The 138,747-nt window shown below is 49.7% G+C and overlaps 5 protein-coding genes across 15 annotated transcripts in view; 3 read left to right on the top strand and 2 right to left on the bottom strand.

Annotated features, from left to right (window-relative positions):
* Window positions 1-1,037: 1,037 nt before the first annotated feature.
* On the top strand, window positions 1,038-48,738 carry FOXK1 (forkhead box K1). 2 transcript variants are annotated; one of them, XM_054211868.1, is made up of 9 exons: window positions 1,038-1,417; window positions 27,365-27,562; window positions 38,102-38,258; window positions 39,472-39,618; window positions 41,374-41,567; window positions 42,696-42,862; window positions 43,565-43,846; window positions 45,723-45,950; window positions 48,252-48,738. In XM_054211868.1, the coding sequence occupies exons 1-9, from the start codon at window positions 1,038-1,040 to the stop codon at window positions 48,470-48,472; spliced, it is 1,974 nt and encodes a 657-aa protein (XP_054067843.1). In that variant the 3' UTR covers window positions 48,473-48,738. The 2 variants fall into 2 exon arrangements, with proteins under 2 accessions (XP_054067843.1, XP_054067844.1); XM_054211869.1 differs by having other exon boundaries at window positions 45,726-45,950.
* A 10,819-nt stretch (window positions 48,739-59,557) lies between these two features.
* AP5Z1 (adaptor related protein complex 5 subunit zeta 1) lies at window positions 59,558-70,470 on the top strand. Its single transcript, XM_054212519.1, has 17 exons — window positions 59,558-59,688; window positions 59,868-60,005; window positions 60,384-60,570; window positions 62,685-62,829; window positions 63,542-63,654; window positions 64,148-64,316; window positions 64,760-64,900; window positions 65,297-65,334; window positions 65,414-65,576; window positions 65,846-66,024; window positions 66,543-66,685; window positions 67,540-67,689; window positions 67,918-68,029; window positions 68,418-68,515; window positions 68,780-68,912; window positions 69,092-69,306; window positions 69,636-70,470. Exons 1-17 carry the CDS (start codon window positions 59,648-59,650, stop codon window positions 69,904-69,906), a joined length of 2,436 nt encoding a protein of 811 aa, XP_054068494.1. The 5' UTR covers window positions 59,558-59,647; the 3' UTR covers window positions 69,907-70,470.
* Window positions 70,460-97,422, bottom strand: RADIL (Rap associating with DIL domain). Of its 5 annotated transcripts, none has more exons than XM_054212516.1 (16): window positions 97,334-97,422; window positions 92,655-92,759; window positions 89,019-89,577; window positions 83,313-83,623; window positions 81,578-82,243; window positions 81,376-81,413; window positions 80,110-80,270; window positions 79,249-79,361; window positions 78,092-78,329; window positions 76,922-77,094; window positions 76,515-76,665; window positions 75,952-76,142; window positions 74,715-75,114; window positions 74,301-74,440; window positions 73,377-73,516; window positions 70,460-72,765 (listed from the first exon to the last, which is right to left on the bottom strand). In XM_054212516.1, the coding sequence occupies exons 2-16, from the start codon at window positions 92,688-92,690 to the stop codon at window positions 72,660-72,662; spliced, it is 3,423 nt and encodes a 1,140-aa protein (XP_054068491.1). In that variant the 5' UTR covers window positions 92,691-92,759; window positions 97,334-97,422; the 3' UTR covers window positions 70,460-72,659. The 5 variants fall into 5 exon arrangements, with proteins under 5 accessions (XP_054068491.1, XP_054068493.1, XP_054068492.1 ...); XM_054212518.1 differs by having other exon boundaries at window positions 81,578-82,238; window positions 83,371-83,623; window positions 97,285-97,417; XM_054212517.1 differs by having other exon boundaries at window positions 81,584-82,243; window positions 97,285-97,417.
* Window positions 97,423-101,021: 3,599 nt separating this feature from the next.
* On the bottom strand, window positions 101,022-104,547 carry MMD2 (monocyte to macrophage differentiation associated 2). Its single transcript, XM_054212334.1, has 6 exons — window positions 104,469-104,547; window positions 103,626-103,786; window positions 103,455-103,529; window positions 103,052-103,153; window positions 102,396-102,465; window positions 101,022-101,989 (listed from the first exon to the last, which is right to left on the bottom strand). Exons 1-6 carry the CDS (start codon window positions 104,544-104,546, stop codon window positions 101,786-101,788), a joined length of 690 nt encoding a protein of 229 aa, XP_054068309.1. The 5' UTR covers window position 104,547; the 3' UTR covers window positions 101,022-101,785.
* A 16,757-nt stretch (window positions 104,548-121,304) lies between these two features.
* WIPI2 (WD repeat domain, phosphoinositide interacting 2) overlaps window positions 121,305-138,747 on the top strand; it is a 27,292-nt gene continuing 9,849 nt past the window's right edge. Inside the window, exons 1-8 of one of the 6 annotated variants that reach the window (XM_054211683.1) lie at window positions 121,305-121,564; window positions 126,249-126,389; window positions 130,399-130,481; window positions 135,107-135,276; window positions 136,541-136,637; window positions 137,238-137,335; window positions 137,784-137,876; window positions 138,675-138,745. In XM_054211683.1, the coding sequence (XP_054067658.1) occupies window positions 121,491-121,564; window positions 126,249-126,389; window positions 130,399-130,481; window positions 135,107-135,276; window positions 136,541-136,637; window positions 137,238-137,335; window positions 137,784-137,876; window positions 138,675-138,745 (827 nt within the window). In that variant the 5' untranslated portion in view covers window positions 121,305-121,490. Of the gene's footprint in view, window positions 121,565-126,248; window positions 126,390-130,398; window positions 130,482-135,106; window positions 135,277-136,137; window positions 136,199-136,477; window positions 136,638-137,237; window positions 137,336-137,783; window positions 137,877-138,674; window positions 138,746-138,747 lie in introns of those variants that run through there. The other 5 variants (XM_054211682.1, XM_054211685.1, XM_054211684.1 and 2 more) reach the window with 5 other exon arrangements.

Below are 138,747 nucleotides of genomic sequence, written 5' to 3' on the forward strand. Positions count from 1 at the left end.
ATAAGCAATTACGGCTGCTCCCGCTCCCAAGATTCTCAAGTTCGTTGTATTTTCTGGTTACTTAACAATTTGGGATTCTGCAAAGTATCACCGGCTCACCAATACAGTAAAGTTTTACCTGTTTAATCTGGATAATCTAACCAGTACAGGAGTATACATGGCGCACATACATGCCGTTGTTGGAAAGTACATGAACTTTATTATTCATGTAAGTAACATATAATATAAAAAACTCTTGTGAAAAAAATATAAAAAGTAATTTGAAGTAAGAAATAACGTAATGCAAACTAAAGAACCTACACACACTCCCTTATAATGAAAAACTGTATGAGTATAAAACCACTGTATGAGTATATACACATATATATGAGTGTGTATGTGTGCGTGTATATATATATATATACTCTATGGTTATAAAAGTGTATTAAGGTGTTTTTTAAACTCACACCTTGTGTGCCTGGGATGAATTTCCCCCCTTCGGCAAGCCTTTGCGAGCCGTGCAGGGTTATTAAAGTCGCGTTGCCCCACGCTGCGGTGGGGTTTCGGTACCACGTCCCCCGGCGTGAGCGGGTTTGGGGACAGGGGAGCCCCGGACCGGGAGGCGGGCGATGCCCTGGGGGCTGGATGTGCCCCTGCTCCACAGAAAGCCCCGGTTTCGGTGTGCGGGCGCCTCTCCAGCGATGGGGGGAGGTTCCTTCTGAGGTGATTCAACTCACGGACCCGGCAGAAGGTGGTCTGTCCGCCCGGTGAGGGGCGAGGTGGCGGCCGCCCCCTCAGAGAGGGCCGTTCCCTCAGCACCTGCCCTGGGAAGGGCCCGGGGCCTGGCCCGCCCGGACCTGCAGGCGGCGCCGCGCCCCCGCCGAGCCCATCCACCGCGGCGGGGCGGCCAGGCCCGCCGCCGCCGCTGCTGCCGAGGGAGGCCAGGGAAGGCGGTGGCGGCGGGCTCGGCTCCCGCTCCGCCCCGCATCCCCTCCCACCCCCGCCCCGCCGGCTCCGCCCCGGAGGCCGGCACGCTGGCTCGCTCCCTGCCTGGGAACATGGCCGAAGTCGGGGAGGACAGCAGCGGGGCGCGGGCTCTGCTGGCGCTGCGTTCGGCGCCCTGCAGCCCCGCCGCCGCGCCCCCTCCCGGGCCGCCGCCCCCGGCCGCGCCGCCCGCCGCCGCCGGCCCGGTGCTGGCGCGGCTGCAGGGCCGCGAGTTCGAGTTCCTCATGCGGCAGCCGGCCGTCACCATAGGCCGCAACTCCTCGCAGGGCTCGGTGGACGTCAACATGGGGCACTCCAGCTTCATCTCCCGGCGGCACCTGCAGCTCAGCTTCCAGGAGCCGCACTTCTACTTGCGCTGCCTCGGCAAGAACGGCGTCTTCGTGGACGGCGCCTTCCAGCGCCGCGGCGGCCCGGCCCTACAGCTCCCGCCGCAGTGAGTGCCGCCGCCGAGGCGGGCCGGGGGCGCGGGGGCGGCGGCCCCGCGGGGCTGGGCCCGCTCCGCAGGGAGAGGGAGAGCCCGCGGCCTGCGGGGAGGGAGCCGGGGAAGGGCCTGAGGGGGCGGAAAGGGACCCCTCGGCCCCGGGGAGGGGACGTGGGGCTGGGTGGAGAGGGGCCAAGGAGGAGGAGGGGGACGGTGAGGGGTCCCTCGGTCCCATCGAGGAGACGGGAGAAGGGCCTGAGGTGATGGTGAGGGGCTGCCTGTGAGGAAGGGGAGGCTGAGGGACACACATACCCCCCCTCAGTTCACAGAGGGCCTGAGGTGATGGTGAGGGGCCACCTCTGATGAAGGGGATGGTGAGGGACCCTCTTGCCCACAGAGGGCCTGAGGGGACAGTGAGGGACTGTCTCTGAAGAAGGTGGTCTTGAGGCCCTCCCCAGACCACAGAGAGCCTGAGGGGACAGTGAGGGTCTCCTGGCTTGAAGTTGGTCACAGTGGGCGAGGGACCCTCTGTGCAATGACAGAGTGACACCCCCCACCCAGTGGAGGTCCCGAGATGGCACTGAGACATGTCCACCTGGTGACCAAGCAGCAGGTCCGCCCCAGTGTCAACAAAGGATGTTCTCACCTTCCCAGTCTTGCTGCCATCCACGACTGAGAAAGGGGATCATGTTTGTCAGGGCTGGGGCTGCTCCCCCCTGAGAGAACCACGTCTGGGGAGAAAGTGTGAGCCCCTCGCCCCAGGGCGCTCCTCTAGCAGGCTGTCCCTATGGCCATTGTCCTCCATGCCTGCCTGCCAACAGGCTCCTGTTCAACTGGTGATGGTTAAGAAGTTTCCAAAAGATAAATGAGAGAAGGACTCTTGTCAGTGCTCTGAAACTTGCTACACCCAGGTCTTGTCTTCCCTGGAAAAGATCTAGTGGAAAAAGTTGGAAAACCACTTTGGCAGGGTGCTTATTTTAGGGTTGGCAAGTTGGGTGTTGTTCCTGGTGTCTCTCTGGGGCAACAGGAATAAAGGGGGAGTCGGACCAGGACCCCCGGAGAGCAGGCGCCCAAGGTGTCTTTCCTTCGTTGAGGAAGGGGAGAGAGCAGCAGGAGGGTTTTCTGTGCTAGCAGGGAGGTGGTCACCTATGCCGTGTTTTAGATGAACTCTCTTGCAGAAAGAAGAACAAGGTTGATCTATTTCTTCCTCTGAAAACATTGTTTATGGTTGCTGAGCACTGTCCAACGACTGCAGCGCTTCACCCCGGGGGCGGCAGCGTGGTAGTGGTGGGTGATGTAATTCCTGCGTGCATCTCTTCAGGTCGTACTAAACAGACTGTGCCTAATGCCACCTCTGAGTGAAAACATGCCATAAAGGCAGGAGATTGGGGTTTTTTTATGATGTTCCACTAGGCTTTTTGTTGTTTGTATAAAACATCTGTTTTCATCTGGCAGTTGTTGGCTTTGGTACCAGTTACCTCCAGCACCAGGGTCCTGGAGTTATCCCTCTCTCGCCAGCCTGTTGCTCAGGGGAGGGTTTTTTAATTACTCATTTCCTCTGCAGGCTGTTTCATTTTGTACTTAGTAATTTAGTTATAACTCCCTAGCTGCTTGCTCTCTGAGGCGTTTTGGTTTGTAACGTGTTTCATTTTCTAAAAGAGATGTCCTTTAGTGTCTATTTAATTAATCTTGCTTTGTAAAACAAGACCACCCGAAGCCCAGGGCACTTCTGTTGTCGCTCCCTCTGGCTCTGGGTTTATCTGTGTGAGCTCTCTCCTCCCTGTCATTCTGATTCTTCAGTTGGTTAATCATAAGCATTGTGCTTGAAAACTCTCTCAAGCAGCGACTTTGTTGCCTGTTTCTCTCCCCTTCCATTCTCTCGTGACTCCTGGAGTGGGACTGGCAATTTTCCTTTTTCATCGCTTTAAAGGGAGGAGTTTAATGTACAGTTGTGAACTCTGCACAATAAGGCATCCTCTTTGCTTGGCTGCTGTGTGAGCTACATAAATAAACTTGATGCTCCTCCCTTTCTGACTTCCAGAGTAGGAAAATGTTTTGCATCAATCTAAAGGAATTTGCCCCCTCGCTTCTAACAGGTAAACAACTCCTTGCCTTCTGCTGGCCAGTCAAGGGTTTTTAACCCAGATCGGGAAAAAAAAAATCCTGTTGGAGCTTGTTACACACAGTCTCGATGGACAGCTGTTCTCCTGTCCACTGTTATCTCCACTCTTGAAAAATCAGACAGTTCCCCCCCAGTCACCCCCCTCCACACACACACACGTAGACAAATCTCCCCCCTCCCTCAGTAAATAAAACAAAGTGCTGGTTGGTGCCATTTCTTTTCTGTGGAGAAGCCTGTGTGCTTACTGCGAGCCAACTAATACCATCAAAAATAGAACAAAGTGAAGATAAGTCTTAGTACACAGACTTTATGGTACAAACTATACATTATTTTGATTTATATTATTTTATGGTAACACTACTGTCCTGTTTGATACGGCCACGGCTATTCCATGTACCAGCAGAATGTACAGCTTAGGTTAAATTCCAGGAATTAATGGCTGTTCTATTCAATGATTTAGATGGGAGGTCCTTGTGATGTGGGGAGCTCTTGCTGGTAATCTTCTAAGAACCAGTTGTTTGAATGGTTGTCCTCTTTCTTGGTTTGGTTTTTTTTTTTTCACCTGTAAAGGATCGCAGAAATATGCAGAGTCCTGTTTCTTTTGGACCCATGCAATCACTGCTGCTGTTATATTTCAGGCAAAAGAGGTGGTTGTGTATCATGAATGGAGATAGAGGGTCCCAGGAATAAAAGGTGTATTTCAGGTGCAATCCATACTATTTGTTTAAAAAAAATAGATTGTGGGCTCATAGATTCTGTTTCTGAGGTTTCTTCTCACCTCGCATTTTCTGTATAAAACTTCTCTGTTATAAGCCCTCTTCTAAGTTCAGAAGTAGTTTTTCCTAAAATTTATGGAAGACTTTGTCAGGAGGGGTGGGGAAGGGAGGACAGAGGAAGAGTTTCTGAGACCTTTCTCGGTGACTGGAGGTACCTCCTACCGCTGTTCAAAACTGTTCAAAGTCAAGGGCCTTCGAAAAGTTCCCTATCACTTCATCCATCGACATCACGCGTCTGTGTAATCTGCTGTAACCAGAATTTCACTGCTGGGCGGGAGTATCATATTTCACAGCTGTGTTGTTATGGAAGATTATATTTCACAGATGTGATGACATAACTGTGAAGTATAATTAAACAGTAATGACCAACAAGGAGGGCATTTCCTAGAGGTTAATGACAGTTAGAAACAAAGTGGGTGGAAGAGCGGAGGGCCCACGGTACAGCTGAAGACCCCTTAATCTATTTAATTAACGTGAGTGCCACACTACAGCAGTCATTACAAACGTAAATCAAGATGAAATTATGGAAGTACTTACATCAAAAATAAGTGCTTTAAATCAAATTAAGGATTACTAGAAACTCATCTGTGCTAATGAAAGCTGGAAATCTGTGGATAAATACCTGGGTATTTTTCTATAAAAAAGGAGAGAAACTCAAGAGTATCAGTGGGGTACGTGCTAGATTTTTAGAACTATTTATACAAGCGAAAACATAAGATACATCAGGACCCATAATCTGGAGTACTTTTTCCTGCGACAGTAATTTTTTCAAATTTACAGTGTAATCAGGTGTTTACAGTATCAGGTTAATGCTGAATTATTAACTTTTTCTTTGTTATCTTCAAAATTGACTCCATTTTAAAAAGAAGTGACAATAATAAGTTAGAGACTTGCAGTAAGTATAACAAGCATTTACTTTATTCCGCTAACCCCTCCAGCCCCCCCTAGAACTGAAGGAACCAAAACAGTTCAAAGTTAAGCTCGCTAGCCCAAATTTTAAGCAGCTGTGGGTCGGGTTTTCAAATGCTCCTAAGTACAAAAGTTCTGTTGACTAAAAACTGCAAACGTTGATTGAGCGTAGGCTGATAATAGCACTTGAGCTTTCTGAACTGGGAGCTCAATAGATTGGAAAATGGTGCTTGTCTGTGAATATTTCATGGGATATTTGCTTATTGCCTCTGTGACCGTTTTGTACTTTTGCAGTAGTGCTATTAATGGAGCCTGAAGTTTGTGTTTTTTGGTGTAAATGGATACTTTTAGTATGAGATTTCTAAGCATAAAAATAAGTCTTTAAACCTGTAGTTCTTCTAGCATTTAGGAAACGGAAGAAATAAATGGTGGAGGGTTTTAGTTTGAGCATAAGATACAAGGCAAGTAAATATATGGATGTATGAAATTAAATTAAAACATGGAGTTAAAATAAAAAAAATTATGTATACAAGCCCCATTATAAATTTAAAACTCACTGTGCGTGTGAAGTTTTATTAAGAGCATGCTGCTTTATTTATAATGGGATTTTCCTAGGTACTTAATAAACTTGACAAAAATAAATAGTCCAATACACTGAGCACATATCAAGGTGCTGATCCCACAAAATTTTATGCATGCATTAATCTTTCTGTATTGTGAGTACACAAGTTCACTTCAGTGTCTCCGCAATTGGGGTTTAGTAACCAAGCAGAAAATGAAGAGCCGGATACAACAGTCTTCTCATTTTCCCCTTCTAAAGGAGATTGTACAGCCTGTTAGCGGGTATGAGGCACTAATTAAAGTAAAAACAATTGACATAATCGAGAAAAACAGAGATATACGCAACGTATCGCAGTGTTTTGATGACCTCAGTAACCACTCGGCCTCCATTCTTGTGGTTAGAACAATGCCATCATGGTGTGTATGAGCGCGGGTGCCCTTACATCTCGGAGGGAACTGCAAGCCGTACGTACGCATACGAAGGAAATGCTTTGACCACATAACCACGACTACAGAGCTAGCTGTTTCTGAAATGCTGCATATGTATGTTGACTCTGATAACTCCTCAGGTAGTTTTGCTTCTTAAAATATTCCGTAATGTGCATTTGCAACCATTTTTTTGTTCTTTGTCTGAAATGCGTCGTTTGCTTTGCCACAACTTGTGGATGGTGGTTTCACTCTCACTAGAAACTCTTTAAAGACTTGCAGTCTTAGTGCTTCGTCTTATGTTTTTCATGCTCTTATTTGATTTCAAAGACTGTCTTTGAGAACAGGTTTTTTTGTTGCACAGCGAGATGGTGATAAAGGATTACTTGATTTTAATTACAGAATTTATGTCAAGTAATAATTTTTGGCTAGGCAGCTCAATTTGTCATGGATTATATTAAATGTTTAAGGAAAGTTTCTCTCATTATGTGAAACTACTGCTCGATTTGTTGATTCAAAAATAGCTGTGCCGTAAATCAGGTTGTGAATATGAAGTAACGCCATGCAAAACTCAGCGTGTGTTCTCTTATGTATTCTTTTAAACCAAGCTTGGTTCAGTTTAGCTGATGTGTTGATTATGAAAAGATTAATCTAACCAGAACATGCCACACTTGTCTTGTACATTCCTGTGCAGAATTTTAAGCTATAAAGGCTTACATGTAGGTTCGAGTCGTGCTGGTGTAACTTCTTTGTGTTAACAAACTCCCAATCCTGACACGTATGCTTAGCTGGCTGTGGAATTCTTCCAGTTGGTAGTGTTGTGTTTTTATATAAATCTAGGGGATGAATGAGTGTGAGAGTTTTTGCTTTTACAGAAACAGGAATAAAAATGATGAAATCTGTAGTAATTCATATCTTAGTTATTTTGGTGGCAGCTGTGTGAGCATCCTCACTGCAGAGCGTCTCTTTTGACTTCTGGTAACAAATCAAAATACTGCTTTTTGCTTTTTTTTTTTCCCCTGCAGAAAATGGGACACGCAGTCTTGCACCGAATAACTGAAAGCATAAATGACAACCAGATTAATGTGATTGTTTTCTTTGTAAGCAAGCTCTTAGTAACTGTGCTCCGATAGCCATTTAGCGTCAGAGCTGTTCTGTGGGATGCCAAATTCTCTTGCTCGGTGTTGCAGTTTCCTGGAGGAGGAGATGTGGCAACAGGATGTTGGTAAAGAACAGGAAACTACTTGAATTTGCTACTTATGCCATGCAAATAAAGTCTTATTACGGGCCTATGTATAGTAATTAGTGACTGCTATTGACAGAAGTTTTTGCAGGAATTGCAGAGTGTGGAGCTTGGGGAGTGTGTTGTTCAGCTGTGTGCTTTGGGGGTGGCACTCGCTACTGTGGGGTAACAAAAGGGCTGTAACTGGTTAGGTGCTAGTTAAACCACTGAGATTTGACAGCTGGTTTTCTCATTCGGGGTGGATCTCTACTAGCACTCGGCTCCGTATCAGTTCTTGTGGCTTGTGCTCATCCACGTTCAGCTCCTCCTAGCTCTACTAAGTGTGTGAGCGGGCAGCGGCTGGGTGTTCTGCAGCCGGAGCCAAGGGGCACCGTCACCAGAAATGCTCAACAGACCAAGCTCCACCGTACTGCTGGTTAGACGTGGATGAGCCAGCTTTCCCTTCCCAAGCCAAGTGGAAATGTGGTTTAAAAAAGAAAAATCATGTGCTTTTGAGCTGGCGATGTTAATGAAAAGGGAGAGGAATTATCTCATTTGCTTTTAGTACGGATTCTTTCCTCTCCTTTTTCTTAATAGCAGTCCAGAGCACAGAAGCCTCCCTCGCACGTAGCCATACCTAACGGCAGCTTTGTTTTTGTTTCTTTGATTCCGTCCCCACACATCTGTAAGTTTTCTGAGGAATCCCTAAGGTTGCAGACTCATGGCTGGGATACTGACTTCAGGATTACTACTTTAAAACAACAACAAACAAAAAAAAAAGTGTGAAAGCTAAATATGCTGTGGAGCTTAGTCCACAGTGTATTGGGTGGTTAAGGTCTTTCTTGTCTTACAGTTGTGTACGTCTAGGGCAGGCAGTGAATGCAGCAAGAAGACTGCTGAGCTTGTGCGGTGCTTTCTGGCTGGTAAACTTAGGTAGCTTTTAAACATTGATTTATGTATCTGAAGTGGCTGGTGGGCCCTGATGTAGCAGACTGCAAGATCAACACCAAGAAACGCGGGGAGCCAGAGGCTTTGCAGTGATGTTTGGAACAAATCTGTAAGATGAAAAAGCTGAAGCAGTTTTTTGTCTCCTGAATGTGGGCTATGAAAAGACATCTTAATGTACTTCTAGACTTGGTTAATCGACTAATTGTGAGTACAAATTATTGTGTGGTCTTAATGCATTCACTTCAGTCAATAATTCAGTATTAATCACTGAATAGTTTTTTCAGGTGTTTAGAAGTCTCCCTATTTCAGTTGACTGCAGACTCCTTATAAAAGCAGATTGATGAGATGCTTATAGAGCAGATGAATCTCTCACTTAGGTAAATGTGAGTGAAAATTTCTATCCAACAGTATATTCTTTGTTTTCATAATAGAGATAGAATTTTACTAATGTCTATTCACTCTTGTCCACAAATGGTTTTTACTGGTAATTCACATCTTCGGTTTCTTCAGAACAGCTCAATAAAATGCATGTGTGCATTCCTTCTGCATGGCACTTAATTTTTATGAAATACATATTTTATTGGATGGTAAAACATTAAAGGATCTTAATGGCCTAATTAATACTCTGTATCCACTTCTGTCTTGTGTGTTTTGCTCTTCGTTATCCTACTGCTCCTTTTTTCATGTCCTCGTGCATTTTTTATCATCAAAATTTCAAGCAGTCTTGAGAGAGCACTCCATTAGAAGCTTGTTCTTTGAATATTCAGCAACTCTCAGTAAGATTTGATTGATAGTCCCTTCCCTCCCTACCCAATCTATTTTTCGTGATTTAAAAGCAAGTTTAATTTCTTGGGTTGTCGTTTGTTATGTATGCGCAATTTACTTTGGTTTTCCTCCCTCCTTTAAATGTACCAGATATGTAATTTTCATGTTGTTTGAGGACATCTTGACAGTTTGGGAGAAATAATGTAGAAATTAATTGGGAGCTCTGCCTTAGCTGAGGGAGCAAAGATGGACAGTCTTTGTCTGGTTCTGTTAATGTATACTGTGTGATTAGGATAGGAGGATAAGCGGAAGAAAACTTTAAGCACATTGTTACCACTTATTTTCCTGTTTCAAGAATCTTCTAGCATAAGAGACTATTTTCATGTACAAGTGCAAACCACTCCATCTTCTAGAACAGAATGAGGAAACAAAAAAGCTTGCAGGGGTGATCTAAGCGCTGTGGAAAAGGCCGTCCCTCCCCTTCTCTCTGAAATATCACATTAGAGCTGTACCCCTTTTTTCTGCTTCGTGCTACTTTAAAGAGAACCTTGGGAAGTGTTCCCACACAAACTGTTTTAATCTTCTGTCTCCCTTAAGGCCACATACGGAAGCCACCAACATTTTGACTAAGCAGGACTGGACTCCCTGCAGAGCCAGTTTGTGCACTTGCTAAAGGAATTGCTCTTGAGCAACTTAAGGCCTTTCCTCTCTCGAGGGCATAAGAACTATGGACTCTTAAACACTCAAAATCCTGATTGTGTGGGAGGAGGAAAGGACTAGACACAGAAAGCAAATTTTCTTTCCACCTGATGGGTAGACCAAAAATGTCTTTGCTTTTCATATTCAGTTTGAGGTGTAGCCCAAACTGGTAAGGGTTGACTCTTGGTGTGGGAGATGTGCCAACTGCTATTTATTTATTGATCTTTTTCTTTTTTTAATTGTTTCATGGCCTGTGTAACGTGGTGTACCTTGGGTTGGCTGCCTGCCCGGGGTGCGTAAAGGGGTGTTGACTGTCAACAAGCCTGGCAATTGGGTGGCTTTGCCTCCTTCTCTCTTGTCCGTTCAGCTGTATAATTACAATCTCTCTTCTTCTACCATGTCTCCCTCAGACACTGTCTAATGAGACAAGCCGTAATGAAACTGTTTTAGCACTGCAAAAACCTGCAAAGGAAGTCAAAGGCTGGCACGTGCTTTGCTGCTAATGCCTTCTTTTTTAATGGACTACTAAGGCAAACACTGAAGTTTTCTTCAGGCATAGGAATTCTTAGGAGAAAATTCCTAGTGTGTAGTGGTTCAATAAAAGTGTTGCTAGCATTTTTTGTATTTTGTGTAAACACGGCATATGCAAACCGGCTGTTAGAAATGAGCGCAATCAAGTAGTTTAGACTTGCACATGATCTGTTTACAATTGACTGTCCCAGATCAGCGCTTCGCTGCAAACAGAGCCACAGAATAAACTTGGGAAACAAAACTGTTTCGATGGACGGCGATTCCGAATCTGAGGCCTGTTGGTGACAAGTGGTGCATCCTCTTCTCCAAGTGGTTCATAGTTTCTTCTCAGTTTCCTCCTGCTTTGTGCTCCACCAGATAGTATTGCAAGTATGAGAATTTTTATTAAAAAAAACAAAACTGTGGCAGAGAAGGACTAGAATCCTGTTCCCCAAAAAGCTGATATTGTAAACTATGAAGTTTGTATGAAGCTTCCAGCTAAGATACATCTGTTAAAGTGTTTCCCTAATTTTGTATACTATACTGATGCAAAGGAAAGAGAGCATTAGAATATGCCAGTAATATGACAAGTTAACTCTCTAAAATTTCCTGATTTAAAAATAATGGAACCGCTGTGGCAGCAGCTTACATATGTGCTGTCGTTTTGCAAGAGTCATTGTCACTTTAGTTGGTTAAACTCCTTTCAAGGAAGAAACCCCTCAGCACAGTCATATATGCTGGCAGGATTTAAAATACCATAATAATCCTGGGATTGTTTTACATTGTTTGCAAGCTTAGCTGTGTCCTGCTAGGTGGCCTTTCACAGGCCAGTCCAGTACATCAGCTCCTTCTCCTGAGTCAGAATAAAATTATTTTCTTTTCTTCTTTTTTAGTAGGAAGGAAGGTTATGCCTGGCATTCTCTTCTAACCCTTATTTTCGGTGTCAGTATTTTGGAGGCTGCAGGTGGGTGTCACTTTGTAGACATTTGTGTGAGAGATGCTCTGTGTTGCCCCAAACATTTATTTGGCTCTGAGTCTAAAAGATGTCAGCTTTTAAAACATTTAAATTACCCTCAGAGCCACTTTTAAAACAGTAATCCTGGCTGCCTCTACTGGGTATTGAATGGATTGTGAAATGTCTTCAGAGGGAGTGGAACGGACTTGAGCGAACATTTTGCAAAGTCTGACTCCATATGGATCGTTTTTTATAATGTACATAAATAGTACATTAGCTCTTTCAAATCACTTTCTAAATGAACTGAACCAGCCTCAAAGGAAAATACATCATAGTCATGCTCTGCCTGTTAGAGCCCTCTTAGAGAGTCTGATTGAATTTAAAGGTTAGTAACATCCCACACGCAAGCTTTTTCTGGCATGTGCATGTGGGAATTAGGATCTCTTCCTGAGCTTTACAGAGGTTATTTTGTTTTGCACAGCCTTTGCTAATGTGTTTATAGGTAGTTCTTTATATTTGAAAGGAAAAGTCTTCTAGATGGCTGGTGAGACCTTTCAAGGAGATGGGCTGGCTCTTCGAAAGGAAACCCTGCAATGATGAATGGCCCATTAGAAGAAAGTTGATGGCATTGCAAATGAGATTTACATGAGAATTAAACTGCTGTAGTGTATCCAACAAAGATGCTGAAACAAGTGCCTCTCTCTGGTGGTTATTAGGAGATTTTGTGAACTGATCTTTTCAAACAGCTAGTTTCTCCTCCTTCTCCAGGGTATAAAAATTTCCCAAAGATCTGGATACTTGCGGTAATAAAGGAAGAGTCTGCCCAAGAACATGGGAGGTAGGATGAAAATAGGGGTAGAATCGAAGTTGCCTGTGGCAGCCGTGGCCAGATTTCTGTGGTGAAAGGGGCAGGATCTGCGGCAAGCTGGAAATTCCCCAGCAGTTGAGCAAAGTTTTAAAATGCTTGGTGTTGAGTTAGGTATGGAAATGAATAACCAGCGCTACTTGTAGAGGCCAACTGTGGCACTGCAGTTAGTTCCATGCTGTCACTACGTATTTAATTCTCAGTGTACTGCTTAATTTCTTATTCAAAACAGAAGTCTTTGTAGAAGCTGTTACAGGGAAGTTCCCCAGAGTGTGGGTGCAGGTGGGGCTTTTCTTGGCACCGAGGTAGGTGTTAATTGTGGTTTATGATTGAGGGAGGAACGTACTTAGTTGAGCGTTTCTGCCAAGATGAGCAAAGGAGGAAAACAGTTAATATTGACCTTTTTCATTTTAACCAAGATCAGTGTGAGCAGCAGAGGCTTGGAAAGCCTCTCGGAAGGGCTCTCGAATTTCGCAGAAGCAGGGAAGGAGTGAGAGGTGCTGGTGGTAGCCATACCCTGCTGAGTCACTTCTTGTGGTCTCTGCTGTGGTAGAATGGAAGCCAGACTTAGGCTCTTATCTTAAACTTTGTCTTGGAGGGAGGAAAAACTGAGCACGTCATGAATGGGGGCTCGGCAGCCTTTTCTGGTGAAGAAACACCGCGGGCAAACGTGTGTGTTACAGAGCTAGTATTCGTCATTTCTGTGACATCTCTGGAAAACGAATGGAATGTCAGACTGACCACTGACTGCCTGGTGCTGCCAGAACAGCCGTGGTCCAGGGGTCCTGAAGCAGCCAGTTTGGCAGTGCTCGCCTAGGACTGGGGAAAGTGGGGTGTGAGAGATCCTACAGGAAGGCGAGATGCATCCTACTTCTGAGCCCTTGGCAAGGGCTGGGCAAAACTTACGCCATTTCAGTCTAACAGTGAAGGGTTTGCCACCGCCTCATGAAGGAAGGGTGTAGGACAAGGGTGGCCAAGGCAGAAGACAGAAATAAGTATCATCCTGCTTTGTTTCATACAAGTCTCCTTTCATTGTGCGCTTCAGTTAACTTAGTGGGACAGCAAGTTAGCATGGGGGTGGATGGAATAACCTTGTTTGTCACTGTGGTGCGTACTGTATTTCTTTAATAGCATAAAACCTTGGCTGCTGTCAGGCATACGCTTGAAGGATATTTATCTCCGCAGAGTGCTTTTTTTCTTTTAAGCTTCTGTTCCACTCCATAGTTCTGCCAATTTGATCTGTACTTTAGCTTTGTTTAATGGGTATTATCTGGTAGGGCTGGGATTTTGTTTTGATTTGGCTTTTTTCCCTTTGAAACATCGCGCTGGGATCTAAAATGGAGCTGCTTTAAAACCGAAGAATAGGATGGTATGTATTTTTTTTGCCAATGTTGTCAGAGTGGCAACCATATAAAATGAATTCCTGTGTCCTCTGAATATGCCCCAAACTTCCCTGAGTGCCATGCTGATGAAGAGTCCTCCAGGGCTTTGTGGAAGTGCTGGCATAAGACGTATTTTCACTCTCTGTCAAAGCGGGAGTGACAAGTATGATCTTGATTCTTCTAAGATGGACACTGGCTTAACAGGACTGAAATCCCCACTATCAGGCAGCCCATTTTACAAAGGTCCGCAGAGGCCAATAATGACTAGAAGGTGTTCAGAGATATTTGAACTAGGTTTGTAAGAGCTCCTTATTCTGTCGCCCAGTCTAAACAGCCATCCAGCCCCACGATGAATGTGGTTAAAATCCCACAAGAAGTTCTGTAGGTCCTAAATATACATTTACCACCTAAGCAAGGTGGGCTGTGCTTGTGGAGAGAGACAGTTGATCCTGCCCCTATGTTCAGTTTTGTGGCACCAGCATGTGAGGTAAGCAGGAGGAGAGGAGGTAATTTTAGCTTGATTAGCAACACAGAAGGGAATCAAGATGACTGCAGTCATCTTTTGGCAGTGGGATGAGATCAACGAGGGTTTTATTTTCATGCATCTAAGTGGGTGTTCTAAGCGATTTATTTTTTCCCTTTTTTTGTTTTTTTGTTTTTTTTTTTAAGAGAACCAAGAATGTTAATGCATTTGGTCCTTGAAATCCTTCTGTGGTCACAATTCTGGATACTTTAATGTTGTTCGTGGTGGTTGTTTTAAATGAGCGCTAGGTGCTTGTTTTCTGTTCCTGAGCAGTTCCTTGTTTCTTTGCTCTCTGTTACCTGGTTCAGCAGCAAGTGGCAAGTGACTCTCAGTACTGGACTCTCAGTTTTTCTCCTACGCACCTTTGTTTATATCCTGGAGCATGTTCAAAACTGTTTATGATTAAACATTGCTCAAACAGCCAGGTTAAGATTTATTGACATAAAGGAGGCTGGGAGGAGGGAGCGGCTGGCTGGTCATCTGTGTCTACTTCCAGCTGATAGTGATGTTATTGGAGTTGTACACGTGTCTGTGCAACGGCTGTGCTGTGCTAAAAGCACGGTCGTAAGGGACTGATACCCGTCAGCACAGTCTTTTTTTCCTTCCTACAGTACAGAAAAAGCTCAAGCAAGGAAGTGTATGTAGGTGATGCACTCTTTCCTCTTGAGCTTGGGGTTCTGAAACCATCCCATGGCTCTTGAGCAGGGGACCGCTATTTTTCCCTCGGTGGGAGAGGCTTGCACGCCTCCGAGGAGAGAGATCAGGCTTGGAGAGGTGCTAATAGGGTTATGACCTACAGGGGTTTTAAGCAGGGATCCTTTTAAAAAAGACGCATACCCTTAAAAGACAATGCCGTTATATGGAAGGCGAGGAGGTTCAAAACAGAAGATTGGAAGGTGAGCACTCTTTAGGAAAACAAATTCAAATGAAAATACAGAAATATCAGAGTTAAAAAGTTAAAAAAAAAAAAAAAATCTTTTCTGAAGCTAAAACAATTTGTTTCGTGGCCCCTCTTAGCTACATACGAACCGGAGGTGTTAAATAGCTATTTAACTTTTGAAGGAGGCTGTATGTAGCATGTTGGGTATTGCTTGTTTATTTAAAAATCACAGATATTGGTAATTTTCAGGCTTTAGGAAAAAAAAATAATTAAAATGCAGTGCTGACAATATACTAAAAAAAAAATTAACAGATTGATCAGCCTAACAAGGAGAGGGATTTTGGGAGTTATAAGACTTGATGATAAAAGTGAGATACACACACACAAATGTTGCACATAATTTACGTTTTCTGTGAAGAGCAAATATTTATTTGCTGGTGAAGAAATGATTAAGATAGGATCTAGAATCCTAATCAGGCTAGAATACCTGATTAGAGCAGCAGTGGTACACAGGCTGTTGTGTGTTATATACAGCCTCTTAACTATCGTTATTTTTATGTATACAACCACACACACACCAAAATAACATAACAGGCTTGCCATGTGTTACAGATGATATCAGGCGTCTGCAGTGCTGATAACGAAACTTTCTGGTGCTGGCAGCCAACCTCGTTTAAATAAAAGCATCGTCGGCTCCTTGTGCCAGCCCACTTCTTCGGTGGCAAACTTTCATATCAAGTTTTTAATGTCAGGCCACTCATTCTGACACTCAGAACACCTCCTGATTCCCAAGCTTCAAAATAAATAGCAGCTTTATGGTTAATCTTAGATTTTTAAGGACCGCTTACTAAATGTTCTCCGCAGGTAGTGAGCTGTTGACGTCCCTGGGAACGCAACTGCAAAGTTTTTCTCCGTTGTCGTTACACTGAGAGGCATGATAAATGATTTTAATTGACTGGCAGAGTAGCATTGGGTTAAAACACGGCTTACCATACAACACACAGAAGAAAGTTCACTGTATCTTAACAGTTTGCTCAGAGACATGAAGTTGTTTATAGTAAGGACTGCACAAGGGAACAGAGCAGCTTCTGTAATGCTGTGGTAGAATTCACCCTCGGGAGACTTTAATTAAAAAAAAAAAAATCAGACAACGAAAACCCTCAACCAATATTGATTAAAAGACAGATCACTGATGCTGTGGATTAATTTCTATTGATGTAAAATCGCATCTGATTTTTTGTGGGTGTAGGTAAGACCTTCAAGGCTCAGATGTTGGGCGCGTTGGCAGGCTGGAGTTAGATCTTGCGATGCTTCAGGCTGGCTGGACTCGGTGTAATCTGCCCTCCTGCTGCTGAACTGCAGCTTGCTTGTTTTTAAAGGAATAGGAGCACTTAGGAGGGGAAGAGGACTTTGTCTTCTGATAGCGAGCCCTGTGCCCAGCACTTCTGCTTTGGAGTGAATGGCATATTTTGAAGCTGACTCCAATGTTTTGAAATGTGAAACTAACTGAGGTACAATTATAGCACCACCTTTTTGTTTCTCAGTGCCTGGTGGATGGGCACCAAGTAACTACCATCTTGTCTTAGCGTACATATTTAACGAGGTGGTTCTTAGCATACATATTTAACAAGGTGGTCTTTGTAGTAGGCTTTAACAGAGTCTCTGACCCAAGTCCCAAAAATCTGCCTTAATGGTATTTGTTATAAAAGCTGGTTACTGATATTCTTTTGATTATACCAAGGCTTGGTTTCTGAGATCATCTGACATATTTATAATCCATCTGGAAATAATTGTCAGGATTTTTCTGGATCAATTTTAATGTAAGTGTTTATAGTTGGGATTTTCTTTGTTTTAAATCGATAAGTGAATTCATCCCTAGTCAGGTGCAGATTGACTGGTGTTCCACTGAGTTGGTAAATACGTAATGATAACGGTGGTACTTCAAGAATATCCTGCAGCTTTTTTTGCAGGCATTGAAGTGACTGAAGAGAGTCTACTAGCTGGCTTCCAGTGTTTTTTGCTGGAAAAGTTCCAGAAAGATCGTTTTTGAAACCGCGCATTCCTGGCTCTTTGCTCTCTGATAGCTTTCTGTAGGAGACTGGAGCAGCTTCTGGTGGGTGTTTTGGCATCAGGCTGAGCAGGATTACTGTAAGACCCATCCTGCAAAGCTGGGGATAGTAGAATCTGGAAAAGACCCATCCATAATGTGAACTTCCCAGGCAGGGTGGTGACTCCAGAGGAAACCTCCTGCCGTTCCTGCTGGCTCTCCATTAACTGATGGAAACACCCTTCTCAGCAGTTTCAGTGATGTTCTTTCCTGCTCCTCTACGAGATGCTATTTTGATACTCCGTGAACTTATTCCCTGACCTTGCTGTGGTATTTCATTACTGAAAAAATGTCGACTACACTATCTTAGGTGGTGTGTTCTCCTTTCCTGCACTGTGCTTTACTCCTCAAAGGGGAGGATCTGGAGGGGAAGCTGTGCAAGATGTCTCAAATAATTTTCAAAGAGTAAAATCAAAATGCTATTAAAGAGATGTAAGGAATGTAAAAATAAAAATACAGCTCTTGATTCTTCACTACTAATTCTTCAGCATGAAACAGCCTCGAATGTTCTCACTTGCATGAAAAATTAACTGCCACCGTTTGCGTCGGTTGTGTTGCTGGATTTATCGGTTTGCTCTGTGACAGCAATTAAAAGGCTCGCTAGATGAGAAATTGTACGGAAGATGTTTAGAATAAAATGATGAAGTTTTACAGCATGGTATTGTAGTGTAAACTCTCCTGAAGGTTTTGCTTTCAATACCTAGTTGTTGGAGCCTAAAAAAAAAAAAAAAAACCCGAAAAAAAACAGCGCTCACCTTCTCCTGTGCACTTTTTAAAAATATATTTATGAACCAAAGCAGCATTTTGATGTTCTTTGGGTTGGGCTTCTGGTATCTCTTTTCCTTTTTAGCCTTCCTGATCAGCCTGGGAGTGTTGACGCTCTTCCCGCTCCACCACCTGCTTGGCTCAGTTTCCCTCCCTGCCTTTTCCCGGGACGGGCAGTGGCCGAGGTGGGATGTCTGCGGAGACCGGAGGGACTGAAGAAACAAAAATAACTTTTGTGTATGTGTGTGTGTGCATGGTGCTGGCAGGGAGAGGAATCCCAGAGTTTGCCCAAACTTTCCTGTGAATATTGCTGGCTTCAAAGGAGTTTGCTAAAATACTTATTTGAAAATCTGCCGGTGTGTGGAAGTGTTTCTCAATGTGTTTGAACCTTGATGAAATGGCATAAAGGGAAGCCCTGTGCAACCGAGCTCAATAGAAACATTCATTACAGCTAATTTACTTGGTGCTTTTAAGAGACATAGCTATTCATAAGTTGTGGTTTTGCCTGATGCTGCTGGTAGTATTTGTTTTAAATAGATATACTTGCCTGCACACGCTCTTTGCCCATCTGAAATCTTGTCTGGCTGTGTTGGAAACCTTGTTTTAAACATGGTAATATGCAGTGTTAGGCAAATCCCAGTGTAACCTGTGGTGCCTTCTCATTAAGGGAAAAAAATCCCTGACCATGTGTATGGTTCCAGCTGAACAGCAGCAAAGAGCATAAGGAAAAGGTCTTGTCTGTGACAAAGAGAAATCGCAATTTTAATTTTTTCTGAAGTGTTGTCCTTGTTCAGCCATTTTACTGCACTTGCTTTTCTCAAGGACAATCAGTGAATAAACTCTGGAAGCACAAAGGTAATAAAAAGCACTTATTTTGCAGCATATCCCATCTTAGATGACCACAAACCCACTCCTGCTCCTGCAGACGTGACCTGCCGGTTGCTGTGGGAAAATTGCCATGGGTATGGGGCCGCAGGAAGCACTTGTTGGAATGCAGAAAACATTTTCGGTCTTTGTTTGGTCATCTTGCATACAGCCAAGTGACTTTAGGTATGAAATAATTAAGCTGAATCAAAGAAAATCGTGACTTTTCTGTTTCAGGAAGTTTTGAAAATTTCCAGCCTCAGAGCGTCGGCGTGGTGGCTGATGTGACTTACCTGATAAAGGCCAGAGCTTTTCTCAAAATGAATGAATTGCATTTCATTTTCTGAAAGGAGAAGTTTGCATCATGTGATGCTTAAATCTGAGTCTGTGGTTACATGCTCTTTTTTTTCTTTATGATCTGTCATAAATCTGCAATATTTCTGCTGGTACCTCCTCCTTTCCTTCCTCCCCTTGATACTCGTCCCCTCCGCCGCCTCTGTGTTGGTGCTTGTGTTGCCATGGAGGGCAAGATCAGGGAACTGATCTGCCTGATAACTTACTCCAACAGAAAAAGAAATTAATTATTATTTCAGCTACCTGGTTTGACTTGCTGTGCAGTTGGTCGGACTGTTGGCAGGAGGGTGACATTGAGAGGAAACAGCTAGGGGTAAGGAATGGTGGGGGGGGTAAGGGAAGTGCCTCTTAAGCAGAGAAACAGATTTAGGTTGTGTTAAAATAAATCTGCATAAGATTGAGTGGTATAGTTGATATCTCTTTGGGGAAAAGGTTATTTTTAAGGCAGAAGAAACCAGCGGGCCATCCACGTGAGCTGGAGAATTTTACCCGCTTGTCCAGTTACTTATCCCAGCAAGTCCAGGTTGACCATGGAAAGAGGAGGATTTCCAGCTAACCGGGATGCATTTCAGGGGAAAGACAAAAAATCATTCCAGTAATCTGGAATTATAGGCTAATTGATACTAATTCCACTGGATCAGGTATGAGGAATTCTAGTGTGCATTTGCCTTTGCTAAAGCCAGGTTTATGCTCGCTCTAGTTCAGGAAGGATACCTACGCAGCCGTGAATGCCGGGGACCCCAGAGCACTCAAGTTGAGCTGCTTCTGCATCTGGCGTAACAGCGCAATGGAAATAGTTGCTGGTGCTTTTTCTGGAAAATGTTCCCCACGGAAGAAAATGAAAATTCATGAAGTAGAAGTAAGCCCACCCTCTCGCGAATTCGACTACTGATTTCAAACCTGTGCTCACTCGCATGTGCGCACAGACAGTTATAGTTCAGTCCCAGCTGATACATGTGCTTCTTTGTATATCTGTAATGTTAAGCGTGACGGTATATCTTAAATTGTGTTACAAAGCATGCAGGGCAAGTGATTTGTGAGCTCAGGGTAACTGTGAGGTTAGAAACCAGTCCTCCTGATCTAAACCCACGTTGGGACTTCCAGAATAATTGTGACCAAACGTTGCAGTGGGTTGCTCTGTCTGTTCAGCAGTGACAGCGATCTCTATACTCCTTTATTTACTGATAAACTCAATACTTTCTAAATCTAGTTTTTATCCAGTTATGTTAAAAACGCTAATGCTGACTTTTATAGCTTTTCCTTGAATTAAACGATAGTGGCTAATACCAGAGGTGTTTTTGCAGGGAACTCTGCAGTTTATTTCCTTGTCCTTGCTGTCTGACAATGTGCTTGTCTCCAGATTGAGTTGATTCATTCTAGGAAGAACAATTGTGGTTTTTGAGCGTCACCATTTACTTGCAGACCCTTTGCTTATCTGTTCTTGAATGCAACAAATAATTTTACCATCACGTTACAGCCATTTCTCTGATGTGTGTTTGATAAAGGACTATGTGGGTAGGCCTTCAATAGGATTTCTGTGTTAAATAGAACAATTGAAAAGGAACTAGCAAATGCTGAAAACTAATTACTTTAAGACCGGTAACTTCCAAAACGAACCAAGCACTCTTAAAAACATGGCAGTTATGCTGCCTGTGTCTCTTAGTCTAAAGAGATGTGCAAAGCAAAGAATTATAATGACTCTCAAATTACCATGGTGATAGGTGCATGCTTGTTTTGTAATGTGTATTTAGACTTAAGAGAATAACATGTATTTGTCTTATTTCCTCCAGAACTCTTTCTGCAGTCTCGGCACAATTAACTTTTTCATTTGGAATGCAGATAGCACTAGCCAAGTGGATGATATAACTGATTTCTTATTGGTATTGCTTACAAACTGTTATTTAGGGGAAAAAAATTCTAGGGTAGGGAGTGGAACAGGAAATGTTAGATGATTTTATTATTATTATTTTATTATAAAGGAGGGGTGAATTGTACCTAATCTCCTGTGACAGCTCAGACAGCTTTCAGAGCTTGTTGTACGGTTTTATGACATTCGTTCAAACTAATATTCATTTCAGTTCCCTTGTGTTTGAAAGGTGGTTTTGCTACTCATGTTTTTGCCTACCTTGCTGCTTCAGACAGCCGTACTTCCAGAAAATAATAATTTTTCAGGAAGGTAAGGGTCCAGTTTATTTTTGTGAAGATGGAGAGAATTGATTTGGTTGGTTTAGTTACTGAAATGGGGGGATATTCTTCTAAATATTTTGCAGTTGAAGTGTTTCGTTTCGCGCTGGGCAGTGCAGTGAGCCTTGCTGTAGAAAAGCTGAAGGTTGGAAGAGCGTTGCCGTCCCCCAGCATCACAAAGCAACAAATCTTGGTCAATAAATGTTCCCAGCTCAGCTGTTTTCCAGTGGCCACGGCAATTATCAGAGCCTTGTTTTTGAAGAAATGGGAATCTGAGGTAGTTGTTCTTGTCTCACTTTGCTTATCTCTCCCTGGGCAGACCTTCAGGGCTTAGATATAGTTAAGTGAAGCAAACTCTTATCTTTTTCTAACCAAATTTATTTTGATATTGGGTGCACTGGTGCCTAAACTTTCCCAGTGAGTCTTTTATGTTGTCAACACCACCTCCTTTCAGGCTGCTTCAAAGTATTATGGGAATAGGGAGTGGAGTTATGACTTAATGGGAACTTGATTTTCATAGGTAGAGGCATGTGGTTCTTAGCTGATTACAGAAGACGAAGAAAATTAGCTACAGGAGGTAATTGGGGCGCTTTTCCGTAACGGCTGCCACAGTACAGTACCTGCCCACTGATCGTGGCCTGGAATTTTAGTATTTATCCTACACATTGACTGAAAGAGTGAAAAGTACCCACCTTGCCCTCTGGTAAAATCATGTCAAGTACCTTGAAATAACTGGTAATGGTAGTAGCCTGACAAAGATGACTGACGGCAAATTCTCACTTGAGCTGAGAAACCCAACATGGTTTTGGAACTTTGTGCATGGGAATAATACCATTTTCTGCCGGGTGAATTATATGTAATTGACACAAAAAAGAAATTGATTTCAGAGAAGTTATAGGAGATAGAGGAACAGCTATTGCATGGGGCTTGTTTGGGATTTTTTTTTTCCTCTTTTCTGTGTGCTTTTGTGGGCATCCTTGGTCAAACTTTAGCTAGTAATGACATAGTTCTGTTTTATCGCAACATGTGCTGCTGTAACTAGAGCCCTGCCTGTCCGTGTTTGCTGAATCCAAGGAATTTACTGATTGTAGAGATAATCGCCTCATCCTTAAGAGCTGGGCTACTGTCCCCTCGCATCATGTGGCAGAGGGAAAGATTTAGATACTGAGAGTCACTGGTGTGGTAACACTACCTGCAAGTTTAAAAACAAACGGCGTTTGCAACAGAGGGAGACAATCCTGCTTAACTTAATGACTGTGTTACTGTTCTGATCCAAATGATGAAAAGTGTTATTTTTAACAAAGCATTTCATAAAATGTTCCTCACCCAACCTGTGTCTCGGAACTGTTGTAAAGCAGATGCTACTGGTGCATTTATACCTGCAACATTCAGGAATAACAGGATTTCATAAAGTATGGCAAGATAAAGTAGACAAAGATAGTACCAACTTGTTGATGACAACTCATGTATAACAGTCTTCCAACTTACTTTTCTGGTTATTCCCTTTTGCATAATAAACTGGAATGATGTTTATATATGGCATAACATATGATATTTTATGTTCTGTTTAGATATATTGCATAATACATATAAATATCGTCCCAGGTTTTATATATACATTTTTGTATAGTTATATATATATGTTTCACCTTGGCTTTTTCATGATTTGTCTTCTTCATGTTGTCGGTGTGCTTTTCCACAGTGTAAATGTAAAAACATAAATCCAGCACAGTTTCCTGTCTCCTTTTACAATCTTTAATTAGCTTTTTCTTGCTGTTACGCAGCAGATCTTAGCAGGAGTCAGTTGGTGTTGAACGGCACTCAGGGTGCTCTAAGAAAGAAATCGGTGGCTGTAATGGCTTCTATTGAAGCTGGTACTGTGTTTTGGCAAATGCATCTCCGTTTCCTTTGCATCCGTGAGTAAAAGGTGCTTTGAGGAGTGGGAGAGTATGTCTGCTTTTTATAGTCACACAGGGTATGGAGTCGTTTGGTTAGGTTTTTTACCTAACCGTCTTTCCTGAAGTCTGCTTTGAGGGTGACTGTTCATGTAAAGTCTAGTGTTCCCTAGCCATTTATTTGCAGACCTTACGTAGATGAAATGCTTGTGGTCACCGTCACTGGTTCACCACAGGGAAGGATGCCTAATAGCATGGGTGCTGTGTTGTCAGCGTGAGGAGCTCGTCCAGGAAACTTTTGGAAAATGTGTCTTATTTAAAACAAACCAACAAGCAAACAAAACTTCTAGCAACGTCTTTCATATCACTGTAACCATGTGTGGCATGTGCACTCCTCCTCCTCCCCTTGGTCTCGGGTGTATATACAGCACGCATTCAGCGAGCGCTGTGGAGTCTGAGCTGGAGCATGCAGCAGGGAGCCAGCAATCCATTTTCTTTGACTTTCTCCTGCCTGTAATCTCATAAGGCAAGAATTGTTTCTATGCAGTTTATGGAGGTTGGGGGGCCTGTGCGTGTGTTTTCGGTTTGAACACAAGCTATAAAAAAACTTTCTATTCCCTCTGCCTTGCAAGGCATCCTAGAGAAATAGGAATCCTTTCCCACAAGGAATTGAGTTGTATGCAACATGCTACAACTGGGTATGAGTACCATATATATGGGGTTTATGGCCAGGGATTGCAGGATGTACCTCTCTGTAGCAGGTTATCAGGTAAAACTCGGCGGTTCTTTCATTGAAGCAGGTTGCTTCCTGTCTGTAACAAGATCAAGAAATTCTGCAGACCATTAATTTACCCCTTGTAATCAGCTGGAAATTTCGGAGGTGCTTAAGAGTTGTCCCTTGGGCACCCTTGGAAATACCAGTTAACTTTATTATGCTTTTTATGTTGAGTCTAATCTGTGCTTTCAGATTGATCTTTCTCTCATGATGGAACTGTTAAGCAGTAGTAGTAATTGCTTTGCATCTTTGATAGGAATCATGTAACATGAATCAAACGCTATCACTCAGTTTAAATAACTTGAAATATATACAGGAATCTTAAGGAACGCATGCTCAGTACAGCTTGGGCTGTCTGTCTTCTGTAGAAGTGCAATTCTCACATGCTTAAATCCTGCACTCATGGGCCTCGCTCCTAAATAGGACTACCTGATGTAATTTGAGTTTATCCTCTTTTGGTCGGAAGGAGGTTAATTAAGGGAACAATTAGAAAAAGCTCATTAAAACTGCATTCAGCTTCAGTGTAATGAAAAGTGATCTTCCTGTGACAAGATGATTCAGAAATGCTTTTTCTGATTTCTCCTTGACACAGTGCCCCAGTATTAGTGCGTGTGTGCTGATTTGAAGCAGTGGCATTACTGTGGTAGTTGTGATAGGGACGGGAACAATAGTGTTAAATCCAGGCACCTTCTCATCCCTGAGGGAGGGGAGGAGTCCTGCAGGAATTTACCATCTATTTTCCATTGTATTTCCATTTCTTGGGTCCCAGGTTTTTACAGCAGTAAAATTATCAATTTGGATAAATTACCCCCACCCCGGCTTTGCGGGCTGTGTCAATACTGGAAGCCGGGACAGACTGTGAGCACCCTTGCATATATCCACTCTGATTTTTCTGGGACTGGCTCCTAGCAAAAAGGCCATGTACGTGCTAGCCAGCGTAATGTGTAAAAGCTAGTTGTATGTCCTGGGTTCTGTTTCAGGGGCTTGGGAAGCCTGTCTTTCTAAAAATGAAATCACAGCAGACAACAAATGGTTTGCTTGTGTAGTCAGCCCAGCCTTTCTGATTCTCTTCCCTTCTTGCAGTCTGAGATTGCGGGTAAGTCCCGTGGCTGAAGGGGATAGCTTTGGGGAGGCTCTCAAGGAAAAGCAATGTTAAACGGGCCTTTTCATCCCACATTTACTGGGTTAGTTTAGACTTCATATTTCAGGTTGACTCATGTTTTTGGAAAAGTAGCAGATTTTGTTAAAATTGCCCATGCTCGCAGACTGATGGTTCTGCCTTACAGTGTTTTGGGTGCTGGTATAAGCTTCTTATCTTTACAGCATCAGATAGAGCTGAGGAGTTAGTTGCACCATCACCTGGAAGCAGTAACGTGTAGGAGATGTGGATCTTGAATTACTGGGTCCTTCTGAAAAGGAAGACTTAATGGCAATGGGACAGAGCTCCTTACTGGTATGAAGCTACAGTGGGGATCTTCTGGCCTCAACAGTGCCGCAAAACTGCCTCGGGGCTCTGTGCAGCCAGGGCTGTTGAGATCAGCAGCAGGTTGGGATTGCATTGAACGCTGTTAAACAAGGACTGATTTGTCCTCGACTCAAATGTTGAAAAATGCTGAGCACCTACTGTTACAGCAGGGAGTTCCATCCCTCTGTGAAAGAAAGCTCGGCTTTTCCCCAGTAAGGGCTTGAGAAATGATGAGGCTTTGCTCATACTGGTATTGATCCTTAGTCCATGTGATGCTCGGTGCAAAATTGTGCATTCTCTGCTTTTTTCTATGAGCAAATTTATGTAGCAGTGTGAAAGCTTAAAATCCAGGGTAGCGGTTCAACGGCCTTGTTTCAGGTTCGTCTCGGTAAGCTGCGTGCCTGCTGCTGGCAGGCATTGCATGGCACGGACACTCTGCTATTTTGAATTGTGCATTTGTATTGAGTCTGCAGGGACCCATGTTTAGAAGGGTTAGATAAACGCGATTAGGCTGCATTGCCAGCAATGATGTTCTTATTTAATGCATTAATGAGTGCAGGTGGCAGGACCTCTGAAGTGAATGAAATGCAATGCTAACTCCGGCTGTATGTTGCAGAGCCGTTGTGAGTCCAAGCCGCTAAATGCTGAGCCAGCTCATTTGAGAGGTGAGGTGGGAGATGGGAATGAGCTTCCCATGCCTGAATGATAATTTTGCGTTCTTCACGGCAGGTTTCTGAACGCTACCTTGCAGCAGAACTAGCTTATGCGGGAAGAATCAAGAGCAAGGGAGTATGTCTTTAGAGCTGTGATAGGATGTTTCTCTGCATTTCTATCGATAGCAGCATTAAGATAAGGTGGTCACAAATACATATTTACTTGCCTGCCGCCTGGCAGGATTCAATAACACGGTGGTTAAAAGAATTACGTTCAGCCTACACCGGCACTTACTGCTGGAACGACACTGCCCGAGTCCCTTCATTTCCTTCTACAGGCAAGATGCTGGAAGGCAGCACAATTACTGTGCTCTGCTGGCCTTTCCCACGGTGAAACCTGGTTTTTATTTCCTGCTGCTTTAACCTTACTATCAGTGAAATGATCCCTGGAAAGCTTGTATTGATTGCACATTATTGTCTAATTAAAGCGCAATGAGAAGAATTGCAGAACACTCGCTCTTACAGCCCTGTGCCTATTGTAGACACTATAAATTAGAAAGCTTTCTGTTCAAATATGGAAAATGTCAGTGCTTATTTCCTTTTGAATTTCCCTTTCTCCTGAAGGCTACACTTGTAGATGTGGGATTATTTTTTTTTTCCCTAAATAACAATTGGAAAGAAGTGTTATTTAGAGAAGAAATGAGGCCCTGTAGGCTTGCAGGGGCCCTGTTAGCTATAACCCATGCTGTCTAAAGGGAGGCGCTTCTAAATGAATGTATTCTAATCTGAAACCTGCTAGACCTCATGTCCTTTAACATCATGTGCAGAGATATAAATGGGTATTAGTTATACAATAGGTAGAGGCCAGTCTTTAAATAGTGCTGACTGGTCTTACCTGGAGGCTGTTTGTTGCTCTGTCTGGATTTTATGGCTCTTTGGTCCATGTTGCTTGTGGTTTGATTGTTTCTAGTAACTTATATCTTCCTGAGTTATGTGCATGCAACTAATAAAAGGTAAATCCTAATCCTTGATATAGCAGGAACCCAAGAGTTTGTCATTATAGTTCTGCGTCTTGGTTAGTCATTGAATGAATACATGGCCTTGGGGAAATCACTCGACTTACCCAAACCTTCAGCCTGCATCTAATCTGGAAGGGATACCTGATACAATATGATACATTTACAGGGATTTATAAATGATCAGTAATTCTGCCCAGGACACTGGACAGAAAGATGTGACAGAGAATGGTGGACTATGTTATGAATGAATTAATGACTCGCCCATTGCATACAAGAACACTTAACTATGTTTAGTACTATGTATGAAACTGACTTTCCCTTTCTTTTCCTTACAGATGTACTTTCCGATTCCCTAGCACGGTTATAAAGATCCAGTTCACATCTTTATACCATAAAGAGGAAGCAAAAGAGGAAGCCTCATCGCCTCCCCTTCGGCCACTTTACCCTCAAATATCGCCTCTGAAGATCCACATCCCGGAGCCGGATCTCCGGAGCGTGGTCAGTCCCCTCCCGTCCCCCACAGGCACTATCAGGTAAGACGTTAACTATCCAAAGTCTGCTTTCTGGAAACTCCATGTTCTCCGACACCAGTCTGTCAGCCCTGTTTTGTTCGGTATATATGGTGCATGACATGCCGTCTTAAAAATAACTAGTTAAATATCTCATGTTCAGAATGATGGAAGACTGGTAAGATCAGTGTTACGGTAGCTGGAAGTAAGGGAGAAGGGTTTTGTTTAAGAGCTCAAAGGATTCGGGGCGGGAACTTGAGTATTAGTTTGACTATAACTATATATATAACTCTGTAACTATAGAGTTACTGGTCTATCTTTGGCAGTGGAATTAGAAATATCTATCAAGAGCATGGAGAAAAGAAAGCAGGTAAATATTTTCTATGTTAGGACTGCCTGTTTTATTTTTATCTCAATAATATTCTGTTGTTGCTGGGTGGTGCCGGTGTTATCTGAAGTTAGGGACAAGGGTGGCCATTGGCACGTGGTTTCCTGGGAATAGAAGGAAATGAGGGTAGGATGCTGACCATGTACTGAGGGGCTGTAGCAATCTGAACGTACATCTGTGCGAGTATCCTGTTTTGTAAATTATCTGATTCATGAATGTGCAGTACAAATAACCTGCACATCAAGTTACTGTCTGGAATATTTTCTTTCTTCTCAGTAAAGAGTTGATGTTACGGAGTTGCAGTGTAATCTCTTTTTACATTAAAGCTGTTATTGAAGTATAATAAATTTTATAAAGTGAAGTAGTCTCGTGGTATAGGATGATGCATTAGAGTTTTAAAACGTGCCTCAGTGTAGCAATAGTGTACCTGGTAACAGTAATAGCCTTTGGTTTGTTTTCTTGTCTGTACATTTGTAAAAAGGTATAATACCCAAACATCTTCTGACAGTTAGCACTAATTCAGTGAGTAGTATTCAAATTTACATGGCTGAGAACGGCTTCAGTGTCACAGTGAAGCCAGTTTGGTTTTGCATAGATCTGGAGGCGCTTGCTTGTTTGGGTTTTTCCCCCGGTCTTGCAGAGCTGCACAGATGTGCAGTGCAGATATTCTAGAAAGAGGGGGCTGGAGGTAGCTGTGGTTTTAGTCCTCTGTTCAGGCACTGCTTTTAGTTTATATTTAACCTTCTCTTTTTAGATGAAGCTTGTTGCTGGGAGGGGAGGGGGATGGTTTCTTTGCCAACATATGGTAGTTAGTTTCCATTCAGTCATCTTGCGCAAAGCAGCACAGTGTGGTTTGTGTTACTAACAGAGGCTGTATCTTTTGACTCTGGCATATGCCTGCAACTGATATTTGACTCCCAGAGAATGTTTCTTTTGCATAAGGAGAAAGTGGAAATAGTAGTGTTGAATTGTGCTCGGCCCCTAACGGAGTGTTTACTAAGGGTGATTAATGATTGCATCCGTTTGTCTTGAGCAGAAGCTAATCCAGCCAAGTCTTCAGAAAACCTCAAAAGACATCTGAGGTTTCACTTGCCAAACCCCTTTCGTTTCCGAGTTCCTCTTACAGAGGAGGGGCTGACACGTTTGTAAACATCCCTGCTCAGCCCCTTCGACCTTCCCCTCTCCCTCCACAGGGTCTCGCAGCTCTCATACCCTGCGGGCCGTGCTTTAGGGAGTGATTTGGGTGTTTCTGGCTGAGAAAGGGAATGCTCTTTAGGGCGCCTGTAGCTATGCGTTGTGGCCATCTGGCTTTCCAGGCAGCTCTCTGCTATCTTGGTGGCTTCACAGTGGTGGGTGAGGCTGGCACAGTGTCCTCTCCCCTTTGCCGAGGGCAGGTCCGGGAGGGCTGGCAGGGGCTCAGCGTGGGACCCACATCCCTGTCCCATCGGTGCCTTTGGGAGGTGGTTGCATGAGCTGGGCTCTCCTCCTCCTCCTCCTCCTCCTCCTCCTTCCTCTCCCCCTTCCAGTATTTACTTTCCTAATTTGGTGCGTTTGCCTCGCTCCTCCCTGATTGGCCCATGGAAAATTATTGCAGTTTGGAAATCCTGGGCAGGGTGAAATTTCCTTTTTGGAAAAGTGGCTCCTGGCCCCCTTTTCCTGCCTCCGCCCCGCTGCGGGGCAGGGGCCGTACCTGCGCTCCCACCGCCAGCTCCAGCCCTGCCCTCCTGACCCCCAGCCCTGCTCTGCCTCCCTGTTTACATTGCAGCTTGCTTCCCTGCAGGTTCCCCCCTGCAAGCTTCTGGGTTTTTTTTTTTCCCAGCCTATTTATTTTCCCTCTGTGAACTGCACCGCCTAGAGAGGGAATGAGTTTTAGTTAAACAAAACCAAACCTGCCACCCTCAGCAGCTTTGCAAAGCAAGATTCCTGCTTACTCCTAGGGAGAAATGTGTCCACTGTTTTCTTAGCTAGGTGGTTTATCTCCAGGAGGGGCCGTTTGTAGATGGGTTTTCAATGCTGTTGTACAGCTTTAAGGGAAAATGTTGGTTGGCAGCATGCTGTGAGGCTTACACATAGGCATGGCTTATTTCTTCCTGCTTTGAGTTCAAAATTCCTTTTAAAAAAGTCAGACTTGCATGTTCCAAAAAGGAAAAGGCCACTGTGGTTCTAAGAAATTGGTAGAAGCAGCCTGTCCGTTTTACACAATATAAGAAAGGGCAGAGCAGCACCAAATCTTTTCTCAGTAGATTCAAGGCATCGAAAAGCTGTGTGAAAAACATGTGTAGTTTGGTTAAATTCAGCTGGGCCTGTTGAGAGATAGAACTGATTCACGATTTCAGGAGTTAAGGGACGATCTTTTGGTACGTGGCTTTAAGGTTATGCAGCTTGCACTTGGAGGATCCTCTTTGGGTGACATCCTTACTGGTGACGTGAAGTTCCTCACCTGTGCTGCAAAGACTTAGCTTTGCCTGGTTTTGCTGGAAAATCCGTGATACCTCCATGAATGTGACTCTGTATATGTGCTGTAATCTAGTCCCCAGAGTGGCTTGTGTTTGGATTATAAACAGTTGCACAGAAACAAGGTGTGATGTAGGAGCCTATTCCTGGTCTCAAAGTCATGCTGAGTTGGGAGTTTTAGTTTTCCTTTTATTATCATCCACTTGCTGTTAATGACCCTGTATTAGTATCTTAGCTCTGTTTTCCAAATAGCATCTCGCTCTGGCACTGCCCCTCAGGGTTGGGTTTTTTAGTATTTATGAAAATGAAATTATTTCTCTCTACGTGCTTCCCTATTCTAAACAGCAGTTATGTTCTCACTGATATATATTTTCTAAAAAGCTACAGTAAAGAAATATCAGCTGCTGTACTACAGAGGTCAGTATCGTTATTCATATTTTACAGCTGCTACTTCTGGCTTATCTCTGGAGCAGAATCACTGTGGGCTTGAACACTTTGTCTTGTACTTGTTTGTTTTTTCACTGAAAGGGCATGGGTAGTTAGCTCACATCCACAGTCTTTATCGGTATAAAAACTCTTTCACGTGTAGGAGGAAAAGCCCTTAGAGCCCTGTGAGAACCACTGCTTGAAAAGCGTCTGCTGAGGTTCTGTGCTAATAGTGAAACTGGTTCATATTTGCGTGTGGACCCAAATTTTTGTTTTAGAGAACTGTTAGTACTTAACGAGCCTGCCCGTGTTCGGCCATTGTTAGAAGGGTCAATACCTATTTTATAATGAAGTTAGTGGCGTGAATAATGGAAGATCAGCTGGTATCCTTCTGCATCTTTTGTTTTATAAGCTTGATTACTAAACCAGAAGATGTAAGCTGAATTGCCATGGTTTCAGAAGCTATATATTTTAAACCTTATTTCCTTTTTTCCCATATTTTTGCTAAGCAAAATTAGCTCAGTAACACGTTGCATGTTCTGATAGCGGATTGCTCAGAGGCCTGCACTCCAGGAACTGCAGTTGTCTTGGCTTAGCCACCAACTTGTTTTGTGGCCTTTAATACGTCATTTAAATACACTGTCTGATTTTTATGCGTGTATAGTGTAATTACTACTTTCCAAGAGCATGAAGTAGATAAACTATGTATTGAGCTCTCATTCCGTAAAGCGTAACAGAAGAGTGCGTGTGAGCCACGTTATAGTAGACGTGCAGATGCTGGCTGTGCTTTGATTCAGGCTTGGCTAGGAAAAAGGGAGTGCTTTCTAATTAAGACTTGAGGACAGCTGTAACAACACCATTTCAGAACACTCAGGATTTAATGTGAATTTCCACGTTTCCTCTAAGGGATGTAGTGGGAAGCTGAATGAACCCTGACTTCGGTGGCTGCATTCCCTCACTGGAACAGGATGCATAAATATTGTCTGCTCCATTTCATTCAGGCTTTCCTTCTTCCTATAGCACTATTAGCCGTCTAGCTGAAAAGCCGGTGAAAAGCTCCGAGGCAGGTTTTTTCCAGGCTCTTTTGCATTGTCTTGGTTATCCATTACTTCCTGCATTCGGGCAGAATATACAGCTCAGGTGACTCCCACAATTGGACAGACCGGTGATTATTTTTAATCACCCTTGTCTCCAAACCACAAGCCAACTAGTGTGATGCATATGCATCGTGTAAGAAAAGCAACAATCTATACTGGGCTTGGGGGTTCCTACGCATGTTTAATTCATATAATGGACCATGTGCTAGAGGAGCTGTGCCAAGCCATGTGCTGGAGGAAAGGTTGCAGATGTCACCAGCTACACAAGCACTTCCTCTTCCCCTGATCAGCATAAAACGTTCACCGAGTCCACGGTCGGAGTAAGCTCACTTCCTTTCGAAGAGGGGAACCACTGGAGCAGAGACAAGTAATAAGAATTTCAACTTTTGCGGAGAGCTGACTTTCTCTCGCTGTGGCTTGTTCGACAGCTTTGTTTTTCTTCAGCATTAAGTAGGCAGGGTAGCTCTCAGATTTCTCCTTTCACATCAAAATCTGGCTTGGTTTGGCAGCCTCACCACTTGTGATTGTTTCTGAAACCCGGCTGAAACACGCAACGTGCAAGGACTTGCCTTTCTTTGAGTTATGTTTTTTGGGCTAGGCTGGGGAAGGAGCGAGCGGCAGAGGATTCTCACCCATTATTGCTGATTGGTGTATCGGGGAAATGCCCGTTTCGCAAGCCAGAGTGCTGTACTTTGACCTGATTCTTGCTTATTGCACGTAAAAAGCGTCCCTGTATTTTTTGGTGCCCCTTTTTGCAGGCTCGCGAAATGAAATATAGGGGTATTCCGAGGTTTGTGGCATTTTTCTAACCATAGTTACTGTGTGCAGGGCAACGCACCTCCAGCGTGCATTTTAAGAGAAGACTGGGGAAGATTTTGTTAAGAAACGGGGGTTCTTCCTTTTTACTCAATAGGGGCTTAAAAGAATTGCCTACTTGGACAGGAGTCTGTATATCAGCAGTGTGGCCAAGGTTGTAGCTCTTATCGCTGCTATGTCTTTTGTACCCCCTTCACAAAAGTGCACTTAGGCATTTTTCAAAGGCCCTGCCCATGTGCATACCATTTCCTAAACCGCAACGTGGAAGAGATGGGGTTTTTCCTCTTTAGTAATGCAGATTCCAAATCAGGTGAAGAATTTTATGTGGGATCCCAGGTAATCTTTCCTCTTTCGCATGGAGAGGGTAGGGGCTTTATCCATATACCTGGCTTAATTTAAGCCTCTATAGCTTGATCCCTACAGATATCTTTCTTGCAGAAACGAATGAAATTAAGTAATAGGGCAGCTTTCCCGCGTTCTCGTACTGCTTCTCCTTCTGGGGAAATTGGCACTGGAGTCTGTGAGTGTTCCTGTTCCCAGTTTGTTCATAGGCTTGTAATATGACCATAAATAAATCATTTAACCACTTGTTGCTTCGTTTTTATATTTCTTCCCCCAGTCTGTAAAATGTGGCTGGTATTGAGAGAGTCTGGAGATTTTTACATAAGAATCGCTGTATGTGCTCAGGCAACAGACCCCTCTAGCCCCATATTCTGCCTCAGACGGGTGTCTTTGGGGTAATATATGAACACAGAAAATATAAAGTAATGCTAACTAACGTGCAGTCTGCCTCCACCATTTTCTTGGATCAGAGGCTGCCTCAGAGCAGGGACTTCCTGACCATCTGTACAATAAAGCCCCTGATGGATTCCTTGTCTTCCTCCTTTCCCCAAGAACTTGTATAACGGCCTTTTGCATTCACACAGACTTTGAGCATCAGCCCTGTCTTACAGTGTGTCGTTCCATAGTGTAACTACAAACATAGAAACACTTTGTCTCGTTTTGGACATGCCGCTGACTTTTGTTTTGTGTTCACTAGTTCCCTTATTGGAAGAGGCCAGGAGCTGAACACCTTCTCTTGCCTTTATTTTTATAGGCTCTGTCACCTTGCACCTTAAGACAAATAGTCTTAAACTATTTGTTTCCTGTATGAAATCCGTTCCTTATCTCTGATCATCCTGGTTACCCCCATCAGTACCTTCTCTGGATCTGCTGTATCCTTCTTTTTTTGAAATGAGAAGAGCAACACACAGTGTCCTGGCCGTGGACGCACCATGCACATGGTGGTCCATCCTATTTTTGCACTCTGATTCTTCAGTTGAAGCAAACTGATCTTGGACATTCCAGCAGAAATGCAGTAAGATGTACATCCCCAATAGCTGGCATTGAAAGACTTAATTGTTGCTAGAAAGTGCTGTGAACTGGAGAGGCTAGGTTCTTGTTGGCAGGAGTTGAAAGTGAATCGTGATGCTACAAGACCTCTTACGTTCTCAATAGCCAGAAGTAAGCCCTGTGTTTAAAAGGCTTTCTGCTCATTACACGGTGAGTGTATTACAGGCATTGCGTTCAGCCCTCACCTTTCTGGCCTTCCAGCCGAAGCAGGGTTAAGTATTAAATGGAAAATGTGCTGCAAAGGACCGACATGATTCAGCACGTGGTTGTAGTCTGATTCTAAAGCTGAGTCTCAGCGTAGTATTTGGGGAACTGTGGCTCAATGGCTGCCTGCAGTCAGTGTTTCAAGTTGAGATGCTGAATCCTCAGTGGATATCCAAGATCTCTGGGACTTGCGGCATTAACCGTGGTGCCGCAGGATTGAGACTGTAGGTAACTGCAGCTGGTTTCCTTACGTGCTCTGTGTGTTTTTCAATGGTATAGAACACTTGCTTCCTCTGCAGAATGCTCTCTTCCATAACAGACAAGCTTAACCCAAATTAGCTTGGATTCCTTGTAAGCTGAGATTGCCTGCATGGACAGTAAGCACGGATCACAGCAGTAAGTTAGGATGACCAAGAGCTGGGTGAAATTGCAGACCTAGCCGTGCTTTTCTCAGTAAAAGGTTATAGTATCAAAATGGATCAAGTTATCTCCCGAGTATTGATGCAATATTAGTATCTAACAAATCGTAATCACTGTCTGCACTCTTGATTTTTGTTTTATAGCACAAACAGGTGTTTGTAGGGAAATGTCTTTTTGTTCCGTAACATTTTTAAGGGGGGTGTGAGTGCAAGCGTCCCCGGCCAGCCCCTGGCTCTGCATGGCGAGGAGAATTCCAGGAACTACAGGAAACTGATGTCACTGCATTGTGTTTGCTTGTTTTCTTTTGACTGCACTAATGTTTAATTTTAACTTAACCCTCAGAGGGGTATTTTTAGTAAAACTGTTTCTTCACTCCTCCCGTCCCATGTTGGGGGGGGGGGGGGAACAGATTGTACCTCCTTGTTTTTCCCAGTAGTCAGCTCTTTCTCCCTTCCCTCTGAAGAGCGCTCTGATGATTGACTGAGAGCTTGAACACTTCGCAGCACGTTTTAGCCTGTCTCTTCACAGGGAGCAGCTAAAAGTTCATGGTGTTTGTTCTGCACCCACATCTCTTGATTTGATCATGGATCCAGGCTGAAAGGAAGGAGGTCTGCCTGCGCAGAAGCGCTCCATGTTGGTAGAAGAATAATACCTCTTCCAAATCTTCGGCTACTGCTGTGGCTGTCCCACGGGGCAGCTGCTGCTTTAGGGGGCTGTCAGGTTCTTCAGTGACTATCTGCTGGGAGAGACCGGCTTTTCTAAAAGTTAACAGCACTTGAGGTTGGAGGAGCTTTGTCGGCACTCAAGAGAATCACAGCCCTGCAGGATAAGGATTTGTGCCTTTTTGTTTGTTTGTTTGTAAAAAAAAAAAAAAAAAAAATAAAGGCAAGAGATGGTACTTAAAACTCATTATCAGCCTCAGAAGCTAAAATTTGAACAGCAAAAACTGGGCTACTTGTTCTGCTGGTCTTGAAGAATCAAATCAATTCTTGTATCTGAACTGGATGGAACAATCTTTGAGGCCATGCTAATTAATTAATTAATTCATTTGTTAAAAACCAAAAACAAACCAAAAAAATACAGCTCTGTGCAGAGCATGGATTAACTGGATAACTTTTCTCTCTTCCGTATCTTTGACCTGCATTTTGGCTGCTGTCTCTGTGGTTTGCTGTTCATGCATTTCTGCAGACGAAGAATAAAATCAGAAAACTCTATTTCATCCTATTCCATTCCTAGTCCATGCGTTACAATAATTGCTCGGGTGCCAAACACAAAGATAAAAAACTGCTGTGGTTTTGGTTTGTCATTGTTTCATGTATGAAAATGGCGTTAATTTGTAATTATCTACACGTTATAAGAAGTGTGTATGTGGAGAAGCTATTGAAAAATGACAACGGAATAATTAAATTCACAGCAGCCCCCCATGTGAACAGTAAGACATCAAGAGTGTCTTCTGTGGTTTAGCGTTATCCATTTCCCAAGCAGGCTCAAAGTGTGGAATAGCGAACTTTGATTCATTTTCCTGTACAAACAGGTCTCTGCTTTTTGAAAGACTAGGTAAGAAATGCCTCTATCTCTGGCAAAGGGAGTTTTATAGGTATGGGCTTACCAACGTTATATACCTTGCACCTCCTGAAAGCTTCACCTCCTGCTGCGCCTCTAAATAGCATCACCCATTAATGCAAAGGACTATCGGTGGGTGCGGAAAATATGAGCAAGCACTGAGCAACACTTTGCGTGGCTGGTCTATGGGAGATGGCTGAGCTTGGGTTTCCGATTGCAAGGGTTTGTTGTGGCTGGGTATTTCTGTTGCCTTTTCCCCTCTGCCCCGGCCCCCCCATCCTGTAATTCACTTTTAAAAGAAACCAGTCCGGGTTGTGCTGAGCTCAGCACTGCAGCCATTTGCAAAGACAGCCACAAGGAGAAGCAGCACTTCTCAGTTTACAGGCGGGACTGCGGTAGGAAACGGTCATTCCTTATGCTGTCAGATGGCTTGTGCGCTGAAGGTATTGCCCATTGAGCAAACAAGGCTTGTCTCACTATTTCCTCTCCGTCTGCGTGTGCACATGCGTGCGGGGGAAGCTATTTAGACCATCGTCTTTTTGAGGAAGGGACTGTGCTCTGTGTTCTCTGGTGCAGCATTTAGATGAGTGTCGGTTACTGCGTTTATTTGTGTCAGGGTTAGCACTGCCGTCGGGCATTCGACTGGTCGGGGGATTGTTTATGCCAGTTCTACTGAATTCTGGTTCCCAGCTGTGGGCTTCCATTTGCATCTTCATACCATTTGAACTGATGTTTGGCTGTGTGAATCTTCTGTGTATTGTTTTGTTTTCTTGTTCACTATTTCTCTGCTCTCACATAAGACATATGTAATCCTGGGATTTGGCTCTGCCTCATGCCGCTCTGGCCTTGCACCCCCCAACGCTGAGCAGAGACAGAAAAAGGGAACTTCAGATTCCCAGACTCATCCCTCTCCTCCCGTCTTCCCTACCCCGCAAATCAAGGATGTGTGATCCCTAGACAAGCCTTTCTGATTAGTTCCCATCTTGTAGCACTCGCTTCTGTGTGCCTGAGTGGTGCTGCAAATTATAGCGACCTTTTATTTGTTTGTAGCTTTTAATCAGCTTTAGCATGGGTTTCCTGCTCAGTACTTGTGCCTGTAATGCCATCTTGTGGTGGCCCTGGGACTCTAAACGTGTCTTTTTCCCCATGCCAGCCAGAGCTGATGAGCTGCATTCTGTGTGGTATGCTAGTGATGGCAGCTCCCTTTTGTTAGCTGCGTTTGTGTGCTGGTGAGTCAAGGAAATCCCTGTCTCTAACTGTGTGACACTGGTCAGGGTATGATCTTCTGAAGCTCGGGTGTTGGGATAGAAAGGGACCCTCATGGCAGATGCCTGCACTGGGTGCTTTAACCATGGCACTGTAAAAGAACGTAACCTGTATCTGTTAAAAGGATTGATTAAGTATTACCTGTGTTATAAGGAGAGTGGGGCGTTGTTCATTCATTCACAAGTTACAACAGCAGGCTATTTATTTAGTTAAGTATTCATCCCAGACACAGTGTGTGTTGTTTTACGTGCTTCTCTAATCACAGAGGAGCTGTTTAATACTTTGAGATTTTACTGTCTTGTGATTGTGGAAAGTGGGAGGGGTATCAGGATTTTGTAGAAATTCCAATTTTATCTCTGATGGTTTTTTTTTCTCAATCTGTCTGGGCTTTGGGTAAGCCGCAGGGGCAAAAATAAGTCCAATGCATTTCTGCTTCTCACTGACCTGGGAGCTTTCCTGTACCTTAGAGAGTAAGAACTATGTGTCTTGTTAATAAATGAAGTAACGAATAACTGTATTTCTTTTTTGCCTCTCCAGTGTTCCCAACTCTTGCCCGGCCAGTCCACGTGGTGCTGGATCCTCAGGATATCGTTTTGTTCACAATATTACCTCGGATCTGCAGCTGGCAGCAGAGTATGCTGCAAAAGCAGCATCAGAACAGCAGGCAGATGCATCTGGCGGGGACAGCCCAAAGGTTCAGAGAAACATTACTTACCCAGCAGTGCTCGTTGGGCGGCTTATTAAGACCTGGCAGTTTATCACAAGTGCTGGATTTAGTTAAAAGGGGTGTAAGAATACCCTGGCCGTAAGGGCGCCGTATACAGTGTTTTCCAGGATTTTGAGACCATGCCTTAAAACCAGCGTCTTATTAGCGGTAGAAGACAAATCTGCTTGCTTAGCTACCCAAAATGTATTCAAGTCATTCACTAAAAGGGTTAAGTGAGCAGAATTTTTCTGCTTGTTTGTTAAATCAAGAACCCATAAAGAAGAGGTGCATTAGAATTTGGAGTCTTGTTTTCTCCTGTTAATTAATGCTATTTTGCAAAACACCGTTGGAGAAAGGGGAAGCAGGGGTAGAAACCAGATCCTTGCCATGAGAAATCTGTAGTCTGACTTGAAAACAAAGGCCTGTCAAGCGAGTGTTAAATGAGGAGAGTAGCAAGTGGAATTTAGATTAAAAAATAACTTGGTTATAATGATAAAATTTAATTTTGGTGAGCTGATCTTCAGATCAAAGTTAAAGGTCTAGATCCAAAACCACCTGATTTGGGATTGGGTGGAGGAACACAATACTAAATGGCTTTTTTTGTAGGTTGAATTCTCCCTTGAGACAGGAAGGGCTGTTCTTGGTGGAGTAATATGAAGAGCTGGGAATATGAGATCTGGCAAACAAATTAAAGTTCCTAGAATGAAACAAATCCTGCTGGAGAGGGGAAGGGACAGGATCAAGTTTCATATTGGGCTTGTTGCTGGGAGGAGAGCTGGTAGCATACTTGCATGAAACCTTTCTAACAAAGTTTAGTCATAGCTGGGCAGAATTGAAGGCTTTGGTTTCATGAACACTGAAAGCAGTGAACGTACCCTGCACCCTCTAACTCTTTGCTTCCAATTGCTTGTCCTGGATTGTTTTCCTGTGCTGGTATAAGCACGTGTGGTAAATTCAGGGGTGAACGGAACCAGATTAAAGTTAGCTTTTTTTGTGTGTGTTTGTGGGGAGAGGGAAGCAGATATTTTAATATGGATAAAATAGGAGTGAAAGGGAAGAGGGTGATGCTGCTCTTATGCTCTCTTAGCATTTGTAAAACTACAGCCCAATTTCCTCTTTTAGTTCGGGTTGTTAGTACGCTATAGCGTAGAAATTCTTTGTTAGTAACTAAATTTCTGTTTTGGTGTTTTTTTTTCCTTAGGATGAGTCCAAGCCACCCTATTCTTATGCTCAGCTAATTGTGCAGGCTATATCTTCAGCACAGGACAGGCAATTAACACTAAGTGGGATCTATGCCCACATTACCAAGCATTATCCATATTACAGGACTGCTGACAAAGGCTGGCAGGTGAGTTCTTGACACTGACAAGCTTTTAAACTGCTTTGACAGGGCTTATCTGCTTTGAAATGCTTTTATTAAAGATTTGGGGCACTAGGAATAGAGCTGCTTTGACTATTCCCAGAGTGAATTTGTTTAACATAAGCTGACTAGTTTGTTTGTGGGTGATTAGTTTTTTGAAATACTTTCTAGGGCGATGTAGTGTGTTACCATTGGGCTCGCTGGTTTCTGAAACCTTTTTAATTCTGTAGTCATGTGTCTTTCATATTTGTTTGGTTTTATTCTTCCACATTCTTACTATCAGACACTCCTCTGCCCAGATGCTTGCCTGAATTTTGCTTTATCCTTCACCTTGTCTTTTTTGGCATGATCTGCCCAAGCGGAAGATGTCAAGCCTAAAACTAAGGTCCCAGTTTTTAATCGTAGTAATACTTTAAGTCATCACAGATGTTTTGTTTCCCCAGAGTATCAACTGCATTGCCTAAGTCACAGTTTGCATGTTTTGAATCTCAGAATGGGAACTTCGAGTCTGTGCCTTCTTTGTGGTATTAAAGGAAATCTGACCAGCTTCATCGGAGAGTTTGGATGTAGTTAACACATGCTAAATCAAGCTTAAATGTTCACTCAAGGGCTGCTTTCAAAGTTCCAGAAACCTCAGCTCCACCTGCATTCAGACTTTTTCTTGGCATCACACCTCTGAAACGGGTGTTGTCATTTGAATATAATACACTAATGCAGCTGGAAAGACTCTTGCAGCTGCTGATTTCATTGTGTTCAACTGGCAGGAGCAGTACTGCTTGGTGCACTTTGAGTACAGTTGGAATAAATACATTTCTGCCTCCCTGGCTTTTCCCTGCAGTTGTAATTAGTTGTGGAATTCACTTCCTGCCTTAACCTGCTCGGCAGAACCGTGCTTTGTGAACCAGTTGCTGCGTCCTGCTTCAAAGAGAGCTGCATTTCAGTGGAGGGTGAAGTTGCCTTTTCCCCTTCCCTACCAGTGGCATTGTAAGGCTTTATTTGTGAAGAGCTCATCTATAAAAGCTCTCGTTTTGTTTTGAAAGTGGAAGAGGAATGAGCTTGTGCACACCTGGGCTTACCGAGCCTTTCCCCAAGCCCAGAAGACAGCACTACACCCAGTACGAGGTGGGCTTTTGCAATGAAAAGGGTACATAGTTTTTTCAACGTCTGGAGAGCCGTGCAGTGCTAGGCTAGTGCCACATAGCTAGTGGATTCTTCTCAGAGACAGCTGTCTAAGGGCATGTTGGCTGGTTTGCATTATGATTACATGAGGTGCAGCGTCCTTCAGGGCATGTTTGGGCACCCCGGTGATTGTTTGGCAGGTAAGCAGTTAGCACAGGCTCAGGCAATTTTTTCCGCTTGCCTAGAATAAAGCCTGTCTTTTGACAGAGTTCTGATGTGGTTTACAGTGATTTCCCCGTGCCTCAGCAAAAGATCTGCTTTCATTGCTTTCCACAGAAAAGTCTTTGCACTGCCTGGCTCCAGATGTATTTAAGTGATGGTGCAGTGCCAAGCAAACCCATCTTTCAGCATGGTTAGCAGCAAATCTGACACGTTTCCCCAGGTTTTCTCTTGCAGCTCTCCCGTGACTTTGGAGCTGTGTGACTTGAGTGACTTGTTTCTGTGTTCAACGCTGATTCTGACGGTGTGGATTTTATTTTTCTAAGCTGTGTGGCAAAACCCATTCGTCTTTGTTATGTGCTTCCTCATGGCAAAATAATCATCTCATTCCTCTCCTTCCTGCAGAATTCCATTCGGCACAACCTCTCCTTGAACCGTTACTTTATTAAAGTCCCACGCTCCCAGGAGGAGCCTGGAAAGGGCTCCTTTTGGCGGATTGACCCTGCCTCTGAAGCCAAACTAGTAGAGCAAGCATTTAGAAAACGAAGGCAAAGAGGAGTGTCCTGCTTCCGAACACCTTTTGGGCCTCTCTCCTCCAGGTAACTTCAGCTTCCTCTAATCTCTGTGCCAATCTCATTACCAAAAAAACAAACAAAAACTGCTCCTGAAGTACAGCGAGCAAACTTTACTTCAGTTTATAGTTTGAGAGGTAATACAGTTAGATAGTCCTGAGGCATAATCTGAAAATTATTGTGACTTATTAAGTGTTTACCCAAAAAAAAAAAATCCAGAACCAAACTACAAAAATGCATCAAATGTTATATCTCTTTTGGCATCATTTCAAAGAAATTCAAAGCAGTTATCACTGGAGTGAGTGTTTTCAGATGCCAATCTCTCATTTCAGGAAAGCTGTGTTTAAATGTGGCTTAGATTGTAGTGGAAATAACTTTTGTGGTATTTAAAACACTCTCCTATAGGGAAGATCAGGTTGATCATGGTTGTCAGCAGTGAAGCAATGGGGGATGTTCTCTGTAGCCGGTCCAGTCAGCGATGTAACTGCAAAAGAGCTGTGTGCAGTGACAGCTTTCTCCAAGCCCTGTAGCTGTGAGGATAAGATTTGCAATCCAACACTCGCTGGAGCAGTTTCGTGTCACATTCCTCCCACACCCCCTCTTTTCTGTCTCTTAAAACGGGGGAGAAACAGGAAGAGAGGTTTTTTCACTGATCAGCTTCTGTATCTTGTTCGTCATTGAAGAACCAAGTGGTTGGGGAGGGAGGCAGTGGGGACAAGGGGGAGCAAGTACTCTGTAAGCATATGCAGGGCCAGACGCTTGCATCTACATTGCATCTTTCTTCCTCTTCCTCTCCCCGTCTCTCTCAAACACTGACAAAGATCCTTGAGAATGGCCTAAAGTCATAAACTGATCTGAATATGAGGTACTTAACAGCTTCTTTGTCAGCACTGGGCCTTCAAATGAAATGTAAAGCATACTCTGAAGGTTCCAGTTTCCTCCAGCAAGGAATAATATGACAGTATTTGGTGCTAGAGCATTTGTGAGGTTACGGTGTACCTTTCGACTCTTCCCGGCAAGACTGTAGTGGGTAGTGTGGAAGAAAGGCTGTACTTCTCCTAGGGAATCCTGTATTGGAGATAACTTTTGGTCTCTGCTGCTGTCTTGTGGTTGAAATGCATCTACACTTTCCAACACTACGTTCTGGTGTTTCAGGAGTGCTCCTGCCTCCCCTACTCACCCTGGCCTGCTGTCCCCTCACTCTAGTGGCCTACAGACTCCAGAGTGCCTGTCACGGGAGGGCTCGCCCATTCCGCACGATCACGACTTTGGGTCAAAGTTAGCCTCAGTTCCGGAGTATCGATATTCACAGAGTGCACCTGGTGAGTAGCTCTTGTTTCACAGAGGGTGACCGTTCACTTGCACCAAGTGCCGTCCTGAGGATGCAGCAGGAATGCTTCTGCCGGTGTGTTACAGGAGGATCTAGATCTCTTCCCACTTTGTTGTTAGAGCCTGATGATGCATATGCAACTTCAGACCATTTTTCCTGCTAGTCTTTGGATGAGGGGGCAGGTGATGAAGGAGTGTGTAGAAACACATGAGCTAACCTTGAATTAGATGGCTCTAAAGAACTGACAGCAAAGTAGCCATGACAGTGCGTAGCTCACTTGCGCTAATTTACTAGCCTTCTGGATAAGATCAGCTTGGCCATGCTGAGCTCTGCGGTGCTGTGGCCAGGGCCTTGGTAATTTGTTAAGCCCTGGTGAGTATCTGCTTGTCAGCTGTGCTGTAACTGGCCTGATGTATAGAGTGTTCCTGGTGAAGTTGGAAGGCAAAACTCATTAAGTGAAGCTTCATTTTTTTTATGCTTATGGTGGGTTTTGTTCACAGAAATGTGCTCAGATGGCAAGTAAGGTTTTAGTAAGTTAGGAAAGATTGAAGGTGGTATTTTTGAAGCCTTATGTTTTGTTCCCTACTCCTGCCAGTGCTGAAGGACTGAGTATTGCAGATTAGAAGCGCATAGGTGAAATGAGCAGAGGCCTTTTTGCCTCTCCTATTAATGTATGCTTCTCTTTTCCATTTAGGATCTCCAGTCAGTGCCCAGCCAGTGATTATGGCTGTTCCTCCCCGACCATCTACTCTGGTGGCAAAACCAGTCGCGTACATGCCAGCGTCAATAGTGACTTCTCAACAGCCTTCATGTCATGCAATTCACGTAGTTCAACAAGCTCCGACTGTTACAATGGTCCGAGTTGTGACCTCCTCTGCAAACTCTGCAAACGGATACATCCTGACAAATCAGGGCACAGCAGGAGGAGCTCATGAAGCTGCAGGAGCAGTGTTGGATTTAGCTGGTGACCACAGAGGTAGCTTTTCCTTGCTATTCCTTTAATAAGTCTTGAGCAGGCCTGGGGAAGTGGGTGGTCAAATGCCATTTCACTCATCGGGTGCTTAGCCCTTAATAAAAGATGTTTCTCTAGGTAAAACTTAAACCAAGTAAGAGTTCATCCATTTGAGGTCTCCACCAGTGAGCAGGACAACTGTGCTCCCTTGTCTCCTGTGGGGAACAAACCTAACAGACTTTGGAAGCTGAAAAAAAATGCAGTGCTTTAAATATTTGTATTATCCCCACTGTATTATCAGTGCCATGCCAGTGTATTGGTCAGCTGGATGTGCTATGGAAATGTGTGCTCTTTCTAGCCAAAGAGATGGCCTGGGAAAGGCTGAAACTCTCTGCTTCAGGAGGGCTGTGTAAGTAAATGATTGAGCCCTTCTTTTCCACAGGCCTGGATTCCTAGAGAAAGCATGTGCTTCTGAAAGGGCAGGCAGTGTCCCATTAGCGCAATCTTCAAAAACCAGTCACATCAAAGGCCTCGTTTTTTCCTAAGCTGGAAATTCCAGCCTTGGGGGATTTAGTGAGTTAAACGTTCTCTTGCTGTGATCTAGACAACACCTTGTCTGCTCACCATTTCAGAAGGGCTTGGTGCTGCTAGATAGATGGGTGTTGGACCAGCAGCAAGACTAGTTACTCTGATTGCTTTTATGTGGGCAGTGGGGCAATTCCTTCCCCTATAGCAATAGGAGGACCACTGCCATTTTTAGTTCGGCTCTGGTTATCCTGCTTGAGTTTCACTCACATTCTCTAGAAATTCCTGTCTGGATCCCATACGTGTTCCTGAAGCACTTGCATTTGCAGCTGCCTAGCTATCACCTGCTCCCTTCTTTCATTCACTAGTTCTTGCTGTCACTTGTTCTTTCCCTACTTGTGCCTCTCTTATTCCCACTCTTATCCTTTTATGGTCTCTACCTTCCCTTTGTTTTTCCTGGTTGCTCCATTTTCTTTCCTAATCTCCCAGCTTCCCTTGCCTTTTCTCTCCCTGCTTCCCATCAGCCTGCCTGCAGGTCTCAGCTCAGTGCTTGTGTCCCATCCAACTCCACACTTGTTGTCTTCTAATGCTAAAATGAGAGAAGCCCTCTCTTCCTGCAGGACTGATGAGTTTTTGTGCTTCCTGCCTGCCTGCTCCGCATTCAGACCCACAGAGCCCCTGGAAGAGGGTGGCTGTCCTCTCCTGCATGCCCAGCAGGAGGCTGTCCCATATTTCTTCATACCTGCTGAATTGACCCCTCGCTTGCGAGAGCGGTGGTTGAGTGCTTTCAGTTATCTTGATGCAGGAGCGCAGCCTTCCTTTTTTATTTTGTTTTCCTGCCTCATGTTTTCTTCCTATACTTCCGTAGCTGGCAAAATCTTGCAATTTACAAGGAAGACCTCCTTGTAAATCAACCTACGTGCAGGCCTGACAGCAAGCTGTTGCAGACTTTTGGCTCCAGGCATTGTGAAAGATGTTAATGCCTTCTCCTGCTGTGTGGTATTGAGAGTTAGGCCAATTCGCCTCTAATTACAAAATAATCTGAGATTTGCAGTGATTGCTGTCCATATCACAGCTATAATGTGCCAGTAAGGGAGATGATGCCTTTTTAGGACAAAGGGTCAAGTTTATAATCTTGAGTGGCTTATGCTGTAAGAAAAATGTTCTAAATATTGATAGAGTATATATGCAATAGAGTATATGTGCGATAGAGAATATTTTAGTGGTTTCAAATATTCATCCCTGACCTTCTGCGGTGCTGAGGTATTTTCACATTTGTAAGGCTGGGGTATGTATCACTGCTAAAACGTTAATGAGAATAAAGCCTGCTCCTAAGCCAAGGTAGTAAATGATTTTTGTCTGTTCTACTTTTAAGCAGGCATGGATGAAAAGCCAACGATCGCATTTGCCACGATACCTACAGCCAGCCGTGTTATTCAGACAGTCGCCAGTCAAATGGCACAGGGTGTTCCAGGACAGACGGTCACGATCCTTCAGCAGGCAGCTCCAGTGACCATTGGACAGCATCAGCTCCCTGTGCGCGCGGTCACTCAGAATGGGAAACACGCCATGCCCACCAACAGCATCACTGGCAGCGCTTATGGTAGGCTGTTCTCGTCACTTTCTGGTCTTTGATTGCTTTCTGAGCTTAGCAGTTAGGTGGTAAGGCTGTAAGGGTTTTCTCTTCTTAGTTATATATGAAGTTATTCCATGTGTCCAATTGCAAAGGTATGTGAATTCCTCAACTTCTGTGGCTGTAAATGTCAGTGGTAGATATCTCCCTGTCCACCTCTGCTCCCTTCCCCTAGTGGAAAAGTTTTGCTACCTACCATTGCTTCTGAAACGTCTAGTGTCTTTCCTTTGTCCTTGGCTATGTGTTTATTACTACTTCCAGTGTCTACCTTTTGAGGGTTACTTGTTGAAAGTGTCAGTGATTCTTGTGTTGAGCCTCTTTTTTTCATTTCTTTTCCTCTGACAGACAGCCTTTGCTTTCAGCATGCCAAATAATGAAATTTCCATGGCGCTCTTTAGATCTTGTGAAATATGGCTCCATAGAGTATTAAGAAAATAACATACTTACCCATCTTAAGGTCTTAGAGCCTGAGAGGGATAAGATCTATTTCATCAGGTGAAAGAATGTAGGATTCTTTTTATATGCGGGATGTGTTACAGCCATTTGTCAAGCCTGACTTCTAAAATCCCATGCTAGCTATGTCTTGGCAGCCTCCTCTTACTGCTTGCTCAGCACCTCCAGGTTTTGTCCAGTTAAGGATGATGACGCGATGGAAATCCGGGTTTCTTACAGCCCTTTTCAATGAGATGCTAAGCACCTCTGCTGTCCAGACCAGTGCTTACAGGGAGTTCGAAATGAAGGACACTGGTGGGATTTTGATAGCTTTCATGAAGAAAAATAGGAATGTTTCTACACAATTTTCTGCCATGTCTATTCACAGTATCGCCTGGCTTGCAAATGAATGGCAAGAATGAAAAAATGATAACCATAAGGGTTTTACGTAACTAAGCTATTACGATGTGAAATAGATCAGAGAGGTGGACTTGCTGCTACCCAACAGTAGCGTTCGTCTCATGGAGAATCAGACAGGTTTTTATTTAACAGTTTTACGTTAAGATACTCTAATCTCACCGAAACTTTTCTAGCTCTCTCGGCAAATTGGAAAATATTCCAGTTGCATCTGAGTTTTTTTGCAAGTGGTAGTGAGTTTTCTGGTTGGCAAAACAGAGCCCAGGTCTCTTGACTCTCGTCTGTATGAAGTTAGCTTCTCTTAACCGCATGGTTTAGGTTCTCGAAGTCACTGAACTGTAACTGGAGACTGCCCTTATCCTTGCCCTGTTTTTTCCTTCATCCTCTTGATGCTCTGCAGCCTCCTTCCCATGCCTTGGTAGGAGTTACTGGGCTTTGAGGGCCTTTGTTCTGTTTGCTTTGTTTATTTATCCTAGGGCTCCTTTTTGATGCATTTAGCAGTGAGCACACCACTAATGTTCTGTCATTCCATCCTTTGCAAATCGGTCTGGAGGGCAGAGGATGTGCTGTCTCCTGAGTCCCCTTTGGCTGCCTCTCTGATTGATGCAGAGTCCAAAAACTGCACGTGTTTTGTTTTCCAAGCAGTGTTGTGTGCCAAACCCAGTGTGTAAGCACATTCTCTGTCTGGAACTAGGAATTGTAGACATTTTTATGGAGAGTTGCTACTTAAATCGTCTTTTTTTCTCACCACTTTTATTAATGGGAGGGTGAGAGCTTTTTGTCAGTGTTGGAATACAAGATTGGGAGCCAGAAATTCCTACGGTCTGATCACAGTTCTGATGGGAACACATTTGGTTCGTCTGGGGTAAGCTCTTTCCTGCCCATTTTACAAGTGAGATGTCAGTACACACAATATTTGGATTGTAATCTAGTTTCCCAACAGACCGGCTGTTCTTACTGTGCAAGCAGGGCTAAAGAGGGCCCTCTAAATTGAAGGCAAAGCACACAGATGTTGTAGCTTCCAAGAAGTTCTGACTGTAGGTGGCCAGAGAATGACCTCTCAAAGAGGAGGTGTACTGTAATTTTAACAGGGGATGGATCCTCCCCTTCTGGAGATGAATGCTTAGCTGCCAATGCCTTGTTTGACAACAGATAGGAAGAAGGAAGTTCTCCCATGAAAGGGGTTATTACCAGTTTGGTGAACTTGCTAGCCGTGTCTCTCCCTCTCCTCCCACAATCGCAGCTTTGTGCAAGCCTTACAAAGTGGACTTGAAAACAACACTTGAATACGTGCCAATTATCGCATTTGACTGGTTTGTTTTCTTGTTTTCTGGAATATCAAAACACTTGTGCTACTTCATCTCGTTAATTCTCTTTCTTTCTCTCTCTCTTTCTCTCTCTCTCTCTCATCCTGCTTCCCAGCTCTTACAAATCCATTGCAGCTTCTTGCAGCCCAGGCCAGCTCATCCACTCCTGTTGTAGTCAGCCGGGTATGTGAGACGGGGACCGAAGAGACAGCAGCAACCTCTTCCAGTGAACCTGAAGTCAAAAGACCCCGGATAGAAGAGGCCAGTGGAGCGGTTCCAGCCCAAACTGGAGTCATCACGTCTACGATGCCACAAGGACAGGCAACCAGTGAATGAAGAACCAGTGGGAGGAGCTGGAGTGATGTGGGGTGGGCATGGGATGGCAGGAGCCCTAAAGCAGCTTTCAAAGAAAACAAACCACAACTGTAACAGCTCAAAACATAGCGGATAAAGAGCTCTCTTTAAAGTCAGATTTTTAAATGGGAGATCAACAGCTGATAGAATCACAAGGTGCCAAAAAGAATGGAAAACCCCTCCCAAGAACCCATACCTGGAACTCTGTTCTGTCTTTACCTATGGGATATTTTTTCCTTTTTTTTTTTTTTTAAAAAATATTCAAAAAAATACAGACAACTGATTGTATGACTGCTGGGATATTTTTAACTGTCTCTTCCCCTTTTGGCTCCAACAGGATGGGATTTGCAGTTCAGCATCTAAAGGAATGTAACACAAATACAGTCTGCTCCCTGGAAAGAAAACTCCTCATTTTCTATGCCTTAATACTGTGCTTCTCAGAGCTTTGAACCATAGGACCGTTTTTAAAAGGCCTCCAAAGGCAATCAAATGCTGAAAGATGGGTGCAGTATCTCATAACAACAGCATTAAAGAAACATGGTACCAAGCTTAAAGAAAAAGGCAAATGATTTTGTTTTTTAAAATAGAAAAATTCTGAATATGAACAAATGTTTATTTATGTGGGGATTCAGGAGGAAGAGTTACAGGACTCAACCACCTGGATTTCCAGATGCAATTTCTCTCCATTCCCTCTGAGGGAGGATAAGATAACAGAGGAACGGTATTAATTTGGTTCCTGTAAAGATATTAAAAACAAAGGGTTTTGTACCTTCAGTGATTTCTTACAATTATTCATCGCTTGCTCTGGACAACAGCCAAAGTATCTTGATGACTGAGGATCACATGGGGAAGGGTGTCTCCAAAAGGTTCTGTGTGCATTTGATTGATCACATCCTGTGCTGGAGCACCAGGTTTTGTTCAAAATAGCACCGTAGGTGAAGATATTGCCACTGTCTCTGTGAACTTGAGAAAATACTCGTTGGTGTTCTGCACTAAAGCAGTCTGCCTTCACCACCGGTTGGTAGTGTGGCCCTCAACTAGATGGACAATGGTCAGGAGGCCAGGGCTGGGTCTGTCACTGACCCTCGGCCATGGCTGACAGCAAAGCTGCTGTGTTATTCTTCTGAGGGGAGCTGAGAGCTGAGGTGAGAGGCAGCAGAGTTCATACAGTGTTTAATACAAATTCTGTGAGGGTGTAGAGACCAAGGCAAAAGAGACCTTTTATTTTCCGTGTGGCAAAAGTCACTGGAGGTCTTAAAGCAGGTTTTCCAAAAGGAATTTGGAGGTTTCCTTCCATTGCCTGGCTCCTTCTCCCATCTCTCCTCCCTTGAGGACCATTTGGGCTGGCCAGTAGGAAGAGGCCTCTATTCAGACTGTATTCCAGGCTCTTCGTGTACTCCAAGTACGAGTAACGCAGGTTTGAGTCACTTCAGCCACCCGGAGCAGTTGTGGGGGGGGGGGGGGGGGGGTGACACCTTGTGACTAGCAAAGAAATCATCCTCTGCGTAGCCTCCAGCTAACCCCTTCGGTTTTATGCCTGTTTGCAATCCCCTTGGCTAACATGTCTTCTGGCAGCACAGCAGACATCTTTTAATTTAGGAAATGTTATGGTTTTTGTAATGGCAAAAGAGACTTAAGAGGGCTGGGATATGCCTGTGGTAGTTATCCCTGTCTGTACTGATTTATTGTCAGGTTGCCGTCTTGTACGGTCTGACGGGGCTATCGCGGAACAGAGAGGCAAACCCACTGCATAAACATGTTGGAAAAAGATTTCCCCTCTGTGCAGTAAATGATACTGTCAGTATGTCCGTGGGGATTAAGGGGTAAAGCACAACCGTTCAATGTCTGCTGGAATTTGGGGAGGGGGAGGAAATCAGCAAGGTAACAGCTGGCATCACTTGTTCCCTTCTAGCTTTCCTTTTTCTTTGCCAAATCCTATTCAATAGCCAAGTCCCGCCGCTTGAATAAAACCCAGCCGTGTTTTATTCTCAAGCCGATTGTTTTGTGAGAAATATTTCTGAAAGAAGGAAAGAATTTCTTGGTCTCGTGATTTGCGGTTGGGCTCTGCAGTTAGAGGCACACAGAGTATTCAGGACAGTTCATTTATCTACAGCTAGGCTTTCTTAATTTAGGGGTGTCCCTTTGGTGACAAGTTATTAGATTGGATTTTTAGTACTTTGAAATGATTTTGAGAAGGAGGATTGTTACAGACCACGAAGTAATTGAAGCAGGCCGACCTCCAGCTGTCACTTTTCCCGCTAGGTGCGGCATAGCGGAAAAGCGCTCAGATTAGCTCTGTTTTCTGTAGCCTTTTCAAAGCCAGAATTCAATAAAATGGACTTCAAGGAAGAACGCACAAGTGAGAGTGCAGCTAGTTTATCTGTTAGTCATTACTTTCGGGTGACTGCTGGTTCAGATACAGGCACGCCTCTGAAAGCCCTGAGGCCACGGAGCTTTCTGAAGCAGAGGACTCTTTAGGTTTCCAGGACGTTGGGTGAGTCAGCGTAAGATGAGCAACCAACAAGAATACTGTTCAGGGTGCGAAGCTGCCAAAGTTTTGTGGGTTTTTCTTTACTGCTGCTTTTCTCTTGGAAAGTCTAAATAATCAGGCCCTAAACTTCTGTAAACGAGTCCAGCACTATAGAAATACATTAGCTGAATGACTGTTTTCACACACCAGTTGCTGCTTTATAGATACCTCTTGAAAGTGCATCCTCAGGTTGCGTGCATAGATCTGCCTCTTCACTGTTTAGAACAGAGTAACACTTTCCCACTCTTCCTTTTGTGGCACACGATGCCTGCTGGTTAAAATGTGAGTTGAGGATAAGCAAATATCTTTGACGTGTTCACCCCTTCTGCTTGAGGTGTCTGGGACTTGTCAGTTCATCCTATCGGGATTTTTGCTTTATCAGTCTGCTGCATCCCCTGTTACTGTAGGAAGCAGCCATGCCACTTGAATTTTTTACTTTTTTTTTTTTAGGTTTGCCTGTATCATTGGCTGATACGAGGTAAAATAATGGTTCTTACTCAATCCTGTTGAGAGCGCTCTGCAAAAATGCGGTCTTCATCTGGAACACATGAGATCGGGGACATCTTGTTTCAGGCCTCCAGATTAAATCTTTCAACACGCTGCTCAGTCTGGGAGACAGCACCGCTCTTTTTCCATCAGTCCTGATTCCCCAGGCTTGCAGTTTTGAGAACTGCAGAGGAATGAAAATTAATGTGATGGTAGAATTAAGCCTTCAACTAGAAAGAAAATATTACCTTAACGGTTATATGCAGAACTCAGATTATTTTTAAATTGATCACCTAGCTTGTTCTTATTGTCCAGAAAGTTGCATCTTATGTCCTTAATTAGTTATATTAACTGAGGGAGGTTTGAGGGGGAGAGGAGTAGGATGCTTCATTGCCTCTTCTGCTGTCTGTATAACAGAGGTCAAGGCATGTTGAATATTTAACCTGCTATAACTTAGACCTGGGAAAACTTTAAGCTCTTAAGGTGCGAATTCACTTTTCACCATTCCCTATTGATTTATTTTTTTTATCTTAGGCAATGACAGAGGCTAATTTTACTTTGATCGCAGTCAGTTTATAGCAACTTTTGTTGCCTCGGTTTGCAAAAGCTGAATGCAGTTGTTCTTGGGTTTATTCCGCTGGAATTCTTTAGTTATTGTTTTGGCTTGACCTTGGCTCTTGTGAAACAGGAAGCTTTTTACAGTGAGATCAATTTCATCTGATTTAGTGATAACACAACACAGTGCTGAGCACGGAACTGAAGTTCATGATTAGTTCATATATTCTTTTCAACTCCTTTTTCTTCCCGTATCCCTCCCCCGTACCATGACGGCTGTCCCCTGTAGCATATCCAGCCATTTTTATCCACTGATGGAAGCGGCACCTTGCACTAGGCTCTGCCCAGGGACTCAAGGATGAAAATACCTGTGGGATACATGAGGCTCCAGAGCAGGTTGAGAAAGGCCCATTTGGTCACCCTGTATTTCATTTTCATGCTGTGTTTTAGACATGCTACTGTTGGCCACAGTTTGTTCAGGAGTGTGTTTTCAGAGACGTATTAAAGCTTTGTAAGAGGAAAGAAATAGTTAAATAACAGCTGAAGCCTTTACAGTGCCTCTGCAATCAATGCCATGGTCTGGCTTCAGGTTTTAGCGGGGAGTAAACTTGGTTTTGCATGTTTTAGACATCTGTCTTGTGTACTGACTTAGAACTGTCATTCAGAATTAACTTCCACATTTTTCCCCTTTTTCAGTAGGGGAATGCCAGCAGTAAAATAAAACTTGAAGCACAGAAGGCTAGGGACCTATATCTAAGCAAGTGAGAGCATCTGACCTGAGCTTTCATACAATGCGGTGTGGACGCTTTTCACTGTCTGCTGGGGATGTTAAATTGATGTTAGAGCTTTTCATCTGTGTTAGCAAAGGGGTTTTCCAGTGAGATATTTGGTATAGCTCTGATGTGTGCTAGCATGTAAACAGATGTGAAAATGTAGGGTGAAAGGAGGAACGTTCCCCTGCTATACCTAGATTTGGGGATCTTGGATGACCAGGATTTAATCTAGCAATAGTTCTATACAGTTCTGTACTTTCCCATAGAGGATCAAAAGCCATTTCTTCAAGCTTACTGCATCCAAGGATTAAGTTCCAGCTGGTTGGTTGTTCCTTCTTTGTTTCTGAAGTTTAAACTATGACTTACAAATTATAGTTTATCACTGTGATAAACATAAATCACATAAAACTGCAGTACTAGGAAAGATCAAGTCTTTATTTGTTGTCTTTGCCACTGGCCAGCTGTAGCTGTTTAGAACAACTTGGGTTGGAAGAAACCTTTGGAAGTCTCTGCTGTAACCTTCTGCTGAGAGCAGATCCAGCTAGGCCACATTGTTGTGACCTTGTCCAGATGAGCTTTGAATGTCTCACAAGATAGAGGTTCCATGACTCTGGTCCCTGGTCCATTCTGACCACCCCTGAGGTGAAAACATTTTCACAGCTATCTAAGGAGCATTTCTCATGCAGCTGCATGTGCTCATTGCCTCTTGTCCTATCACATCACATCTCCGAGAAGAGCCTAGCTCTGCCTTCTCTGTATCTTCCAAATAGGTAGTTGAAGACACCAGTAAGATTTTCACCATTTTGCTTCGTTTTCTTAGGGCTGAACCAACCTGGTTGTCTTGGTCTCCTCTTGTATATCACGTGCTCAAGCCCCCAGGGCTTCAGGTGGAATTGCTGCAGAAGGTCCCTCACCGTCTTGTGCTGGGGAGCCCAAAATTGAACACAACATACTGCAGATACGATCTGACAAATGCTGGATGGAGTGGGAGAAGAATCACTCTCCTTGGCCTGCTGGCTACACTTTGGCAAGCACAGCCCAGTACCTCTCTGGTCTCTTTTACTGCAAGAAGCGCTACTGGCTCGTCTGGAGTATAGTGTGAGAACCTGGAGCAAAGTTCTGGTTCACTAGCAAAGTGAACTAGAAATACTCTGGATTGCATTCGTACGTATGCAGCCATCTTGTCCCCCTCTCCCAAGGAAGAGCGCCACATTGGGTCTTGTAGCTTTTTGAACAGGAGACAGGGCTGAATGATCCTCATTACTTTTAAAAATAGCTGTGCTTTACCTTATCAAATGATAGTTTCAATCCAAAGTGGAATTTACCTTGAATTTCTACGTTGATACAAAAATCTTTCAGGTTTTTTAGTCCTGCGGCTATTAAGTTGGACTTGGGCATTAGGAGTCAGCCTCCAAAGGAACATGACTAGCTTCATAATTTTGCCCTTGCTGCACTCTGAGCTTTTGAGTTTGCAAATGCCATCCTGCAGCAAATGATCCGTCTTCCCTTGCCAGCCGGTCTCTGGGGCAGCTCCTGTTTCTGCTCCCCATCACGGATTTTCCCCTCTGTAGCTGTTTCTGTCAATTCCAGAGCCCTTTAATCCAGCTCCTAATTTAATGCCATTGCTCGAAGGTCTGCATCTGGCGAGAATCAGTCTGTTAGCTTGCAGTTATACAACAGATTGTTCAGTCGTGGAACTTTTTGTTTCCTTCTGGGTGAAAAATTATGCCAAAGCTGCTACTACTATAGCATACACTACTGTTGTGAAGTGTAGCTTACAATGGAGCCAGCTGTGCTGCAGAAAACAGTGACACTACAAGGTCATCCGGATTGCTGGAACCGGTGGGATTGGGAAGTGGTGCCTTCTTGCATTTTGATCCGGACCCGATCAAAACGTGGCTGTGGCTTCGTGCTGGAGCGCTCCCCTCTCTGCGGCTGCGATTAGTCAGATCCGCGTCTCTCTCTCTGCTGGGTGGGTTATTTGCAGGACAGTGCACGTGTTTGTGCACGCAGCGGTGGATATATGCGTGTAAAACAATCGGTGGGAAACACCTAGCTGCGATGGTGGGCTTTCTCTGTTGGGCTGTCTTTCCCAGGGCAGTAACGCAGCAGCGAGCGTTTTGCTTTGGACTGAGCAAGACGTTTCGAAAAATACTTGGTTTTCCTGGAGCACTATATTTAAATTCCAAATTTTTAATCGACTTTTAACCTTTGTATTTATATGTTCGGAAAACTCTTTTGATACCTTTTTCAATTTACCAACACTGAATTAAAACCCTTCAGAATGTATGGCTGGTCCTCTCCTTACGTGTCACTTTAAGGTTCGGAGCCTGAGGGTAGTTGTGCCAAATCTACCCCTTGGCTCTCAAGGTGGAAGAAACCATTGACAATTCATGGGTGGCAGCTAAGGAAGAAACCCTTTAAATATTTTTTTTTTTTTCCAGAGAATATTAAATTAGATCTGTGTAAACATAAAATTTATATTTATTAATGTGTGTGTGTGTGTGAGTGTGTGTGTAAATATAGATATATAAATGGTCCATGACTATTTCTTTCTCTTAAATGGTACTTTACACAGACTTTTATACAGCAAGTTGGTAAATTCCCTCACCGGGCACTGATTCTGAAAGACCGATGTACCTATTTTTGTAACGAATGTGGGCAGCCGGTAGAAGCAGCTTTACTTCAGTGATTGCTTTCATTCCTCTCGCAGAGCAGAAGAGACGACTTGGTACTTGCATCTTCCTTGCGTAGGAGCCCTGCTTCTGCCTTTGTCACGCTTTCAGCGACCCCGGCCCGTGCTGCTTTTCTGGCAAGAAAATCCCCCAGGTGGCACTAATGAAAGCTGGAATCCTTTCTCGCCTCAGATTATCTCTGGATGCGGTATCAGGGAGTACTTTAGAGATGCTGCTCTGTAAGTCATGGGACCTCAGTCTATAACAGAGGAGGCTAATGGAGGGTCCGTGAGGATGCTGTAAGGTTGAGAAATTCCTGGCTGTCCGTCAGGTGGCTGAGCTAACACTGGGGCACCGTGAAGTAGTTTCTTTTCCTCTGTGGTGAGGTTATTCTCCTTTTATGATGCTTCTGTCTCTTCATGGGGTGCGAGGTGTGTATATCCCCTTGAAAACAAATGCGTAAGTGTTTTTCTAATGCTCCCATTCACAGGGAGTAAATTTTACCTGGCGGGCCAAATTTCAGCGGTGGTTTAAGTCCACAAGGATCACTAAATCCACAGAAGCCTGTGTTTTGAGCTACTTGGGCCTTCTGCGAGTTAATCTTAAAAGCAGGTGATACTTGGCTTCCTAATCCTAATTGCTCTTCCAGAAGTAGAAATGCCTTTCTCCGTAAGGACCCGAGTGAACCCTTCACCGCGGTTTCTGCTTACTGTCCGGTGGTCGGGCTTTGATACTTAAGGGAGGACAAGATTGGTGGTAAGAAGAATAACCAGAGCAGGAGCGGTGAAAGGAAACAGCTTTCCTCCTCAGCAGAAAACAGCCCTTGTGAAAACCAGACTTCCCCTAGCATTTGGTTACTGCGTTGTGTCCGCTGCTGAGTTAAGCAATGCATCCGATAGCCCAGGCTGTGGCATTTCTGCCGTGATCTAGACCTTCCAGTCCTGCTTCTACCCCACCTCAGTTTCACTTCAAGCAGTCCGAAATGGAGCCTTACTTAAAGCGAAGGGCGACGTTGAGGAGAAATGTCTGTTAGCTGAAGAAAAATGAGACTTAAATGGAGCAGAAAAAGTGAAATTTCCTTCTGTGTCACTGCCTTGCTGCTAAAAGTCTGGTGCAGAACATCCTGATGTTCTGCTGATTGCTGTGCCGCTCTTCGGGGGTGGACAGGCTGCTAAGTAGGCAAGTTGGCTCCGTAGCAAAGGAATTGCTGTAAACCTAAACTCGCTTTAGCTTTTTCTTTTTTTTCTCCCCCAAATGGGCTTGAAGTGGAGGGAGGGAACCAGAGTATCGTTGTTTGTAAGATCTTATTGTCTTGAATGGAAAAGAAAACAAGAGAATGTAAAAAAAAAAAAAAAAAAAACTCATTCAAATCTAGTGATATGGAGAACAGAATGGCGTGAAAATACAAAAATCTTATGAGACCGTATATTGTCTTGGGTTCTGGACGTGCCGTTGGTACCGTGGTGAGACTGGCCTTGTCGAGGCTGGCGGCCAACCTCCACGGAGCCTAAAAGAGCGTGTAGGATTCTGTAGCTACCCAAAGGGCTGTTAAAAGCTGGTTTAGAGATAAATCAAAAGGTGTATGTGAGCAATGAAAAGCTGGAAATTCAAATCCAATGCCGAATATTTGCTTTAAAAAAAAAAAAAAAAAAAAAGACTCTGTATCTCCCCCTGTTCCGCATATATGCGTTCCCACGGCGTCCTTGGGGGAAGGCTGCAGTGAGACGAGGACCTGAAATACCTCAATGGCTTGACAGAAGTGTTTTGCTGCAGAGACCTGGAGGAGCCTTACCCCTTTCACCTGGATTTGGCACTTAATTTAAAGATGGGGATGGAGGGGGGAACTAAAGCCATGCTCACATTTCAGTTCCTGGTGTTGCCTGTACGAGACACCTCCAGCCAGATGTTCTGGGTTTCGTGGTTGGTTGTTGGTTGTTTTTTTTTTTACAGCTGATATCAAAAGTATTTTTTGTGACTCGTTTTCATTATCAGTGCTTTTTAAAAAGCAGGTGTGTATCCCAGTGGGGAAAGCTCCATCTGGGACGAGGGATGTGAAGTTCATCACCTTTACCTGGCCGTGTTGCAGCCCCACTCCTGCTGGATGCTTCGCTGCACAGGCAGCCCGGGAATCCCACGAGGGCTGGGAGCGTGTCCTGGTCCCGCGAGGGAGGCGGCTGCTCACCAGGGGAGACGGCAAAATATGAGCATTCGAGGAGCAGGACCTGCATTTCCACATCAAATGGGATACAGTGGGTTTGTTTTTTTTTTAATACGGAGCCATACTTTTTTTTTTTTTAAGTAATTTGAGATCTGAATGTGATTTCTAATGTATCAAGAACGTTAATATTTTAAAGCTATAACAAAGTTTTAAATTTCTACTATTTTTTTTTTTTTCATTTATTTTAACTGTTCTGTTCTGTTACCTTAATTTGATGTATGTGGTTGGGGAATGTTGCTTCTCCTCTTAGCATTTGTTTCTATAACCAGAAATAAAATTATATATGAAAGAGAAAATGCCCTGAAATCGCTTGCTGCTTTTGAGTGACAGACTTGTGTTCTTCGGTGTAGTATCGTAGGGGGGTTAATATTCCTGCAGCAGTTTGTGTTGTACAGCCTACCCCTCCTCAGAATGTGAGGGGACAGGGTGGTTTAGTATTTTTTTTTTTTTCCCCTTTTATTATTTTCTTTAAATGCTGTAGGAGGGAAATATATATCTGGACACCTTGCGCTGTTTGTTTTAGAGTTCGCAGATATCCCACTTTCGATCCCTTCTCAGTTCTTCGGGCAGCTGTTAACTCGCACCAGAGTGAACATATGTGCATGTGTATGTTTGAGAGGCGTAACGCTTCCCCTGGGCTCTATAAACTCTTCCTCCAGCCCTAGCTTTCATTTTGTCATGAAGAGAAACATTGTTATTTTGAAAGATAAACTATTTCAGGGTATTTCCCCGTAATTTATAATAATTGTTTCATTTAAGCATATGAGGTCAGAAAAGAGTTCTTTATCCACCTGCCCTATAGTGCAGGTTTTTCCTCCCTTGTCCTCCTAACAGAGCTACAATTTAAGCTTAGGGTTTATTTTGACTAAACAAAGTCATTCTGAGCTCCAGAATTGAATTGCGGCACCTTTTAAGACCTCAGTTGACATAAAGTAGCTGTATTTGACTAACTAAGCGAAACTAAAACTGAGAAACAATAATGAAATCGTACACAGTGCAGCAAAGATATTCAGCCAGAGCCATCTTAATATATATTAATTTTTTTTGGCATCTTTTAGAATTGCCGTCCCTTAGGCTCCCCCCGTGCGTGTTTTGTGACGCAGCCAGAGGAGAAGGCGTGCAGGGAAAAATGGGGATGGCCGTGCTTGGATGCTTGGTCCCTCTGCTGCCTGCGGTAGCTCCGAGTGCTGACGGCTGAGGTGACGGACGCTGCTGCCCCTTCGGAGGGCAGATTAGCTCTGTGGCTAATTGCCAAGGCACGCTTTTAATGAACTTTAATGCCGGGGGGGCATAGGGCAGAGCAGTACCAAAGGGTGTGATGTGCCAAGAATCCCGTGGCATCTTCTCCACGCTGCGGGGTGATGCACGGCAGGAAGGTCTTCAGGAGGAGCGACATTTCTGATGGGGAAACGTTAATCCCTTTTTAAGCTTTTGGAAGTGCTGGAGACCGTCGGCCGAGCAGGTATTTCTAACACCTCTTACCCTTTTGGTTCTGAAGAAGTCCCAGGAGAGGCTAAGGACATCTTCTACCACCTGGCCTTAATGTCCCCACTCCGCCATGGGACCGCGGCTCAGTGGTGAGTCCTGAGCGGGGCTCTCGCCTGCGCCCCACGGGCTGCCCTTAGAGCCAGGCTTCACCACCCGAGCAGGGCCCTGAGGTGGAGAATAGAAGCACTAACGTCTCAAATAATCAGTGAACTGTTAATGGAGGGGATTTTGCCCTTACCCCTTCTCCCCTCCTCTCCGCGGACAGGGTCGGGCCTAGTTTCCCGGGGGCTCTGCCCGGCTTTCCCCCTCCGGAACTTCCCGGCGGCCGGAACCTTGGTGCCGCAGCAGCCGCGTCCCCCCGGGCCGCCGCGGCCGGACCGCGCGCCTCAGGGGGGCCGCTTTGGCCGCGCGCCGAGCGGCGGAGCCTTCGGCATGTTCACGGCGACGGCCGAGAGCTTCCTCAAGCAGGCGAGGTACCGGGAGGAGGGCTGGGGTACCGGGGGAGGGCGGCAGGGCCCCCTGGGGCGGGCCGGCGGCCTGTGGGACGTACCGGGCCTGTCGCGGCTAGGGCCGGGGCAGAGGGGGAAGCTGGGCCCCGGTGCCGCCTCAGCGGGGTCCCGACGTCCGCTGTTTCCCCTCTTTCCCCGGGCAGGGAGATCCAGGAGGAGGAGCTGCGGAGATTCGTCTCCCGCGTCGCCGCCGTCCTGCAGGGCCCGGAGCTGGGCCCCGAGGCCGCCGACTGTCTCCAGAGGCTGCACCTCACCGTCGCCGCCACCAAGTACCCCCGCAAGTGAGTGGCCTTGTGTCTCTCTGATGTTGGCACGAAGCAAAGCGTTACTTTCTTGGGGGTGAGAGGGCAAGGACTGGGGCTTAGTGCTTTAAAATAACACCCTCTTTTGAAAACATTGAGCTTGATATAAACGTAAAGCCCCTCTTTGCCTTTTTTCCCCCTAAGCAGATGATGCCTGCCTCCTTTTGCAGCGAGGGTGACGGGTGTTTGTGTCACTGAGCGCCCTTTCAAGCTGCGCTAAAGAAGAAAATTCAGAAGTGGAGACGATAAGATGGCATTAGTCAGGGTCACTGTCAAGGGAGATCATCCCAAGACCAAGGAAATAAATGTTGGAACCTTTTCTTGCCTTGCAGTGATGCTTTACTGTGACTCTTGCAGGCTAGATGGCAAGTTCGTGGAACTGTTGCAGACCCTGCTGTGTTCGCCCAAGTGCCCTGAGCAGATCCAGCTGTTATGTGCTGCCATCCTGAGAGAGATGTCGCCTTGCAACGATCTGATCCTCTCCTGTGATGAGATTCAAGATGCAAAACTCCTGAGCCTGGTATCCTCCGTCCTTTTGGCTCAGGTAAATGACATGTCGAGTCAGAAATCTTCCCTTGTTGATATGGGTTTGCTTTCTGATTGTTCCCTGTTTGCTGAGCTCAAGGAGAGTGAAAGTCAATTGAAAGTATCTAGGAAAAAAACAGAAGCATTTCTTTTGTTTTCTGTTTAAGGGACCTAATTATTTTGCTTTCTGTAGGAAAAAATGGTAACTTGTTTCTGTTTAGTGTTTGATAACAAAGACTGCGTAAAATTGTGCTGTGTACACACTGAGGGCCTGCAGGCAGAAAGGAACGTTTTAGAGCTAGCTGCTACAACAGGCTTCAAGTCAGTGCTGCTGGAAACTGTAGAGCAAAAGATGTGAGAGTGAATTTACTATTACTACTCTTTATGGTACCGGTTTTCAAGTTCAAATGTAAAAAAATATACGCAGAACCTATAAAACATATGGGGCTATAAATGTGGATGGGGCTTCCAAGATCTAGATTCTCCCTGGAGAAGAAAATACGAGGACCTTCCTGTTTTGAGTGCAGCCTGCATTGACTGCCCTCTGGGGAGTAAGCTGGAAACTTTTTTTTCCCTTCTACTTCTTCTTTTACTATTATAGTGCCTATTAAAGATAAAATACTTTTCTGAGCCCTTCTGAAATTTCTCATTCTGAGTTTCACTGTGTGCTTAGAAATGCCTCCTACATTTCTGATTACTCCTCTGAGTCTTACTTAGCTAGAGGAAATGAAAAACAGAAACAGAAAACAGATATATTACCTACGTGCTGCCTTACAAGGTACCTCTCTCCCATATCCAGCCCTGAGACTGTCTCGCAGTTCTACAATGCAAAAACATACTCTGTGTGTTAATTTTTGCCAGATCACAGCTAAAGCTGTGAAGAGATTTTCATCAATTTTTGATGTTACTAAAACTTGTTATATTTCAGCCATTTCAGTATCACTTCTGTAACACGGGGTACAACAAGCAGCAGCCACACTTCAGCAGAGCCTTTAAAAACATCTTTGCGTATTTTCATTTGTCGCCGCTTTGGTGGAAATCAGCCTCCTTCTCTCTTTGCCTCCCCTGCAGGGAACCAAGGGGGGGGCTTGGTTCTGCAAAGATGATGTTCTTTTTGTAAAGCTTTTGGCTTTCTGGAAAACACAGCCTTTGGTGTTGCATTAGGAGCTGGAAACCTGCCGTTGATTTGAGTTCAGTGTGGGCAACAGGAGAGGTGTCAGCAACACACGTAAGCAGCCCCATCGTTTGCAGCGGGGTTGTCTCTTCCATTTTCCTTCACTGCACATATCCACATCCCCAAACCTTAACGTCCTTGTTCTGTATGTTGCTTTGGTCAATTTATCCACATCTGCCCACGAGAGAAGCACAGAAAGCAGCCCCAGTCACGGGTGAGGTTCCTGTATGAAATTCCTCACTGGAAGCTCACCTGATTGCTTCTAGTGATCTGGTGCAAATCTGACTATTAGATGTGGGGTGTCAGAGATTGGTGTTTGTTCGCTGCTTTCAGCAGCCAGCTGTGCAAAACTGTGAGCAGCAGAGAAGGTTTGCTTTTTCTTGGCATGATGACATTCATGGGGAAAGAAAACCTGTCAAAAGTCTGGGTCCACCTGTCATCTTTAACGAAGTTGTCTTGGACAGGAGGATTTGGCAGCATCTCAGAGCCACAGCTATAACAGCCTCCCAAAGAGGAAACTGCTTTATTTTCCACGTTGGGAGGATATGGACTAACCAGAGAATCCTAGAACGAGTTACAACAGTCTGTTCATAAATTTCTAATTTAACAATTGAGCTAGCAAACTGACCACATGGCGGGTACTTAGTCCTAGTACTTTCTGCTCTAGAATTCATGGATTTTAGTGTTTAAGTTGAAGACATCTATTGCAGGTGTTAATTTCTACTTCAGGTGATGGCTGTTCACAAACCTGTTGCCCCATCAGAGTAGTCGACCCCTCCTGGGGTCTTTGAATTCACATTGCGGAAGACCTCTGTGAAATGTGGTAAAATAGCCCGTGCTGCGAGTTCTCTGTATGTTTGACATTGCTATTGATGCCTGATGGAAGAGTTTGTATGGTATTGGTCTCTAGCATTAATAGAAGATTATCGGCCTATCTTCACCTCTGCTTTGTTTTTAAGGGAAATAAGAAGGGTGAAGTGTCTGCTGTGGGGCAGCGTATTGTAAAAGTCCTTGAAAGAAGAGTGCCTGAGAGTCAGAGTGCTCGGTACCTTCTTCCCATCCTGTCAAATGTCATCAGTCTTTCTCCAGAATCTCTAACTGAAGGTAAATATACAGGAAAGCCTGAGATTACCGTCTCGCTGTGAGCCGTATAGTGATCAGAAGGCTCTCTGAAGGCTTTGACTAGGTGTAGGACTTGGAAACTGCTGTTAAAAGTGACATCTTTGCCACAGGGAATATGAACTTACTGGGCGAGATATATTTCGCCACTCAAAAATGGAACTAGGCCTTTGGCTGCTTTGACCCCTTCTGGGGGCCAGAGTCTCTGTTCTGTATGGATTTGGATCACAGTAAAATGTACCCTAGCTAAGGTTTGCACGTGCAGCAAGAGCGTGAAATTGTAGCTGTCCTGAAGGGCATCAAGCGAAGTGAGAGATGGAACCAGAGATGTGCCTGTGGATGTGTTCAAGAGAGCAGCAAAACCAGAGATCTGGACTGATCTGGTACCAGAAGTCCTTGGTTCTAGCACTCGCTCCTTGACTTTATGTCTGAGGAAACATAAGATAACAAGCCTGACGCAGCGGCTAGGAGTGAGAAAAGCACGCAGAGCTCTGAAATGAGTGTGAGCAACCTTGGACTCTGAAGTAGTATGAGGAGGGCAGGGCACTCACCTTGGGGTGCCCATTTCTTTGCTGGCTGCTGGATCCAGTGATATAGGCTGGAGGAAAAGCACCACGGCTGAGGGGCAGCAGGGCTGTGTCGCAGAGGCTGCTTCTCTGCCTGGTCCAGCAATGACCCTGAGGCTTGCCTTGTACAGAGCAGACCAGTGTCGTCAGTAAGAAGATGGCCGACTGGCTGAGGTATGCGAGTACTCAGCAAGGAGTCGCTCAACCCTCTGGAGGCTTCTTCTCCAATCCCAGGACCAGACAGGTGAGTGCTGAGTTGCCATCGTCATCTCACAGGGGCATTTGTTAGTTACCTGCTGTTTCGGGTTCCCAGAATCAGCTTTTTTTGGGAAATGGTAACCTAGAAAGGCTGCTGTTCTTTGTCACTTTGTGGATAAGTGGTCAAGACACATAGGAAAGCAAAGTAGGGGGATTTATAGCTCCAAGATTTAGGACTTCTGCTGTAAAGCCAGAGCTTTGATCCTTGAAGTAATTTTGAGGGGGAGGGTCTTTTAGTGACCATGTATCTCAGAGTAAAAGCTGATTGCAAATGAGTGCTGTGTCAGAGAGAGGAGGGGAAAGCTTGGAGTGTGGGAAAGCTGGGGAAAAGGACCCAACACAGTTGGCTTTTCTCTCTCTGGATGACTGTCCACTTGCAGGCCCCATATAAACAAGGGCTACTTGTCCCAGTGGAGTTTTCCTTGCCTTCTCACTTACCTTCTCCCTGGGGATCTGACCTGCTGCATCTTTTCTCACAGCCTGGTCCTGTCACAGAGATAGATGGTGCCATTGCCACAGACTTCTTCACAGTGCTCTCAGTGGGCCAGTACTACACAGAGGACCAGTGGCTCAACATGCAAGCCTTCTCCATGCTGCGAAATTGGCTGCTGTGCTATGGGGCCAAGGGCTTGAAGGCGCCTAATTCGGGTACGAACTGAAGAGCTGCAGGCCAGTGTGGGCCGCACCCCCAAGAGGGGGGGCGTGCTCCGAGATGATTAGGTGGCTGGACCAGCAACCCAACAAGTGGCAGGAATATGGGCAAGAGTTCAGAGCTCTTGGACTAGGAGCAGGAAACTTTGGGAGGGAATTTCACAAAAGCTCCTGACTTATCCTTACTGACCCTTCCATGAGGAATTATATGTTCACTGAGTCCCCTGGTTTCAGGCTAAACCCCATGGATCCCTGAGAAAAAAGGCCTGGGTGGTGGGAGACAGCATCTCCTTAGTGTTCTTGTAACACTCCCGTCTTCCCCAGACTCTTTCTCTTCACAGTGTGCCTGGGGACAGACAGCTCCCTTGCTGTTGCTGGGCAGCTGCGTGGGCTACACTGCCTATGCCATGAGCTGATATGTGGTGAACTTTATTCTGTAGATAACAAATCAGGAACGGACAGGTCTGTTATGGCCATGGTCTCAACTACATCCACACCTGGTCGCCTGCTTCCCCCAAAGGACCGTCTGCGGGAGAAAGCCTTCGAGTACTGCCAGCGGCTTATTGAGCAGAGCAACCGGCGTGAGTCTTGCCATGAACTCCTTGGAGCCCTCTTGGTAGCGCTCTTGAAAATGTTCCTGATTCACTGCCTCTTTGGGCTGGGATCTCACTCTCTAGAGTCCACAAGTCAGGCTCTATGCATGGGACCTGTCGCAGCTGCTGGTGCAAGTCGTTGACCAGTCTCGAGCTGGTCACTCCCACACGCTCCCTTGTGTTGGGAGTGATTTGGAGGCAGTGCCCGTGTTCTGCTTCCTACCCTTGGTTTGCAGGGGGGGCTGTGGAACTTGGTTCTCATTAGCATGAAATCGGGATCAGTATGTGTTCCCACCTGTCCTGAAATCTGGGTTAGTGCTCAAACTGACAGCCTAATGTTCCTGTTCGGGCTCAAAGTTTAACTTGGACTCCTTTCTCTGGCAGGACCCCTGAAGAAAGATGATGGAGACCTGCAGAAAGCTGTAAGTGCACAGAGGTGGGGCTGAAGCTCTGGGAGTTGTGGCTTCCCCCACTCTGATCTGACTCTCTGCTCTCCTGCAGTGTCTCATTGAGGCGGTGACAATCATGGACGTCATTTGCAAACAGGACTCCTCCTACGTGTACCGCGCAGTCTCCTTCCTGAAAATCCTGCACGGGAGAATCAGTGGGGATGCCACTTATGCCAGGGCACTCCTGCCCATTGCCCAGTTCTTTGTGAACCACGGTAAGTCATCGGCTCTTGCCCCCTCCTCCGTGGTCTAGTCTTGCATACTCTGAGCACAGCATTTTGTCCTGGCAGTTTGCTGGCTGCCTGAGTTGGTAATTCAGCATCAGCTGTATTCTAGGATGGGTGATCCCGCTCCAGGGCAGCCAGGAGCTGGGCTGTCCTGTGCTTTTTAGAAAAATATAGCCCAGATTTAGCTTAGCCCCTGGAGCCCCTGTTGGTGGGGCTCCTACGTGGGCTGCATTCAGCAACGTGCTGTGTCGTCCCAGGCAAAATGGCAGCAGTGGACTCCGATGCAATCTACAAACACTTACTCACTGATATCCCGGCTCAGCTCTTCCACAACCCATCACTGGCCTTTGAATTTGTCCAGTTCTGCAAAGACAACACCCAGCTCTTCACCGAGACCTCCAGCATATTCAGGCAGAGCTTCCCAAATCTCTTCAAGGTACAGCTTGTTGGAGCAGCACAGGCGAGAGCCTGCTGCATGTTCCTTTCTGTGCCCCAGAACCTTCTGTTTGCCTTTCAGTGCACCCCAGAGCCCTCCGTGTCCCTCCATGGCAGTGCTAGGGAGAGCATAGGCGAGAAGGATGGGCGAGAAGGACTGTTATAAAAGCAGGTGTGTTTGACGAGGGAGGAGGGTTCTGAGTGTGATTAGCACTGCCAGTAGAGGAGAGTCTGCATTAGTGTTACTGCCAGTGGGTTGGGAAGCACAGTGAACACAGCACTTTGTTTCTGGAAAACTTTAATAAGTTGCAGCTTGCCAGCCACTGAACCAGCTGCCAGATGCCTGTGTTGAGCTTCCAAGCAGCCTCCCAGGATTTGACCAAACCCTCAGACTTCTCTGGTTTTGCTTTTCAGAAGTGACTTTCCCTTCCCTGTCCCTTTTGAGCACGGTGTAAGAATTGTCTGGGTGTGTGGTGGAGTAGCAGGGACAGTACAGCAGTTTGTGCTTGTTCCTTGCAGTTCCTGGCGTGGAACAGCCCACCCCTTATCTCGGAGTTTGTGGACCTTCTCCCATTTCTGCTGGATGCAGGCACAGCCGTTGAGATCTTCCATTTGCTGCTCGACCTGCCCTGTTTGACAGCAGCTCTGGACATCCAGCTGAGGTAACACTAGCTTCCCTTCCTCTCGTTTGCTAATCAGAGTCTTGACATTGACCATACCCTAGAACACACTTCTCTGAGCCTCAGCTGCCCTCTGGCTGCCGCTGTCACAGAGTGAGAGACATCTGCTACAGCCACGTTAACACAAAGCTGCACAGATCTCAGCCCAGTTTTCTAGTAGCGTGCTGTGCATGGGAAGAGAAGGTGACCGGCTCTTGCACTTCAGTACTGGACTGCCTTTGGGGCTCAGGGAGCTGTTGTTGTTCCCTTCTCCATATCCAGCTCCAAACTGTTGCCGTGTGCTGGAGTGTCTGCCGTGAGCCACCACCGCAACACGGAGGTGTGGGCTACCTGCTCTGGGCTACCTGGTCTTCCCTCCCTGGTCTGACTCCTCTTTTCTGACTTTGTTCTCCTGGACGCATACAGAGGTTCCTTCCTGAGGTCTTTAGGAACTGTGAGTTTCCAGGAAGGTGGGACACAAGTGGGACTGACTCTCACTGCTGTACCTCTGCTATTCCTTGTCTTCGCAGACACTAGCAGCTTTTTCTGGAGTGCATAGTAAAGGGAGTCATCCTAGAGGCAAGGTGATGGTAGACTTCAGTGACGGAGGGATAGAGAATGCCATTTTCCCCTTTCCTAGGAGTGATACAGAAGCAATTCTGGAACCATTGCCTGAGCCCAGGGGGTCTAAGTTTACAGTTTCTGTCATCCTGGTTCTCTGGCTTCCAGAGGACCTGGATTAGACCAACATGCTGTCCCTGTTTCAGTGAAGAGGGAGTTATTCCATTGTTCAGGATTCCAACTATGCCCTGGCCCATTCTCATAATACAGCATGTTCTGTGTGTGCCTGCTGCTAGGTCAGCTGCTCTTCCTACCTCCGAGAGGGCTGCCTGCGACCCAGCTGTGAAGCCCACCACCTGTCTGGAAGCCTTTCGCCATCCCAAATACAAGAGCATGTTCCAGTATCTTCTCCGTACCAAGTCTACTCCCGAGGATGCCCCAGAGAGGTAGGAGGCTGCTGTAGGAGATTGCCACGGCGGTTTGGTTCAGCCATCCAGCTCTGGGAGGCAGCACTGGGCTTGCTGGGAAAGGCATAGCTGGGGTGAGGTGGGTTTGATCTTCCCTGTGTTAGCTTTGCCAAGCGCTCAAAGGCCTTGTGGTGGAGGGATAGGGAAGGGCAGCCGGGAGAGTAGCTGGGAACAAGCCTTCAGCAGTAACTTTTCTGTTGCCCGCAGGCTGATTCCACTTCGGCAGCTGCTGGGATCCCTGGCCAGCAGCCCAAGGGTCATGCAGTGTGCGGAGACTGTCCCTGTCTTACTGGAGCTCTTTTTCAGGGTGGTGGCAGAGGTAGGCCCGCTTGGGGGAGTTTGGCTCCCAATCGTGCCATGGGGATCTCTTGTTATGTGAAGAACAGTCGTAGAAGCAGAAGCGTTAAGACACTGCAGCTTCAACAGAGGGGTGCATTGGGTGGGATGGTCTAATACTGAGGCGCTGAGCTGGCTACTTCATCTGGAGAAAAAAGCTCCGTGGTGCAGTGTCAAGGCACACACTGTCCTCTCAGCCATCTGTAAAGCAGGTGGGTGAGAGCAGAATGAGTGCCTGATACCTGCTTCGTACGCTGCTCCCCTTGTGCCAGATCGGGCTGTTTCTGCGCCAGGCGATTTATCTGGCTGGTTAGTTTGGGTTTTGACTGCTGGAAGTCACGGATGTTGCTGAAGCAAGGGCTGTTTTTCAGTTTGCAGATGGCACGCTGATAAACCAGCTGGTGGTGCTGCTGCTGCAGAGGAGTGACCAGCTCTATGAGATCCCAGCATTTAAAGATGACGTGTACAGGTGAGATGGGACAGAGGGCGCAGCCAAGCTCCCAGCCCTTCTGCCGGCTGCAGCCTGGCAGCCCAGGAGCCTTTTCATTTGTGGCCCAGTCCCTGCTGCAACAGGTCTTTGGAGGGTACAAAATGGGGACTGCACCTTCAGCCCTGCTGGAAGCATCCTGAGTTTACAGCCACTGTGCCAATGGCTGGGTGCTGCCAGCACCTCCTCGGTTTGGTGACGACCGCCTTGCCCGTGGTCTGAGCTCTGCCCATCTCTCTCCTTCAGGGTGCTGAGCTCTCAGCTGGTGATGCTCTGCAGGCTGCGCCCTGCGCTCGTTGTGGAACTGTCCACAGAGATTTTGGAGTTCTCGGGAGCAGTCAGCAACATCCAGAACAAGGAGGCCATCTTCACCCACATGGTAAGTGGGGCCTGCCTGCTTCTGCCACAGGTTGCTCCAACTGCGGTGCAATCTGTTGGTCACCTTCCCTTTCCTCATCTCCTCTGTCCTAGTATTAGCTAATCTGATTTGCTGTTCCCTAAAAATTATTCCATTCGCTTTCCTTCTGCTTGCCCTGAGCACATCTGCTTTTGCTTCAGGTCTGGGCTATTGGAGAGTACATGTCTGTGTCCTACGACAAGCGCTGCACTGTGGAGCAGATCAGCCGGTTCTTCGAGACTCTAGAGGCCATGCTGTTCGAAATCACCCAGCTCCGGCCACTAGCCAGCACCCCCAGCTACGCACCCCGTGCCATCAGTGTCCTTATGGCTACCTTGACCAAGTTGGCAGCTCGCAGCCAGGACTTGATCCCCAGGTGAGGAGGGGTGGTGGGGAAGGGCAAAGGGCTGAAACGTGCAGATCTCATGGTTCCAAACACAGATGTTTGCTAGTGTTAAATCATCAACCTTGGCAGCCGATTGAACCTGAAACTGAAACAGGACAGAGGAAGCAAGCTGTGGAGGAGCCCGGTTTGGGGAAGTGGGATTCATCTCCTGACTAACACCCTGCGCATCAGGAGGAGGGGGTGGGTGGCATCTGGTGTTCACCTACAGCAGAGACTTTTGGAGCACATAGGCTTTAAGTAGTGACCTTGCTGGATGAAGAGGTCCTGCCAACTGCTGTCCATGTCCTTCTCTCCTGCAGAGTGTCCATGTTCCTGTCCAAGATGAGGACATTTGTACAGAGCCCTGCTGTCACCTCTGTTTACTCCAAGGAGGACCTTGAGGAGATCCTTATCCGGGCAACTGAGCTCATGAACCTACTGAAAATGCCGAGTGTGGCTCAGTTTGTGTTCACGCCGCCTGTGGACGTGGCCAGTACACGGTTTCAGAGAGAGGTGAATGATTCCCTCCCTTTTGCCCTGCGAATAGTCACCCGGCTCCTAGAGCCGGCCCCTGGCTTCGTGCCAGGGTGAGGGCACGAGGTTTCTGAGAGGCTCCAGCCTCTGTTGTAACTCGTCGGACACTGCTGATGGCTCAAGGCTGAGGCCCTGCTCTGAACTGGAAATGAGGAACAAGTGGTTGTGTGAATGAAGCAGAAAACAGGAATAAGTAGAGCTGAGGCAGCTCTTCTGGTCTGAGGCCGTTTGTATTTCTGTCTCCTTGCGCCCGTTGCTTCTCTGTCTCCTAAGCTTGTCTTCTCTCTCCCTGGCCAGTATGGATTGAAAATCCCAGTGGATTTGTGTGAGTGTGACAGGAGAGTGAGTGCATGCATTAATACCCTGCCAGCACAGCATGCCCCTTTGGAGACGTACTTCTTCCCTCCCCTTTGCCCTCGCTACGCCCTGGCTATGCATGTGCTGCTTTTATTGCCCCTCTGCTCGCAGCAGATCAGCCAAGCAAAGGCCTGGGCGAGGTGGAGAAAGCAGAAGCGACTCCATTAAGTCTGCTGTGAGCCCTCGCCGCTCTTCTGTCTTACCATCAGAGCGAACGCGTCGAGATCCAAGAGACAGCTACCAGACGGGAGCTTAGAGAGATTTATTGATCCGGTTTATTTTTGACACCAAGAGCGTTTCTTAACATACATCAGCCCCGTGTCAAACAGGCGCCATGCTGTGTTCTGTATCTGCATGAGAAGTTTATACACATTTGAGCTGTACAAGTATTAACAGACGGGGGAAGTAAACACGTCCCACTGCTCCTCCCAGGAGAAGCAAGCCCTCATGCACACTAGTAAATAGCTGGATTTATTTACAACCTGTTTCAATACCTGACTGCACCGTGAGCAACGCACAGCTCCGGGGCTGTTTCCCACCTCCAGGGGTGCCTGGAGAGTTGGGCGCAGTGGGGAGCGTTGGTACCTCTGGAACTTGCCAGGGTGCAGCCCCAACACTGTCTAGTGCAAACCAAGCCTCCCCCGAGCCCTGGCTCCCGGGCAGAGGGGAGCGAGGAGGGCATGCAGTTCGCCATGGGGCTCTAGCCTCCTGCCCTACAAGCCCGTCGAGCTCCATGGAGGATGGTTAGGCCACCGGACCTACTTGATTCAAAGTGGAGTGAATCCCCAGGAGCCCTGTGGGGCCCTGAGCCTTTGCCGGCCTGCCTGGTGCAGCTGAGTCGGTGGTGGGAGGGATGCGTGGTTTACGGTCCCTGCTTGGGGCGGCACCCCAGGCCCCTTGGCGTGAGCACGGCCTAGCAGAGGAGCAAGGCACTAGTGTCTCAGGTGAAGGTCTGTCTTGCCCTAGAAAAGGTGAGCCAGGCTGCGTGGAAACCCAGTAGCGGAGTGTTTCCCCTGTGTGGATTATTCCGACATCTCTCTCCTTCCGCAAAGTGCAAGATTTAAGCACAGAAACCAAAACTACAGCAGTGAAGTATCCGAGGTTTAATTAAGGCCAACCCTGTTAAGCATCCCTTTTTTTAGCATCACAATCCTCGGAGCGCTGCTGTTGTGAGATGCCGTGTGAACACCTGATTTGCTGCCAGAGCCTAGCCCATGCTGGTTTAAGCGCAGGGTGCGATGTAGGGCTTTGCAGCAGGCTGTTTTAATAGGGTTTGGCTAAACTAGGTCTCGGTATCTCTCTATATGTGGAAATCAGGTTGGTTTTATCCCGTTCACGTTGCTAAAAGCAGAGGGAGGACTGTGCAGGCAGGAGGCCGGGTGTGCAGGGAACGGCCAGCCGCACGGTGGAGCTGCCAGCTCGGCTCCGCTGCCTTTGGCAGGAGATGGCAGAGCTTTTTCTGGGACGTTGAAGGCTGACCGTCCAAAGGGAGCCTCTGCTGCCCGTCATCACCCGTCGGCACGTCAGCAGCACGGACTTCTGAGCCGCTCTGAGCTGGGCAGGAAAGAGGGCAGCCGTACAATGGCCTGGCAAAGCTCCTGCGCGGGGGAATTCTCCGCTGGTGAACGTCCCGCGCTGCTGGGTCAGCCTTGGGGCCTTCTGCCAAGATGGTGGTGCCGAAGCAATAAATCTGCCGCATGAGCAAGGGCGAGAGAGTCCTTTTCTTCAAGGGGCTCCCCCCAGGACTTACGGGGAACTGCTGGTGGTGTCGGCCCTTTGCTGTGGCTGTTTCCCCTCCTGAAGCAGGGCTGGGGGCACCGTGCTTGCAGCCCAGCAGCAGAAAGGCACCTGACTTAGGGTATGGCACCGGGGAACTTCACTCCTAGCAATGCATCCCGCTTGGAATCCCGCTCCCGGGTGTGCTTGTGCTGTGCCTACCACCCCCAGAGCTGGGCACCCCTTTTCCAGCCTGATGTGCCAGCACCTCAGGTGGCCGCTGCCACAGCGAAGCCCAGGCCTGCCCCACACGCTCATCTTTAAATCCCAAAGGTGTTTCAAGCCTTCTGCCCGCCGACGGGAGAGATCACGCAGGGCTGCCGGCCTGGAGGAACGGAGGAGTCTGCCTACAGCCCCCGTGGAGGGAGCACCCCCTTCCTGCCCCCTGCCAGAGGGGATGAAGGAACAGGAAAGCTCCTCAGAAGGACGACACAGGGTATAAGATGAGGCCGGGCAATTGATCGGGAATGATGCTCCCAGCCAGTGCGGTGGGAGAAGCGTGCACCACCCTTCCGTGTCCTTTCATCCACTGCAGCACAGGGGCAAGGCATCAAAAAGCAAACCGAGGGCGGTTGTGGAGTCCTGGTCCTCCCTCTTGCGCTCCAGGCTCCCCGGGGTCAGCCTTCACCAGAGCTGCACCCCCGCGCCGCTGCAGAAGGACCCTTGTACCACAAGGACTAGGAGGAAGAGGAGCTGGAACTGATTTTTTTGGCTATTTCCATGTCCGACTTGGCAACCAGAAACCGCAGCTTCTTCCCTCCGGAGCGGATGAGGTCCACCGCGCTGCAGAGAGCGGCAACAGCGACAGAGGGGTGAACTCTGGCTCCCCACGGGCTGGCAGCCCCCGCCATGGGAGCCTTGCCGGGTCACAGACATTTTGCAAAACAACCCCATTTACAAAACACCTGCACCCTCTGCCCCGCGCCTGCTTGGTGTTACAAGCAGGGGCTGTTTCTCTCCTGCATGTAGCTTTTTGGGGAGCCCGGCTTTCACCCAAGTGCTGCCAGGACGAGGGCAAACAAGCCCTGAGCTGCTCTGCCCCGTGGGCACCTGGGCTCTGCCCTGGGCAGCCAGGCAGGGTGCGAGCTGCTCCATCCCACCGCCTTTCAGAGGAGCACATCTCCCAGACATGCTCTCCAGCTTTTGCTCCCTCTTCCAAACCCCTCCACCCAGCTGCTTTCCCCCCGTTTCCAGTGGCCTGGGCAGGTCCCTCCTCTCTCTGTGGCTTCCCCCGTACCACAGCATCCTCTGCATTGCTGTCCAGGAGAGTAGCACCAGGCTCTCAGAGACCCTGTGCAGCTCTTTTTAGCTGTAAAACAGCTAAAAACTTGGACTTGACATTAACTCCCACGGTGCTGATACCAGACCGGGCCCTCCGGCGAGGTGCCGCTCACCTTTGGTAGTCTGCCCCGATGAGACTGGTGCCATTGACAGCCAGGATGCGGTCCCCGATGGAGAGCCTGCCGTCGGCAGCCGCCGGGCTGTCCTCGATCAGGGTGCGGATGTAGATCCCGGGGGAGCAGAGAGGAGTGTGCTGTTGGCAGGGGAAGGCCGTGAGCGAGCAGCCAGGGCTGGGGCGAGGGGACACGAACGGTTTGGTGTTCCCAAGGGCCGAGCTCCCCAGGCAGGGCGACTGCCCCGCGGCTCACAGACAAGCGGGTGCCTGACAGGACCCTGGGGACACCGGGGAACACGACGGCTGGGGACGGTGTCACTAACAGGACCGGGAAGGAAACGCAAACCTTCGGTTTTATATCTATTTATACACAGAAAGGAGAGGTGGGGGCAATCTTTTCTCGTTCAGTTCCATTCAGAGTAAAGCAGTGTTAGCCTGCAGCCGTCTCGGGATGGGAGCGCCCTGCTCACGGCTGTCCCAGGGGCTGGGGGATGCCCTGTTTCCTCCTGACTAACGTGCTGCCGTGAAAGGCCACTCAGTGGGACGATCCACCGCACCAAGCAAGCGCCGTCACTGGTGGAGCCGTTCTGGCACCCTGCGAGCCTCCCTGCTCCCCTCCGCTTCCCTTGCCACCCGCCGAAGGGTGGAGAGAAGACCTCAGCTGAGTCATTTTCCTTCCACAAGAGCGCTGAGCCTGTTCTCTCCAGCTGCAGGACAGCTGTGCGTGCACAGCACACCACCCAGGAGCGGGGGATCTGTTCCTCCCTAGAGATCACTGTGCCTCATGTTCCCCAGGAGAAGCAGCCTAGCTCCCGTGGGAAGCCACCAGCTTCTTTGCCGGCTTTTCTTGGGGTGTAAAACACGTCCCGCTCCAGTTATTTGGAGGGGCATCAGCCCCGTCCCGCAGTCGATGTGAACTCACCAAGCCGTCGATCAGCCCCATCCCCAGCCCAATGGGTCCTCTCTCCAGCTCCACCACGAAGACGTAGCAGAAGTCATCAGTGGCAGAGCTGCGGCTGGAAGACTCTGGCGTGGGGTAGTCGTAGGGGGTCGGTGAGCATCCTGGCAGCGGGGAGACCGGCTTACCGCTCTGCCATCGCCCAAACCCAGCCTCGCGACCTCCCACAGAAAGCTGTCCCCCAAAACCCCATCAAAGCCCACCCAGAGCCGGTTTTCTGCGGGGGCAGGAGGTGGGTGAGATGCTCTGTTTGCTCTCACCTGCCCCGTCCCCTGCAGGAACCGTGTGTGTGGGGACGGCTGCGCAGGGGAACGGCAGCAAACACCCCCCTGCCCCAATCCTGCACCCCCAAAGCAGGGCAGCACTGGCTTTCGGTACCTTCGGGGGTGCTGCCTTTGGTGCCGTTCATCCCGTTCCTCCGGGGGTCCTGCAGCCCCTTGCCGGTGCCTTGCGGGGACTCTGGGCTCCCGGAGTCAAAGTTCAGGGGGGTGGTGGGGGGTGTCAGCAGACAGGAGGGGTCTGTGGGCGCCGTGCCAGCCTTGGGGGCCGGACCCCTGCCCAGCTGCAGCTGCTTGAGCTTCTCCTGGAGCTGGGGCTCGCCAGCGGGGGGCTCGCAGGGGCAGCCGTTGGTGGCCAAGCAGAGCGGGGGAGCCCCCTCTGCCTCCGGCTCGGCGCAGCCCCCCAGGGAGCAGAAGTCCTCCTGGGTGATGATGCTCCCCAGGGCAGCGGCCGGGCTCTCGCTCACCTCCAAGGCTTCTGGCGTTGCACATGCCTCTTTCTTAAGAAGGAGAAAAATCCTCTGTGGGACCCCCAACGGGTGCCTTTCCCACCCTGCCTGCACCCCACCACCCCGTCTGCTTCGCAGGCAGGACAGCTGCCAGCTCCAGCCAAAGCCTTGGAAATTGGGACACTACCAGGGCTTGTCCTGGCTTCCCAGCACAGCTCCCGCACCCCAGGTTTGCAGCCAGGGCCGTGCTGGCGACACTCGCAGCCAGCCAGGAGGGGACTGCTGGTCATGTCCCTGCTGGGGAATGTCATTGGAGGGGGACGCGGAGAGAGCACGGCTCCTCCTGTGGCCCCAGAGCTGGGTGACGTGGCCCCAGGGTGACAGGAGGAGGTAGCGGTGCCTGTGGGTGCCGCGGCAGATGGGGACAGGGCGGGAGAGAAGGGGCCCTGCTGAAGGGACATCCTCCCCAGGGAGCTGGGGACGGACGGCAGCTCGTCTCGCCCTCCCTGTGCTTTATAGGCATTAGCTAATTAGTGCTTTAGTGCGAGCCTGCCTGGCCGCGCGGGCAGGGCGCAGGGCAGGGAGGACGGTGGGACGCGCGGGGAGAAGGGGAGCGCTGCCCGCCGCCATCCCCTTCTCCTCCCTCCTCCCCACTAACGAGATTTGCCGGGACGAGCCTGTCCTTCCCGCTCACCTCCCCGCACCCCCAGGCTGGGGGATTAGCAGCACTAATCCTTCCAGCAGCTCGACATGAGGGCATGGCCACAGCCCCGGGCTGCAGGAGAGGGCGGTGAGCCCTTCTCACCAGGCTTGGAGGGGCTCCAGAGGGACCCGAGACCCTCCTGCCCACCCAGGAGAGGAACAGCCCCTCCGTGGGGTACAGGTTACCTTTGGGGGTGCTGAGCCCGGCCCCTCGCCGGCGTGGGGGCTCTTGCTCTGCAGGCTCCAGAGGAAGTGGCGGATGTAAAGGAGGTGCCGGTAGATGTTGTCATCCAACGTCTCCACCTCCAGGTCCACTTTGAAGCCCCCGCTGGGCAGGATGATGGGGGGGTGGTTGTCGAAGGACTCCAACATCTCATCTGAAAGGTGGAGGGAAGGAGGGATGGAGGCTAGCGCTGGCCCGGGCTACACCCCGCTCCTGCACCCCGTCTCTCGGCCACGTGCGGTCTCCCAGCCAGGATAGGGGACACGGCGAGCTGCGAGGCAGCAGCATCCCTCACTTGGGGACACAGAAATGGCCCCAAACCCTTCTGAGCGCGCTTTGCATCCTCTGCCATACCCGAACGGCGGGGCCGTGGTTATTCCCCATTGCTGCAGTTACTCCAGGAGCCCCAGGGAGGGGAAGGGAATTAATTGCCGGTTTGGTTTGTACATAAAAACCTTGGAGGGAGCCGGTGGGTGACCAGAGTGTGGTGACCAGAGCAGCGCCTTGCGCGATGCCAGGGGCTCACCGGGCCGGAAGGCGGCGGGGGTGTCCTCCTCGCCGGGCTGCCACGCTGCGATGCAGCCCATGTCCATCACCGCCTGGCACTGGCTCAGCACCCGGTGGAGCTGCACGGGGCTCAGCGCCGGGAACTCGGCTCGCAGGGACGGCCAGGTCATCTGGGCGAGGAGACAAGAGCATGGGGCGAGCAGCTGCTTTCTCCGAGGGGAAGGGGCTCACGAGGGGGACGGGAGGGAGAAGCCGGGCAAGACGGAGTGTGCCTGAGCATCCCCTTGGTACTGCCCACTCAGGGACCCACCACCCTGTGACAGGTGGCAGAAGAAGGACCCCATTCTGCAGGGACCCCCAAACGCTGAGCGGGGTCTCTCCTGCCTGTGCCCCGCCTCGACACCGCGAGCCCCCAGCACCGCTCACCTGGACCAGCTGGGAGCCGGGCATGGCCAGCAGGTTGGCCACGCTGGCGAGTTTGGCGAAGAACTGCTGGGCCAGCTGCTCGAAGCCGGCGCCGCGCAGCCACTCCAGGAGCAGCCGCACGCTGGCCCGCAGCTTCACCCCCTGCGACCAGTGGAAGCAGCCGAGAGAGGAGCCTGCGGAGGCAAAACACCCGTCAGCACGTGCCGGGGAGCAGCCCCCTGCTCCCCCCATCCTTCAGCCGGAGCCCAGACCCTGCCCCAGGGCAGCAAAATAGATCCAGGTTAATGTCCCCAGGCCACGGAGATGCTGGGAGGGCTGGAGCCCCTCTGCTGGGAGGACAGGCTGAGAGAGCTGGGGGGGTTCAGCCTGGAGGAGAGAAGGCTCCGGGGAGACCTTCCAGCCCCTTCCAGTCCCTAAAGGGGCTCCATGAGAGATGGGGAGGGACTCTGGATCAGGGAGGGGAGTGATAGGACAAGAGGGAACGGTTTTAAACTGGAAGAGGGGAGATTTAGATTAGATATTAGGAAGAAAATCTTTGCTGTGAGGGCGGTGAGGCACTGGAACACGTTGCCCAGAGAAGCTGTGGCTGCCCCATCCCTGGAGGGGTTCAAGGCCAGGTTGGACGGGGCTTGGAGCAACCTGGGCTGGTGGGAGGTGTCCCTGCCCAGGGCAGGGGGTGGCACTGGGTGGGCTTTAAGGTCCCTTCCAGCCCAAACCGTTCTGTGATTCTATAGTCCCGTAGCTGTAATCCCTGGTATTGGCTGGACTTCGCCTGGCACTAACAGCAGGCAATGGGGCCACTGAGTTAATGAGGGCTAACGAGCACCTCAATTACAAAGCAGGATGCACTCGTTTATTAACGAGCTGCCCCTCTGAATTGCTCTCAGCCACCTCTGCTCAGGCTCACAAGGGCAGTGCTTGCGCAGGGGTGAGGATGGGACACTTGCGGGGTTAAACCCTTCCTGGCAATGGGGGACCCCGGAGGCAGCAGCTGGGTCTGCACTTGGCCCCCCCCATAGCAGTGCTGAGACCTGCCCACCTCCAGCCCCCTCAAGCTGCCTGAAGCCCCCTCCCCCCTGTACCCCCCCGAGGTGGCACTGGGATGGACTGGGGAGCGGGGGAGCTCCCCGAGGGTTACCCAGTCCGGGCTGGTGTTCGAGGAGGACTGACCCTTGTCCAGGAGCTGGTTGAAGAGCAGGGTGTTGGAGAAGAAGAAGAGGTAGGCAAACATCTGGGAGGTGATCTCCGGGTGCACTTCGTGCTGGCGGAGCAGGTCCAGCGCCGCCTGGTAGATGAGCACGACCCTGCGGAGCTCCTCGGGCAGCGGGGGGGACGCCCGCCAGCTCTCCCGGCACTCATTCTGGAAGGGGTTGCACTCCAGCAGGGCAGGGAGCGACACGTACAGACACTGCGGGGAGAGCAGCAACTTCACAGCACACTGATTTGGGGGGGGGGGGGGCGGGGGGGGCGCTTGGGGGGGTTTTGGTTTGGTTTTTTGTTTGGTTTTTTTTTTTCCATGAGCCAAACCCTTCTGACCCAGCAAACCCCGCTGGCACTGCTCCAGCAGGGGGCTGATCCTGCTTACCCCCTGCCTCCACGCGCTCCGGTGTTGTGCAAGTGGTTAAAAAAAAAAAAAAAATATATATATATATATATGAACGTGCCCATCGCTTTTAGCAGCCGGAGGTGACAGCGTGGGACAGCTCAGGGATCTGAAAACTGACCTGACCGAAGCCGCTCGGTTGGGCACGAGGGTGTAAGTAAAACCAGGGCTGATGGGGACGGCCTTTCCCTGTTGCTTCAACGGGAGAGCAGCTCCTGGCGCCCACCTCCGCCGAGGCGAGGGTGCTGGGGAGGCGGGAGCATCCCCTGCGTCGCTGCATCCCGACACGCCAGCGGAGGGGCAGGTCCGTCCCGCACACAGCAGCCTTTCTCCTGCCTCACACTGCCCGCTCTGTTCCCCGCTCCCGATGCCGCCCGGCTCTCGCCGTCCAACGGCGACGCTCCAGGGGCCCCTTTCCATCGCGCCCTGAATTGCACCATTATGCCGCGCCGGCCGCAGCCAAGCAGCTCTCCCCAAACGAGCCGCTGCACTGCAGGCAGGGAAACACGCCGCAGTAATTCAATACTTTTCCTGGGCTGTGACCAAAAATCGGGGCGCTTCAGCCCAAAGGAAAACACCTCGGCGTGACGCAACTGCCAACAAGTAAAAGCTTAAAAAAAAAAAAAAAAAACAAACCAAAACCTCCTGCACGGCCCGAGAACGCTGCTGGGGATGCTTGTGCTGGCCCCATGGGATGCTGCCGCCCTTCCCGGGGAGCACGTACCTTGGAGATGTAGTAGACGCACTGCTGGAAGGTGTACATGACCACCTCCTCCAGCACCGTCATCGCCTCCTCGCTGGCTGTGATGGTCGAGGAGAACAGGGACTCCTTGGAGCCTACGAGGTGGAGAGGAGGATGGGGGGAGCAAACCTGCAGCAGCAAAGCCGAATTCACCGCTCCCCAAATCCCCGGGGTTGGGGGGGTTATTAGTGCTCCTGGGCTGGCAGCACCACCGTGGCAGCCCCAGGAGGGGCCAGGAGGCTCCCCCCCGTCCCGGAGCACCCCCCTGCCGCCTCCCGGGGCTCACAGGGTGGGCTCTGCCCCGCAGGCACCCGCGGCTGCTCCCCTCCTTCCAGCAGCCCCTCTGGCCGACGGACTTTTTAACCTGCTGCATAGACCAGAACGTTTCTGGGGCTGATTTAATCCCTTTTTTCTTTTTTTTTTTTTTTTCCCCTTCCTTTTTTTTTTTTTTTTTTTTTTTTTTTTTTCCTGGCACGAACACGAGCTCACCAGCCAGCAATTCTGCAGGGCTGCCTGCAAATCCCAGCACCCCCACAGCAGCCGAGGGGGGGGCAAAAAGCCACCCCCGAGGCATTAACCGCGAGCTGCTGTGGTTAGGGGATGGAAAAGGGACGTGGAAAGGGGATGCTCAGCTGCCAACGCAGCACAGCCCTGCCCCGACGCCGAGCAGCACCACGGCACAGCGCGGGGCTGCTCCTCCCGCGCGGATTACCCCAGAGATGTCCCTGCTGATGGGGATTATGGGGGGGTTAAAGGAGCATCTCGGGGGGCTTGCGAGCAGGGGTTAGTGGAGTAAAGTCATTCCGGCCGGAGAAGCAAGCAGGGCGCTGCCTCCAGCCCTACCTCTGACATCCAGCTCCTCCTCCATGCTCTGGATGTAGGTGGGCGACTTCTGCTGGATGAAGTAGAGGACCTCGATGGCGTTGGCCATCCAGAAGAGGATGTGCTGCAGGTCCGGGAGAAGGTCCGTGATGGAGAAGCAGGACAGGGTGGCGGGGTCCTGGCTGGGGAGACACAGCGGGTGTTAGGGCTGCTGCTCCTCGGCATCCCCGCTCAAGGTTTTGGGGAGAGAACAGCCATCCTGGGGCAATGCCGGGGCGTCCCTTCACCCCCAAGCCCAGCACCCCCTTAGGAGGACCCTTTGTAAACAAAAAATCTGGCGGTTCCTGCTCTGTGGGATGGCAGAGGGGACCCTACAGGGACCGGGCTGGCCAAGGGCCACCTGGCCTTTGCGGGGTTCCACTTTTTGGGGGGGGGAATTACCCCTGATGCAGCTGAACTGCAGTAAATACTCGTGGCTGAAGAGCAGCTTTCCCTGAGAAATATGTGCTGCTCCTGCCAGCTCCGGTCGGTTAAATCCAGCCCGCCTGCGCTGGGCCGTTCAAAAATAAAACAAAATAAATAAAAAGCATCTGGGAAGTTTCTCAACTGCCGAACTGCTTTTTCCCGCTCTAGGAAAGGCCTGGGAAGCATCCTCGGCACTTGTCCTAAAGGAGAGCTCACAGCAAGCACCAACAGTTTCTCCAGATGCTGCTTTGGAGCCTGGATTTTGGAAACGGCTGGGAAGCCAGCCTCGCACCCCGCCCGGAGCCAGCCCCCCCGCACCGCTGTGACAGCCCCAGCGTGGTGCTGCCCACCCTGGGACGCCGTGTGCCACCATCCCTGCATGCACACGTGCAACGCCAGCCCCCTCCGCGCTCCGCAGGGGGGTCTTCAGCATGAAGGGGGTGAGACCCGACCCCCCCCGCCGGGGACATCCCCGCTACATCCCTCGAGGATGCTGAAGCCACATGTGCAAAGCCTTGGCCTGGTCCTGGATTGGAGAAGACCCCAGAGCTGCTGCAGGTCCTATTCGCTCCACCCCCCCCGAGCTCTCCTGCTTTTCCAGCCCCGCTCATTCCCAAGCAGCGGCCTTGCAGGCACCGTGCTGAATGGACCAGAGAGCTGAATGCACGGGACTGAGCAGGAAAATCCAGTGTGTATCGTTGGTGCCAGGCTGGGAGGGTGGTTTTAGCCAGCCACGGATTTCCCTCACTCATGGAGAGAAAAACTGGGTTGAATTCTCCCCGTTTTGGGGCAAAACAAGGAAGGGGGGCAGGTCGCACTTACTGCTGGGACTGCTTCTCAGCCAGCTCCCGGGTCCGCTCCTGGGCAGGAAGAGAAGGGAAAGCAAAATCAAAACCAAGAGGGTGGCACGAGCATCACCCCAACCGGCACTCCCTGCCGCGGGGGCCAGGCTGGGGGAAACCGCCGGGGGGAGATCCAGCAACACCCCCGCCCCACCAACACCCCCATCCCACCGCCGACTGACCCACACCGTCCTCTGGATCATTTTGGCCACTTTGAGCAGCAGCTGCCCGAAGTCGCCCGGCTCGAAGCTGGTGGCCGAGTGCTGGATGCAGAGGCAGAGCAGGAAGGCAGGTGTCAGCTTGTGGTCGTCCCCCCCCGGCTCGATCAGGGTCATGATGCGCCGCAGGAGCACGTCCTCGGCTGCCGGCTCGAACTCCAGCAGCAGCTTTCTGCGGGGTGCCCTGGGGCCGCCGGCGGGCGAGGGGCCTTGCTTTTTGGTGGCAGGGTCCCTCTCCTTCAGCAGGCTGCCGCACGCCCCGCAGACGGGGGGGCCCTCGGGGACGGCGGGGTGCAGGGCTCGCAGCCTCAGCAGGGTCTGCGCCGGCAGCGGCTGCGCCTTCATGGGGTCCTTGTAGAGCAGCAGGTAGTAGAGACCAAGGGAGAGGAGGTCCCCGTGCCGCAGCACAACCGTCCGGGCCACCTCGGCGAAGTTGACGGAGATGCCAGCGCCGGCGATGGGCTCCAGCACCAGCTTCTCCTCCGAGCGATGCCGGGAAGGTCGGAGCTTCCTGATGGTGCAGTGCAGGGGTAAGATGTCGGGGGCCGACAGGCTGATGCTGGGCCTGCTCGCCTGCGTCCTCTGGCCCACCGTGTGCTGCTCGCGGTTCAGCAGGTAAACCAAGCTGTCCTGCCGAGCGGGGAGAGGCGGCATGAACCGCGGAGGGGGGAAAAAAGGGACCCTCCTCCCCACCGCCATGCAGTGGGTGCTGCAGCCTCCTGTGTCCCCAAGCCGCCCACCCGCCTGCTGCACCTTTGCACGGCAAAACCACCTTCCTCCCTTTATTTTCCTTCCTGCCGAGCAGGACAGCAGCGATCCCTGCTTTGGCCACCCTAATAAACGGGCACAGTAACTTTGGACATGCAGTAAATGGAGCTGCTTTGGGCAGAAGGAACCCTCTCTCCACCTCTCACCCCCTCCTCTTCCCGCAGCTGCTTTTCCTTCCCACCTTCTCCCCCCAGCCTGCAGGGGTGCCTGCAGCCCCCTGCCCGGGGGAGGGCGGGGGGACCCCGGGCAGAGCAGCAGCTCCCTGCCCTGCCTGTCCCCCCACCTGCCCGCATGCCCCGGGGCAGCTCACATAACCCCCCCCGTGCCTCAGTTTCCCCAGCTGTACTAACGGGTGGCGGCTGCAGTGCCAGTGCCACCCTGCCGGAAAGCTTGGAACACCCAGATACTCAACGGGGACAAGGTAGCCATTAACTTAAGAGCTGTCCCAGTCCTTTCCAGTTCTCCAAGTGCCTCCAGCACTGGGGAGCAGGCGCTCCCAGACGCGCTGTCTCCTGGCTGCCTCCCATTGCGTTTGCCACTAACGAAGCAGCCAGACAGTGGCCGGGGTGGCTCAGCCATCACCCGCAAAACCGGGCCTCCCTTGTGCCAAGGCAGGGATGCTGCTCCAGCGGCTTTCCCCGTGCCGGGGGTCACAGCTCCTTGCTCCGCGCGCCCCCCCCCAACCCCGTGCTTGGGGACAGCCTTGGGGACAAGGCTTCAAGTCCCAAGCTGGCACCGCTCGTTTTCTAAAGGATGCTCTTCCACGCCGCTCACCCCCATCCCAACCCCAGCAGCTCCGGCCATGCAAGCAGCTCCCCCCCCGCCCCCCCGCGCCTTCCCGGGGGTTTGGGGAGGGGGAGCAGGAGGAAAGCCGGGGGTGGGGGGGGGTGTGCCGGTGGGGGGGTGAGCAGGGGGGCGGCGCGGTGCTTACATGCTGCTGGCTGTAGCCCTGCAGGAGCAGGAGGTGCGGGGACTGGTAGAGGGAGTACCGCATGCTGCCGCCGCTCCGCGCCGCCGCCGGGCTCCCGGGCAGGGTGGAACAGTGCCGCTGGAGCCCTTCCCCGCTGCCGGCCCCGCTGCCGGGCCCGCTGCCGGCCCGCCGAACCGGGCAGCCCAGGCTGGTCTCGCTGAGGCTGCGCCGCAGGAGCGGCGGGGGGGGACCGCGGCGCTCAGCCCCCGCCGGCGCCCGCCGGGCCCCCCGCGCCCGGTGCCGCTGCAGCTTCCGCGCTTGGGCGTTGATGCCTGCGGGGAATTGATTTTGGGGGCGGGGGGGGGGGGGGGGGGGGGGAAGAGCAGCGTTCAGCCCCCGCCGCCTCCCCGGGACCTCCGCAGCCGCAGCGCCCCGCGGCTGGGGGGATGCTGCGGCGGGGGAGAGGGGATGGAGCGGCTGAACCCGTCCCCCCCCCCCCCTTCCCCGCTCCACGGGACTACGCGGTCCCCTGCCCTCCTCGAAAGGTGACGCCAGGACACCAACGCGGGGAGTTTCGTGCCCCAATGCCACCGCCGAAAAGGGGGTGCCCCAGCCCTCCCCAGCCCCTAAACCCCACTGACCGGGGGGCAGCCGGGCTCAGCGTCCGCAGCATCCCCCACCCGCCCCCGGCCACGCTGCCGGGACTGGGGGGGGGGGGGCGGCAAGAGGAAATCGCTGCTAAAAAGAAATTTAGCTCAATCTTTGAAATCTTTGCAATAAAAAAAAAAGGAGGGGGGGGTGGGGGGCTTGGATGCCGCCTTCAGGCCTTTAGCACTCGGTGACCGGCAGCAAGCGGGAGACACCGTCGGCCCACCCCCCCCGCCTCCCCAGCATCATCAGCCAGGCCTGGGGGCTGCAGCGGAGCCTGCCTGCCGCAGGAGCAAGCTGGAATTAACTTCTCCCAAGCATCAATTCGGGCAGAGCCGTCCGCAAGATGAACGGGAGCCGGAGCGAACGGATAAGCCTGGCCGAGCTGCAAAAGCAGCCCCTGCTGTGGCATCCCCGGCCCCGGAGGAGGCGGGGGTCCCCACGGGCCCCTCCATGCTGCCAGCGTGGCTTGAGCTCTGCAGGAGGAATAAGAAGTTGCGGGTGCGACGGGCGATGCTCGTACCTCGGGTGGGCAGCCTCCTGGGAGCAGGTCGCTGGCATTCGGGGAGGACGAAGAGAAGGGGGAAAAAAAAAAACCCCAAACCCTAAAGGCTTTGCTTGCGGGAGCAGCGGGGCAGCGGCGGCGGCGGTGCAGAACGGAGGCAGAGCCCCCCTCACGGCTCGGCCGGCCAGCAAGCAGAGCAGGCTTCGGCCGGCGGGATTTGGGGACAGCCGGCGGGATTTGGGGACGGCAGAGCGGAGAGCCCAGTGCCCAGGGCTGCTTAAAGGGACACTCACAACCTCAGACCCAAAAAAAAACATCATCTGCCTTATTTGGTGAGGAATGGGCTGCAGGTTCTGAAATACATTTTTTTTTGTTTGTTTGTTTTAAGTCAAGCGCTCCTTTGCTGGGAAAATAAAAGAGATGGGGATGGGGAGAGGGAGAAAATAGCCCCTCCTGTTTACATGCCTTGGGATTAGGGCAAGGCACGGCCAAGCAGCCCCGAACAGTCCAGTGCCCTGCGTCCTTCTTAAAAAGGCAATCGGCCCCGCTCTCGTCCCCATCGCGGCCAGCAAGATGGCACAGGACGCCTGCGTCCCGCGGATGTGAAATCCAGGGGGTGCAACACGCCTGCTTGGGGGGGGAGCGCACAAACTGTGCCACTGGGGATGCCAACGGCCACCCCAAACGCGTCTGCAGGAGGCCTCGGCTCCCCCCAGGAGCCCTGTCCCCACCCCACAGCACAGAAATGGGCCAAAGGGATGAAGGATGGCTGGGGCGATGCAGGTCCCAGCCCGGCCCGCGGGAGTGGGGGCAGAGAGGGGCCAGATCCTGGGGAGTAGCTCCCGCTGGAGCTCATTGCACTGGGACGGAGCGGGAGCTGCGGGGCTGGGGTCCCGCCGTCCGAGAGACACGCCATCAGCGGTCCCTTATCTAGGGGAAAGGAAGCTTCTGTATTTATTTTGTGGAGGAAAAAGCTGCTTTTTTACTGCCGATAGAGCCCCCGTCACAAGCTCCCCGCTAACCCTGGAGCTGCGCTGGAAAGATAAACACAGCTCTTTTCCTGAGCATAACAAAGTCCCTCCATAAAACGGGGTTGTTTTTTTTTTTCAGTCCGCTGGTACTGTTTTCTCTTCCCGAGCGTGTGCAGGTTATCCCACCCAAAATGCTGCGTGAGCGTCCCCGACACAGCGCGGCCGGGGCAGAGCTGGCAGCTGCCGAAGCCACATGGCGATGCGGATGGGAACGGGGCAGGATCGCACCCCGTCCCGTAGGGAGAGCTGGGCACCCCAGGCAGGGACATCGCACGGCCCCCGGCCGAGCTGCTGCCTCTAAACCCACCCCGCATCCCAGGGGGGGAAACCTGCCAGTTTTGGCACCTGGGATCTGCTTCTTTTTCAGCCTAGGAAAAAGGTTCCCTTTTCCTGGTTGAGAACTAGATCAGTCAATAAATAACTCCCCAGGCCCCAGGAAAGGAGAAATGCTTTGAATTTACCCAGGAGGGGCTAATGCCGGGCTAGTCCTTCCTAATGTAATTGCTACGCAGGCCCCGCAGGGAGTCCTCCCTGGATGCAGTCGTGCTAAGGTATATCAAAGCCAGACCCACAGAGGTACCTGCCAGAGCATCTTTCGCTACAATAAGCTTAACTCCTAAGTTTCTCAAGGCGTGCACGCGATTCAGCCTCCAGCCTCCCGGGAAAGGCCCTGCAAGCTCAGGACACGGTGCGAAATGGGGCTGGTTTGGAAGCTGAATGCCGTAAAGATGCCAAGTGCCGCACCCGTCTCCCAGCACCTCTTAATTTGCGGGTGATTTCCCCAGATGCTCCCCAGTCGCTGCCTCATCGCTCCCGAAAAGGAGCGGGGCCAGGGGCAGCAGTGACAGAGGGCGTCAGCCTCGTTTACTGCGGAGATGCTCTACCTGTGCTGCTGATTAGTGGCACGAGGGGCGAGTGCCTTCCTCCCCAGTGGGAAGCAGCTAATCAGCTAATTAGGATAATGGGTAACTGAGCAGATAAAACTCCTAAGCTATTTGCTAACAGGTCACGGGTGGCTGTGGAGCCTTTCCCCCGGCCTCCTGCTCAGCAGCGGGGCAGGCAGCGACGCACCAGCCTGTGCGACGCCAGCGGTCCCAGCCGTGCCGCTCCGGTGATGCCCTGCGCCAGGAAGGGCCCCGCAGGTATTTCCCTGGGGATCCTGCTTTGCAGCATCCCTGTGCTTTTTTTTTTTTTTTTTTTTCCTTCCCCCGCTAGGGAGCTGCAAGCCCAAAGTCGCTTTATTTTTGCACAGATGCTGCATTTTTCCACACCAGCGCCCCACCACCCTGGGCAGGCAGCTGACGCTCGGCAAAGGGACCTCTGCCAGCTCGAGGCTGGTGACAAGGGTGACCCCGGTGGAGGGGACTCGCAGTCAGTCCCCATCACACCAGGAGTTTTGTGTTTCTTTGAGGTGCTAGATGAGGGGGAAGCAGGTGCCTTCCCCCAGATGCTCTGCATCACTCCTATCCATCTCCGGCATCTCGCGGATGGGGTGGGAAAGTGTGGTCCCAGCCCCGCAGCATCCCTCCGGGCAGTGCCACCGCCACCAGGAGAGACTGGTGACAGAGCCTGCCACCAAAATAAAGGGCCGCGGGAGTGCGGCTTCTAAACGGTGAGACAAATGAGGGCTGTGTAGTCTGCAGAGCAGACAGCCTAAACAAACGTGGGTGTAGGTTTTTCTGTCTCGGAAGAGCTTGGTCAGCTATGGAAAATGCCTGAAGGTTAAAAAAAAAATAATAAAAAAAATAGAGAATTTCCACCACCCCGCCCAGGAGTGCTAAAACAAATGAAGCGATATCCACATTGAAAGTGTAATGGGCTTATTTCCAGCGCCAGGGCACACGATCCGGTCAGGAACTTCTCCTCCATCAGAAATCACCGAAGGGTGCCAAGCCCAGGCCGGCTCGGCGCTGCCGGCTCCCGCGCCGGGCAGCCTGGAGCTGGGTGGGAGCCTCACCCTCCCCACTGCTGCCAGCCCACCCAGGATCCAGGTCCCCGGGTGGGAACGCCACTCATTGCAGCCGAGGGGAAGAATTTGAGGCTGAGAGCTGAAGTGACCTTGGGCTCAGGCAGGGAGCTGCCACGTGGCCCTCCCCGCCGTGTGCTATAACCATCGCGCTTGGCTCTTGCCCTTTCCTCTGTTCAAAAGAAGCTGTTTTTAGAGTCACCTCTCTCCCAAAGCGCTTAACTGCTCTCTGATCCCGGCTGGAGAAAGCCAAAGAGACGAGCAGAGCATCCACCTTCGCTGCTCCCTCCCTGGCCCGAGCCCCTCTGTCTCTGCATCCCGTGCAGCGAGCTGGGACCGGTCCTGCAGCGTCCCCTCCCTGAGCAGACACAAGGATGGGACATGGCGAGGGATGGAGGGTGCCCTGTCTCGCCGTCAGGTGCCAGTGGACCACCCCGCACAGCGTTAATATGAGGGCAGGGGCTGCTTTCCACCGCTCCTCCATCCTTCCCATTTCCAGGCAGGAGGTGAGCCCAGCCCCAGCTCCCCGCGCTGATGGGGACCAAACTCCACGCTCAGATTTTGGGGCACCCAGGCAAAATCGCAACAGCGAACTGCAGCTGGTGGGGCTCCAGCAGCCTCTGCCCTCCCCCGAAATGCCCACAGCTGGTTTCCTTCACGCCGTCTAGCCCTCGTTAAAGCAGACGGAGCCCACTGGGCATGGGACAGGTCAGGTCATTTGTTCTGCTGCCGATGGGGGAGCCTTGGCTCTTGTTTGCAGAGCGCCTGGGGTAATCCTGCACTCTCTTCAGGTTATTTTTGACAATCACAACCCTTTCCACCACTTGGCGCCCATCCCTGGCCGACACCTCCCGAGCCTGATACAGACCCTTCCATCAGCAGGTCAGACCCATCAAGGGCATCATGCAATTAAAAACCTGATTTTAAACCTTTCAGCCCTCGTCCTCCCAGGGCTTTTAGCTGAAGGTGGAAGGAGGGAAACTTCATTACTCTGCGCTGGTGTCACTTATTAACCTGCCGGTTCCTAATGATGCACTTATCTCCTCCTGCCAGCCCTGGACTCCATCAGGCACCTCCGGGTAGGGGGGGCTCTCCTGCCCTACATTGCTCTCTCTTCATTAGCTTTTCATTTTGCTTAATCGCTTCTGGTGTCTGGCCTGGGGGATGCCCGTGGGGAGATGGGGCAGCAGGGCAGTGCTCTGCCGGGCACGAAGCTGCGCCAGGGCGTGGGATGCTGGGATGCTGGTTCATGGTGATGGGAGGAATGGGCAACACCAGTGGTCTTGCCTGCTGCTGCCCAGCTGCACCTGGGGATTTGGTGTGGACCCTTAGACTGGCTGGGGTAAATATTTGAGGTCACAAGTACCAAATTTATGCAGGAGAGCACTGAGTACCAACTCTACCCAAGAGCTCTGCAGCTAAAACGCAGCTCTCCTCCCACCCAGCGCTTGCACCAGCACCCTGTGCCCAAAACATGGGGAAAAAAGGTGTGGGGTGCATCTCCCGCAGGCAACTCGGGGTGGGGGGGTGGGTGGCAGCTCCCCGGACCCTCTCCCTGCCCCGCGCCCGGCTCTGACCTGCGGTGGTGGTGTCCACATCCTTGGCCGCAAGCTCCTCCACCTCTGCCCTCTTGCGCAGCTCCAGCCGCCGCGAGAAACCCTCCCTGGGCTTCCAAAGGTCCTGAATGAGCAGCGGCTTCTCGTGGTCACCCAGGACCCTCAGCCCCTCCGTCTGCCACCGTTTCTCGGGGCCCTCGAACTTCCCGATGACATCGCACAGGGCGTACTGCCCGGCGCTGAGCTGGCTCAGCCCGTAGCGCTCCAGGGCCTCCTTCACCAGCTCCCGCGCGCCCGAGCTGCCCGTCGCCAACACGCTCTTGTAGTTGGTGCCCGCGCAGATGTTGCCCCCGAAGATCTTCAGGACGCCAGGGGCCGAGAGCTGGGTGGAGAGCTCGGCCGGGTCATCCTCATCGGCTGCCGGGGAAGCGGAGGTCGAGCTCCGGTCCTTGTAGCTCAACGTCCGGTACAAGACTTGGGAGAAAATTCGGCTCTGGCGCTTCAGCCGGTTCTTGGATGGTGGAGCCATGGTGGAGGAGGACCCATAAAACATCGTGCGTGAGGTCGTCATGGGGCACAGCTGGGCAGGGAAGAGGACAAAGAGAAAGATCAGCAGTTTGCAGGACGGATGTGCAGCAGGGAAGGGCAAGCAGGAACCAGCCGGTGGCTGTGGAGGAACCACTGTCACCTCCAAGGTGGAAAGAGACAGCGGTGAGGGAGGGCTGCTTCCCTTGTGCAACCCAGCCGAGCTCAGCCGGGCTCCTCGGCATCAGCACAGTTAGCCCAGAATGGATTTGTCCCTGAAAACAGAGCCTGGAGTGATCCCAAATTTCTCCATCAAGTGTATTAAGAGGTCCCTCTCGCCCAAGCAAAATGCAGCGGGAGGAGAGCAGAGCGCAGCGGGGCCCATCCTGGTCAGGAGCCAAGGCATCAAGAGTCACTTTCCTTAACGAGTTTACGGAGCAATCCCATTTTTTAGAGGTGAAACAGAAAGCTCAAGTGCAAATTCAATCACTCCGAGGTCACCGCTAAATGCTTTTGCTCACCGAGAGGCACAGGGTGAAAATGGGCTTTAATTAGCCTTTCTAAAAATGTCCTGACTCTGGCAAATCTCTCGGCTGCTGCTAGTTTGCGGAGGATGTTAAAGCACGCGGTGGCATCGCTGACAACGCTGCCCTTGTCGCGTTAGCCAGGGCAAGGCTGCTCGGGGTGGCAGTGACCGGAGGAGACGTGGCCATGGCCGTGCGACACCTTGGTCGCCAGGAACGGGCTGGAAACCACAACGCTCTTCTGGCTTTAGATGGATAGTAGTCCTGCCCAATGTCACCGCCGACATCTGGGACCGGCTGTGAAATCGCATCCTGGATGCGCAAACACCTGGCGCTTGCACGGCGCTGATAACGCCATCGGCTGCGCCACGAACCGCCGCTGGGGAAGGTCCGGAAAGAGAATTTGAGCATTTCTGATCCGGACAGGACACGGATTTCCCTCACCTCCAGATTTATAGCGTGCAGGGAACAGGCAGCGAGTCGGTGCATACACAGGGGATCCCCAAAATGTCCCGCCCGCAGCTACGGGAGCGCCGTGGGGCAGGGGTCGGCGTGATCCAGCTGTGCGTGGCCAGCGAGACATGGGGTGCCCGCAGCATTCCGCATCCGCAGCCCCACCTCGCCCGGACAGGATCTCGGCGCCGGAGCAAACCCAGCGCCATCAGGCAGAATGATGTCGGCCCTGGAAAGCCTCCAAACCACCATCTCATCCAGGAAGAAAAAGCGTCCCTGCTGCTAATGGAAGAGGTCACCTCCTAACCCAGAAACAGCCTCCCTGCTGCGCACGGGGCATGTCTGCGGGGTGCCCACCTCCCCACGCCAGGACTGGAGGCCCATTGGATGCCGCAGATGGGGAAACTGAGGCACCAGCAAGCGCTAAGGCTGCAGGCCGTGCCTGGGAGCTGTGCGACCCTGCTGTACCCCAGTCATCCCTTTTTCGGGGGTTTTCGCTCCCACCAGGACTGTGAAAATGCTGGGGTTTGTCCTTCTTGCCAACCTGCTGGCTCCAAAAGCGAGGACACAGCGGCCGTCTGGGCGCTGCGGGGCAGGGAGGGAGCCGGCAGCCGCCCTGGCACATCGCTGAAACCGGCCTTAGCCCAAAAAGCAGGGCTTAGCGGCTCATGTTTTGTACCCAGCCAGCTGAGCCAAGTGTTGGCTCCCCAGCAGCTTCACCAAACCCCCCTGGGTCTGGGGAAGGCTGCTCCTGCTCCCACCTTGCAACCGGGGAAACTGAGGCAGGGATGGGGTTGAGGCTCCAGCTCCCCCCACGCTGCTGCTCCTCCTCCAGCTGAGCTGCTGCTGGGGACATCCCTGGGGACAACCCTTTGCGTCTGCCGTGTGACATCTCCCAGGAGCGCCGGGCAGACCCGACCTGGGGAGCAGGTCAGGGCACTGGCAGACAGTCGGGTTGAAGAACGGCTTCCGCCGGCTGCCAGCAGGGCCCCGCCAGCCCTCATTAGCATCGGGCAGACGAAAAACTACCCCAGTGTCCCTACGAGACCCCGCCATCAAGGATGCAAAAGACGAAACTTTGTCATCAAATCACTGTTTTCAACTCGCGGATTTAATCTCCTCCGCCCTGAACAACCTCCAGCACAAAGGGAAACGTCTGCTGCTGGTAAAATCGTTCCTCCAAACCCACATCACAGACGGAGACACCATCCTCGCTTCTCGCAGGTCCCTGCCTGGTTTTGAATATGCTATTTATAGCTCAGCCATTTTCCTGCTCTTTCTAACAAATGCAACTTCTACAGAGAGCGGGGGCAAAGGCTTTTCTTGGGGGGGGAAAAATAAGACCACTGGATTGAGAGACGCTTCTAACCTGGTCACCCTGTTATTCAACATCTGGAGCAACACCGGTGGGATTTCACCAGGCACCAGCCCAGGCCACCTGAGAAATTGCAGCCTTATCCCAAAAACAGCGTAATGTGGAGGACTCGAATGGGTGGGGTAAGATGGTAACAAGACGGGCTCATCTGTATGCTCGGGCACACCAGTCACCGGCATCTCCGAGGAGCCTGAAGAGAAAACTGTGGTAGGTGCGATGCTGTTGGGTCCTGCTGCGGGAGCGGGGATGCTCCAGCTGGAGCCGGCTACCTGGGGACAAGCCGGCAAAGGCGTTGACTGTTTGGGCACATCTTCCCGCAGGTTGGTGGGACATGTGCTCCTGGACCAGTTCCCCGGCTGTGCCATCGGAGGACAAACGCCTGTGGCTACGGAGACATGAACCAGACTTGCCAAAGCATCCCTCTCTTCAGCACTCAGCACTTCAGCACATCTTCTCCGCTAACAACTATACAGGAATTAGCCAAAACCCTGTGATTGCCTCCCGGCGGGATCTCTATCAGGTTTCCTCCACCTCCTCGCACGCTGTGCCGGGCCACACCAAAACCTATTTTCCCTGCCCGGCACTGTCTGTATTCGTTCTGCGGAGCTATGACAAATGCTTTTGGTATCCACGTGGCCACCACATGTCCTTCCATCACCACAACTGACTCTGCAACCGCCAGGGACTTTCCTGCGGGCTCCGAGGTTCCTGCTCCCAGGGCGGATGAGCAGCTCCTTCCCGCTGCCCCCACCCAGCCGCCCACGCAAAGCCTCCCCTTACCTTGCCATCCTTCTCACGTGCCTTTTCTCCTTCCATTCATCGTCTTCCTCAAAACGGGCCTTCCCCTCTGTCGTGCATCATCCCAGGTGGGTGTCTGTTGCGTCTCTGCAAGAGGAAGAGGAGGAGCAGTCCTGGGCCGCTCACACTGCGGTGGCTTTGGAGGGCTCGGAGATGCTGCGACTCCGCTCCCAAAGTGCATCACGTTTGCATGCGGGCTACCGAGCCACATAGATGCCCCCTGTAGCCCAGCACCTCACTATATCCCCCTGCCTCCGACTAAACATGGAGGGCTGCTGACCCCTGGGGACCCACGGGGGACGCGTGGCCGGTGACGGGCATGTTTGCACGTGTTCATCCAGCCACAGCCTGTAGATGGGAATGACCAGCCCAACCCCAAGCCCAGGCTCCGTCCCAGCAGGAATGCGGCAGCCTCGCGGGGGAGACGGAGCAAAGCCAGCCACGGCGATGCCCACCAACAGCACCTACCCCATCGCACAGGGGCAGGGAGAGAATAGCTAGAGGAAAAGAAACGCTATCAGAAAGGAAAGGCAAAGGGGAGGAGATGGGACCAGAAACAACCCCATGACCTTCATCTCCGTCTCCCAAGCGCACGTGTCCCAGGGGATGCCAGGCTGGGGACCCTCTCGCCCATGGGTGGACAGCAAGTCCCAGACCAACTCCTTCCCCCCAGCAGCCGCAACACGCTGGGATGCTCACCGAGATTTGTTTTTCCTGAATCTCAGTCTATTTTGCTGGATATCACAGAGAGCCACCAAGCACCGTCCCCTCAACCTCCCGGCACCGGTCTGCGGGAACACGACCACCGATAACCGAAAGAGCAAAGAAGCACCCGCAAAGCGCCTGCGGTGATTTCACGGGCGTCTCTCAGAACGAGCCGGCACGGCACAAGAAATACGCTTTTCCATGGCTCCACCGCCATTAAAAGCAAACACGCCACCTAATTAAATCACCTAATCAGGGCCTCGGCGTGGGCTGGGTCCAGCCCCTCTCGCTGGCCCAGCGCTGGGGCTACGGGGGGAACTTTCTGCCGGGCGACAGGGTCGTGGTGCGAAAGGCAAAGGGACGCTAAAGCCGCCTCTGCTGCTCGACGCTTCTTCCAGTGATTAATCGCTCCCGCCGGTTAAATATTTATGCCTTATTTCCAATGTGTCTGGCTTCAGCTGCCAGACATTGATTCTTGTCACGCTTTTCTCTGCTCAATTAACGAGCTTTTGGCCACCGTGTATTTTTCTCCTCTGCGAGAGTATTTAGATGCTTTAACCAAGCCCCCCCACCCCTTGTTTCTCTTTGAGGTGATTTATGAGCAGAATAACTGGATGGCCACCTCCTCTCTCGCCGTTAAGACATTTTCTGCAGCCTCTCCGTCCCTTCCCCTCGGTTCCCGCATCTCCGCCGCTGACACGGAGAGACTGGGTTTGGCTGTTGTGAGCCCAAATGCAGTTCTGAGAGCGCCCTGACTCAAAATGCGAATAACTGCTATTTTTTTCCGGTGCCAAATTTCCCGTTACATCTTCAATTCTCCAGCACAGAAATGGGGGCAGACACGGAGCCGCCTGCGCCCCCGTCTCCCCCAAGGCTGCCCCCGATGGAGAAGGGAGCCGGTGAGCCCCTGCGCCACCTCTCCCAGCGTCTGCGAGCAGCTTCGGCCGAAAACGGTGCGTGGTCAGTTTATCGTCCGGATGAGGGACAGGAAAACACGTATAACTCCAGTTATTATTTTTGGGTGCGAGAAGATTTCCATTTTCCATTCCATTCCAGTTAGGATGCCTTTCGCTCGCCCGGTTTACCGGCCGGATTTGTACAAGCTCTGGGTCAGCCCCAGGTTTTTCCAGAAATCATTTCTATCTCCTTCCAGATTAGCGATAAAAGCACTGAAACACCCAGGGCATGCTACCAGCTAGCAGTGCCCAGCAGTGATAATCTCCTCTGATAACTGCCTTTGAAATGGAGCAGGTTTATTTAATACGAGCTTTCTTGACACTGTATAACGTCGGCACTAAATACTGGCCTGGACTGACTCTTTTAATATTGGAAAGTGCAGATTTTTACAAGAATATCACCTCGCATAACTCAAATGCTTTGTAAAAGTGTATTACAGCCAGAGAGTCACCTCTCGCATCAGAGGCTGAAATCATTTTGACTTGCCAGGAGTTATTTTCCATATAGCTGCCTTGGATGGCAGGGATTTAGTCCTGGTGAAGTCTTTAATCAATTAAAGCCTGAGCCAGGTTTCTCCCTCTTCTCCCCGGGGAGATGCTATCAAGCCAATCAACCTGTAGCTACCAGGTCATCTTACTCCCTTTTGGGATGAGCAGCAACGCTATTAAAACCCTTTTTAATCTTCTGGAATTTCCCCAGGGCTCGTCCCGGAGCAGACGCAGCTCTGCACGGCCGGGCGGTGAGATTTCAGCTGTAACCGTCCCAGAACAGCAACCAGAAAAGCAAAGCCATTTCCCCAGACCTCTATTTGAAAGAAAGAATTCCCTTTTTTTTTTTTTTTCTTTTTTTTTTGGCTGGGGGGGGAGGCAGAAAGCACTGGCGTCGCAGCCTCGGTGCAATGGCAAGGAGCGCAGCCTGGATGCTGCGCACGGAGGGAGAGGCCGCCCCGGCACTGCAATGTGGAACAAATTATAAGCGGGAGAGCAAAGGAAATGAGAACACCCTGGATGCGGCGGCTTTGACGTGCGCTCCTCGCCTCCAAATCCTGCCCCTCTGCACATCCCGTCCCTCCCGCCCAGGCTGCCAGGGCAGAGCCCAGACCCCTCCGTTCTGAACCACAGCCCCCCACTCCCTTCCATTCCGGATCAAATCCTCGCTTCAGAGCCCAACCTTTTCTTGTGGGAGTTTTATCCGTCTAATCTAGGGACAGATTGGAGGCTGCAAATGTCGATGCCATCCTCGGCGCCGTCCTTAGCCGGATTGGAGCGGGTAAACTCCTTACCGCGTTATTATTAGCAGTAGGCACCCTGAGGTAGCGCCCTGGACCCCACGGCCCAGGGACCGCTCAAACAGGACATAAAGGCAATCCCGGTCCTGCAAAGATGGACTAACAGTTTGTCTTAAAGGCAGCTATAGCTCCACAAACACATTATAATGATTCGGGACCCAATTCTACGAGGACAACAGGAGTCCTTTTAACAGGTTTTCTTTTCTTGCTTTTTTTTTCTTTTTTTTTTTTCCCCCCTCTCGTTATTTTTGCAAGGTCTTTTGAGCCGCCAGCGTGCATCAGCTCTCCGGTAATGCGCAAGTAGGAACGCCAGCCCCCTGCCCCGGCAGTTCTATTCACACACACACACGCAAGAAACACTTCACAAAGAGCATTTGCTTTCTGCTGCCTTCCGAGCAGCAGAGTCTCGGTAGGCTGCCTAATTATAAGATCTTAGCAATAATTTTTTTTTTTTTTTTTTCCAGTGATAATTAACTGATCCTGGAGAGTGCTGAAAATAAGCACTTCCCGAGCAAGTAGCAAACTCCCCTGAGTTTTCTCTGCTAAAGTTACAACTCAGCATGAAACTGCTCCAGCCCCGCGGGGATGCGGAGCATCCCAGCACCTCCCTGCCAAGGCCTGGGATGCCAAGACAATCACAAGCAGCTGAAAACAGGTGAAATGGCGTGTGTGGAATGGCAGCGGGATCCCAAGGGGCGTGCAATGGGGAGACGGATGCCAAGGGATATGGAATCAGGAGAAGGATCCCAAGGGATGTGCCATGGGTAGAAGGATCCCAAGCACTGTGCAATGGGACAAGGATCTCAAGGGGTATGGAATGAGGATAAGGATCCTAAGGAGTGTGCAATGGGATAAGGACCCCCAGGGGTGTGCAATGGGACAAGGATCCAAGGGGTGTGCTATGGGGAGAAGGATCCCAAGGGATATGGAATCAGGAGAAGGATCCCAAGGGGCGTGCAATGGGACAAGGACCTCCAGGGGCATGCAACGGGACAAGGATCCAAGGGGCATGCAATGGGCAGAAGGACCCCCAGGGGTGTGCAATGGGACAAGGATCCAAGGGGTGTGCTATGGGGAGAAGGATCCAAGGGGTACGGAATCAGGAGAAGGATTCCAAGGGGTGTGCAATGGGGAGAAGGGTCCCAAGGGGTACGGAATCGGGAGAAGGATTCCAAAGGGCGTGCAACAGGACAAGGAGCCAAGGGGCATGCAACGGGGAGAAGGATCCCAAGCTGTACACCATGGGGAGAAGGATCCCAAGGGGCGTGCAATGGCTCAAGGACCCCCCAGGGGTGTGAAATGGGACAGGGATCCCAAGGGCTGTGCCACGGGGAGAAGGATTCCCAGGTGCCCGGCAAGGGGACAGGGATCCCAAGGCGCTGCCTCTCCCCAGCGCAGCCCCCCCTGCCCGCCCGGTGCTGCGGGGCAGGTCGGGTCTCCAACGGCAACGGGAGAAGCCTCAAGCCCCGCCGCCGCTTCCCTCCTGCCTCCCCTTCCCCAGGGAACGAGAAACAAACATTCCCGTCCCAGCAGGCGGGGGGGACCTGGAGAGGCTCCCGGGGGCGGGGGTGTCCCGGGGATGCTACCGGGGTGATCTGCCCCCCTACCACCACCCCCACCACCCCCCCAAAAAAAAAAAAATATGGGGGGGGGAGGGGTTACCTGGGGTAGGGTCCGTCCGCGATGCGCGCCCCCCGCCCCCGGTACTCACCGTGCGGGGCTCGGCGGGGCGGCCTCGGCGCGGCCCCCGGCGGCTGCAGCGCCCGGAGCCGCCGGGGCTGCGCGGCGCGTCCCGTCCCGTCCCGTCCCGCCGCCGGGGCGGAGCGGAGCCCAGCGGAGATGGGGCGCCCCCCCGCGGCCGCCCGCCGCTACGCGCAGCGCCGAGCACCCCGACACGGGCGGGAGGGAGGCGGGGTAGGGGGGGGAGAGGCAGTCGGTGTGAACGGGCCGGTTCTCCCCGCCGGTGCCCGGTTAAAACGGCAGGGAGCGGGAGAGGCAGGGCTGCGCCGGCGGCTGCGGGCTTTTGGCTGAACTGGTTTTATCAAAAAAAGCTCCAAAATCGAGCTGGGGACTCCCGCGGCTGCGCAGGGGCCGAGGGTTGTAATCGGGAGGGGATTGAATCGCGACTGCACCGGGGAGTCGTTCGAGACGAGGTGGTCGCCGATGCTCTGCCTCCCTCGGTTAAAAATTCTCCTCTTCGGTTAAACGCGCGTTTCTCTGCGCGATGGGGTTACGCTGTGGGTGGGAAGGCGGCTCTGCCACCCAGGCACCCTCTGGGAACGACAGCCCAAAAGCAAAGCGAAGCCAGGAGGCCTCCCAGGGCAGCCCGATCGCCAGCAGCGGAGAAACGCTGGGCGAGGTTGGAAGTTGTGAGTCAGGTTTCGGGGTGAGTGCAGCTGCCCCTGGAAGCAGGGATCCCTCCCCGGCTCTCCGGGAAAGCTGCCGAGCATCACAGCCCTTGGAGGGGATCTAGCCCCGGCATCATTAGGATGGAGAGGTGCGAGCGAGAGGGCAGCCAGTGGATGTGCGGAGCCCGGGGTGGGCTCCTGGATGGGGAGCAAATTCTCCCTTTCCAAGAGGAGCCAGTGCCCGTGGGAGAGACTGGTGTTAACTGGTGGGTGATGGCGGGGGGGGATGTCCCCCTCTGGGGTGTGTAGCGAGCAGTGCTGACCCTCCGCTTGGTCTGCCACAAGTTTGCCTCCTCCCTGGCCCTGGCATCCATCCGCCCTCGGCAGAGGCAGCCATGGGGGGCTCAACATGTATCACCCGCAGGCTCGGCCTCCACAGGAGGGGAAATGGCAGGGTCAGAGCGGGCGTGCAGGGCTTTACGCTGAAACCGCTTTGGCGAGACAGTGGCAAGCCCTTCAGCCAGCGTCACCAAGCGCAGGGCCGCCGTCAGCCAACTCACCCGTTTATTATTTTTTTTTTTTAAGGAAACTCCAGCTTGGAGCTCAACCCGTCCCCGACCTCCTGAATTTCCCCGTGCAGCTGGTGTGAAGGGCAAAGCAGCGCTGCCCCCCCCCGGCAAGCTGAGCCAGCAGATGGCAATGCCATCCGTGCACTGAGGTGAGACGGTGCTCAGCGCTCCATCGCCGTGAGCAGGGGCTCGCTGCAGCTGGTTGAGCGGGAATCGATGCCACGCGGGGCAAGTCAGATAGAAAATGAGTTTATTTCCAGATGCTGCAGGGAAACTCATTTTGATTTAACAAGCAGGCAATAGTGAGGTATCTTGAGTTTTTATTTCAATCCTACTCCACAGAAAACAGCATTCACTAGCGTTATCTTCCTTACGTTTGTTTTTAATTTGACCCAGTACTGTGTTAAATAGAAAATACTGATTGAACAAGAACGGACGGTGAAAAACACGAGATGCTAAAAAGTTCCCCCAAACCCTCCTCCGCAGACACCCTGAATGTTATGAGTCATTTAAAATTAGTATAAAATAGGAGGACTAATCCGATAACCTGCTCTGTGCCTCCCACCCTGCTTTGCAAGGGAAGGATTTGGGAAGCAAGAGAAGAGAGGGCACTTCTCAATTACAGAGGAGCCCCCCCAGCAAATCCAGGCCCAAGGCAGGGTGGCAACGTCCCCAACAGAGCCCGGTCACCCATTCCCACCCGGGCATCTGCCCTGCCCTGGGTTTTCAGCAGGGAGCTGAGATGAAGTGGCCTCGGAAAGGTCCTTCTGGCACCTCCCTGTGCCTTGGGAGCACCCGGGATGGATTTAGGGCTGAAAGCCCCACTGGCTTCCGAGATAAATCCCCTGGGATGAAGACTGGATAAAACACGATGGTTGTCCCTGGGTGTCGTCAGCCCCTGCCCAGGGACGTTGGCCCAGCGGCTGGGACTGCTGTGTGCACAGGCTGTCCCCAGGGTGGTTCCCCCATGGGATTTAGTGATGGAGGGGGGGAGACCTGGCCACACTGAGCTGCAGTTGTCACCGTGCCCCACGGTGGCTCTGGGAATCCGGTCCCCTAAACTCGGTGAAAATTGAAGCCTGTGTTTGTAAAGCACTGGTCGTTCTCCAAGTGCTTCACGGGGTCCTCACATGAGCCCTGTGAGGTAGGTCAGTGTCTTCACCCCCATTTTATAGATGGGGAAACTGAGGCACGGAGAAAGGTAATGACCTGCCAGACAGCAAAAATGGCAGCTCCCACTCTGGGACCCCACATCCCACTATTCCAACCCCAAACGTGCTCCACCAACTGCTGGTTACTCACAGCTCCTCCCTCTCCGCCCCTCCATCTGCGGTAGGTGATGGAGCAAGGGCTGGGATGTGGGGGCCTGGGAGAGGGAGCAGCAAAGACCAGACTCACATCAGGTCACTCACCCCCTGTCCCTAGGACCACCCACCACCCCAAAGGCTGTTTTGGGGTGCCCCAGGCAGAGACACACACCCCCCCCGCAGTCCCATGCCAGGCTGGGGGGCCGGGCGCAGCACCCAGGGCTCTTTATAGGAACCTTCTGCCTATGGAAGTGAAAACCCACCGGATTTTTTTGCCGACCCGGTGAGCCCAGCCACCGCGTCAGGAGGTGATGAGTATCTGGACGCTTTCTCTTTGGTAATTTGCTGCAAAATGGCACGGCCCTGGGGAGACGGTCCTGGGGCGCCGCAGGCTGGGGGCACCCTAAGCTCTGCGGGAGGTGGGACAGAGCCAGGAGCTCATCTCCTCGGCACACTGCCGGAGAAACAGGAGATGCGGGACGGTGGCCGTAAATCTCCTTCGCTTGCCACGTCACGCCAAGACTGCTGCAGCTGCGATTAATCAAGAGGCCGAAGAGAGGTGATGGGAAATCGATGCCTTTGGGGGCTCCTGGGGAAGGGCTGAGAGCGGCGCCGCTCTGCCACCGGCTCCCAGCGCAGACCCCGGCACACACCAGACCCTCCCGGCTCCAGCAGCTCTGCCGGCATGTTTGGGAGTGGGACTGGGTGTGGTTTTCCCATTCCGGCAGCGTCAGGGCTGCTCCTGATGGCTGGGCAGGCACTCCATGTCCCATTATCCTTCCTCGAAGAGCACCGTGTAGCCGTGGTTAGGGGTTTAAAAACCAAGCATCACTGGGACCTCCCCATCACAGCTCACCTCCCAGCATCACGCAGATGAATCCCTTCCCTGTGGCATTCCCAGGAATGTCGGAAATCCTCCCAAAAGTAGGTTTGAGTCTGCTACTGAGCAAGAGGGGCTCATCAACGGAATGGGAGCAGAGAAGGCAGGCAGCCCCTTGATCCCAGTCCAAGGAGGTTCGCTTCCCTCCTTGGAGGAGAAAGTAAATCCCCTGGTGTGGATGGGCTGACCCCAGCCAGGGGGATGCCGGGAGCCGGACCCCCTGCTCTGCTCCCCATCAGGAGAAGGCACGCGTGTGGCAGAGCCTGGGAATGGGGCCGTGCTTCGGGGCTGCCGCCAGCACTGGGACCAAAGAGGAAAACGTGCCCCAGGGACAAAATGTCCATGGGGGCTTCAAGGGCCCATCCAGGAGGGACATACCAAGTTGCGCATTTAATACTGGCTTAGAGAAAGGGTTTTCCAATGCTCAGGGGTTCTGGAAAGCCCTGGAAGAGATTCAAGTTTCAATCTCGTGTAAGGCTTTGTTGACTCTGGACCTTCCCATCAAAAACTTGGGAGGGGGCAGTTAATGCTGATGTGACTTAGGACCATTTAGGAGCCAAGCAGGTGGTGTGGGGGTGCCGATGTGTCCCACTCCCCGTCTAGGGAGCCCAGGGGTTCCACGTCTCTCCCCCCATCCCAACTCCTCCAGTCCCCTGGCTGGCCCCTGCTAAGTGCTCCGGTAGCCTAACCCAGGGTGTCACTAGCCAGGGGTGTGCGGGACCAGGTCCCCAGCTCCCGCAGGATGCTCGGGGTCAGGCGGGTGAGCGAGGCCTCCCCAAGCCCTCGGTGAGCGGTCGCTCCCCTATCGCCTGCAGCCCGGTGGTCGGTCACCCTGTTACGAAACCTTTGCTTAAAAAAAATAAACAGTTCCCGAGGTTAAAAAAGAAAAATCTGTTTAAAATCAACCTCCAGGATCTCCTGTCTGTGCAGGAAGGGCACCAGTGGCTGCTGGCCGTGGGACGAGCGGGTGGCTTGGGGGGATCCCATGGTGCAGGCTGCCTCCCCGCTCCCCTCCACGTCCCCACGTGCCAGTTGGTGGAAGTGATGTCTTTAAGGCATCTACCGAGACGTTTTAGCCTCCAGCGTGCCGGGCCGGTAGAGGTACCTCCAAATGGCATAGTAGTGGATGCCAGCTCCGATGGCCACGAAGAGGTGCCAGATGGCATGGGCGAAGGGGATGCGGCCGTCGCTTTTGAAGAAGACCATGCCCAGGCAGTACGAGAGTCCACCGGCCACCAGCTCTGGGAGGCCATCCCTGTTGGGCTGGGAGCAAGCAGGGAGGTAGGGCTCAGTGGTGGCCGTGGTGTCCCTGCCCTTTTCCTACCATTCCATCAAGGTCAGAAGCATGGTCCCAGCTGCAGGGTGCAGGCAGGACCCTGGCTCTGCTTTCTGCTGCACCCTCCCCTCCAGCAAGGCAGCGGGGGCCCAGCAGCCCGGCTTTGCTGGGAGGGTTTCAACCCAATGGAGCCCAGGCAAGAGGTCTGCTGGAGATGCACGTGGTATCTGCTGGGCACCCAAAGGACTTGCAAAACCAAGCCAGGCCACATCGTATTTGGGCATGGCTTTATCCATCACACACCCTGGACTCTGCCAACCCACCGGAGACAAACCAGCCCCGCTGGGAATTGTCCCTCGCGCTGAGCCCGCGTGCTTTCCAGCAGTGGCTTACCATGGAGAGAATGACCAAGGCAGGGAAGAAGCCCATGATAACGTAGCACACCAGCTCCACCAGCTTGTACCTGCAAGGGATAGAGAAGCTGCTTGGAGGCAGGTACAGAGGGAGCATTGAGTTTTATGTGTGCAATGTCCACTGCCATGCTATAGGAAAAGGGATGGAGGTGCCATCACGGCAGGTCCCATGTCCTCATGTGCGAGCCACACCACAGCGGTGGGGTGGCACCCTTCTCCAGGGGTGATGGACCCCCACCTTGGCTTAGGGAGCTGCGAGCTCAGGGCCAGGCGCTTGGGGCTTCAGGGAGCCATCTGGGGCCTTTTGCTTTCTATTTGGTGCCACCATGTGGAAGAAGCAACTCATGGCAGCACTCCTTGCTCCCACGTCCCTTGTCCCGCATCCCTCCTCCCACATCCCTGCCACCAAAGCTTCTAAAACCAGGGTGCAGATGGGGAAGAATGTGGTCCAAGGAAGTTCTCCACTGTCAGTTGACCAGGAGGCTTCCCAGGGACCCTGTACCCATCTAGCTAGCTATCTCCATTCTTCTTGCTCTCCCCTGCAGCTCAACTATTGTCAGGGCATTAAGAGGAGCTGGCAGAGCTGAGCTGGGCTCTGCAAGACCCACCATCGCAGGGCCAGGAAAAGGCACTCACCGTTCATGGAAGAAGAAAACATACACGGTCCCGATGGATGCCATGATCCAGATGATCCAGCGCATGTGGGAGGCCCAGGGACCCAACTCCCGCAGGTTCAGCCTGCAAGAGCCAGGTCTGCAGTGAGGTGGGTCTAGGGCACCCCGGTCCTGGCTGCGGGCAGTGAGGTGCCAGGGAAATGCTGCCTTCACCCCCATGGCTGTCCCACCAAAAGGTCCTCCCAACTTGTCACTTCAACTTAAAGGGGTTGAAATCTATAGGATAGGAAAGTTTTGTGAAAAGGGGTAGGGTACAGCCTCCAGCAGAGCCAAAGCCGGAGAGGGAAACCTTATCTGTTGGAGCTGGGCTGATTTTCTCCCCTCTAGTGGGGCCAAGCAACAGCTCCCACCCACCGGTAACTCACCAGGGAGCGTATGATGCCGCGATGAAGAAGTAGATCACCATCCTGTCGAACATGTGCAAGCAGTGCTCCACAGTCCTGTGGGACAGACAGCCAGACGGGTCACAGCCTACGGCACCGGGGGCCTCCGGACCCTCTCCCCCTTCCCGAGCCCCAGGCAATCAGGGCTGGTACCTGAGGTGCCTCTTCTTCCAGGAGATGGTGTGGAAGATGGTGGAGACGATGAAGAGGCTGGACAAGCCCAAGCCATAGATCCAGGCTGAGATGGTTTCCCACTGGTCATCGGAGAGGATGTAGAGGATGGAGCTGCCAAGGATGCTGGGAAGGATCCAGAACTGGAAGGGAGATGCAAACCTGGTTTTGACTTCTGGGTTTCCATGGAGCAGCTACAATACAGTCTCTGCTTTTCCTTTTAGGTGTTTCTTCGGCTTCTGCTCAAAGCTACCACCCATAAGGGGCAGACGGGCCACCCGCACCAGCCAGGAGGGTCTCTCCCTGCGTGGTGCAGCTCCAAAATAGCTTCTCCAGGTGGAGACAGGGAGGGGGAGGAAGGCACAAGGAGGATGGCTACCTCTGAGTCATCTCCCAGGGCTTGGAGTGAGAGCTGCCAACTCCTGAGGGAAACCCTGATGTGGGGAGCGCTTGCTCCTGCCACCACGTAGGCAGCCCCATAGGGCACCTGTCACCATTCCTGCTGTGAAAAACACTCCATTTTCAGGGAGCTTTGCAAAGTATTCCTGCTCCACTAAGCTCACAGCTGGCTTCCCCAGGGACAAGGGACCACGGTGAGTGAGAGCGAGGGAGATGCACACCAGCTTCCCAGGGCAGAAGGAGGGAGAGCATCCCTGCTCCCCGGCAGCACCTGGGGCACATCTGCCTCATCACAGCCCCGAGACCCTCAGGAGCTGCTCCAGGGCTGAACACAGACATTTTCAGGTGTTCCTTGAGGTTCCTCAGGGGATCCGCAGAGACCTGAGCACCATCCTCCCTCACCCTGGGACAGAGACAGGGACTCACTGCGTGGGTGGCACAGTTTGCCGCGTGCTCGTACTCTGTCGGCTGGTACCTGCAGTTGGACGGGACACGGTGATTCATAAACCTGCAGCGAGAAGGACAGGGAGAAACACGCTCAGGGGATGGGGTTTGGGGGAAAGCCTTTTGGGAGGGGTCTGCACAGGGACACCCACCAGCCCCAGCGTGGAGCCCCACCTCAGCTTTGCTCCAGCTGCCCTGCAGAAGTGACCCCAGCACTGGGGACAGCTTGTCCATCTGGCTGGCCCCAAATGCCAGGACCCCAGGTCTTGTTCAGCTACGGCTCAGGCTGAAGGCGCTTGGAGACCAGAGGGCAGGAGTCAGCTCTGCCTGCTGCTGCGGGCAGGAGAGGGCAGCGGTGGGAAGGATGCAGGGGAAGCTGCTGCAAGGATGGATCGATAAGGTGTGTAGCATCTCCCGACCTGTCCCAGCATGGGGCACAGGTGACAGTCAGCAGCATGTCTGCCTGCCTGCTCTTGTGACACCGGCACCTCACACCACCTTCATGTCACAGGCGGAAAAACTCAGACACCACGTAACGACACGATCTAATTACAGCCCATCCGCCCCAGAGAAACGGGACCAGCACAGCCCTGGCAGTGGAGAAGGCGGCATGTGGCTGCGCGTCCATGACCCATCCAGTGGTGACACCCTCAAGTCACAGCAGCGTGCCCGGCTCCGACAAGGGTATCCCCATGATGCCTTTGGTTTCTGGGTACCACCTGCAGCTCCCCCCTACCCACAAGGGCCACGTGTCCCAGCACAGATTGGTGCCAGTGGAAACCCCAACCGCGCTCCCTTGGAAACCTGTAACTTTATTTCTGTTTCTCTTGGTCTGAGGTATCAGCTTGCTCTTGGCGTTTGGAGGAACGTATCGATTTCCCCTGTCGGATCAACACACAGCAATAAAAAATAGTGTCAGGCTTGGCTAGTCCACTGCTTGGTACGTGACACGGTATTAAGAGGCAAATTAAATGTGCATCCGTGGTAACAGGTTGGAGCAAAGCCTTGCTCAGCATCCTCTTCTGGCAGGGCCCGGCAGCGGAGGCTTAGCAAAAGGAAATAAGGAACAGGCAAGGAGATAGCGATCCTTCCCTGCCTGCTCCTGGTAATCAGGGGTTTAAAGACCTTTTCTGCTGCGGCTCAGGTCAGGGCGGCCGAGCCGAGCAGGCGCCGGTGGGGCTGCCTGGCAGGACCTGGGCTAATTGCTTTCTGACCCTGTTTGCTCTCGGCTCCGGCACCATCTGCAGCGCGTTTCACAGCTGAGCGACGCCCGGCGAGGGGGCTCGGGGGCTGGCAGGACCTTGCTGCTGGGCGCAGGGTGACCCCTCGGCCCGGGGCACAGGGAAAGGCACCAAAAGTCCCCTCTCCCCGTCCCTGAGCCACCCACGCCCGCGTGTACTCCTCTGCCATCTCCTGCCTGCTCAGCCCCACCGCCTGAGTCACTCCCTGCTATTAAAAGTGAGCCAGGATGGATTAAATATCTCAAAGAACATGGGTTTGAGCATGGGGGGGAGCATGGCCGCAGCAGGCTCAGGCATGCGAGGCGTTCCCCAGCAGGCTGCGGTGACAACCCACGCAGGGACCCTGTCCCCAGCCCTGCCCTGGCGCTGCGGGAAGAAGCGTGGTCATTATGACCCAAAAATGTCGTGAATTAAGAGGGGGAAGCGGAGGGGATTAAGCTCCTACCACTCTGCAAATCGAGGACCCATGCTGGGTAAATCAGGGCTTAGCAAGGCTGCATGGCAGGGAAGCAGCCCGGCATCCCGGGGGACACGGCTGTGCCCGGCGTGCCATTGCCTCCATCCCAGGTGGTACCAGGGATGCCCTCCCCATCCCACTGCTCCGGCCACGAGGGCTGGCCAGGCTCCCCGCGCCGGAGCCATGTCCCCCTGGCAGGAGGACATTACTGTCCCCAGCGTTGCCAGGAGACTGTCCCCAGCTCCCCTTTGCTTTCTGCTTTCCTTTCTTTTCCCTTTTAATAATAAGGCAGCAGGGGGGGGTGGGAAGGCCAGACATCCCTCGTGACGTCGCGGTTGCTGAGGAAACATGCACAAGGCCTTTTCCTTTAATTTATTTGTTTTAACAAAGCCCTGCACCGTCTCCCCTCTGTTCTGGCGGTTGCTGTTCAGAGCAGTAACAGGGAGCAGCGACGGGGCCGGTTCCCACAGCCCCCCCACGGGGACCGAGGGGCACCTGGACCCTTTGGGAAGGGATCCCTGGGGTGCAAACATCCCCCCTAGCTCTGGTACAGGGATGGAGAGGCCAGGAAGGGCCACCCCTGCCATCCCTGCGGGATGAGGTCAAACAGCATGCGTGTCCCTGAAGCCCAAAGCGGTGGCACGCTGCAAACACCTGCTTTTCCCACAGGGAGAAATAGTCTTGAGGAGGATCTTCTTTTTTTTGAGCTGGGGAGAGATTGCTCTTGTTTTCCTGCCCTGCTTTCCCTTAAGCATCACCCTGTGAAGGACGGGAAATAGAGCATCGTGAATGCGGGACCTGGCTGCAAAGTGCTGGGCCGGCCTGGGCACAGCCGGGCCCTCCCGGAGCAGCCAGCGTTGCAGTTTGGGGCTAGTTGGGCACATTTTGGTGCTCAGGAGCAGAGCTGCGCAAACAAGCATGGGAGCAGCCGGAGTTTGCGCTTCTCCTGGCAGGGCAGGACGAGTCCCTGGCTGCCCTGCAGCATCTTGCTCCCCAGAGAGGCCGTTTCCCCACCTTCTCTTCTCTCCTGGGACTGCATCTCCCTCCCAGACCACCCTGGGATGGCAAGCATCCACCCAGCTCACGTCGTCGTGGGTGTGGGACAGGACATGGGGAGCCCTGCATCATTCCCAGCCTGCAGAAAGTTGCCATACCGGTGTGCAAAACCAAGCTCAAACCTGAGCTGCAGCCTGGACAGATGGATGGACACGCTTGGAGAGGGCACCCACCACTCTCATTAGAGCTGATGAAAGCCCAGAGCAGCCGAGAGCCCCAGGGGTGGCTGCGGCGTGATTCCCAGCCGCGGCTCTCTGCGACTGGGGTCGGGAGAAGGGGAATTGCTGGCAGCCAGGCAGAGCTCTGGGGTTTTTCAATGCAAGAAAATAAGGAGAAGATGAGAAACACCTCCCCAGACTGAGATCTGATCCCTGCAACAAGTCTCCTTGACTTCAGCCCGGCCGGCTGAATGCACGATCATCGCCAGCTCCGTGTCATTGCACCCATATGCCTGGGGACACGCTGGCGGTGTCCCTGGGGTGGGAGGAGACGACAATGGCTTGTCCCCAACAGCCTCCAGCGTATGCTGCCACCTGCCCAGGGACCCAGGGAAGCTGCAGTGATGTGTCTCACTCGACACGGCCGGTCCGGGAAGCCGCAGGCAGGTGATGACACACCGTCTGGGTGCTGCAAGGCATTTTAGCAGGTGCTTTGGGATTGCAAAGCCCAAGAGACACAGAAAAGTTCAAAACCTGCACGGCAGCAACACGAGCACGTTCATTTTCTAAGGATGCTGCATGGGAAGCAGAGACCCGAGGGGCTCCCGAGCAACTTTTTCTCTCGGTCCCATTCCTGGCAGACGCTGGTCACACCGGCTGTATGAAGATGGGCGTCGGAGCAGGGGTTATTCACTGCAGCCCCGGGCTTTTTGCCTGCCCGGCTTGTGCCTGCTTCTCCCTGGCCCCTTTCCCAGGGAGGGAGACTGAAAAGGGCCAGTGCAGCAGGCTCCGGCCGGGGAAACAAAGAGCCCCTTGTCCCAGGCAGCCGAGGCAAAGTGCAGAGCTGCCTTCCCAGGCTTGTTCCTTTCTCCTTCTCTTTCTCCCACTCTGGTTTGTTTTTTGGTTGTTTTTTTTTTTTTTTTTTTTTTTGGGGCTTTGGGGTGGGTTTTTTGGAGTTTTTCAAAGACTTTTACCCAAGAACAAAGTTCTGACCTCAAAAATCAGGCAGACCTGCCTGGCTCTTGCTTTGCCAGGGTGGGGGAGAAGAAGGGGATTAAATTACATTATTCCTCGGGATGGCTCATGTGTGAGCGTTGGAGCATCCGAGCTCTTCTGAGGGCACCAAGGCAAGGTGCATTGGCCACTCCATGGGCACCACGCACTCACACGGGCAGAGCTGTGGGACACTTTGCAGGAATGCTGTCCCCTACATACACCGGGGGGCGGGGGGGAACAGCCCCAATGGAGACCCAGGCCAGGGTGCCATTTGGAAAAGATGGGGTTTAGTCCTGCCTTCGACACTGACTCTCTGGCCAGCCTCTGCCACATCACTTCATCTCCCTCTCCAAGTGAGGATGATCTTTTTGACATCCTTTAGGCAAGCTGGTGGAAGGATAACATGGGGAGGGTGTAAAATCACCACTGAAACACGGACGGGGAGGTGCGAGCTGGGGGGTTGCCTCTACTGCCATTGAGCAGCTCATCCCTGCTCTTGCAAGAAGCCGGTCCAACACCTGACGCCCCCAACCCTGCTATAAACCAGGCTATATACACAACACATGGCTGTGTATCTACGCATCGCTGAGGCCGTGGCCACGGCTGTGACACTTGAAGAGTCACCACATCCCCTTCACCACCCGTGAAACACTAAATGCTGGAGCCGTGTTGTGGCACTGTGGGGACGAAGGAGCAGCCGGCGTATTCAGGGTTGCTCCCAGGTGATGTGAATCTCCCCAGACCAGCTGATCTCTACAGGTTTCACCTGTGAACAGCTTATAAAAGGGCTGGGCTTGCTCAGCATCTGGCCTCATGTCTTTGGAGACAGGGTGCTGGTTTGCCGTGCATCCGCTCTCCTGCCCAGGGAGCCGGGTTGTTTCCAGGCTGTGTTCCCTGCTGGGCGGCTTCCTGGAGATTTGGCTGCAAAATCAGGAGATTTCCCCTTGTGACTGGGTGCCACAACTGGCTTTTAAGTAACAGAGGAGCTGTTGAAGGATTGTATCCTGATGGTGGCCTCTTGTCACAGAGGAAAGATAAGGTTCAGCCTTGAGGAGAAAAAGGCTTGAGGGAGACATTATCACCATGTTCCAGTGTTTAAAGGGTGGTTACAAAGCAGATGGAGACTCCCTTTTTACAAGGAGTCACGAGGAGAAGACAAGGGGTAATGGATACGAATTACTCCTGGCGAGATTCCAATTGGACACAAAAGGAAAATTTTTCACCACGAGAACAATCACCCATTGGAATAATCTCCCCAGGGAAGTGGTGGATTCCGCATCATTGGACACTTCTAAGATTCAGCTGTACAGGTCATGGGCCATCTTCTCTGGACCGTGCTTTTGCCAAGAAAGGTTGGACCAGACGATCCTGAGGTTCCTTCCAACCTGGACTTCTACAACAGAGATAGTTGGATGCTGACCAGCGGTGGTGGTAAGTCCTGCTGGGGCCCTTTGGGTTGTCCCTTGGCAGAGCAAGTGTTGTGATGCCCGAAGTGACAGTGACAGAGCAGATGTGTCCCTGCAGGGCAGACTGGCCCCAGATGCCTCTACGGTGCGTGCTCTGGGTTTGCCCTAATGAGCCCCGTGGCTGCATGCCCAGTGCAGATGCCAGGGCTTGGTCCCCAGGCTTGCGCTCACGTGTGAGCGGCTGCGGACGCACCCCCGTAAGCTGGGGCTTGGCGTGTGCTCAGCTTCTGACCCGTAATCCAGTAATGCTCCAGCTGCAGCCCCTGCTAAGAGGCTTCATCCCCTTGAGCTCCTCCGCGGCTCCTAATTAGCTCAGTCCCAGGGAGCTGCGTGTGACGGTGTGCTGCAGGGCCCCGAGCGCTTATGGGACAGGATGCCAGGATGCAGGAGACAGATCAGGACCACAGAGATGTGCTCAGCCACCCCACCCCTCATCCCCCCTCCTCAAGTGCAGGACAAATTCTGCAACTCCACGATGTGGGAAAGGCTCAGCAGCCCTCCTCTCTCTCCCCATGGTTGCAGCTCCTCGTGCGGAGCCCCCAGACTCTGCAGTACTATAAAGCTGCTTTATCCAGCCCAGGAGCACAGGAGAAATCCGGCTTTTCCTTCCTACCCGTTGACACGGGAGCATTTGCCACTGGGAAGCAGAGATGCGAAGGCTCAGGCTGATGCTGCCCAGCGTTGCCATCTGCAGAGCCACCCACGCTGGCATGTGTACGGCTGCGCGGCACCCCGTTAGGAGCTCAAACCTCTATTTCCACGCCTGTTCCTCAGCGCTTGCATGCTCCTACGCGAACATATGGCACTCCTGGTTTGGAAAGCTGAGCCGCGCGTGCTGTAAACTCGCGGGTCGGCTCCCTGGGCTGGGGAGAAGGGACAGCCAGGAGAAGCCTGCTCCGTGGGATACTCCTTTGACTCCAGTCCATCCCACGTGAGAAGCAGCAAGATGGCACGGCATTTTCTTTTGTGCTGCTTCCTGGCACCGTGCAAAGAGCTGGCAGCTTGGGTGGGGAGAGACCGAGGCAGCAAACTGAAGGGCTTTTCAACTAAACCAGCATCTCTCAACCTTTCTTATGGGTAAATTAGCGGATCACCAGATTTCTGGAGTAACCTGCCCAGAAGGCGCTGGTGCAAGCCTTGCTTCCACAAAGGAAGTCAAAAGGGGCTGCAGATGGAATGCTCTTTTATCACCTCTGATTACCCTCCTCCCAGTTTTGCTTGTTCCCAGCACTCTGACATGTGGAAACACCCTGGGCTGGCTGTAGACCATCCCCCGGCACTGTATAGCCTGCACGCCATGAGAAATGCTAAACAAGTCCGCTTGCTGGCTTAGAGATGCTCCTGGATGGGGACTGTGTGCTCAGCCATGTCGATGCTCTACCTGCCCTGAGCTGCAGGCACAGATGTCCCCTGTGAAGGGACAGGGAAGACCCCAGCATATCCTGCTGCCACAGCAGTGGGTACACGAGGGGCTGAGGCTGGCGGGGGGAGGCAATATGCTGCTGTTATTTCCCCAAACACACCAGGGACCACACCAAGGGTATGCCCGATTCCTGTTCTTTGCTCCTCACCCTAGCAGAGATGAAGCACGGGAGGGTCCAAGCCAGGCTGGGTGCAGGCATGGACCATTTCTGCACCCATGAGAGCCTATATATATCTAGCAGGGCTTGGATGGTGGGTGGAAACTCAGCAGGTCATTCCCAGCAGGGTTACAACTGTCCGTGTTCCCATCCTCTCTGCAGGGATATTTGTTTTTCTGTCCAGCAGGATCTCTGCTCTTTATGTAGACGGTATCTCGAACTCTTCCAAGGCAATTCATGACCCTGCAACTACAGCAGAGCTGTTTGTTTATTCACAACAGATGGGATTGGTGAGTGTTTCCCAAATTACTTTCTGAGCTGGGACTTCTTGTTTCATTTGGTGCTCGTGAGACCTCCAACAACAGCTGATTAGTCACAAAATGACTCTGATGTCCCAGGTGTTTTGTGAATGTTAGGAGGACTGTTTCCAGAACTGAAAATTCTTTATTATTCACTATTTGCCTCTTTGGAAAGTCATTGTGCGTGTTCCTCACTGCCTTGCCTGCATTGGCCTGAGCACAGAAGTTAGTGGGGTAAGTCCTGAGCTGGCTCTGCCGGCTTAAACTCTGGGACAGCCCCAGGTGGGCAGGACTGAGCACAACCCTCTGCCTGCTGGCAGAGGATTTGGGCAGTTTTGGGGGCTGGAGCCTTCCCAGCCTCTGACCCCTGCTGCCACCAGCTCTTTGGAGACCCAGCTTCTGCCGTGACATTATGGGAGCAGGTCATGGTTTCTCAGGTCCATAAGGTCTCCCTACAGCATTCCCTGAGAGACAGAGAGAGCCTGGCCCTCACTGGGGATTCCTGGATGCTACTGAAGTACAAATGATACCTGTAAATTCAGCAAATGCCTCTGGACAATGAATGCACAGGAGGAATGTTAGGCGTTTCACCAGCCAGGCGAGCGGATACCAGGATTTCAATTAGTATCATTACCAACAGAGAGCAGGGCTGCGTCTGCTGCTGCGGTACCAGCCAGTGCTGCTGAGCACAGCAGAGGAGGGAAACTCCTTGCCCCTGACCTGCTGATCTCTCGCTGCACAAAATCCTTTCCTCGGCAGCAGCCGAGGCACAGCCCGGATTGTGAACTTGAACAGGATCACAGACGTGGACCCAAACTCTCCTGAAGGTCAGCGCGGCTCAGCCCAGCTAAGCGGCACCTGAAGCAAACACCGGGAGCATGATGCTTGTAGTTCCATGCTATCATGAGAAGTTGTAGTGTATCACATCGAGCCCATCGGACTCTGGATTTTCACTGCATGAAAATGTTGAGGTTCAATTTCACCTGGAGAACCCCGAAGGGGCTCCTGTGCACGTGTTTGGTCGTATCTCCTCGGCCTTGCTCAGCCCCTGCTCTGGCCGTTCATCCCCTTGCAGTGTCTCTCTGGGCACCCAACCTCCTTTTGCAGCTGCAGCCAAGCACCCTGCAAGAGCAATGAACTGAAAGAACAGTTGTGCTCTTTTCCCTTCCTTTCCATAGGAGTTCTAGCTGGTTCGCATGGCTTTGTCCGGCTGTGGAGCTGGGTGCGTGGGAGGGGAGGCGGAGGGGAAGACGAGCCTGGGAGCAATCCTGGCAGAGCCCTGTTTCTCGCATCCACTGACCTGCCGCGCTGGGCAGTGGCTTGAATTTCTCGTGCATCGTGTTGGCCGCTTCCTCATGAAGCTGGCCATAGTGAGCTGTGCCAAGGAATCACATCAGGCTGATATCCAACACCAGCTGAAGGAGGGAAAAGACCATCAGGCATCCGCTTCCCGGGCAGCCAAAAGACTTTTCTTCCCCCAAAAGCATGGCACTTGGCTTGCCAACTGCTGTGTGTCTCCAGTATGGTGATCCCCCACCTCAGCCTGTCCTGCTGGGTCCCCCGACTCTCCCAAAGGAAGGAAAGGGGCAGTATGAGGGGAAAACCCCATGACAAAAGATGGCAGCTCATCAACTCTGAGTACTTATTGCCTTCCAAATACCCGGCTCCAATGATAACTGCACCCTGGGCTTCTGAACCTACATGAGAGGAATCCTACCAGTGCTATTTTAAGAGGCTATCTGAATCAAACTGGCCCCACAGAGCAACCAGTATGGAATTGGTCACTGACATCAGGTGATCTTGGTTTTCCCTAGGTATTTTGGGGGCCTCCACATCTCTTGGAGGCACTGCCATTTGCAGAAAGGGAATCTGCTCAGCTGGGGGCAGCCCGGCAGGTCTTGCTGGGGATGGTGGGATGGGGATGGTGCTTGCATGGTGAGGAGCCCCAGCCTCTCGAGCAGCTCCGAGCTGCAATGTCAATGCTGAAAGCATTTCCCTTCTCTCTGCTTCGTCTCACGTGGGCTGTGGGGGAAGCAGAGCTCTTGGAAAGCATCTCGGTGTGTGTGGGAGCAGGTGAGGGCTGCTCGTGCTTTCATCGCAAAGCAAAGAGGGACCAGATCTCCCCAGTGCGGTAGCTCTGCTCAGGCTGTCAGCCTGGCATTGCTTTTGTTGCGTGTGGGGTCTGAGCGCCCCAATGTTTCCTCTCACTCCTGTTCCTGCTGGTTCTCCTCTCCCTCTCTTGCCTGGAGATGCTGGAGGAGGTGAATGTCTCCTTGCTCAGTAATTACAGGTGCAGGGGGCAACAAGGAAGGTCTTCCCAGATGCCATTCTCCAGACTTGGAGGATTTGCTTTTGAGCAAGTGTAGAGCTCAGATCTCCATCCCCTCGTGCCACTGAGGAGGTGGCAACATCTACATTGTGGACACCAGGTAGGAGCGGACAAGCCTGGACCACGCATCTACAGAGGCCCCTGCTCTCCCTAACCTCCTGCTGTTTCTGCGCCGAGAAATTAATGTGGATTTTCCTGGCTGCTTCTCTTTGTGACTCTGCACAGGGCACGACAAGCAAACGCAATAAGATTTAGAGGTTTTTACATGAACAAATCAAATCGTGAACTGCTATCAGTTAATTAGGATGATTCAGTGCCCTGCGCAGCCTGCAGCTCCCAGCAAAGCCCTCTCCATGGCTGCTCCGGAGCTGCTGAAGCCAGCCAGATACAGCAGCTCCCCGCTTAATCGTGTTTCCTTACAATTACGGCTCTGGATGGCCAAAGTCCGGGAAGCATCTTGTGTCCCTGCAGGGAGATTGGGGCTGAGCCACAGCCCCATGGTAGCTATGTGGGCAGGGGGCACCGGACCATGTTTGAGTGAAAAAGTGGGCCAAAGCGGGGTCAAAGCCATCAGTGAGGTGTAAGGAAGGGACTGGTTACTGGCTCGGTGTAACCTGCCTGATGACACTCAATGAGGATGCGATTTGCACCCATCTGTTGCGCTGGGGGGAAACCAGCACTGATTCGGTGGAGGAGGAAAGGAAAGGGTGGAGCGAGAATGGGGGAATAACTACCTGATGGTTGGATAAAGCAGGAGGAATCACACCTGCTTGCCCCCTGTAACTGCACGCTGCTGCCGGCGTCGTGGCTGAATTTGGCCTGTCGGGCAGGAGGTGGATGGCGCTCGCCATGACGCAGGCTGTCAGGGAAAGCCTTGCGGCAACAGCACACCGTAACTCCCTTTCCCCACGGTGGCAGACGATGGAAGAGCCTCCTGGACCCCGCAGCAGAGCAGAAACCACCGACAGCCTCACTTATAACCACAACCTGCTCAAACAGCATTGCTGTGCGTCCCTATTCCCACCACGGCGACAGCCCCCCCCCCCAACTTGCTTTCTTCCCCTCCACCCCAGCCACGATGCTCTGTCTCCGAAGCCCAGCCGTGAAGGATTCGGGGACGTCCCCGTGCCCCTCCAGCCCCAGGTTTTCTCCTGGCAGTTCACAAAATGCTCCTGCATTGATTGCTGCCTTTTATCTCTTTGTTCAAAGCCCGGTGCCTTTGCTGCAGCTTTCACACAACAGGTCTTTCATCACCGCGCTGGTTTTTATTTATTCCTTTTGGTGGCTGTATTGATGGCCAAGTTCCTCCTTTCTTGGTCCTCACTCAAAATTAGATAAAATGACATTAAAAACGAAGCTGTTCCAGGCTCTTCCACCACAAGGAAAACTTTCTGATTTTTTTTTTTTTTTTTCCCAAGGAAGGCCACAAGAAAGCCTTTTTCATCCTCTGAGAAGAGGGTGCATCACAAGATACTTCTGATGCCTTGAAGGGTATGTGTCACCGTGAGCCCTGTGGCTCCTGCTCACACCAGTCCCTGTTGCAGAGCCCAGTCCCAGTTACTTGCAGCCCAGGGAAGCCGACAGAGCACCTCCATCACAAAAAAAAAAAAAAAAAAAGGAGTAGCTTTCAGGGTCTCTTTGGGGATATGCCACGGCAGAGCATTTTTGTGGAGAGGAGAGCTGGTGTGCACGGAGCGTGGGGGGGACGGGGATTAGCCAACTGTTATTTTTAAGCACTGGGCTAAGCGGATCTCTGCGGTGATGTAGGCAGCTCTGGGTTAGCATCTCGTGCTGGTGATCGCCTTGAGGTGAAAGCCAAGGGAGCACCCATCTCCTCCTGCTCCCGGTCCAGCCCTGGAACCCAGCGGGAGGTGGAGGATGCCCTGCAGACCTGCCCCTTCCCCTGCCCCACACATGGGCTCTGTCCCTGCAAGGCACTCTGTCACACCTCATCCCCATTTAACAAGTTGTCTCCAGAAAGGACAACAACAAAGTCTGATAATTTTGGATAAATCAAGCAACAATCAAGCAACAGGCTGACACATGGGTTCTGCTGGGGGATGAATGAGGTGGGGGACAGCCCCTGCTCTGCTGCTCGGCTCCCAGAGAGCCTCCACACCCTGCTGTGGGGTAAAGGTATGGTTTTCCTCCTCTGGGGGGACAGGGCTTTTCTCGGCTCCATCTCCCCTTGTCTCTGTTCTCTGTGTGCCAGCTGGGAAAAACAGGTTTGAATTCTCAGCTTTCACAAGGAGTTTTGGACCAGATGCATTGTGTAGACCTGCTGGGTACCTCCTGCATCTCCCCCGGGTAAAGGTTCTCAGGAGGCAGCTACAGCATCAAAATAGTCTTTGAGAGGGTGCCCACATGTTTCAGGCAGCTTTTAGAGGTGCAAGTATGGATTTTCCCCATGGGATGCCTGGGAGGAGAGGAGCTGAAGGTTTGGGGGGGGTGGGAGGGAGATGATTTAGCTCAGGCAAACATCCCTCAGGGATGCTTCTGCCTGGAGCAGGCAAGAAATGCCATCACCACTCCTTTCCAGACAAGTTTTTCTCTGGTATCTGACTCTTAACAGGACCACTGGGAGTCTGACAGTGGCAGCAGCAGAGATGAATGCCCCCAGGAACCGTGCCAGCCTGTGGGACCCTGCACAGCCACAAAAACATGCCCACCACAGTCACAGGGAGCTGGGAGCAAAGCCTGTCCTTGGTGACAAACTGGGCACCCCCCTGAGCCCCCTCTGGCCATGCATCACCCAACGCTGTGCAATCTGACTCATCCTCGGCCACCCAGCATGCCGGAGGGCTGCGGGCAGCCACTGTCCCCACGTCACCCACCAGCTCCCTGCCGAGGCCACATCTGATCCCGCAGCAGCATGCATGGCCGAGTGCCCTCTGACCCGTCCCCAGTGGTCCTCAGGTTTCCCCCTCCACGGGCAATGCCATGAGGTTTCCTAACACACCTGAGCTGCCAAAACAAGTTCCTGCTGCTGCTGGAAAACCTCCCTGGGCATTTCACGGAGAGGGGAAAGAATCCACCACCGGTGCATCCCATAGGAGCCCTGTGGAGCCCCCAGGTCCAGGCTGGGGGAGCCACCCCGAGGGGTGGGTGCAGCAGAACCCAAGGCAACGTCGGTCCCTCTGCGGAGGGTTCATGGCTGGTGGTGGGGTCTGTTCCTGCGGGGAGCTGGGCTCCTGATCCCCCAGCAGCAAGAAGACAAGGGTGAAGTTAGACCCAACGGAAGGCAGCGAGGGCTGCCAAGGATGCTCAGGATCCCTTCGGGATGCAGAAAGGCACAGGTAACCTTCTCCCAAAAGCCGAGCCCACACCTGCCCTGGGCTTTGGGGCACTCAGCAGCTTTTGAAGGTCCCTTCGGGCTCCATCCCCGCCGGAGCAGGGGCAGGGGCAGGGGCTGGGGCTCCGCAAGCACCCGGGGGTCGGGGACCGCCGCACCGACGGCTTTACCTGGCGTAGCGCGTCTTCTGGAAATCCAGGAGCCGGGACGCGAACATCGCGGCAGTGCCATGGGGGGGTCCCGGGGGGGGGGCGGCGGCTGCTCAGCCCCGGGGTTGGGGAAGGGGAGGGAGGGAAAGTGCCGCCCCGGGGGGAACCGGCACCAACTCCGCGGGCTCTGGCGGAGCGGGGAGGAGAAGGGGCGGCCGGGCCGGCCCAGCCCAGCCCGGTCCCGGCCCCCTCCCGCCCCCCCCGGCTGCTCGGGAGAGCGACACCGGGAAAACAAAGGCGACCTCCGGGAGGGGGGAGCCAGCCCCGCTGCCGCCCTGAGATCTGCAAAAAGGAGGAGGAGGAGGAGGAAGAAAAAAGGGAGGGGGGGGGGGATCCCGTCCAACTCCGCCCGGCCACAGCAACCTGCACGATCTCCCTCAGCCTCCCCGGCAGCTTTAAGCACAGCTAAAAATATTCCCCACCAACACGCACTCACATCCCGCCCCCCCCCCCCCCCCCCCCCCGCCGCCACCCCCGGAGGATCAAATAGCAGCAGATTTGAATTGAAAATGTGATTAAAGCATGGCGGGGGGGAGGGAGGGAGCGGGGAGCGCAGGCTGTCCGCCCGCTCCCCCGGCCACGCTGCCCGCGGCAAGGTCCTCCGGGAGGGACACCGAGATGTCCCTGCCCGCACGCTGCCAGCCCCAGGGCAGGGCCAGCCCGCCCCGGCCTCCCCAGGGAGTTGCTTTGTCTGGCTTTGCTTTTATTTATTTGATTTTAATGCTTTTTTGTGTGTGCTTTTTTTGTTTGGTTGGTTTTGGTTTTTTTTTTCCATTATTTTCCAGGAGCCCCCGGCAGGGGTGGATGGCTCTGCCCCAGCCCCATCACTGTGGGGTGTCCCTCCCACCATCCCTCCCTGCTCGGGAGAAGGAGGAGGGAGCAGCATGACAGCAAGGCAAGGACTGGAGACCCCAGGATCCTCACCCCATCTCCATCCTAAGCCTTCACCCCTCCGTCACCCAGGGAGACTCTAGCAGGTGAGATCCCAACGTAAATCTGAGGTTGGGCAGCTCAAAGATGGGCTGTAAATGACGATGGGGGCTTGTCTGCAGGCAGATGGCCACATCTTTGCCCACCCTGTGCCACAGACTGCAGGCGCCTTCAGGCCAGCAGCTAAGGGACAAGAAAAGTGACGTAAGGCCAGCAGCAAATGGAAGAGGAGAGCCCTGGTCTCCCCAGTGCAACCTCTCCTTGCTGATGCTCTAAAAACATTGATGGGAGGAAGGTGGAACAGCCGAGGACACCTCGACACAAATGGATCATGTGGCCATTTCCATAAGAAATCACACATACATCTTCCAAAAGCCAAAACAGACAAAAAATTAAGGGGTCCCTTAATCCAAGGCATGAATTAATCCTGGCACCCTCTGCAACCCCTTCCAAAAGCAGCTCATCTCCCCCGGGGATGCAAAAGGAGTGATGCTCTGGGCGCAGGCTGCGTTGTGGAGTGTCCTCAACACACACAAGAAGCACCCCAGTTCCCTGATGCCGGGACCTGGCAGTAGGGTCAGCCTCCCTTCGTGGATGGAAGATGCTGTCAGGGACCAGGCTGGTGACAGTGAGATTCAAGAGATATGTGGGGAATAAAATAAGCCTCATCTTTGGTAGGACCTTCCCAGCTTAACTGGGACAGCCAAGTCCTGGCTGAGAGCGACAGGTCCAAGCTCAGATGCAGAGTGAGATCATCTCCAAAAACCTCTCCCACGCTCTGCCACTTAGCCGGGAAGATTTTTTTCAAGTTCCTTCCCCAGCCTTCTAGAAGCCAAGGCTTTGGCAAAGGCTATTTCATGATGCCCGTGCCCTGCTTTACCTTTCTCTGGGCCTGAACAGGGAAGGGAGAGAAAACAGCGATAAAATGCATTTAACAAAATAACCCCCATCCCTGAAGCCCCCAGCCTGCCACCGGGGGTGCTGGCAAGGGACACCTGAAGTGAACCATCAGTCCCGAAATAGATCCGTCTCAGAGGGCAAAAGGCAAATTGAATGAAAAATAAGTTACTATTTTTGAAGCCTGAATCCAGTTGTTATGGCAACCAAAGCCTTGCGCATGGTGCTGGGGAATGGCTCCAGCCCCAGCGCTGCCTCCAAACCCAGCGGCCAGAGAATCGCAGGCAGCCGGGGGCTGCCCGATGGTGGGGTGTGGAGATGTCCATGCTCACACCACCCGTACCCTGCTGGGACATGTCCCCTCCCCACACGGCAGCTCCTCTCGCGCCCTTGCCTTTCTTTCCTCCTCCATCCCTGGTGCTCTTCCCACCTTCTCGCAAAGATCTGCGTAATTGTAACGATGTCAAGGAGAGTTTCCAAGATTCAGGGGTGCCCTGAATGCAGTGACATTTTTTAATGTCACCAAAATGGGGGGTGTCTTGCAGAGTTTTCCCTTAGAGGAGGAACGGGACATGAAGCCCGGTGCTGCTTCCTCCCCAAAATGCACAATGTCCCAAACCCTGCGGGAGTCCCATAGCTGGAGACACCTCTGTGCATTGCCCCCCACTCCCGATGATGGGTCCCAGCGGGATCCTGCGAGAATATCCGCACTTTTGGGTGCTACGACGACGACGTCGGGCTTCCCTGGCAGCACACCGGGGAGGGAGGTTTTCCCGCGCATTAAGCTGCTGGAGCCGGCAGGTAAGAAAAGCGACAATTTGAGATGAAAAGCTGTCATCTTTTAGTAGGGAAAGCCTCCCCGTGAGAGAAGTAACTTTGGATGGGTAGGACGAGTTACGGGATGCATGGATGGGTCGGCAGCAGCTGTAGCGGGGGCAGAGGCAAGCGTGGGGGGCAGCGTGGGGGGCAGGACGGGCTTGGGGTGTCCGTGGCAGGGTGCACACAGGGCAGATGGGTGGTGGGGCAGGGCCACTTGGGTTTAAGCCATTTGGAGGGATCTCCTTGCCAGCAGCTGGAAGGATGTTAAACACAGGGGAGCCCAGAGCATCCCTTATACATTGGGGGGCCTCAGGGGTGGTGAAGGAGGTTCCTCCTTCGCTCCCGGCTGCGGTGTGTGCATCATTCACCAACCCCCACGGATGAGCCAGCCCCAGAGACACGAACCCCAGCGCACCGGGCTCCACAGCGCGGCTCATTTTTCCAAGATAAACTCTTTTCACGACCAAGCCTTGATTTCCATCCAGTTTCCAGACATCCCGAGTTCGGTTTCCCTTTCTTTGCTTTTACTTTACTTTCTCTCCCCACAAGCTGCTCTCTGGATCTGGCAGCCTGTGACTCCCCTCGCCCTGAAACTGCCTCCTGCCCACGCCTGGCTGTCCTGCGAGCCGGGGACCACCAAAGGCCGACGGGCCCCTGGCCACGACACTCAGTTGTGAGCTCCCCGGGAGCGGAGCCCGCTGTCCCCCGCTGTCCCATCTGCTGAGCCCTGGGGACCTCCCGTGGCACGAAGCAGAACTGCAGAGGCGCCGGCGGGCGGGGACCGCGCGGAGTTTGACCCTGTAGTGTCTGCAGGGACCGCGACAGTAACGTGGCGGTGGCGGTCAAGGCTGGCGACAGCGGGGACACGTCCGAATCGGGGACTCCCGCCGCATCTGTTCTCCCATCCAGCCGCCGACCCCCGCGGGCCCCGCTTAGCTTCAGAGCGCCGCTGCCCCGCCCCTTTCTCCCAACTGAGTTCGGCGCCGGCGCCCGGGCGCATGCGCTGGCCCCACCCGCCCCGCCAGGCGAGCGCATGCGCGGCGGCGGTACGGTGGCCGGCAGGAGGGCGGGCGGCGGGGGCCGACGGGGCGGGGGTGGCGCAGGCGCGGGGCCGCTCCGCCGCCCGCAGCGTAAACAAGGGGCCGGCGGGGATGAGGAGGCCGCGGGTGTGCGGCGGGGGCCGGGGCCGCCGGGGCTGAGGTGCGCTGCCTGCTGGAGGCGTTCCCCAACCCCCCCCTACCCCCGCCGGACGGGGGTGGCGAGGGCCGTCCCGCCATGAACTTGGCCAGTCAGAGCGGCGACGCCGGCAGCGGCCATCTGCTCTTCGCCAACTTCAACCAGGACAACACGTAAGGGGGGATGAGCCCGGCCTGGGTTGGGGGGAGCCCGGCCTGAGGGTGGGATGAGCCCGGGGAGGGGGTGCCTGAGGGGGCCGTCCCCGGGGGACGCTGAGGAGGCCTGGCTGCTGGGGGAGGCCCGGCGGGGTCCTCCCTCTCCGCCCCGCTGCCAGCCCTTCCCGCGGGTGCCGGCCTCTGCCCTCGCTGCCGTGGAGTGGGGACGGGGTCCCCGTGAGGGGGGAACAGTCCCACGCTCCCCCCTCTCCCCTTTGGCTTGTGTGCGGAGTTGCGGGGTGCGAGGCCGCCCTGGAAGGGACCCGCAGCAGAGGGCCGCTGGGCCGCTGGAGCTGTGGTTGTAGCGTGTTGCCTTCTCCCCCCCCCCCCCCCCCCCCAGGTTGTTGCCCTGGGGAGCGTTTCGCTCTTGTATTTAGGATCATTGCTCGCTGTTGCTTTGGGAAGGGGAGGGAGGGCTGGTTCTCGTTCTTGATGATGTCCGGCCTTCAGGAGAGACTGAGATACCACGGAGACCCAAGTGCTCCAGGAGATACAAAGACTTCATCTGAAATCTCATTGTAGCTATCTTTTCCTACAGCTTTTTTGTTTTCACCTGCTGTCTGCGTTGAAGCAGTGTACCTTAGGCTTTAAGATATTTTTATAAGCCCATGCTTCTTTTGGCTTTGACTTTTGAAAAACAGGCCTTTCTCATGTAGTCATTGAAATTGTACTTATTCGTGTTTCAGTTCTAGAAAGGGTCGGATAGTTCATGCTGCACATCTTGCAAGTTGTTTAATTGTTGCAGCATATTTAGATTAATTATGCATATTAGGTTTTATATGTGGTATTAAAAAGCAATATTTTTCAATTTAAGAAATCCCTTATAGTGGGAATGGGAGCACTAAGGTTCCTTTAAAGAAGGATTTGACTGTCTTGCATACCGAAGAGATGAAACTGGGGGGCAATAACCGAAAGAACTTGTACTTCAGAAAGGAGACGTTTTGTTTTAGGAAGTGAGTAAGAGGAAATGATCTCAGGTTGGCATCACAGAGCATAATCCACATGTGTGGTGTTCTTTTGTTTTAACAAGTACTTGTTCATTTCACAAGCAGCGATATCTTATTATGAGGGAGAGATCTTTGACTGTCTTCTGCATGGACTGTAGCATATGGCAATTGTGAAGGGAAGAAGATTATTTATGGTGACTGCCAAGATTGAGGAGAAAGGTCACATCGCAGAAGGAAATACTCTTTGCTTTTGAAGGTTTTGTTGGGGGTGAAGAGATGAACAAGTGGAGCTGGATAGGTTTCAGACAAGAGACTTTTAACAGTAAATAACTTATGATAAATGATGGGGGGAAGCAATAGTCTTCTATGTATTTGTAAGTAAATCATTATCCGTCTGTTGATTCAAGCCAAAGACTTTTGCAACTACTTTTCACTTTTTTTATTGAGTACCATATAAAGCTCACTCTGTCATTGTGCGTATAAAACATACCCATGTTTTGCTCAGATACCATCCATTTCTTACCTATTACTAGATAAAACAAGTCATAATAACTAGGAAATCTGTCATCTCTTTCTTTTGTAGTTTATGAAGGTCATTATATTAGGTTTTAGGTTAAACTGTGATGTCCACATTGGTGATCTAAAAGCTTTACTATTTCTCCTTCCTTAAAGCAACTGCCTGTTTTCAGTTGCACCTCGGCTTTGTGGAGAGCTGAATATATTTAAAAGATCACTGAGTCGTGACAAAACAAAATTTCTTCTGAACAAGAGAGCCGCAAGCTTGGCTTGAGAACAAACCCAAGGCAGAAGTGAAAAGATAGCAAATGTAACATAAGCTTATCTAGCTGGTCTTTGGCTTGTACACTTTGAAATCTTTCCTCAAGGAAGAGTAAAATTTAATTCCTTCTTAAATTTATGGGGAGGGGAAAAGGGACAAGCGACTAATGATTTCTTTCTTGCTAGTCCTCAACTGTATGTGCTTCTTCACTACTCTTCTTAATGCATTTTTGTAAATATCCAGAAGTGTTCTTCAATGTCTGTGCTATAGCTGATTCTTTTGATCTTCAGCATTTTAATGCTCATTGTGTAGACAGATTAATATATTTACATTAGATTAGCTGACAAGAGAATTTCGGTGATGATACAGTTTATCTTTTTACGTGATCCAGACTTGGCCAATATATCTTTGTAAGTCAAAGTCTTGGGATACGAAGTCTTTCTTGTCATCTTGGCATACTTTTGCATTTTCAGATATCCATTTTACCTAAATAGAAAAAGGCTCCTGTTGCAATTTTTCTGTCTCAAAATTGCGAGAATAATATAAAAGGCCACTTACTTTGAGACAAATGAGATGGTTGAATGGTGTGGAATAAGTATCCCTTCTTTCTAATAGTGTCTCAAAAGAAATCTTTCCAAGAAAAGTAGTAAGCATAAAACAGTAAGCCTTTCAGACATCTTTGCAAGCAGCCTCTTAGTCAAACACTTGTCTGATGTGGTAAATGACCCAAATAATGAAGTCGCATTCTAGTTCTTAAACTGAGTAGAACATAGTGGTTGTGTAAGTTCTTTATACCAAAGTTTATTTGATTTTTTTTCTTTTTCTTTTCCATGTGTGATCTTTCTTTTCTTTCTCGTTTGAATAGAGAAACAAGAGGTCAACTCTCTGGGTTTATTAGTATACTATTCTAGATATCTAGATCATCACCACTTACCAGGTGAGAAGAGCTGAAAAGGACTTATTAGGAATGAATTACACTTTCCTGCTGGGCCTCAGAAAGCTTGCTTATTTTCAATTTATATTACAAGAAAATGGAGTAGTCTTACAGACAGGCAAGGTAAACAAATGCGTGTTCTTTCAGCCAGTATATGAAAGGCAAGCTTTGTTTACGTCTTCCCAGTCAGTAGAGTTCACATCATGTTTTAAGGTGTGCTTCAGTAATTAGAAAAATTGCTGACAGACAAAAATGGAAAATAAATGACATGGGTACATTGTTGTTATTACATTCAAAGCTTTTACCTTCAACTTAACAAGGTGCCAGTTCAGTTCATGCTCAAATGTGTCTTGCTTGCCTAGACAGCAGAGCCGATTGCCTTGTATTAGGAAAAGATGGTACCTGTTGCTTGTAAAAATAGGCATCAAGCTAACTTTTCCTAGGCTTTATGAAGGATTAGTAATAAATTATTGTCTTCTGTAGGAGGGAGATGAGCTTCATGGTGGCTTTTAGTCTTGGGAAATTGGATTGCTGGTAGTTAGAAGAATGTTGTCAGCATAAAGGTTGCTGTTGCTTTTCCCAGTTGTTGCAATCCCTGAAGCAGATATCCTCTATCTTGCTTCTAGTTGTTTTGGGTTTTTTTTCCCAGCTTAACTTTTTTTTTTAATGTTCATTCATGGATGCTGTATGTAGTGACAGTGTCTCTTGGAATAGTATCTATGTTATTGCAAGTGTCATCTTGCCTTTTTATTCCATATTGCCCTAAGCTTTATTTACATGAGAGTTTTGAGTTATTGCCTGGGACTGGAACTCTGCCTGAAAACACTCCACCTATAACGCAGCAGAAGCGGTTGGTTTGTGGCTTCTCTTTGATATAATGTTTTCATTAAGTAAAAACATGGAGAAGGTCATTTTGAGAAGATGTTAGTCTGCTTGTTTTGGAGCTAGCCCTTTTACCCAGTGAATCAATCGTTGCACAACTCAGCATGACTGGCATTCTCTGATTGAGAGGCAGAAGCTCCAGCTTGAAGATAAAAGGGAAGTAGCTGGTCAGAATTCGGGTATCCGAGCAAAACCATGCAGGAGAAGCTTGTAGGTGATCTTGGTGCTAGGAATGGTTTAGTAGTTAGAAATCCTTAAGGATGGATGTTTGGTAAGAAGGACAACTTAAACCCGTGTGGTGTTTCTATTACTTCTGGGAGAACTACTAAAACCGAGTGTGGATACATTTATGAAAAATTACACTCATCTCTCAAACTCATACGGGCTTTAAAACCCATAAGGGAAATGTGTTAATATCATAGAAGTATGTAACTTTTTACCCAAAGCATAACTCCGGATCTCAAAGTTTACACGTATCCATAAAATAGGTAAAACTTTCAGTCTTTAAATTGTTACACAAATATTCCCAGAGAAATGCTTCTGGAAGAACTTAAAAATTAAGTTCTGTGGTCTTCAGATTCAATTTACACACACACACACACAAAAAAAAAAAACCACCCAAAGAACCTACTTGTGGAACAATGCGGACTGTAGAGAAGTCTTAGTTGCCTTTTTTAAAAAAGTAATCGAGTGACATCACTTGGAAACAAAACAGTTGCTGTAGTTTTGAGAACAGACTCATGATGACAGGACAAAGCAAAGCCTTGCATCTGTATTTCTTACAAAAACACTGGTGTGTAGCTTATTTGCGAGGGCTTTAGTCTCGGCTTTCATTTATGTGTGGAGTTACATGGGACAGGTATCTGTCTGTGTATCTGTTCTTTCTGATTTGATTCTACCCTTTTTTGCCCAAATCAGTTTGCTTCTGTGTTCTGAACAAATGCTTATAGTTCTAAAGCTGGGTAGCATGCTTCATGTTGCAGAAGTTGTATTCTAATTCCCTTACCATGTGATATTTGGATCTCTGTAGTAAACAGCATGTGTTGAGAGGAGAAAAGAGGTAGGGCTGAGCATTCACTCCTCTGCCTTTGTTTCTCCTAGGTTCAGGTGTCATTCACCTGTGATCCTTGAGGACAGAAGAACTCTATTCCAAGGAGGCTTTAAAGCTAAACCAAAAAAAAAGGAAGGGAAGAGCGATCGCAGAGCTCTCGTGCTCAGGGAAGATAGCGGAGAGAAGCAATCGTAGGTCGTGTTACTCGCTGTTGTTGATAGCAGCGGAGGTGGGCTTGCCAGAGGAACTGTTCCTCTGCGTGTGAATTTGGCCTGAGAGCAGTGATGTTTACTTGAATTATGAACTTTCTGTTGTCCCAGCCTATTGCTACATGTTAATTGATGAGCAAGCGTGGTCTGCTTTTGCTGTGGCAGATCGAAGTTTGGGTTAGCTTGATTTAATATAAGAACAAGGGGAAAATTTCCTGTCGGTTGTCAGAGTGTTGCTGACAAATCTGTTGAACGTATGAGTTTCTATGTTTAGCTCTTGTCCAAAATAATGACATTCTTGACCTTTCTTTTAAGACATGTCTGTAAGATGTTTCGACTTTGGTTTCAGCAGACATTTGGGAGGGGGAAATAAAGCAAAGTTAAGTTCCTTAGTAATTCTTTTCTTATATTGTTTCATTGATTATTTTTTTTCCCCTCTTAATATTATTTTCCCCCTTCTTCATCATAAGCCTCTGTTCACAAAACGTTCTGTCTTTGGAAATTTGCATTGGTTTTGAAATGAGGTGCAGCATTAATATAATAAGACTGTATCATAATGAAGGTAGGTTTAATTAACTAGTTATTTAAAATAGTAATGACTTCTGGAGTTGTGTTTATACTGCAGCTGCCATTGATTTTAATCTGAGAACTGGCCTTAGTAGGATCTTTCTGATTAATGTAGAATATTTCTGATTAATAGTTAAGGTCCTCTATGGTGCAGAAAGGGAAAAACTGGTTTTCTTCCTTCTGTGTGTATATTAAAGCAGCAAAAGAAAACCTGCACGATTCTAACCCATCTGAAAAAACTTGTTTCTAAAGAGCCAGGGAGATTGAACCGGCTCATTTCCCACTCTAGGGGAGTGCACTTAGAGTGAATGTCAGCATCTTGAAATGCGTGTGTGAAATATCCCATAACACCACTCACTTGATGAGGTTAGTCTTTAATTATTTATGACAGCCACTCTTGAAAATACTCTCAAGTTTTATGTAGTCTTGGATGAGACTACAGTATTATCTTTGGTGGGAAAAAAGTGGGTAAACACAGTTTCATAAATCACGGCTATATTGGTAATTTTGTACTGTGTGGACAACCTTGGTGATGAAATAGCTCAAAGTCTACAATCTAAGGTGCGTAATAGAGGCTACAGATAATATAGCTAAAAAAAAATACCTGTGTGTAGCATAATGTTAGAAGAAAAAAGGCAAATTTCTTGGGTATTGATTTTATTTTCAATTTCAGTCTCTCATCGGCTTCTGAAAATTGGTGATAATAAAGCATAACACCCACACTGCAAAAGGAGCTTCTGATAAACTACAGTAGCTTCTTGTTGGCTACTGTCTTATTTGAGCAATAGCTGAATGGCTTATTGATCATATTTCTTCCCCATATGGTTGCACATTTTTTCGGAGGTGAGGTAATTTTGGCTGGATACTTGTTTTGTGGGATTTGATCATTTAGATAGCTATCAGGTGTCTTAAGGGCTTAAGTGTAATATCGGTGCGGGGGAAGATGGGGGATTTAAATCATTATGATTATGCTGGTGTAACTCAGCCTAGTAAGTTCTCTTATTACATATAAAGAGCCCATTTCCAATAGTTTCATAAGAAGTAATTTGAGTGTACATTAAAAAAAAATAAAACACACAACAAAACAAATCCAAACCCTCCAAAACCAAGAATGTTGTTTTAGAAGAAAAATGGGTTGTTTTGCAGTTATGCTTGTGTTCTGAAATGGATTTAATTATACTGACTCGCGCTGTTCTCTGTAAACAAATGATTTGTGACTTTATCACCTTGATCCTGAAAGAAATAACAAAAAGCCGTTGCCATGGATGGAAAGGTCTATTCTGTGCTGCTTCATCTTGGCTTCTACTCAGTCTAATGATTTTTATCATGTGTACCACTTGCTTTTGCCATTGTCTAAAGCTTATTTAAATGAGGTATAGGTAGTTGGTAGGACAAGAAAAATGGTCTTGCTTACTGGTTTCGGTGATACTGTCAGTAAAACAGTGATACAGCAATATTCTGTATTTAAAGCTGCAAGTACAATGCAGGAATCAATTTGGCCAAGTAATACACTGAGAAATAGCTGCTATGTGGAAGTCTCCGCGAGGAAACCGTCCTGTGTCTTTTGTAGGTAGTTTATATTGCAAAGAGTCTTGTGACTCCCATTTATTTTTAACTCAGTTGAGTGCTTGTTTACCTTTGTGAAGTGACAGTTTTAATGTCATTCTTTGTTAAACTTTCTTTTGAGGGAAGCAGTAAATGATCTAAAAAAAGCTAACTTATTACTCTTTTTTTTTTCCAGATTACAGTTTGGTATTTTTTTTCCCACAGCATTTGGATTTTCATTGAGTTGTGCAAAAGTAGTTGAGGAAAAAACACTGGAGTGTCTTGGACGATTAATCAGATACAGTCTGCTGAACATAGTGATTTTGTCTGAAATAAAATTAAATTCAGTATTTCTAAGGTGATTTAGAAGCAGCAACAAAGTTTGTTTTATAGTTGCTTCTCTGTCTCTTAAGCCTAACATGCTTTTTTTTAATAACTTGGTTATTGAATCTGGGGAGGCTTACTTCTCTTGTCTGGACGGTGCATATTTTAATTTGAAGGTTTAAGCCTTCTCAAATACAATTTCTTAACCAGATTGTGCCAGTTGTATTTTTTTTTTCATAGAAGAGAAGGTCATACCATCATACGGAAGTTGATTTTTATAGCTTGGGAATCTTAATTTTAGAGGGTAAGCCATTTGAGGAACAATTTTTATTCTTCCGTGTAACTTGAAGTTTAAAAAGGGCTCACTTTGGAGCCATGGGAGGAAAATACAGAAAGAGCAAGAAATCTAGGAATCTGTATTGTATTCTAAATGCAGAGCTAATGGTTAGTGCATCTGAATGATAGCGAATCATCTTACTGAGTTCAGAAGGGCATTTTGGCAGGGTGACTGGCAGGGTTGGGTTTTAGCCTTGTATTGAATGACTTGCCGCAGTTTGGCATATCGAAATACATTTTTATTAGAATTTAATTAGCTTCTCTCCATGTGTCCTGGCAGTAAGAAGTATGTGAACTATAAGCATACTAATACACTTCTGCGCAATTGTATTTACTGTTAAGTTTCTCTTTCTGTGGCATAAAATCATCCTCTGCATGGGGAGGGGAAAATAAGAATGTGCCATTGTCTGCTGCCTTCATGCGTAAAGACATGCAAGACAACCCTAAAGGTTTTTCTAGCTAAAATTTAAGACCTGTCTTTGACTCTGACTGGAAAAGTAATTAAATGGTCTGTGAGCTAAGTGTGAAAATAGAGTAATGGAGGAAAAAGAAGGGTTTGTAGTCAGTTTTTTAATGTTCTACTATTGTTAAAATCTGTTTAACATCAGTGACTAGCATTTTTAAGAGGGTGCCTCCAATCAAAGATTCGGCATGGGTATTTGTAAGACTGAGATCTGACGATGTTCTTTGGAGGTGCTTGAATATTGTCAACGTTAGAGTTGGCAGTCTTTAATTCCTTTTCGTTTCTTTTTTTTTTTAATATGATAGCTCTTTCGGGGTGTTCGGGGAAGGTTACAGTATAAAGAGCAAAAAAAAATCCCCAGACAATGCCAGTTTAAAAGGTCTTGGAGGTCACCTCTCATTATGAGGCAATGATGTAATTGGTTTGCATTACATTATTCAAGTCATCATCTTTCCTCCACACTCAAGCTTTTAGTTTGTGTGGAGAAATCGCCAGTACGAACTGGGCAGTAGGCTTACATTGAGCTGTGAACTCTCATTTCGTAAAATGTGAAGCAGGATTCCACACCTGGGGTAATTCTGAAGCTGTTTGGCCCTTTCAGGATGGAGGGAGCTAACCGGCTTTTTTGGTCAAGCTTTTTATTGCTTTTCTTACTGAGCTAACCCAACTGGAGTTTTGGAATAGGATAAGAATCTGTCCTAGGGTAATTCACAGATGATTTAATTTATGTTCCTGACTGGCTTGTTTCTTTTTCAGATCCCTTGCAGTTGGCAGTAAATCAGGCTACAAATTCTTCTCTCTTTCTTCTGTGGACAAATTAGAGCAAATCTATGAATGCAGTGAGTATCTTCTTTTTTTTTTTTTTTTTTTTTCCTTTTTCTTACCCCCTCGTTTGGCTTAATTTGGGGAAGAATAAGGCATATTTCATTTTTTAACAGGTTGTTTGAAATTGACATAGGAGGAACCTTAAGTGTATGACGAAATATCACACAAATACAAGACAATTTATTACTGGCAGGGTAAAACCGTGTACCAGTGTTCTGTATTTAAATTTCGATGGTATGTTATAAAATTTGGTAATAGCTATGAGGAGAACTCTTTGCTTTTCTAAGTTTATGTCCAATAGCCAAGTTATATAGCAGCTGGGCATAAAAAAAATATTTACTGGTGTGAGAGTGTGTCTTTTGGGGTTTTATACTTGCTATTGGGGCAGGCAACCACTAATATACCTTTACCAAATAAGAAAGCAAAGCCTTGATTATCTTTTTCTTTAATTCTGATATTTGCTGTTGGAAAAATACTTTTCTAACATGATAGCTGCAGGTTTACTCATCCAAAAGGGTGAATAATCCAGATTCCCATAACTTCTTAATACTGACAACAGTGGCGTACGATAAGAGATGAAATGGAGACAGGCTTGGGGAATAAGTGGTACTCCTTGTTTTGCCAGCAGTTCATAGACTTACCTTTTTTGAGGTGCTAGTAAGTAAACTATGAATGCTATGCATGAGTGTCCGTGCTTTCTTTAAACTCCATGTGAACAGATGGCACCAGTAGCTGTGTTGTCAGCATTTAGTGTAGGATCCCAGCATACCATGGCCCACAGCAGACTTGTCTTCAAACTCCATTCCTTAAGTGACCTGACCCTGTGGCATCTTAAGCTTGAAAATGGTGTGTGATTCACATCACCTATTACCTGTGGTAACAGCCTTTTTCTGTATACAGTCAATGAAGAGAAGTAATCGTGAGGTTCAAATTAGGCACCTGTGGTCAGGTTAAATTGTGTTGCAGCTACAACTGCCTGTTTGAGTCATGGTCTGGTTGTACTGGTTAATCGGCAGCTTGAATTCCATTTTATGGTGTTGAGTTTAGGTACCTGACCTCTGCAGTATGTTAGGCACTTACAGTATCTGGCCTGATACCGCTCCAGGAGACACAGTGAAGATGACTCCTGTTACACGAGACACTGAATAAAAGTACCGAGAGAGACTGAACTGAACTTTGCCGGACAGCTTATCTAGGTAGTCCTTGAAAGAAAATGTACGGGTTCGATTGGCCTTACTCAAAATCTTGCAGTAAACTGATAAAGCAGCTGGGATTGGAATTTAGACCTGCTGATTCCAGTCTTGTCTTCAGGCTGTTCTGGGATGGCTGTGTTGGCTTAACCTCTTCGATATTGTAAATTTTCTTCCATGAGCGTGAAGTCCATAAATACAGAGCACAGAGTGCGAGGTAACATTTAGTAGAAAATTTGATGGTTTGCCCTGTGTAAGCTGTCTTCACCTTCGCTCATAGAACATGCAATGTCTGCAGCAGACTTAAATATTTGAGATCTTTATTTTTTATATGTAGTTAAATGAATTTCAGTCTTGGGCTTGCAAACCATGCCTGTTTAAAACTTGATATGGGGGTGGTGGGCTCCCTATGTATTAGGTACCTCCTTCCCGCAAGGAAAAGTATCTTGAGGCCTCCTGGACAAGTGCCGCCTGCCTCCAAATTTAGTTTAAGTGGGTCTAAAGACTTGGTGTTGTTTTGAGTGAGCACTTGTAAGGAACCCTCCCTCTCTTCTGTAGGATTGAGCTGCCAGTTCTTGTGTAGGTGTCTAAAGTAAACTACAGAGTATAGCCCAGCTGTCTTGTGTTTGAGAGAACGACTGAAAAGAATGGGAGGTTTCTTTGTCTACTCCCATCACTGACTTCTACTGTGACTCCGTACAAATCGCCTAACTCCCTCCTCAGCTGATCCCCCTGTAAAAATAAGTATTAGATTGGAGGGTGCTTTAAGGCTTAACAAATGCTTATAACATGCTTCTTGTTCTTGTATTAAAAATGAAATAAAAGCACAGCTGATCATAATCTAGCTGGTTCTGACTAGCTCTTGTCTGTGATGCTACATGCTTGTGTTTATGAAACTGTAATCTTGTTATGTATTTGCTCGTTCTCCCCACACTGCTGATACTTAAATCATTTCCCAGCCCTTTTTGTTCTTGCTGTATTTTGAATCTGAGTTTCTAGTAGTGCTCACTTGTGTAGTTTAAAAGAGAAAATACAAACAGAAAAAACTGTGATTAACAGCCTTGCTATAGGACTTAACTAGTACTTCTAAACATGATTAATTTGGGTCAGCTGGATGTAGGATGTACAGGATGGCCTGGTACTTTATTTGAACAGTTGCTCGTTAGGAAGTATACATGGCTTGGCAGCTGTGAAGAGATTTTTATCACTTCTTCCTGTTAGGGGAAGACGAGGGAACAGAGGTGCATCCTGTATTTTTCAAGTGAATTTAATTAAAAGCCAATCACAAAGCCTTTCTATAAAGGTAACTGTGTATTATAGTAAGCCTTTTTACGGTTAGACTGAAGGATTGTCTCCACCTTTTAAGCATTTTCCTTGTTGAAAGCTTGGTTTTTTTCTTTTTGTCTTTGTTTTTTCTTTTGTTCTGTCTGTGACTGCTCGGTTCCTGGCGTTGCTCTTCCCTGTGTGCCTGCCCTGCTGCCTCACCTGCGTCAGCGCAGTGTAGGACAGCACTTTTTCCGTCTGAATCTCTGCTGTAGTTCCTACTCTGGAATACCGTTTCTCCTGCCTGCCTGGGAGAGTAGCAAATCCCAGAAGCTGTGTCTTACACAGTTGCCCCTAAATGAGGAAAGAAGCTGTGCTTGCCCGGGAGCAGGGAGCAGCCAGACTGTGGTTTTTGGGTCTCTCTGTGCTGGTCTTCGACCCTTGCAAAAGGATGCCATTGTTATGAAGGACTCCAGGCTTAGATGGAAAGCTGATAACCTATACTGTAAAATATTTGAGAATCTTCTACGTTAGTAGTGTGGTTCAAGGAACATGGACCTCTGCGTTTGAAAGCCTATGCATAAATTTGTTGAAGTGGCTTTTTGTATTTCTTTTTCATGTGTTGTGTGTGGCATCAGGAAAATGGAGAACAATTGCTTGAAAACAAAATAATTGCTAAAATGCATTATCCATGTTGCAGAAGTGAGGAAATTGAATTTTCAAAGCCTCTGTGAGCTGTTTTGTCTTCTCTGGAAAAGTACCGCATTAAATACGAGATTTAGATAAAAGTCGATTGTATTGCATAGAATACTGAAAATGCTTAGTATAAACCTGTTCTTTTTCCATAAGGAGGTTATTTCGCTCAAAAGAATGTAGAACATTAAATATTTTCTGTTCTTTTTCTTGAAATAACTGACCATAAAAAGCACTTTCAAAGCAGACTTGTCACACAGTGATGACATTGTCGTATTCTGAGAATGTTGGACAGAACTTTTTTCGGGGAATTTCTGTCATTGGTGATGAGAACAGTGACAGTTATTTAATGTGTCTCTTGGCCAAAACAGAGGCCTTCAGACATAAGCTTTTTTTTTACTGGAATATGTTAAGCATTGAGCTAATCCAGATACTGATTTCTGAAAAGTTTGGTTGTTTTGATGGAACAGGGCCAAAGGCTCAAGTTGCTTGTCTTGATTCAGTTCTGTAATGGAAGGGCAGATGTAGCCGGTAGCAGTGGGAGAGCTGTGGAGAGTGGTAAAACTTTCTCCTGCTGTGAAAACTGTCCACGATGTCTCTGGGGCTTTTGGAAGGGAGCTTCAGGGGCTGGGAGGGGGAAGAACACATGCCAGGGTAACTGGTGGTGGGACTTGGACTCCTACCAGCTTGGTCCTATACTGTCCTATAATCAAATGCTCTTGGAAGTGCTTCTTTGCCAGAGATCCTGGACTCTCCTCCCTCCTCCTGTCTTCCCTGTGTTTTGAATGGTGACTTGTGTTCCTCCTTTGCCTCCAGTGCTTCCATAGCAGAACACATGACAAAAGCAACGCTGTTTTATGGCTATGCATACACGCTGGGCTTTGATTCCTGTACTAATTCTTTTTAGGGGCTGTCAGGTAAAAGATGGTATATGTAAAAAATACTAATTAGTGTCTGAAGCAGTCTTATAACAAATGAGTTTACCGTCTGCTTTGAGTACAATAACCTTTCTTTCTTCATGGAGACCTGTGCTGAAACTCTAGGGTTTTTGGTCATCAAAACCCCTTCCATGCACAGTATAGCTTTAAAAACAAAACACACAAAAAACCCCCAACACAAAAACCTTTTGCTTTCCTAGATTTCTGCAGAGGTAAGAGAAGACTGTAAGATTCTGGAATTTGACAGTTTGCTATTTTTTGTATCTTCAGGACTTTTTCTTTTTCATCTTGGGCAGGGGGATGTAGACACTGTTCTGAAGTGTAAACTTGCATGACACCTAGGGGGGGAATGGGAAATCTTTGTAAATCAACATTCACTGTGTAGATTTTCTGCTTTAAAAAGCTGTCCTGCATCCCACCTTGACTCTGAGCTGTTGTGGCAGAATGTTTGTGGTGTTAGACTGTTTTCTTAGACAGTATTTCCTGTTGATGTGTGTCATTCTTCTTGCCTGAAATCTCCTTCTGTATTTTTCCCTCATTACTGTGATACCTCAGCTGACACGGAAGATGTGTGCATTGTGGAGAGGCTGTTCTCCAGTAGTCTGGTGGCCATAGTTAGCCTTAAAGCTCCACGCAAGCTGAAAGTTTGTCACTTTAAGAAGGGGACAGAGATTTGCAACTACAGTTACTCCAACACCATCTTGGCTGTCAAACTCAATAGACAGGTGAGTAGTAATTTTGAGTATGTGAAAACATGGGAAGGGGTTGTGGAGCTTATTTTGACACCTTCTCTGTTGATGGATGTCTTTTCCTTTTGTGACAGAACTGCTATTTGAAATTAACATGTGCTTTTCCAACTGTAGCTTCTGTATGGCATCTCAGCACACTCATTTAGTTAAATATTTTTGGTTCTATGTTTATGTATTTACCTAGGAAAAAGCCCTTAGTAAGCTGGGCACGCTTTGAGCAGGAGGTTGGACTGGAGATCTCCTGAGGTCCCTTCCAGTGTGAATCATCCTGTGATCCTAAATGTGAAAGTGTGTGAAACTGACAGTTTCTGTTCAGGCCTAAACTTAAAGTTATTATCTATTCACTTTTTATGGGTTTTAATACAGTTTGAATTCTTAAAAGAAGAAAAAAATAATAAAAAAGAAATCACTGAACTGGTGAAAGCTTTGAATGAAGTGCCTGGAACCATAGTTTTCTGTATTACTAAATCATTAGTAGACTCTGCAAATACAGACTTTTCTGCCTTCAACCAGTTCATTCAAAGTAGAGAGAATGGCATCTGAAGGAGAAAATCTTAGTGTCCGTTCCCTCCCCCAAAATCAGGTGTGGGAGGATGGCATGCATTCCTGCTTAAAATCATAAGGGAAACAGTGGCTAATTTGGGTTTTTTGCATAGTGAGGTAGCATTAAATGAGTAACATCTTTTTAGTCACCCAGATGTAGTCTACGAAAGTTTTAAATGAGATGTTGAAGAACTTAAAGTTTTAAAAAAAAAAAAAAAAGCCTCTCGAAATTATTTTGAGTAAGTAATAGGCTCTATAAATGGTTTAAAAAGTCTTGTATGTTCTTCTGTTTAGCCAAAGCAGAAAATAATTTCCACATGTGAATTGGCCTCTTGAGGCGAGGAAATACATAAGGGTAGGTACAGAATAAGAATTAAATAGCTTTAAATGAAGGTTTCTGGCTTGCTGACTTAAACTAGTAATGTGAATCATTTTCGTTTAAATCAATTTGCACTAGCGTGGTTGAGAGAAGTCAGTTCAAGTGACCGAGTGTAGCATTGCGCGGTTGAAGCCTTGTCAAGAGGTGTATCTTGTGTATCTTCTATCAGACTCTTATTTCTTCCCATCAGGTGGGTACTACCTTTTCTCTATTGGAAGGTACCTACTGCATTTTGGATACAATTTTTTCTTTTAGGATTGATAAATTAATATAAACTGCAGTTTGATATCAGCCTTTCGTCCTCTTTCCCATGTCTAGAGACTGATAGTATGTCTGGAAGAGTCTCTTTATATACACAACATACGAGACATGAAGGTATTACATACAATCAGGGAGACACCTCCCAATCCTGCAGGTGAGTATGTTGTTAGAAGCTAGTGTAACTCTGAAAAGTGCATTCTGTGTCAATGCACGACGCTTCCTATGGGGAACTGTAGCATTGTTAATTCCACTTTCAAATAAAAGTAACAATTAAAAACGTGAGTGTTGTCTTCGAGCCTCCCCATTCAATACAAGTGAGGTTTTTGAGAGCAAATAGCAGGCTCTGCCTTAAACTGCATCTTCACAGTGTTTTAGTCTCCTAGAGCGATTGTCTTTAATGTTAGAAGTAGTAGAGGTACAAACTGGATTTTGCCAGCACTTGATGTAGTTAAAGACTTTGTCAGGTTAATGCTTTAGGAGTCATGGCAGACATGGGAAATTCTACTGCTTAATCAGTTATTGTAGCTCTGTTAGTATTCTTTCTTCTCTACCTTATATTAAACTTTAACTTACGTTGAGTAGTGAAATATGTTGCATGTTGACTCTGAGATTGCTCATCCGTGTTCTGCTTCTGTTGCTCCCTTGTGAGGATAACTTCAGTTATCTTTTAATATTCAAACATAGAATCAGAAAGTTCTGCTGCTTAAGTCTTGGAATTTGTCTCTTTCTGATGATGTTTCTGCGTCGCTTGTAGGGTTGTGTGCTTTATCAATAAACAATGATAACTGCTACCTGGCCTATCCAGGAAGCGCAACTATTGGAGAAGTACAAGTCTTCGACACCATCAATCTGGTAAGGATCTTTGTGAATGCTGTTTCCATTTGTAAAGATGCAGGTGTTGGAAACGTCTTGCTCAGGAAGGAATTCCTAGACACTCAGTTAGGCTCCTCTGTGTCAGTTTGCAGTATCCTTGTAGCCAGGCTTCATGGAACATCAGCAAATAACATACAGACGCTGATATTAGATTTGATGTACAGTTGGGCAAATGGGTGGAGCAAAGTAAACTAATTTCTATTTGGATTGTCTCTTAAGTATCCTTCTACTGCTTCATCTCTACGCACGTGGTTAAGTCATAATTTTATGTACTTAGCAGTTACTGAAGCCAATATTGAAGCTGTTGTCTGTAAAATAAGACCTATAGTTGCCTTGAATGCTCTGAAATATGCAGTCTTAAGCTGCAGACATGTAGCTTTTAACCTGTACTGTACTAAGGTTCTATCTTATTGATTCACTCCTGCAGAGAGCTGCTAATATGATCCCAGCTCATGATAGTCCCTTGGCTGCTTTGGCATTTGACGCAAGTGGTACTAAACTTGCCACTGCATCAGAAAAGGTAAGGTGGCTTTTTATTGACTTGCTGGCAGTGATAAAAATGTGATTTGTTTCTAAGCATTTTGAGTAAGTTTAAGCGTGCACAATTCCATGCGCAAGTGCCAAAAAAGAAGGCTTACAGTTAGAGTGGCAAATCTAAGTTAAGACCTGTTAATGATATTTGACACAGCTTCAGTGCTGTGAAATGTTGGATAATAAGGTTATTTAAATAAATACATTTTAATCTGGTTGTAATAAGGGCAATCCTCTAAGTGTTTCTCCCTTTAGTGCAGGATATGTATTAGAAGTTAGTTGCCTTGTTTTGATGTCATCTTCCTAATGAAAACAAGACAGTTAAAGTCAGAAGAGAGAAGTGTCATGCCAGTCTTTGGCACATGATGACGAATTGTCCATCTAAATTGTATAAGCTACAAAGTCTGAAGCCTCTGCTCTTTGAGTAATAAGCTTAGAATATAGGGGTGTAACCGATTGCATCTGATAAAGGCACAAAGACATCCAGGTGACTGTACTTGTGGGACTTGCCTAGTGTGGTCATTTTCATGATGAAATATAAGAAGGGCTGTTCTTGATGCACAGCTTGTTCTCTCAATTAGTAGGTCCCACCTCTTTTTTTTTTTTTTTCTCTCTGCTCTTCAAACGCATTCTACCAACAAGCTCCATAAATCATGCTAGTATCTGGTGTGCATCAATGTTATTAAGTTAACAGCAAAATGGTTTACTGCTTGTAGCTGTACTCTGCTCACTAGAGCTAATATACAATGAACAAACCTGAAATTAAATTTTTTTTTTTTCTCTACAGGGGACAGTAATAAGAGTGTTTTCCATTCCAGAGGGGCAGAAACTCTTTGAATTCCGAAGGGGAGTGAAGAGGT

Source organism: Rissa tridactyla, chromosome 8, assembly GCF_028500815.1.
Source record: "Rissa tridactyla isolate bRisTri1 chromosome 8, bRisTri1.patW.cur.20221130, whole genome shotgun sequence".
Classification (NCBI taxonomy): Eukaryota; Metazoa; Chordata; class Aves; order Charadriiformes; family Laridae; genus Rissa; species Rissa tridactyla.

What these genes read in the sequence shown, in the direction of transcription:
- RADIL (XM_054212516.1), bottom strand. Translation starts at nt 92,690, where the DNA reads ATGGAAGGAGAAAAGGCACGTGAGAAGGATGGCAAG. An exon ending in TGATCCAGAGGACGGTGTGG is followed by an intron (nt 81,414 to 81,577) that starts GTCAGTCGGCGG and finishes CTTCCTGCCCAG; the next exon opens with GAGCGGACCCGGGAGCTGGC. An exon ending in CAAAGGCAGCACCCCCGAAG is followed by an intron (nt 74,441 to 74,714) that starts GTACCGAAAGCC and finishes CCCCGCTGCCAG; the next exon opens with GATGCTCACCGACCCCCTAC.
- MMD2 (XM_054212334.1), bottom strand. Translation starts at nt 104,546, where the DNA reads ATGAATCACCGTGTCCCGTCCAACTGCAGGTACCAGCCGACAGAGTAC. An exon ending in CAAACTGTGCCACCCACGCA is followed by an intron (nt 103,787 to 104,468) that starts GTGAGTCCCTGT and finishes TCTCCCTTCCAG; the next exon opens with TTCTGGATCCTTCCCAGCAT. An exon ending in GTTTTCTTCTTCCATGAACG is followed by an intron (nt 102,466 to 103,051) that starts GTGAGTGCCTTT and finishes TATCCCTTGCAG; the next exon opens with GTACAAGCTGGTGGAGCTGG.
- AP5Z1 (XM_054212519.1), top strand. Translation starts at nt 59,648, where the DNA reads ATGTTCACGGCGACGGCCGAGAGCTTCCTCAAGCAGGCGAG. An exon ending in CCAATCCCAGGACCAGACAG is followed by an intron (nt 63,655 to 64,147) that starts GTGAGTGCTGAG and finishes CTTTTCTCACAG; the next exon opens with CCTGGTCCTGTCACAGAGAT. An exon ending in TTTAAAGATGACGTGTACAG is followed by an intron (nt 68,516 to 68,779) that starts GTGAGATGGGAC and finishes TCTCTCCTTCAG; the next exon opens with GGTGCTGAGCTCTCAGCTGG.
- FOXK1 (XM_054211868.1), top strand. Translation starts at nt 1,038, where the DNA reads ATGGCCGAAGTCGGGGAGGACAGCAGCGGGGCGCGGGCTCTGCTGGCG. An exon ending in CTGGCGGGGACAGCCCAAAG is followed by an intron (nt 38,259 to 39,471) that starts GTTCAGAGAAAC and finishes TTTTTTCCTTAG; the next exon opens with GATGAGTCCAAGCCACCCTA. An exon ending in CTGCTGACAAAGGCTGGCAG is followed by an intron (nt 39,619 to 41,373) that starts GTGAGTTCTTGA and finishes TCCTTCCTGCAG; the next exon opens with AATTCCATTCGGCACAACCT.